This window comes from Lissotriton helveticus, chromosome 11, assembly GCF_964261635.1.
Source record: "Lissotriton helveticus chromosome 11, aLisHel1.1, whole genome shotgun sequence".
Lineage (NCBI taxonomy): Eukaryota > Metazoa > Chordata > Amphibia > Caudata > Salamandridae > Lissotriton > Lissotriton helveticus.
Window position 1 is genome coordinate 542198195 of NC_136072.1, and position 144179 is coordinate 542342373.

Consider the following 144179-nt stretch of genomic DNA (forward strand, 5'->3'; position numbering starts at 1 on the left):
GTCCTAAGATGACAGCCTGTGTTCTTTTAGCAAGAAAGGAAGCTATTAGGTTTTTGGCAGTGTGACAAATGCCAAGTCCCTCGACACGATCGACCAAGATAGTATGGTCGACCGTGTCGAAGGCTGCTGATAGATCTAGCATAACTAAGATGGCTGTACCCCCTTGATCCCTAATTACCCTGATGTCATCAGCAGCCTTAATCAAGGCTGTCTCAGTCCCATGGTATTTCCTAAATCCAAATTGTGTGTTGTCCAGGAGGTCATGTTCCTCAATGAATTCGGAAATCTGGATATTCATAATTTTTTCGGTCACCTTCGCCATGAAAGGTAAATTTGCAATGGGGCGGTAGTTTTTTAAATCGCTTTTATCCAGGGATGGTTTTTTTAAAAGAGGTTTTAATAGGGTGTTTTTAAGGGGGTCAGGGTAGCTACCTGATAGGAGAATGGAGTTGCACACCTCAGTCATCAATGGTATGATGGAGTCCATTACTGGTAAGAGTACTGAAAGTGGACAGGGGTCGAGAGATGATCCAGATTTAATAGTAGACAGCGTAGTTTTTATTTGTTCTGCCGTAACTGGTTGAAAGCTGAGGAACAGATTAGCTGGAGCTAAAGTCGGGGGCTTCACTCTGCTCCCGTTTGGATTAGTGGAGAAAACCTGATAGATATCATCCACTTTGGTGAAGAAGAAGGAGGCTAGTGAATCACATAGCAGTTGTGATGGAGGAGGGGTGAGGTCAGGGGAATTGCCAGACAGTGTTTTAGTAATTTGAAACAATAATCTGCTAGAATTTTTTGCTTTCTGTATCTGGTCGGTGTAATAATCTTTTTTGGCTTTAACAATCATGGCCTTATAAAGTGCCAATGCTTCCTTATAGGCTACTTTGCTAGTTGTTCTTGACACCTTATTAGCAAAAGAGGGCGGAGTCTGCCGGATGTTGAAAGCGCAACATTGTTGCACTTACATTCCGGACAAGAGCGTGCAGCTCAAAAGATATGTGAAAAACATTACTAATTTGGAAAGGGAACTTAAACCACTCGAGGTTGACAGTGCCTGGAGGAGACTAGTTGATGGTCTCTCAAATGTAGGTCATTGGTTTGCTAACTTAGGTAGAAGCTTATTGTTCAAAGTACTGATGCCAATTGGAATTATAGGTCTTATCCTATTTTTCATATTCGTCTGCTGCAAATGCCGAAAGCATACTAAGAAGTATCAGGTGAATGCAAGAGGAGTGAAACGGAGTGCGGATGAACTTGAATTGGAAGAAATGAATAATCAGATTTACAAAAGGGTGAAAAATTCTCACCCTACCAAAAATGAGAAGGAAAAATTAAATCGAATGTTGGAGGAGATAGAGTTGTACAAAGTGTGAAAGAAAGTTGGCATCTGGTTCCATTTATGTGTGATGATAGTAAATATCATCAAAGAGGGGATTGATAGAGCAAGATTTCGCATCGCGACTTGCTCGATTCATGAACCTCGACCTGTCATAACCTCATAACAAACGTACGTTATTGTTAATATCTTTAATTTGGATACGTGTGCAAAGTATAGAAGCTTGCCTATGTGTTTTACTAAAACGACTAACCCTTGTCTATAAAATGGCCGCTGCTTGCCTTTTCGCTTTTGCGCATGCGTTAGTCACACTCACGTGACTCTATGTAGAGGTAGTTCTGGAGGGAAAGGGGGCGCATGCGTAATACGCAGCTTTCGTGATAACGTGGTGATGTTCGTGCAGTTGCTCTCGTATCAGTGTATATATATTACTAATGTCTAATTGCATAGTATATTTTTTGATGATAAATCTGAAGTACAAGTCACGACATGTTATGCATTCCTTTATTTCTATGTATTAATTTGTTTTCGCTTACTTTTCATGTATCCTCGACACTGAGGGGTGCTGGGGCTGGGGAGTCCATCTTGGAGGGTATTTCTGCGCAGAATCACTAGATGGTGCGGTGACATTGAAACCAAGCCAAAGAAGGTTGATGCCAAGGCCTGCCTGGGAACGTGTACCTTCACCCAGCAAGAGCATCATGATTATATTCTATTGTATCACAATGTATTCTTTCCATTGTATTCTCTGCGACTTCTCGTGGGAACCCCAATCTTGCTAGGCGGCACCCTAGGATGCTAAGTAGGGCTTGTAATAGTCTGTTCTGATTGGTGTGTTAACCAAATCCTACCTTAGGACCAATCAAATTTTAGGGATTCTGACACTTTGCAACATTGGGGGGTGGTACCCGGTCCCAAAACAGTATATCTACCCTGGGTTCACCTAGGGAAATTGTCCGACTTGTCTGAATAGCTGACCTGTCACTGACCCAACACACTCAATAGGTGACTTGAAGATACAGAGTACTGCGGAGCACTCTGTCCGAATTTGACCATAGACTAAGGTTTTACTAAACCTTAAAAGTGCTGGCGAAGCACTTTGCTGGGAGTTCGCTGACCCAATCGGGGTTCTGATCGATAGCTGCAGAGAGGGTGGAGCGCAGGCGTTGCTTCCGAACTGCGGGTGCTGGTCGTGTCCTGGTGGTCCTGTCCTGATCCTAATCTGAGGGTTTCCTGTCCTGTCCTGGGTGTCCATTCTGCACCTGCTGTCCATTGAGGGGTATCCTTCCTTGAGGGTTTTCCTGTCCTTAACTGACCCGTGGCCAGGGTTTGGTTTTTCACACCAGTCTAGGTAAATATCGCTCAAAATTCTCTCGAAACTGCACCTTTCTATTTTTCTGTCTTTGCTTCAATAAAGACATATCTTTGCATATGATAAGTTTTCCATGCTTTCCGCAACCCATTGCATCTCATGAAACGTATGCATTTATTTTCATAGCGTGTTCCTATGTTACCCTTCCTTTTACAAATCATTTTTTCTCCATTGCAATTTATAACTTGTTTAAAGAGATTTTCTGAAGTTATAGCGTGTCCTATTTTATGCCAAACGAACTGTTTAGATTTCTAAAGTTTTCCCATTCCCTAGCATAAATGATACTTGCCCTAGTTATTTTCTTCATCACCCAATTCTGACTCTTTCATGATTAGTCTACTAGCTTAGCAGGTTCCCAGTCGCATCTCTCTTGAATCCAAATGTTTTGTTATCTTGCTTACTGACTATCTGCTCAATGTAAGTTGGATTTTCACACTGATTGAACTTTAGATAAACTTTATAAAACTTCTAGTTGTCCGTGGTCATTTTATGAAAGTAAAGTCATTTATTGAAGTGTATATTTTTGCTGCCTTTCCTTTTACAGCTAGCTCCCTGATCCATGGTGGTCATAGGTACCCGTAACGGTGGATGGTAAGTCGGGTACACTAGAAATAATCGAAAGGAATCCCACAATTATTGGTAGTAGATTGTGACGTCATCCGATCGATGTATCTGGTGATTTGAAATATATGGGCCCGAAGCCAGAAGTGGCGAAATTATTGGTCGGGTGACCCGCGATCTCTAGCACATGCACACATGCATGCACACCGGAATCGGTATTTTACCATCAAATATATTTGATGGTAAAATACAAATTCGGTAAGGGTTGTGGGACTCAGAAGAGTCCCACCTACATATCAAAATTATCGAATAGGTAAAAATACCGATTCGGTATTTTACAGATTCGGTAAATTTACCGATCGGTAACTTTATCGAATCTGTAAAATATGTGGCCCTACATACCATTTTGTAAATACCGGTCGGTAACGGCCGAAAATGCCGATTTTCGGCCGTTACCGACCGACCTACATCCGGCCCCTAGATTTCTGCCAAATTTACTGTCCATCTGTTCAGAATAGTTTTTCTATTTTGTTATGTGTATTTGTAAATTGCATTATCATCTGTGAGGGTATCCTGGCGCTGAGCAGGTGTGTGCCTAGCCCTGCCTATGGTAGGTTGGTTATTAAAAAAGCCAGGTCTTCAGCATCTTACGGAATTGAAGAAGAGAGGAGGAATGAGTTGATGTGTAGCGGGATGCCGTTCCACACTTTAGAAGCAATGTAAGAAAACAGCTGCCGTCCTGATCTGGTTCTGTGTATGTGTGGGATGTGCGTGAGTAGGAGTCCTGTGGTGTGGAGGGGTCTGGCGGAAGGAGATGAGATGGTTCAGGTAGGAGGGGGCTAAGTTGTGTAGTGCTTTAAATGTGTGTATGAAGATTAGGAAATGAGCGTGTTTGTGTATTGGGAGCAGTGGAGCACCCTGAGGTGGGGTGTGATGTGTTATGTGTGGGAGGTTAAGTATGAGTCTGGCTGTCGAGTTCTGAATGGTTTGTACTCTTCCAGTGAGCTGCTTGGTGATCCCAGCGTAAAGGCTGTCCCTATAGTCCAACTTTCTGGTGACTAGGGCACGAGGGACAGGTTTTTCTAGTGTTGCTTGGGAGCCATTTGAATCTCTTCCTCAGCATCTTCAGTGTGAGAAAGCAGAATGCAGTGACAGCGTTGACTTGTACAACGATTATTATGGTACCTGGTGTGGGTGCTGGGAGTGGGTCTGAGTTCGGCAACCACCAGCTGGAATCTGTATTTTCGATGTTGAGTTTGAGACAGTTGGTTTTCATCCAGTTAGCGGCTTTGATCATGCAGGCAGTGAACTTGCTTCTAGTGTTGGAGGTCTTATCCGAGAGGGACAGTAAAGTGGTGATTACATCATCTTCAATATTAATTAACACAGATACATGCTAACTCAGGCGGAAACTATAATCACCCATCAACAGTTATGAATTTATGGCAATTGGGCATCAATTTTAGCAATAAGTATTAGTTATAATAACGTGATCGTCAGGTAAAAATGGTGGCAATTAAGGAACATCAGAGGTTAAAATGAGCACTCTAGTTTTCTCAGCACATGATCAGTAAGTGACCGAAAATAGGGAAGTTTTAAACCCTGCAACTCAAGTGCTTGCACGCCAGCCTGAAATGGGCCAGATCACGTCATGTCCAAGTTGGTTATCATGCAGGTAAGATGCTTCTTCTCTTTCATGCACTGGCCTGGTTAAGCTTAAGGTGCTGCCCTTCCTTCCTTGTTTAAGAGATGTGCATTTAATTAGCGGCCCGAGCTGACAACTAGCGAAGAACGTATAATGGCCATGTATAATTTCTTTGAAAGGGAGCATGAGTATTTGTAGTGGCATTCCAGCCAGTAAAATTTTGAAACAGTAATTTAGGTTAACTTTAAAATACTATACAGAATCTTGATCAGTTTTGTCTACCTTAAACTCTTGCTAGTTCAATATTATCTTGGCTCCTTACTTAAACTTAAGCCTCTAATAAATTATGATTTACTTACATTTCAGTTGTGAAATTGGAGAAAATAATAAAGTGGAATATTATTTCAACACCACAACACGTTTAAGAAAGTGATCAACAGATTGAGTGAGTATGAGGTGCATTAAGCTATTTCTATTTGGTTCTCTTCTTTTTAATCTGGCTGTTTTCACTGTTTGTTTTGATAGTTAATATATATATATTTTTTTATTGTTTGCATTTTGAAGTTACTGTAGAGGTGCTGATAAAGTGACAGTGTTGTCGTGAAACACGTGCTGGCCAGCTTGTTACTTTAAAAAAGAATAAAAGATTTAAATAATGAATTTTCACTAAACTGAATGCCTGATCTTTTAGACCTCAAATCTGGTCTGTCTTTGTTCATTATATTTATGTGGTGGCAAAGAAGTAAGTCCCACTCATTTTTTAGGTCCCTGGTGTCTGATCTTGAGACCCTCCGTGTTCCCCTTCTTTTTATTAGTTATTAAGGTGCCACGCTGACATCTTGTGTTCTATCCATTAAGAAAAAGCAGATCCAGCGGCGAGCAGGCCCATGATGGCAAGCTCGTGCAGGCGCCTACTGAGGATGTGGTGTGAGACAAAATCAAATGCTGCAGAGAAGTCCTGGAGAATAATGGCTGCTGTGTCTTCTCTGTCAAGGATCATTTGAATGTCACCTGGGGCAAAGACGAGTGCTGTTTATGTACTGTGGTTGGGCCTCAATCAGGATAGCGTAGCATTGAGGAACTGGTGGTCGATGGACTCGTGTCTCTAAGACTTGTGAGTTATCCAATTATCTCAATGTAAATTACATGGGGAAAGAGCATTTTTTTCTCTCCCCCCCACCCCCCCTCCCCTCCTTGTTCTCGGCCTCCCCTTGACAGATCACCACAAAACTTTCCAGGAAGGAGCTGGGATGAATTAACTATTTCTGGGAAGGTTTTATGAGGCTTCGTCAAATGCCACCCAAAAGAAAATTGGACACTGCTACAGCCAAAATGGTTGAATGGAATTACATCACAGACTTCCATCATGGTGTTCATTGTGCAGTTTTCCTGACAAAGATGTGACTCGTTTCAGCTGTCTCAATCCAAGGTGCCGAAAGGTGACTAAAAATCCTTTATACGCGGAAACTTTCTTTTTGTTGTTTGAAGACAGAACCAAGTGAATATTATGTGTGCATGAGTGAAATATGTAAAGTAAGAATAGCTCTACCTTTTCCCTTCAGAGCAAGTCCCATGCACAACAGAAGAAATCTGTTGTTTGATCAGCCCAGTTGTGCATTCATTCATATTCTTTTGGAATGATTCATTAATATCATGTTACTTTATTGCCTGGGCCCTTGTAAGGCTGGCTACTTGTGTTCGAGTGTTATTTTAAGGGTGCTTTTCAGTATGCTGCAGCGAGATTAGTGGAAGCCCATTACTAAGAGGCCTGGGACCTCATTACAGAAACAGTGTGCGAATAGCACTTGTGGCATTCGTCAGTTACCCGCAGCACAGAAAGGAAAACTAATATTGTCTGGTGATCAATTCCTGTATGTGACATACTCTATATGTGTTTGGCAAGGTCACTGGTTGTACATGTGCCTACTAAGTTCTTCCTGTGCTGAGATCATGTGTATTATGTGCCTTCTTCACTCGATCCAATACCACCAGTGGTTAATGCATTGCCTGCGGTGTTAATTGCATTACTGCCTGGAAGTCCATTTACCATCAAATGTACCCCCAAAATGATATTTCTGATGCATACTTCTAACCACAGATTCTTCCCTCAGAATATCCCCCTCCGTTTCTTTCCCTCTATGCCTTCTGAAGCAGATCCAGTGATTGCTCTCCAACCTTGCCAGTGTTCCAATGACTCCAAACAACTCTGTGAATAGTGTGATTGGGATTGATGTTCCCACCAAAAATGACAGGATCAAGCTGTGCTGTGATTTCAGGAAGCAGATGTCTGTCACAGACCGCTGAAGGTGAGTCTGGGCTTCAGCCACGACCTAGTCATGAGACAAATGTGCCCTATTACATCCAAAAGCGGTTCAAAACTAGGAGGTTAGGTACATTGCCACGCAGAGAAGTCGCGGTCTTCTTCCATGTGCTGCTCCAATTCCTGGTCCCGGGCCTTTTCCTGCACCTGCTTCTATTCCCACTAGATATCTTTAGGTAAGTCGAAGTCCAAATGAAAGCATAAGAAAGTTAATGTACAGAGATTTCTAGAGCGCGCGGCTACTCAAGGGAGTGTCCTGGCACTATACGGTCTAGTCAGAGAAAAGAAAGGTAGAGAACCACTGCTGCATAAAGAGTCATGTTAGAGAGAGAAAGGTGGAGGCAGCTACTGCGTAAAGAGCTATGTCTTGAGCCTTTTCTTGAATGAGGCTGCATCAAGTGAAGCTGGACTTTACCATATTCTGCAACTCTGACATCAGAGGGAAGGGGCGAGGACATCAAGATTTCAGTCGCACTCACTCGAGGTCACTTGCTACAGAACTAGTTCCTAAGTTGGTTCCAGCACGCCCTGATTACCCCATGTTTTAGTGCCCCCCCCCATCACCCTCTCCCCAGCAGATGAAGGCATTCAAGTAAGCCATGCTGCTAGTCTTAAGAAAGCTTCCTGCTCTCAAGGGCACCTCTTCGATTCGAGTCAGAGGTCTCCAGTCAGGTTACCGCAGGGCCCGAGGTCTCTAGTCAGGTTACCGCAGGTGGGTCCTTGCTCTATTTTATCTGTCTCAGTGGGACCAGTTACTAGGCCGTGCCTACTCTGGTAGACCTTCCCATTTCAAACCTAAGTTCTACACTGCTCCTCATCACTCTGATGCCAGTGCTAACACCATTGGTATAAGCTGATGATCTGGTGCCAATTCCCATGTCAGAACTCAAACCAGTGACTGCCTGAGCTCAACTGATGTCACGCTATGAAATTACAAAAGTGCCCCCAGTTGTCATGAAGCCGGACTCTTATTTGATGCCTTTATACGACGCAAATATAAGCAGAGGCTCCATTTTTAGGTTGAGCATTCGAGACCTCTTGTATATACTACTTATATGTGTATGTACTTTGTGGGCTCTGGAGATCAGCCCTAGGACTTGTCTCCTTCCGCTTAGGGATGTTTTTTTCTGCTCAACTGCCTCTATTTAACTTTCTTCATAGAAAACGATCAGCTGAGGTCAGTAAAATACCAGAATCACTTTAGCATTCTCTAGATTCCAGTCCATAGAAATGATCTTCCCCGAGCACTCGCAGACAATAATATTTTTTTCAAATCTTGTATTTTCAGTGATGTGACCACCGAAGGTTACTATTAAAAACAGAGCTTTGGACTATACCATTTCCCGCTGAAAGTATTATTTCTCTCCATGTGTTCCCATACATGGTGTGTCACTCATTTTGGTGCTTACATTCCCTCCAGTAGATGTTTCAGCAACCAGGCTAATGTGCTGCATAGCGAAATACATATAAGGTCTCAAAAGCGAGACCGATTGCATTGCAAATATTTGTTCTTTTTGATTCTGACTGTGATCCTGTGCTAGAAAGAACACAGTGCACCCCTGGATACTGCGGATGTTGGTGAGAGGGATGACTTGCTCACCACTCATTGTACAAATGATGCCTTGTACCTTGCTGTGCGAAACATTAATGAACTTGCACCTCCCCTGAAGCTGAGCTTGATTCACCATATGGACCACCACCTGATGAAAGTTCTAATGGCAGTTGAGGTACTAGAATTGAAGCGGTTCTCCATTCAGATTAAGATTAATTTTTTGGTGGAAATGTCAGAGCCCTTTGATCAATTTATGACGCAGTCACGGATATATTGATGGCTACTAGTCGAAATCATGTTTTTGCCCACCTCCAAGCCAGCTTGTGGCCAGGTGACCTAGAACTGCACCCATTGACCCATATTTTCTCACCAAGCATCCCACTCTGGTAAGACACATTGTTTAGGCTTTAACAAATTAAGTGAATTCATTTCTGTCAAATCCCCCAGATACAGAATCCAAAAGGCTTGATGACCTTGGTAAGTAAATGTTTGCTTCTGCATGCCTTGGACTGACATCTGTAAACACAGTCTGTCTGTTTGGACATCATACACGTGCCCTATGGGGTTTGGTCAGTGAGACCTTGCTGGCTCTTCCAGAGGACCACAGGGCCTTTTTAGCCATGGAGATCCATGACATGTATGATAAGGCAAAGTATGTATTTTCATATACCGTTCCAGCAGTCCAGGAGTTACGGGGGTTCCAGGTTAGCCAAGAAAATTGTCAGTTTGCTGTGTTCCACTTTGGTCTCACCTCCACTACTCGGGTGTTTTAGAAAGTGATGGCAATGGTCACTGACCATCCTCACAGGTATGAAGTTCCTGTATCTCTCTGACTACTTGATGAAATAAGGCTAGCCGCTAGCAGTTATGGACCCCTCTGGATGATGGTGAATCTCTTAACATCTTGGGGTTTACCATAAAGTTACACCTAATTACTTCATAGAGACTTTCCTTCATTGAGGCAATATTGGCCACAGTAAAATTCAAGGCTTTTCCTCTGTAGCAACGAGTCTGGGATATTTGGGCTATAATCGCCACGTTCAGGCTTGATCCTGGTGAGGGTGGTTCTGAGGCTTCTTTGCCGGTTAGCTTCATACATAATCCTTTAAGGGTTCCAGAGTAGCGTGCTACTCACCAATAAAGTGCTTCAACACCTCATCAGGGGTAGCAAGTGCTATATAAATGCAAACCTTTTTCCCTCTTCTATCCCTCCACCATCCTTCTCAATCCAAATAACTGACTAACATATTCACCACTCATATTACTTTCATATTTCACTATACTAATTCACCACTAATCCTTTATGGATTCAGAGTAGCGTGCTACTCGCCGAAAAAGCGATTTGACGCCTCATCAGGGGTAGTAAGCGCTATATAAATGCAATTACAATACATTTGGCAGAAAGCTAGCTCTTGATTCAGAAAGCCTGCGTTTTGTGATTTGATGTAAATCCATTCAGTAGGTGTTAAGAAATTAAGGTTAAAATATTTTAATATTTCACAAAGTGGAGGATCCCAGGACCTAACAGATCAAAAGATATGATCTGACTGACAACTCATTAACAAAGATGGGACGGCAGCAATTTTAGAACCCTGGATTTAGTGCCCTGTCCTACAAAAAGGTTATAAAAAACAAATAGGGGCAGGGTAGGGATACCATGCCACCCTTGGCCTGGTGGGGAGGGGCCACATATAACACAGGGGCCAAAAAGTAATTATTTTTATTGGATCACAGAGGATCTGCGTAGCTAATAAAAAAATGGCCAGGCTTCCGCCCTTTTCAAAAGCAAGCTTCGCAGGGTGGGCCAGGGCCTGGTTTAGGTGGTTAATGCAATTTTCTTTTTCCCGAGCTGTGTGGAGGTCCCATCCCCCAGGGCCAATGTGGCAATCAATGCAGAGGGGGCCATAAGGCCCCCTGCTCCAAGCCTTACAAAGGGCCTGGGACCGCATCCCCGGAGCCAAAATTATATTTTGGGGAATGGGGCATCTGCCTCACTCCTTGAGCCTATGTAAGGCCCCAGAGACCCCATCCTCCAGGGCGAATCAGTAATTATTGGGATGAGGCTGTGAGGCCCACCTTCACGTGCCTCAGAGAGCCGAGGGATCCCCTCCTCAAGAGACATTTATTTGTAGGGTGGCGGGGGGGGGGAGATTTGGGGAGGGAGTGGGCATCGGGCCCCCTCCCCAAGCCAAAGAATGGCCGTGGAGACCCCATCCACATGGTCCAATCTAAGCAGTGTCCCAAGACTCATCCCATGTAAACTTTATTCCTTGGCCACACAACTTTGCTCTCGCCTGACAGGAGCACAGCAAAATGCTACTCCCACCTGGGCAGGAGCAAAGTGACTGCCAGCTCCCACCGAAACCACGATGGGTGCTGGCTGAGAAGCCAGCAGAGGCCTTGGGGCACCACCCCCAGCCCCCATCTTTTAAAAAAACCCCAAAAGATGTGGATGCCACAGGTGGGCACCCATGGTAAAAAAAAGTAAATGGCCTGCTCCCGTCAGGTGCTCGCTGAGGAGGAGGTAGGGCCCGTGGGTGGGCTTAGGGCCCTAAAGTATAAAAAATACAACGTTTGAGTGTCCCGGGTGGGACTGGGACACCCAAACATTTTTTTAAAGAACAATAAATGAGTAGATGGATCCTCTGAATCTAATGATTTGAAAGAAACTAAAATGATCAACTAACTAAACTTTTAGTCATTTTTATGTAACAATATATTTGAAAGTGTTGCACGTGAGGTGTTTTTTCTGACCTAGAAGGAGCAGGAGCACCTTTAAGCATTTTTTATAATAATATGAAGGGCTACAAGGAGCACTGCAGCCCCCCGCTGCATTAAAAGAAAAACACAGAAAGTCTCCAGGGTCATTACATTCATGACCCCAGGAGAGCTTACCATATGTTTTGTAAGGCACTCAAAGCTGGAGTGGTATGCTCTTCAGCTGGACTGCAGGGGCCCGTTGTGGTTGGTTCTATAGCTGGACTTTGTGGCCTGAAATTTCTTTAAAAAAAGACTCAGACATTTTTTATGTTTTCTTTTAAATAATGCTTTATTGAAAACATTTTGTGACAATCCCTATTAATAAACATTACAACGTGTGAATGTATGAAATATACATTTGATTATAGTTATTGGCAACTTTTTCTCAAAACCATTAGTCCCACTTTACATCTTGATGGGCTGACCATTTGATAAAGCCAATAGGCCCACTGCTTTTTTTATATTTTGCTATTATGACCCTTTGACAAAGCCAGTAGATCTGCCTTACTTAAGATTACACACTTTATATTGTTACATGACAATGACAGCTGTGTGTGGCGGGGGTGCTTGCAGTTTGGTGGGTTCCCGTGGGGGGCTTGGGTGCGGGCCTACGCCACAGGCCATGCTCAGAACCCAACACCGTGCACGGCAATAGACATCTTACTTTATGTTAAGAAAATAATAGTACTTCACGGAAGAACCAAAGGTTAAAGTGATGTTATACTTAGGTATTGTGATAGTATTTTAGTTTACATTAAAAAGATATACTTGGAAATAAACTGAACAAAATAAAGGTTAGAAAGACGTTAAAGTTGAATAAAGATGTTAGTTAAAACATATCCTTTTAAACAAACAACAACATACAAATTCACCATTTATAGTTATCTCAAGTAAGTATAACTCATGCCCTAAAGTAACTTTAACTCTAACCCTTGCCATGCACTGCTAAATACCTTCGATTTTACATCACTGATGACATATTTTATGACAATCTTGATAACATCATTGCAACATTTGAAGTCATAATTAATAACACTATGCATAGTGAGATTGCAAGTTACAGTTACTTTAAGGAACGAGTTATGATTTCTTGGAATTACCATAACGTCCATTTAACCTTTGAGAGAGACACAGAGAGACACACACACACACACACACACCTGTACAAGTGCCCTGTAAGGATTGGTGCAGTGCAAATGGGTGCGACACCCTGTGTAAATTTTCCCAACCCATCCACAACAAAACCGTCATGCCAAAAGTACATACTCCGGCGAAATTGGTGTTCTTTATATTTATGGATACAGAAAACCTATTTCGGCTCCCTGTGGACCTTGTTCACTTAGTTTTTATAAAAGTTTGTTTGCCCTCTTTAAAGCGCTTGTGCATTGAAATCAAAGAGGGACTATCAATTTCCAACGAAAACACAAACAGTCGAAATACTTGCAATCAAAAGAGATATTTACATATATGTGACAGAGGGAAGTATTGTCTTACAATTTTCTGTGCGTGAAAATGTACCACTATTTCATCATACAAAATCTGGAAAGTGTCACTTCAGAGTCCGCAACAGTCAGTCACTTTTGAGAACCTATCCTCATAGACACAGGTGTTAACCCCTCTTTTTCAAGGACACAAGGCTGTTAAAACCATCTTCTTTGCGGCACAACAGTAGTTAAACTCACATCCTCTAGGACACAGCAGCTATTAGATAACCTCTTAAGGGGCATAGCAGCTATAAGACCCACTTCCTCATAGACATAAGAACTGTTAGATCCACTTCCTCAGGAACACTGCAGCTGTTGGACCCATGTTTTCCAGGACACAGCAGCTAATAAACCTTTAGGGGTATCGACTACTGCTGAATGATTTATAATATTTGTTACTGTGGAACATTACACACAACACAAAAAAATATGTTCTGCCTGTTTTGGTTTCTTTAAAGGTTGGAAAATGATCTTCGCTCTTATTTCAGAAGGGTTACGGAAAACTGTTACCCAAGCCTCCACTGGATCCAGACTGGACTACTGTAAATTCTTAGTTCTTGGTTTACCTAAAGCTCAGATCCCGCATTTACAGATAGTCCAATCGGCAGCGGGCTGTCAGGCTTAGTAAATTCTGCCATGTAACTCAGCACCTTAAGAAACTTAACAGGTTGTCTATTGGCAAGAGAAGTCTTTTCAAAGTTCTTTGCCTATGTTTGTGAGCATTAGCAAACACAAACACTGCTCATCTTCAACAGAGGTTTATATGTTCTATTGCCCCACACTTTCTACAGTCCGCTTCAGCCAAATTGGTCACCCCTAGTAATCCACAGCAACAGAGATTAGTGGGTTGAGTTTTCAGTCATCTCACTGCTAAGGCCTGGAACACATTACAACCCTCCTTGTGTCATCCCATACCTTACCTAAAATTCAGAAAGCTACTCAAGAACACAGCTCTTCTCTCTGTAGAGATCTAGCTCTGTCAGTAGTAAGGTGTTGTCCTTTATATTCTGGGTGATGGTCTTCCAGCGCAAGAACAACTTCATAGGTAACTGTTGTGCTTTACAAGTAGCACCCATTCATTCATTCACAATCACTGCAGGAGTCAGTAAGGGTTCCCAGCATCACTCATGACTCGTCAACGATTGAAAAGTTGTTAATTTTGCCTGGTACAGTATATGTCTCAAACAGTGAACAAGTTCCAGTTTTCGCATGAATTTGCATAGGTGCATCTGGGCTTCCACCTTCCCTGGGCACATGTGTCAAGCAGGAACAACAATGAACCTTAATGAAATTAGGTAAACACGTTTATTTCATGCAACGCAGTGAATCAAGAAAGATTTGTAGTGCAATACAAAACAACATTATTATATCGGAGCCTTTTCACCACTTTACGTATATATCAGCATAAAGTTTTTAATGGGATATACCCCCCAGAATGCACTGGGGTTTTTATTTTCTGGAAGTTCCATTGTCTGCTCAGTAAGGTTCATCTTAGGCAAAGATGGAAAAACATTTAAAGATGAGAGCTTTCTCCAATGTGATAACCATGTTAAAGCTAGAAATCCACCACAAAGAAATGGCACAAGAATATAGAATCAGTCACCTCGACTGGACAAAAAACATCACTGGATTGCAGGGCAAGGCTGATATACTTTTCAACCACTAATTTTAGTGCCTTGGGATACTTTCTTATGTGATTTGCTGAACAGTGTGGCTCTGATATTTCTGTCAGTGGAGCTGCTCTCATACGACTTGTTTGTTGTTTTGATGTTTTTTTCTAGTTTGATGTGTCAACAATGATGCTTTCCGATGAGATCTAGTTTGCTGTGCTTCTCTTTTGTGATTTGGGGAGCATTGCTCTTCCTGTACCAGTTGGCTAACAGTGCTGGTCTCTGAAGGTTTTTGGTCAGTTGTGCGGTTAGTCACTGGGGTTGCTGTGTGTGTCACTTGGCAAGGGTAACCGGGCCTGTGATTTTATGAGTGGTGCTGCTATTGCACGTGACTTGATGAGATGGCCTGCCTCTCTTCTGTGATTTGTTCAGCACTGCTGCTCTAGGGTGAGATTCACTGATCTTTGATGCACAAGTCTGCTTTAGCAAGTACTACTGCCTGAAGGCCATGCACTGTGAGCGGTCCGGCACTTTAGTGTTATTTAGTGAGCAGTGCTGCTTTATGGTGTTATTTGGTAGACAGTGCTATTCTGGTTTAATATGGCAAGGAATGCAATGATATTTAGAGCATGACGCTGTCCTCGTGGCGTTTGTGAGCGCTTCGGCTTTGGGTTGGTTTTTGGTGAGCTCTGTAGCTGCCAGGTGTGATTTGTTGAACAATGGTGTACTCTTGTGGTAATTGGTGAGCAGGCTCCTTTGAAGTGATATGTGGTGAGTGGGACCAGTCTTTTGTATTATTTGATGAGTGGGGCACCTCTACCGTGTTAACTGGTATCTAGGGCTCTTTAATGCTGTTTGCTCAGTGGAGGTTGTCTTGTGTTATCTGGTGAGTACAACTCTCTTGTGTGATCTAGTGAGCAGATTGTTATTCTGCGAGTGGGTCAGCTTTCTGCTGCACGTGCGAGTGGTGCTTCTCTCAGCAGTGATTTGGGGAGTGGTGCTGCCTTATGAAGCATTTGGGGAGCAGGACTGCCTTCTCCTGATCTGCTCTGGACTTTCAAGCAATTTTGAGATTGATGTGCAGTACAAAAATACTTTAACTTCCAATGGTCCCTTACTTTTAGTACTAATTTTAGTATTATGGTAAGATACATTCTGGAAACAACACATGAGTTACAGCTTGTGCCAGGGCATAACTGTTCATTAGCAGAACGCATATAAACATCTGAATCCTAAACATTCCTTGAATTTGAGCAACATCTTAATGATAAGACGCAAATGCAGATCTGGTCTCTTTTCTTTCTTTGTGTGTTGCCAGGTCTCTGTGGCCTGAATGCACGTGTAGCAATAGCTCTGAGCTAACGTCTGTAGAGATAGAAAATGTGTGGGAGTAAAGCCTTTGTTGGAAGGCCCTCACCAAGGTGCTGAGTGGAGGACCTGCTGGAGCTTCCACTTGGAAATCTCATGTCACAAGCATGTGAATGAATTGTATACATATTAGGTAAGGTTATTTCACCTTTAGCCATGAAGAATATTTAGAATTATTTATTAACAGGATTTATGTTAATACATTTACAAATGTCTAAAAGGTGCTGTGTGCAATGTTTTCATGTCTAGCATCCACCCTCATCCAGCATTAATGATATTCAAGATGGTACCTAATCACAGCTATTATTTTGTCTATAAAACTAAATCGCGTGTGTGCAATTGGTAAAAAGGTGGTTGTAGCTGAATCCATAGACAGCACTCCATAGTAGATTTCAATGTAAGAGTTGATAGGGTCTGTCAATTGCTCATATAGATATATTTTTACCCGTTTCCTAAAGGTTTTCTGGTTGGTGCCTATGTTGTCTTTTCAAGGAGAATACTTTTGACAAAGGGTATCATTTTTGCCTTGGCCATTTTCAGAACAAACAGTTTACTGGTGGATATAAAACTGTGACAGGTTGCCGATGGTTAGCCAACAACAAGCTACACGCGAGTGTCTATAGAAATAACCCCTGGTGACATAGAAAGAATAACAATTTTATATAGATCTGAATTCTGATGTCACCTGGAGCATTTGTTGTTAACCCGTTCGACGCTCATGACTAGCTCAGCTCGTCATGAGGTACACCTCTCGTACACTCATGACGAGATGAGCTCGTCATGAACCGCGGGTTTTTGAAATCTTCAGCGCACCGCGGAAATCTGCACCGCGTTGATGCGGTTAATATCTTACACAAATGGATCAAAGTCTGTCGATGTTATTATTTTGGGCTATATTGGTGCAGAGCGTGACTACCGCTAGAATAAGACCCGGTATAAATTTCCTTCACTACTGAAGCATTTGACTTTGCCAGCGCGCTCTTTGCCATCACACTTCCAGAACATAGCAAACGTTACCGGTAGGACTGTATTGACCACACCATTAAAATGATGGACTTTTAGAGGTAAATTAATACAAAGACGTTTGTTCCAGGTAAAAATTATATTTTCTGTTGCATCCAGGATTCCAACTTTTAAATGATATGTAGCACATGAGCTAAGCTAATATCCGTGAATTAAGGCGATTTATGTAGCCCAAAAACCTTTTTGTACTAAAAAAAACAGTATTGCTTAAATTATACCATGCACAAAATGTTAACGGTATCTCTGAAAACATACAGTTTACCTACCAATGAGAAAACCATTACCAAAAGTGTTGAGAAAAATCAAATGAGAAATAGCCAGACGATTGGACCATCCTAGCTGAATTATGTTTTGAAGCAGTCCTTGCAGTAAGGCCATGCACACCATCCCAGGTGTTTTATTCCTTGAAATGAACAGTTGCAATTATCTACCAGGTCAATTTTGTAAAGAATAAACGAATGCTGTAACGCAGAATGAAAAATGGATGCTACCGACTGAATTACAGTAATCTATATAATCAAATAATGCGGTCTAGTTTCGAAAAACAAAGGAAAAGATGGAATAACTGTTTTGAATGTTTATGCTTTTGCTTCTTTTATTGCAGTGTCCTGGGAAAAGAGCTCTTTTGTATTGTGAGTGGAGCCTGACAAGATGAATAAGGTCACCCAGGCCCACTGTAGCTCCCAGCAACCAAACTGTTAGCAGAGGTGGACCGAGCAGATATGCATGGATCTACCTCCTCTGTACCTCAACTTCACTGGCTCCCTAAGCAGCAGGCGCCCTGGCGGATGTCCAGTATACACTGCAACAAGCACCAACCACTTTGGACATCGCCAATGCACGCTGCACAACAACACATGCGTCAAGCACCCAGTAACATATCAAGCATCTGAGGCAAAAGGAATGGGCACAGACTGACATCACAAAAATGCTACGCTTCGGGTACACGCCTCGCTGACATCAAGCGCATCCGTTCTTATCATGAGCACCCAATGACATCTCTAGCACCCTGGTCACCTTGCATGCACCACAAGGAGGCGGCACCCACTAACTCGAAGCAGGAGGATGCACATGAGACTCCAGTACCCAATGTCTTCCTAAGCATGTGCATCAGAGGCACTTCCAGATAGAACGCTAACAACCTCTGCAGCAAGCATGTGCATCCAGAAAGATCAAAAGGATCCTCAAGAGTAGGCAAAGGCACCCAACGACTTTACAACTTCCTTGTATGGCAAGTTTGGGCCCCAACAACAACTATAGTAGCCAGTGGCATCACATGTACCATATGCATCAGAAACAGATAACCATACCCAGAGACCTCACCACCAATGTCCAGGCATTTATAGACTGAGAGATCATGTTCATCCACAGGGCAGGCACAAACACCCAGTAATCCCACAGCTACCATGTGCAGCAGGCATGGCCCTCCGTGACATCACCATGATCCTGGCCAGCAGGCAAAGGCACAGACAGCCGTCACCCAGATACACCACCTGCCATATGTGAAACTGGCTTTGGGCCCTGCCACATCATACACAAATCAGAGAGCAGAGAGAAGTACCTGGTGACAACAGGATCACCTTGGCAGCAACCATAAATGAGACAATACAAAGGAAAATAACTCATGAATAAGGCACTGATTTTCAAGTCAGCAATTCAAGGGAACTCTCTGACTCCTAAAGACACTCCTTGTAATTTTTTTATCAACTCGTCGCCTTCCCCTGTGTCTTAGTTTGTGTTTAAACAGACATTGATTCAAAACAGTTTTAAGTTTAATACAGATCACAGACTGCTGAGTATGTAGTGAAACAATTATGTTTGGTCGTACAAACAGACCTGCCCTTCAACTTCTGAAAACACAATGCAGAGCATATTGCACTGGACCGGTCTCTGCTGCACCCCCAAACTGTAATAGGCCACTGCAACTTGCCCCCACAGTTGGGGCATGTGTGTGAAGGACGCCGTGAGAACGTCCCTCCAGTAAGACTAGACTGGATGTTTTTTGGGGTTCTGTGGTACAGTTCAGCTGCAGGCATCAAATTAGGGGTCTTTGGGACCCTGCAGCCTAATCCTACATGGACATGGAACCTCTGTCCTTGGGAGATGTAATCCAGGCATGTCAATACTCCAACACTAGTCCAGATGCACAGGTTCGGTGCAGCCACTGGATGATGGCTCATGGCCATTTTAGGTACTGGCCAGGCCATAAGGCAATTCAAGAACTGGACAAGGGTACATGCCAACTCCATCCGCAAATCAGGGCAGAATACCTCGAGCCACTGAAACATCGTGAAGCATCGCTGCAGCTTTTCAACCAGGTCATGCGGTATCCCTAGACACTGATTCAGCGGGCATTCCACGCACTGGGCCAGGACATTTGGTGACTCCAGACACAGGGTCACTGCAGTTACTGGTTGAGGGTGCATGGCCATCTGGATCTGGGCACATGGATCACTGCGCAGGCTCCATCACTTTTGGCCCCGAGAGGGGAGTCCTTGTTCTTGACACCGAATCTGAAAGGAAATCAATAGAGAACATTGAGAAATGCTGACCTGTGCTGGGGGGCAACCAATGGAGAAGTGAGACACTGCTGTAAAAGGGAAGAGGGATAGGAAGAACCTGTGGAGGAGAAACTGTGGTACATTGTAGCTTATTTTGAGGCCTGATTGCTTTTAAATCTCATTTGTAGGAACAAGCTCAAAAGTGCCATCGTTTGGAAGTGACATGACCCTTTAAACATCCCTTTTCAACAAACACACAGAATCAAAATCTTTCACTTGTGGGGCCTGGAAATAGGCGAGACGTCACACATTCAGTGAGAATATACAGAGGTTGGATAATGTTTGCGACAACATTAAATATATTTCAATAGGCACATACTATTCCCATACAGCACAGCAACTAGAACTAGTAAGGAACGTCTAGAAAGTTTTAGTAAAGTGGGCAGAGGATAACAAGGAACTGTAGGTGGTTGGTGTGCGAGTGTTGGGGAGGATGGGCATTTGTGGAAGGGAAAAGAGGGAGAAAAGGACGAGGAGTTGATCATACCCTACTGAGACTTTCAGTAAAAGTCAACAGAGGCCAAGATTTCAACTGTAAAATTCTCCAAAGGGACAAGTGCCATTAAGGCGGGGATGTAAGAAACTGGGTTATTAGAGGCCAAATGATAACTGTAAGAAATGGGATTATTATTTGGGGTGAATGACTACCCACCTCAAATTATAATCACAATCCTTTTCGGGGTGAACCCTTCAAGTCAATGAATTCATCTGAGCGCCTGACAGCTGTGGCACAGAGTGGACAGACTTAACTCAGAGGCAACATGTAATGTATTTATGCAGTACTAAAACAGTAATAAAATCAAAATGCAAAAATCCCCAAAAGAAAAATATAGTAAAATGTAATTAAAAAATGACAGCAAAATGACAAACATCCAATACAAGCAATGTTTAAAGCGTTAAACAGAAATAGCGCTAAGAAGCACAAAGTGCCACTGAATTTGATGCTGACTGTGATGGAGCGCTGGCCGGATACATTAAATAAAAGGTCTTTCCTGGAAAAAGATTTTATCATGTGACTTTAGGGCCCTTTCCTCACAAGACTACTAATCTAAAGCAACCCCCCACCCCCAGAACCTGTGGGGAGGTACTTAGAGGCTCAAAGGGTGGTAGGTAGAGGCATTAAGGAAGGCCAATTCCAGGTCTAGTTACCACTGGTTAGCCGGACAGTTGCAGGAAACAGACTCTTGTAAGCTTGTTGTGTCCCTGTGGTTTTAAACATTGGTCAGCCTTGTGACCCTTAGAAGCCTCTCCTTTGTCCTGGGTACATGAGGAAGTATAGTGCAGTTTTTTAGGCCAATCTCATTTCTCAGACAAAAGGTTCAGTCCTCTTCTGATTTTCCCAGGTCCAGGGGTGTTCTGAAGTGGGTGCCTGGAGCTGCCCAAATAATGCCTGGTGCGAGCTAGTTGGTGGGAATTACCCAAGGGCACACCCACATCAATGAGGTAAAGGTTCCCTAGGCTAACCCTACCCACTCTGGGATTTTTAAGATGGCTGAAGTCTTCAGCCACACTAAACGTAAGCTCTGAGGACTGGGTGTGTGTATGTGTGAGGGTGGTGTGTACTATGGTAAGTAATCCTAGTGCCCTCCCACATCTAATTCTAAAATCCAGTTTGAGAAGGTCCCTGCACCCCAGAAAACTCAAAGACAGAAGACTAACAAAGCTGAGCATCAGCAACCAGAGAGATACACACAAACTGTTTGGGCATTCCACTGCAGTCCTTTGAAGTGAGCCTCAAATGTCACATGTAAACCCAGCCGACCTGTCAAATAGCCTGCGACACTGCAATGTCAAAAAGAGACTCACTGTGATTGGGGCAGGTCTAGTCAGTGGGACAAAAAAAAAAAAACCTGCCCACGTGTCAGCTAACATTTGCCTGTGACAGGGGAGGCCTCTATGAGGGGCGTTCCAAGTGTCGTATGACAAACCCCAGCAGATTTATTAAGCAGGATGTTAAACGCAAGCAGGATTTGACACTTTAATGTAGAAAGGATCCTCCCAGCCCCACCTTATATATTCTGTCTGGTTCGGGTGTTTCATCTTTGCCCATTCAGGTCAGCCTGTTAGCTCCTGAAAGCAAGTTCACACCTCATTCATGCCTATTTAAATGGTAATCACCCAATGGCTTAAGCGGGAGAGCTAAATTTAGATTTATCTTCCAAGAACTTCAGTCAGGGCCAAGGTAACTTTTTAAAAGTCATCTTTTCAAAATATTTATTACTAACCAGACTTCACCAGTGAATTGAAATTGAAAATAATTATTTCAAAAAGTCCAAAATCCTAATTTATAGACGTTTTCTGGATGGAGAAAACATCTACTTAACTGAATATTGTGTCTAAATTCTTTCCTACGGAACAACCAACCCTGTTCCAGTGAAACAGCTTTTAGGGCACTTTAAATTTAAGAACATGTTTATCATTAAACATTTACTTATCCTACAGTTAAATGCCTTGCACCCTGCCTAATGGCGAATAAGGTCTACTTAGGGGTGACTTATAAATATTTAAAGGGAAGGTTTAAGCCTATCAACAGGGGTTATTTTGGTTGGTCGAATTTGCAGATAAAAACTGCAAAGCCAGGCTACTAGTGGAAGGCGAGCAGTCATGTTTACATTGTTACTGTACTGGATGGCACAATGACGGCTGCAGTCCACTTGTGACATTTAACTTCCAGGCCCTGCGTAACCCTTGGTACTATGTACTAGAGAGACTTATAGGTAAGTTAAATATGCCAATTAGGGGTATGCCAATGTTTACCAGGTTGAAAGGAGAATCAACCATACTTTACAACTGGTTAACAGGGGTAACGTGTACAACGTTCTATAGCCACCACAAAGAAAAAAAAAATCTGGGGTGACCCTGCAGAAAGAGTCATTTTCCAACATCCATATTTAAACTAGCGCATCCCCCTAAATGTCCACCCCCTTCATCGGTTTTACATTCTAGGTGCTTTAAGAAGGTCAGGCCATCATTCTGAAGATTCCAAACTGCATTGGGAACTCTGTGGGGGAGGAACTGAACAGAAGTAACTCAGAGGAGGGCCTGATGGGAGAGCCTTGCATGCAGAGGGCAAGACAGGGGTTCTTTGAGGAGGACAATACACATTTAATAGGGAGGAGAAAGGTTGGGGGGGGAGACAGCTTGCTGCACATAAGTCGAGGGAATATGAGAAGGCATTGAGGGTGTGAAGAAAGGGCAAGAATTGGGGCACAAAAGTACAGGAACTGGGAGGAACGAAACAAGGATGCTTAGGAGATGGACTAAAGGGGGCAGGCTAAGAGTAGGAGAAAGAAAAATAAGAAGTGAAAACAGGGGTGAGAAAAGTGAGGAATGATCCTCTGTTCAAAAGCATTATGCCTCCATCATACCTTTTTATTTGATGTACAAATCTAATGAAAAGACTGACAGCATGTCACTGAATGATATGCCTTCCTTCTTTCTGTGGGAGCTGAACGCCAATGCGCACTTCTGTTAAAAAGGTAGTGGCAAAAAAACCTTATTAACAACAAACAACTTTGAAAATATGCTAGAGGTAGCCCCTCGGCGTTGCCAGTGCAGAGTGCAACTTTTAAATCAAGAGAAAAGAAGAGAAAAAGAACCCCACGTTCCCAAGAACTCCCTCCCACCCTTCCCCATTACCAATAGTTGTGTGATGTGCGGTGTCGAGGATTCTGATTATGAGTCGCTCCTTACATGTCATTCACTGCTTCGTCTGAGTCTGGATCAGTGTCTTAGTAATCCCAAGTAGACAGGGCAGGACAGCTCTCTAAATTCCTGGGATAACAGGGCTATAAAAGGTTGCCAGGTATTTCTGAATGTGTCATCCCAAGATGTGAGCGTAAAGGTGAGTTTCTCTATCCCCAGCATGCCCCAGAGGCATTGTAGCCACCCCAGGTGTGTTGGTGTGGTGGTGGACCCCCAAAGTGATATAATGGTCTGATGAGCACTCTCCAACACTATAACTATCTGGCGTCCCCTATGTGATGTATGGGGATAAGTGAGAGAGTTAGGGAGACTAAGCAGAGGGTACAATGGAAATCTAAGAAGCTAACTGGAGAAGTGGGTATCAATATCGTCGAGGACAGAGTTCCAGAGCAATATTATCTTAGGGCAGTCCCAGAGTATGCGGGTGAGCATGATCTTCGCCCCACACTGACGCCAGCAGTTGTTACTACGGGCTGGTTTCCCCCGGTGAAGCCTCACTGGGGTTAGGTACCAATATGAGGTTATTTTAATAGCTGTTTCAGTGCTCGATGAGTTATAGGTGGTATGCCTCGATCTGTGGAATATGTTGTTCCACTCCTTCTATGAGAGTTGGCATCCTAATTCTGCTTCCCAGCGACTCTGGACTGGGCATTTGTCCTCAGTCAGTGCGGGCGTATAGTTCCGAGAAGCAGCGTTTGTCTAGGAGACACTTCTTGTATGGCATCAGTGGTCGCTCTGCTCCCACTTGAACCGGTGGGTGCAGTAGCTAGTGTCTAATCAGGAGGTAACGGAGCCGTTCATCCTCGGGGATGGAGTAGTCCTTCTTTAGAGTGCTAAAGGGAATGGGGCCCTCCAGGTCAAAGAAGTGCCCTGCAGCTCTGCAAATTGTTTCTCGCCACACCCGGAAGGACGAACCAGTGCTGGGCGTGAAAGCAGGATTGTCAACGACCGGGGTTAGAAGGGAAGGAAAGGTGATCAATCTTCCTTTGCGAGTGCACCAGCCCCACACCTTCAGCAGGGAGCTCATGACTGGAGAGATATAGAGGCTGGGTGCCCAATGTGCCCGGGGGAGAAAGAAGGAAATGCGATCCATTCAGCTTCCTTGTTCATATAGCAAAAAATCAAGTCGGGAATAGATCACCTGTCCTGAGTAACCAGGGTTTTTTGAATTTTGTGAAGTTTACCAATAAAAAAACCCTCATTCACGTACAAAGGTAGGGGTGGCAGTATATCTTGATTCTCCGCCTAACTCTTAATGACGTGACAGCATCATCATTGGGTTAGTTCTTATGCTTCCTCCACCTGGAGGCATACCCTCGGTTAATATAGTAGTGATCAGTGATATAGGGGTTCTAGTGTGGTGAATCGAAAAGGGGAAAAAATTGGTTAAAAAACTCTTTAAGCCAGAATGATGATTTTAATAAATCTGGATTAGAGTTATTAAAAAATTATTCCGTGTGTATGGAGACTTGTTAGGAATCTCCCGCACTTAGTATGTCCATAAAAAGGTCGACATGTTTCAGCCCTCGTATTTGCCCAGGCGGGTAAAGTGGGCTTTCACAATGGCACTATCCCAGACTTTGGTAGACTTCTTGTTGAACTATTGACCAGGGCAAACTCCTGGTCAGGGGGGACTTATATATGACCATGTGTGATCTATCTGACCGTTTACCTCCACGCCATGTGATCCCTTCCCACACACAACTGACAGACTTTTGCGCAGCAATGGGGATGATAGATACATAGCGCACTCATAACCCCACCGCTCAACATTTTACATTTCACTCAGGGGTGCATGGGAGTTTCACATGTATCGACCTCCTGCTTACTTTGGCCCACATAGTATCACGATTTCGGAAGGTGCAAAACTTGGCCAGAGGGATATCCAACCACTCCCCTGTCTGGGCAATATATCGTGTTGGCAAACAGGGAACCAACAGAGGTATCATGTTAAACCCAAGATATCTTAAGATCCCTAGAGTTAGGACAGGCCTCAACAAGGCCACAGAAAATTATTTCAAAGAAATGGAAACTTAGTGGACTTCTCTCAGACCCTCTGGGAAGCGTTTAAGACGGTTGTCAAGGGTGAAGTACTCTCACTGACGATAGGGCACAAAAAATAAATGAGGGCAGTGGTCGAGAACCTCGAGAACGATATACTTGCTCTAGAGGCTCAATTATGTGCGGACTCCACAGCGGACGTAACGCATGAGCTGGACCTTAAGCGGCAGGAATACAGAGACCTGACTACTGAGGCTGCCACGGCTAGCTATTGCGCGACTCAACATCGTATATATGAACTGGGTGACACTGCCAGAGAGTTGATAGCATGGCTTGCAAAAAGGAAAAGGCAAGTAGCTGGGTCACTGGGATCTCTCAGAGGGCCAGGGTGTCTCTCACAGATCCCCAAGATATCACAAACACCTTCGCAGATCATTATGAGCAATTACACTCCCCAGTCAAGACTACAGATATGTGCGACTCCCACGACTTTCTCCATGATTTGTGACTTCCTTCCCTCACCACGGAGTATACAGCCTTTATGGAGAGCACCCCCCCCCAGAGGACGAAATCGCCCACGCGATATGTAATATTGCGTTCGGGAAGGCAATGGGACCTAATGGGCTCCTGATAGAGTTGTACAAGACCAATGCGACTTTCATTACACTGCACTTACTTAAAATGTACTTGGAGAGTCGGGAAGAGGGGAGGCTCCCCAGGGGCCAAAGGTTTGCATTCATAATAGTAATTTATAAGGGGGGTAGGCCAGCCGAGGACTGTTCCTCCTACAGACCCATCTCCCTCCTCAATGCAGAAGTCAAAATTCTGGTGAAACTTTTAGCCCATAGATTAATACAAATAATTACCAAATGGTTCACCCGGAACAAATCGGTTTCATGCATGGCAGAAATACGGTTTTAAATCTGCAACGCCTTCGTGCTGTGCTAGGGCGAGTCCAATCTACACAAGAGGATGCAACTATTTGGTCCCTCGATGCCCATATGGCATTCGACACGGTGGAATGGTCATACCTTTTTGCAGTATTAGAACAGATAAGCTATGGGCTAAAAATGTTGTTCTTGGTATGATTTCTAAACACTGATCCTTTGGCCTGAGTGGTCATTAATGCAAAAACCTCTACAGAATTCCCCTTGCCCCGTGGGACCTGGCAGGGCTGCCCTCATTCACCTCTCTTGTTTTGGAGCCACTGGTGATCTGGGTCCGCAATGACCCTTTGATTTGTGGCCTACGCTGGACAGAGGAATGGGAGAATAGAATATCTCTGTACGCTGATGATATTCTGTTGTACATAGCAGCCCCTTGTGCCTCCCTGGAACATATACTGGATATATTCACAACCTTCGGTAGTTACTTGGGGTATACCATTAAACTGGTCTAAATCAACACTATTTGTTCTCTGCGGGGACGTCCAGTGACGGCCCAGGAGATGTGAAGCCAAGGTGGCGTTTGGTGGCTTCCGATACTTGAGTATCTTTATCATCACTGCAGTAGTATCCGTGAGGGCATACACCTTGCTTGTACTGTCACTGACCTGGAGGCTAAAAGGACTGTTCTTTATATGGGTGTTTTGAACTGCCAGTGCTGCCTTTTGTGGGAAACAGCATTTGTGGCCAGCAAAAGGCTCATGTGTAAAACAACCATATCTTCTTACATTTTTTTCTAGCATCTTGTCTACTTGGGCCAAAACAGATGGTCGCCATCAGACTGTACAGCGATGAGGTGCAACTGAACCTAAGAGGGAAAGCCTTCAATTTTCAGCCAAACATGGCACTGGAAGAGAAGACTGGTATTCACCTCCCTTGTGGGTGTGTCTGTTGCAACTAATTCAAATCTGCTGTTGGCATTAGAAATCATGTTGCCTTCTCGCACAATTCCCTGTGCTCATTGTGATGAGTGAGGTAGATATTGCAAGAGATCTTTGATATCCTTCTACTGGGACCATCATGCATTGATAGTGTCACTGATTTGCCAATGTGCCACTGTATTGTGACGTCAACTGCCATTTGCTTACCTGCAGTATCTATTTTCTGTGCAATATCACCTGTTCCCTCCTCCTGGCTGTGTGGATGATGACTGAGTTTGTAGGTACTTGTCAGCAAATAAGCGGAGAATTTCGGGGCAATGACTTGAACCTCTTCGTAAACTGTGGCACAACCACTCTTAACAGGGTCTATGAAATTATCAGCTGAACATTTGAGCATCGCATCTCTTCTATATAAGGAACCAATGGAGTTGGCTGAGGTGCGGTGTTATGTGGGTTCATTGTGGGAGGTTGAGGATTCTGGCCGCAGCATTTTGTATGGTCTGAAGTCTCTGTAGGAGGTGTACGGAGATTCCTGTGTAGAGCGCATTGCTGTAGTCCAGTCAGCTGGTGATGAGGACCTGTGTCATGGTTCGCCTTGTCTGCAGAGGGAGCCATTTGAAGATTTTCTGTAGCATGCACAGTGTGTGGAAGAAGGTGGATACAGCGTTGACCAGTGCTTCCATGGCAAGCCTGCTCTCAAGGATGATGCTGAGGTTTCTGGCGTGGCCGAGAGGGGTGGGAGAAAGTCCAAGGTTCAATGGCCGCCAGGGTTTGGTGTCTTTACCAACAGTCTGCACCTTTGTTTTGTCAGTGTTGTTCTTCATCCAGTCAACGACGCTTGCCATGCATCTGTGGTTGGGTTCTCGGAGAGGGAGAGGATGAGTTAGGTGTAATCTGCGTAGGATATGATGTTGAGTCCGTGTGCACTGACAATGTTGGGAAGGGGGGTTATGTAGGTGTTGAAGAGACTGGGGCTGAGGGATGAAATCTGAAGGATGCCGCAGATGATGTCCTTAGGTTCAGAGGTGTAGGATGGTAGGCAGACCCTCCGTTTTCTTCCCATGAGGAAGGAGACAATCCATCTGAGAGCATCCCCTTAAATGCCGATATGGTGTAGTTTTTCAATCAGAGTGAAGTGGGATATGGTGGAAAATGCTGCCGAGAGGTCGGAGGAGGATCATGGCTGCCGTTTTTTCCCGGTAGAGGGGGCTCAGTTGTTGTCTTTGGCTGCTATTAGAGTGGTCTCTGTACTGTGGTTGCTTTGGAAACCCGACTGGGAGGCATTGGGTAAGTGGTTTTACTCGAGGTGTTTTGTGAATTGCCCGTTGATTGTTTTTTCCAGGACCGTGGCCGGGAGCATTGAGATGGGCCGGTAGTTCTGGAGTTCACTGGGGTAGGTGAATGGCTTCTTCAGTAGCGGCACCATTTCAGAATTTTTCCAGTCATCCGGGAAGGTGGCTGTAGTTATTGAGGTGTTGACCCTGGGTGGTGAGTTTCCGGCTGATTCTTTGGCCCCCAAGGTTGAAGATGTGGTGAGGGCATGGGTCTGTGGGCGCTCCCGAGTGGATGGAGTTCATGGTTGTGGTGGTGTTCTGGGTGCTGAGTTGGTTCCAAGTGGTCAGTCGATGGTCTGTGTTGGTTGTAATGGGGTGGAGGTAGGGGAAGTCTACGGGTGAGGGTTTATGTGTTGAAGTTTCTGTAGATGATGGAGATCTTGTTGTGGAAGGGGTTGGCAAGGTTGTCAGAGAGCTTTGGTGATGGTGTGATGTTTTCTGTTGCTGTGGAGAACTCCTTGATAATTCTGACGAGTTCTTTGCTGTAGTTGGACCTGTCTTTGATGCATGCAGCTAAAGCATTCTGCTTTGTTTTCCTCACCCACCGGTGGTAGAGGTAGTTCTTGAAGGCAGGCCTATCGGTGGTGTCTTTGCTGGTGCACCGTCTCCTTTCCCATTGTTTGCTGTTGTGCTTTGCTAATCTGAGTTTTTGGAAGTACCTGCTGGCCTGTTTGGAAGATCTTCTATGTCTGTTGTTCTTGATGGGGCGATGGTGTGCTCAGGTAGTGACCCAGTTGTTTATAATCTGGCCCAGGTTAGTGACAGCTGCTTGATTGGAACTCTGGAGGACTTTTGTCCATTGGGTCGCAGTCATTTTGTTCCAGCTGTGGTGGGCAGCACTAGGATTTGGTGAGGTGCGGGGGCTGGAGATGTTGAAGTGGACGACTGAGTGGTCGGTCCAGCTGAGTTCAGTCTGTGGCTGTACCTGACACTGTTGCTCGAAGTGAAGATCGGGTCAAGCGTATGTCCTGTCAAATGAGTGGTGTCACTGACCAGTTTGGATTTTTCGAGGTTTTTCATGCTGTTAAGGAGGTTGGAGGTGTTGGTGATGTCGGGATCGTCTAGGTAAAACTTGAGGTCACCTTTCAAGGTTGGAGGTGTTGAAAATGGATACTCTGTGTCAAGGTCTGAAATCCAAGATCTTATATTAGTTCTAGTGCAGTCTTCACTGGAGGCCCTGGGGAACCATTGTCTCCAAAGTTAGTCTGTGGAGAGATAGTTACAGAGCTCCGTTCCTGTTGGGCCAGCGAGCTACGGGATTGGCCCCCCAAAACGGTTGTTAGACTTGAACACTTTGATATTTTACTGCAGCCATGTCTGTTGGTGAATCTGTAGTTTTGGCATTGCTTTATGGCTTTCACGGTCCATCTTCTAGCACCGTGGTTCTTAACAATAGTTACTGCAATGAAAAGCTTTGAGTGTCAAAAAATGTATTTTGTCGTGGTCTCTCAGTAGACATGGTATGCCAGAACACGGAAACTTGTTATTGCAAGCTGGACAAAACGTAATTATAGTGTTTTCCATGACCTTCCTCAAAACTAGTCATTCTCATACACGGTGGCTCTAGGCACTTCGAAATAATTGCTTCTTAATTGCTGTTGGTGGCTCTGCTTGATGCCTAAGCATCCATCTTCGGGTTCCTGTGTGCTGCCAAATATGTTTAAAGGTGCAACTTTTAACTAAGCCCTCTAAACATGTAAAACCCAAAGGCAAGAAAAAAAAATCGGGTAGGGAATCTGTTTCCTGGTGCATCATGGATTTCATGTGAGAAACCACCATTCACTTTGAAACTGAAAGCACTTTTTCAAAGAATGACTAAATTCAACAATAGATGCCAGGGGTGTGCTGTACAGCAGAACATGGAGTGAACACATCAACTTGAAAGCTCTTAAAGGAGATACAACTTGTAATTCTAGTCCTCCCTCAGTTGAAGTTAAACACTGAACAGTCCTCACCACATGCAGGAGCGAAGAGCACGTTCGCAAGATAGATTTCTTGATATTTAACACAAAAGGGCAGAGTTAATAATATTTAGAGGAGAAACACTCACTTCTTAAGCAAATAATGATGTATTATAGAGGAGGAGCCCACAGTACAGTTCACCAGGAATTATAAATTGATAGAATATATTAGACCTCCTCACTGTCTTCAAAAGAACACACTCATTTCAGGGAGCTTAATGACCAAACCAACGTAGTATTTTAAATTCCACCAATCTCTGTTTTAAATTGGCAAAGCATGTTCTACTCTGAAAGCTACACAGCAACTCGTGTTTGTGAGTTCTTGGGAACTTCACTGTTAACAAAAGCTTCATCCAAGCCAGGTGAAGGAAAAAATAGGTCCAGACCCAGGAAGCTCTGCAACTGTGAGTAAAGAGCACTTCTACCAGCCCACGAGTGCCAGTGATAGCTCTGGTTTACAGTTTCATCATTCCATGTAGGAGACAATGACACAAGATAATCAGGACCCCGTAACCAGTGGCATAACAAAAATGTATGCCCCCCTGCAAAATGGGAGGAGGGACCCCTGAGTCTTCCATATCGCACAGATATTCATTGGCATTGGGCTGAATGGTGGACCCCAGAAGGTTTGGGGGCCATGAAATGTTGGTTCTCCGGCTTTGCTGCAGGGGCCTGCGTTATTGCCCTGGACCCAGCGATACAGAGTCCACTCCAAGAAGAACTTGAGAGACTTTTAATGCTTCTTTACTTTGAGTGCAAGAGAACCCAATCGTTCTACTCATATCAGAGGGTAAAATAGAGCACGAGCAATGCAAGTCCCAATCTAATGCAATTGTACCACCAGCTCTTACTTAAAGAACCTTTCCTTCAAGTAAACAGCAAAGTTCAATGTAATACTGGTGAGAGGGATCATAGTTGGGCTCTAGTTGGTAATGTCATAATATAATTCTTCTGTGCCCCTTCCACCATCCCTTTCCCTTCTTGGCTCCATACTGCAGCTGTGCTGTCTAAGAAGACACTGTCATTTTTCAAACATTCTCTCTACCATCAGCAGGCTTTTAATGATGTGCATAGTAAAAGTTGTATTTTTTAGGATTATAACACCAATTACTGCAAGACCAGTATCCTTGTTTAAGCTTGTAATATTTCCTAGCTGTATTTACTTTATGGTACACTGTTGGACAGGCCTCGTGGCCAGGCTGTCCCCTCCCCGCATGGCGGGTCGCGGACCCCTGCTCCTCCTGCTCCCCGGACAAGAACCACCCCCGCAGCCCGCCGGGGCAACCTCCGGCCCTTCCCCGACGGAACCCTGGCTCCTGAACACCACCGTATCGGCTGGCCCGGGTCCTTTCCAGAACCCCTGTCCCCGGCCCAGCCGCCATTTTGGACACTACTCGACCAGGCCTCGTGGCCTCGGGTCGACCTCGGGCCCAGCCAGGCCCCGACATCGAGGCACCACCATCCACCCAGGGGGTAAAGAGACCACTTGGCAGGTCAATGGGAGAAGGAGTGTCAACGGCTCCCCTCCGCCAGGTGTCGATCGCCCCAGCCTCCCTGGGCGCTGGCTCCACCCCCCTGCTGTGTGTCTGGACTCCCTCATCCCGGACCCCCGACCTCCAAGTGCAAGGGTCCGGACATCAAAGGGCGCCAGGCCTATAACTGGGGCAGCTCCAGAGCAGGAAGGCAGTTGGATCCTGGAGTCGAGAGACACCGAGACAAACTCATCTTGAAGGCCTGCTGGCGCTGCCGCGGCTCATCCTTTCGTGAACCATCTTGAAGGCCTGCTGGCGCTGCCGCGGCCCATCCTTTCGTGAACCATCTTGAAGGCCTGCTGGCGCTGCCGCGGCCCATCCTTTCGTGAACCATCTTGAAGGCCTGCTGGCGCTGCCGCGGCCCATCCTTTCGTGAACCATCTTGAAGGCCTGCTGGCGCTGCCGCGGCTCATCCTTTCGTGAACCATCCCGAAGGCCTGCTGGCACTGCCGCGGCCCCTACTTGCGAACCATCAGCTCGAGGATTCTGCAGCTGTGCTGTCTAAGAAGACACTGTCATTTTTCAAACATTCTCTCTACCATCAGCAGGCTTTTAATGATGTGCATAGTAAAAGTTGTATTTTTTAGGATTATAACACCAATTACTGCAAGACCAGTATCCTTGTTTAAGCTTGTAATATTTCCTAGCTGTATTTACATTATGGTACACTATATATTGGATCCCACATTTTTCTCATTCACAATTCAAGCCGAGAAACTTGTCCAACTTACCCTACAGCCATGGATACCTAGAGAGATTTGGTACACCAATCTTTGAGTAAGTTGTGCCCAGTTCTTGGAGTTTTGTTAGATACAGCTATTAATATCATGTCAGTAAAATCCTAAAGGCAACAGATAATATTACCACAGACCCACAATCTGACCCATTACCCATTTTACAGGTGAATGTCCTAATAACTTACCCCCCAGTGAAAGTCTTGCCAGTTCCTGATCCAGCTCACCTTCTGTTTGACCGATGGTAGGGCGTGGATTGATGGAGGTTGGCATAGGCTTCTGTGGAACCTCTGGCAAGTCCAGAGTTTCGCTAGTGGTATCTTGTAGTAGGAGGTCCAGCTCCCTCTCCAGGTCCTCGCTGTCAAAGTCTGGAAAATGAGTAAACAGCAATCAATGAAGATGTCCCGCCATGTACAAGCCAGAGAAATTCAAGACAAAGCTTAAAGAGGGAAAAGTCTAAAGAACTTGTCAGGGAAGCTCAATTTAGGTATAAGATTGAACATGACAAAATCAAGAAACATGTTCAAGTTAGGAAGATACCTTGCTAAGTGTGAGCTTGGTGGAAGAGGGGAGATCAGTGTATATACACACACTAAGGAAACTCTGTTCAACTAAAAGAATGACCATGGGTAAGTGAATATGGAAAGATGTAAATGAAGGGAAGACAACCAAGTCAGGTAAGTCCCCTCCTAGAGAGAGCAAAAGACACACAATTGATGGACGGAATGCAGAAAAAATCAAAAACATTCACCCCCAGTCAAGAGATCTGGGTTAAATCCATCATTCTTTTGCTCACCATGCCACCGTAGTTTAGACCTGGCCATATGCAAGTCAGTCTTGACCCTGTCCCAATGACGATTCACATTTTTTTTTATTTGCTGTGAACTGGTTGAAAATTTAGAAACAAATACATGCCTCTCAACTACTTTCTTCGATTTTTGCCTAAGCAAATTATCACGATCAAAGGCCAATATGCGACTTTTTGCTTTATCTAAAACATCTTGTGGATAACCTCTTTCAACATATTTCTTGTGTTGGAAATCCAAGTGTTTTTCCAAATCATTCGGTTCAGAACAAATCCTTTTAATTCTCATAAACTGTGAGAATGGAAGAGTGTTTTTCAAATTTTGATTTCCAGTTTGAATTTGATTTTGAGGAAATTTTCAACCAGTTCACAGCAAATAAAAAATATTGTGAATCGTCATTGGGAACTACTTCAAAATGGAGCTGATTTTCATGGTACAATTGATCACAAACCTATTTTTGCCTTTACCCGTTCAAAGAACCTGAAGGAAATACTAATGATTCCACCAAAACAAAAGCAACAGAACGTGCATTAAGGAATGAAAAGATGTGCTAATTGTGTTCATTGCAGTAATGTGATAGTCGGGACAACTTTACACCACACACAGACAGGAAAAATCATTACATTATTTCATGATTCGGATTGTAATTCCAGTAATCTCATCTATTACATAAAATGCCCATGTGGCAAATTAAATGTAGGAAAAACTGAGTGCAAACTGAAAATTCGCATATCTGAACACAAAAGCACAATAAGGAATCAAAACATCAAAAGCAATTTAGCAGTACACTGGATGGGGGCAAGACATAGCAAAGCCCAAATTCAGTTTTCAGTGTTAGAGAAAATTAACCAACATGAAGGCATGGATCTAACTAGATCTTTGCTTCAAAGGGAAACCTATTGGATTAAGCGATTAGAAACACAGGATCCGAGGGGTCTAAATGAGAAAATTGATTTTGCATGTTTTTTATGATACAGTTTTGAATATGGCATGTGATACTGTATTCTCCAGATGCGTGTTGTCTTAGAATTATTAGTGTGTTCTTAAAAAGCACCAAGTTTTGATCGTTATTTCATTTGTTTTTATTTTATTTCTTTAATTTTTTCTTTATACACATTATTCGTGCTGTTTCTACATTCTAGCAGTATGTAACAGTGTTTACTGATTTGTGAACATAGATCGTTTCAAAATGGCGCTCACGGAGCTTAGAGCTGGTGTTAGAAGGCTTCAGCGAGAGTTTGTAGACTGTTACTTAATGGCGCCCATGATGGCAGGTGCGTTGTCCATCGTTTGTGTTTACACCCAGGCGCGATGGGAGTTTCCAGTTCTACAGCGTTATTAAGTCGGTGTACGGCCATTAGAATATGGACTTTGTTAGAGTTTTGGCACATGTAAGCGGTTGTGAGGTGACAAGAGAGTTATTTTCAGGTACGTGCAAACGGCAAATAGGTAGAGATGGTGGCAGTTATCGTGGTGTTGAGTTTTTTGAGAGATATGTTGTTTATTATTTTTTCAGACGGGTTACGAGCGGCGGCAATTAACTTTGGATGTGCAGTCATCTATACTACTATAATAAAGTAAGAACTTTCAGGCTTTGAGGCGGGTAAACTCGGGAACCACGGCGCCAATCTACACACCCGATACACCGTTGAAATCGTCAGGGTGTGTAGATGGTTATAGGCTATATAAATGTAAAAAATAAACGTCATTTACAATATTTATATTAAAAATAGAAGTTGTCCACCCAAGGTAGCGCCGGCCGCAACGTGCGTGCTCACGTCAGGAGCACGGGGAGGAGCGGCGTCCGAGGAGCGGCGGACATGGCGCGGGGGAGGAGCGGTAACGTCAGGAGCAGTGGACAGGCCAGCAGCTGTGCAAGCGGACAGGCGGGAGGAGCGCCGGCGGAGGAGGAGCGGCGGACATGGCGCGGAGGTGGAGCGGTCACGTGAGGAGCAGCGGACAGGCCAGCGGCGGTGCGAGCGGACAGGCGGGAGGAGCGCCGGCGGAGGTAAGGGGACCCATGTCGGGGCAGGCTGGGGTCAGGGCAGGCGGGGGACGGGGCAGGCGGGGGACGGGGCAGGCGGGGGACGGGCTGTTGTAGTCATGCGGTCAGGCCACTCTGAAATATGCATAGTGGGAGAGGGGTTACTTTTTAAAGATTTGCCCTGCCTAGCAACGAAAGTGGAAGTCCGCTCCAGAGAGATATATTGTACACAAGTCCTTTGAGAAGTGGTTCGGGTCGGGGCAGGCGGAGGACGGGCCGGGCGGGGGCCCGGCCTGATAGACAATGTAGGGGCGGGCGGGGGTCGGGGAAGCTGCCTGTTGCTCCCGGACAAGGTCGGGACGGGCTGCTAGTTCAAAATAAGACAAGGTTCGATGGAGTGAGTAGAGGACTATTGATGTGTTGAGGCAGTGTTCACTAAGGGTGTTTAATGTTTTCAGGTTTTACAGACAAAAGGTATCACTCTGTACTGATCGGAGTGTGAGTATGTTACATCGTCAGAGCACGCTTGTCACTATGTGGTGAAGGGGACAGCAGTTATGCTGTCGTTTTTTACACACAATTTTGAGTTTGTTCGTTTTATGTTAAAAGGTGCGACATAAGTTGAACACACAATATAGTTACATCATTATGATATTGTGGTCCATGACTGTTTTTGGTGTTTAAAAATAGCTGTTGAATTTTGTATATAAATTAGGAATGTTGTTCTAAACAAGGTTTTCATATTTGTTCAGATTCTACGCCCCCGAAGAAGGGCCCGTTCGGCCCGAAATGCATTGGGCATTCTCTGGAATTTGGAAAAACATTCATATTATTGCTGCTTACTGTATTAATTGTTTAAAAAGTATTTCATTTTTTTGGAAAATGTTCATCTGATTGTTGAAATTAAGCATAACGCTGAAGTTAAAGCTTTTTATGTCTTGTGTGTAAAATTGAAGGATTTACATGTTTATGATGTGATAAAATCCGGAATGTAATTTTGAAAAAATTGGTTCATGAAAGATTTAAAAATGTGGGCAGTAATCCACATTAAGTAACAGTGCACAGAGTTCGAGTGTGATTAACTTGAGGTAGGAAGTTTCAGGTATGGAATGATACCCAATTATATTCAATTTAATTAAACAATGTTTTAAAATGCAAACCAGACTTTGAGGAATAACAGACTTTAGTACAAAATAGGAGGGAAACATTAAGTAAAGATGGGAGGGTGTGGGAAGACCTCCAGTTCGATTCAAAAAAGTTTTTAAAATTAGCCCCAGACTTTGAGGTGTAGCAGATACGTGCACAATAGATTGCAGTAAGATGTATAAAAGGTTACAAAATGGACTAGTGTGAAGTAAATTCAAACAAATGTGCTAACAAATGTGTTCCAAAAAGAACTGTTTCAGTGTTTTCATAAAGGTTGACAGAAAGCTGCGTATCCTAAGCACCAGATGCTTGGGCATATACTAGTAAGGCTCTTTTCATTCTTGATGTAGTGAAATTGAGGCAAGTTGCAGATCTACACTTGGTGACCCAAAGGAAACTGGTTGTCTCTATACCAATTAGTAACCAGTAACTTTTCTGATAAATTCTCTACCTGCTTGAAGAATATTAAGTCATTAAAAATAACCACACTTGAACAATGGGTGCAGACATTTTTCAGCACTACCAGATAAAGGCCAGGCTGCACCACCGCAGATGAGATCTGTGCAGTAAAAATGATAGGCACTGCACCCCAAAAGGCACCTCATACACCTCTGACTAACATGCCACCACCGAGGCACAAAGACCACACGGGCAAGAGAAAATCAAGTTATAGATTAAGCATTGTTTTTAGCACAGAACTAGATTCAGGCATAGACAATGGCTCCAAACAGTATTAAATCAAGATTATTAGGTCAACAGGTGCCGGATGTAAAATGTATTTTAAAACGACTTCCTTTCACCACCCTGAGTGATAAGCAACACCAGAGTAAGTATTATTGGCCTAAGCATAGGAACTTACCCAAGTTGTCCTGTGTCACACCAGCCAGGGTCTGATTGATTTCATCTTGAGTGTCACAGAACTGGAGGAGAAAGAAGAGAAACAAAAGGTCAAACGTCAGACACCCTAGCTAAACTCCTGGGATCAATGCCCCCCTTGCCAAGCTGTGAGCAATGACAGACAATCACTCAGACCTTATACACAGTATGATCAAGTGACCTTACCCAGCAGGATCCACAGCATCACTTTTGTGTCACAGTGCGTCACTGTCCACACCTGGATCTGGCCAAATTAAATCCACGGTCTGATGGCATACACATTACCTGCTAGCTATGATAAACTATATTTTCCCCCTTAATCAGAGTCAATATTTCTTAATTATTTTACCTGCTGTATCTGTTGCACCAGCTCTCTTAGCTATAGTCACCACTGTCTCTTACCTCCTGGATCTGATCCACTAGGCTTTCTGTCTTCTCGAGGGTGATATCCTTCATGGCTAGCTTTAGAGCTCCCACCCCGGCCTGATACGCGTCGATCACCTGCAGATGAAAAGACGACATCATCTAAAAGTGCCAGATTATCCTACTGAGAATGCTTTAGAATCCCCTTTCTCGTTCTCTTAAACAATCTTCTCTATGTCCAAAATGGTAAATGGATGAGCAAGGAGAAAAAGTCAATAACAGTTAATTGAAAGCCCAATAGAGAACAAGCAAAATGAAAAACGCATGCACTCAAAGCAAAGGAAACTTGAAATGGACTACATTTGTGACAAGGATCTAGGCCAGGTAAACCTAACCTCTGCTATATTGTTACTTTGAAAACTCCTAGACGGACACCCCATCAAGGAGATTAAACCAAAGACTGCAATACATACTGGTCAGAGAACAGCAGCAATTTATAACCCACAATAACACCATGCATACCACTGCTCCAATCGTGCCTACAAATGGTCGTACCCTGCACATGCTAGAAAGCTATCTCATCATCATGTGCACACCCCAGCACCACAGGCATACTCTGCATTCTGCAATCAAATCAACAGCACTGCCAGACATCACACCATCATGCACCCTAGAAACACACAGACAAAATTAGCAAAAATAGAACACATCCCCATGGGGACAACATTGCTTGTAATACACTGACCTGGATTATGATACATATATATAAAAAATACTACACTGTGGATCAGAAATGAACACGGATTCCTTCTGCCCCATACAAATTAAAAGAAAAACTGGAAGTTGTTCGGCACACTCACCTACACAAAAACAATTCACAAATATCTTTTTACATTAAAATCCTTTAGTTAACACTAACTCACAAACAACATTTTGAAACTTAACACAATCTCTACTTACCACACGCTACTAAACCCCGCAAACCAACAGACACAATCTAACAATGGTTTCTTTAGTTCAAATGATGGACCCACACGAAAGGCTCTGAAGCTAATAATGTGCTACGATGCCATGAAAAAAGTGGTTAGTGGTATCCACATGTAAATAAAATAACATAACCTTACTAATGCTGCCCAAAAACTGTGATGGGGACTGATTGAGCCACAAAACACAAGATTAAACAGAACAACATGCCACAGACTGGGTTTAGCCGCAGACAAAAAGTAGATCTAATGCTGGGGTCAAGAGAGTGAGCAAACATTCAAAGTATGGCCATAATGAAAGACAGAGGAGCTAGCTCCATGAGCAGAAGAGCAGAAAACATGGTAGGAGACAAGGTGTGTAGGAGGGAAGACGCACCATACGGTCAGTCTGTGACGCGTAGATCCGGTCCAGGATCCCTTGCACAGTGTCCAGCTTGGAGTGCAGCTCTGAAATCCGCCGGTCGGCTCTTTTCTTGGACTTCAGGCACCGCAATGCCTGGGTTAAAAACAAAGCCAAAAAAAAATAAATGTAAATGCTAATACAAAGGAAAGCAAGGTGTAAACAAGCAGGGAGAGAGGGGAAGCTTACAGACAAGAGGAGAGGAGACAGGGAGGCGACAGGCGAGTGAAGAGGCAGACACAAGGGGAATGAAGGCAGAAAGATCAAGAGAGGCAAACCAACAAGCTGAACGGAGGAAAACCATGGTAGAAGAGACAGACAGACGAGGATAGAGGATTCACACAGACCAGAACAGAGAAGCAGTCAGACAAAGGGAGAAGAGTGGGGATAGAGGAGGGGAGAGGAGACAGACAGATGAACAGCGAGTCGTAGAGCAGACATAGTGAGGAGGAAGCCAGACAGGCAAAGGCAGACAAGGGCAGTGGAGATGGGTAGATGACGGGACAGCCAGACAAGTGCGGAGCGGCCGGGCAGACAGAGGGGACAGGCAGGCAAGGGCAGTGTGGATGAGCAGACAAGAACAGAGGGGGCCAACAGACAAGGGCAGAGCGGAACAGATGGGCAGAGGGGAACAGATGGACAAGGGGACAGATGACAAGGGCACGTGGGCCCTACAGGAGAGGGGACAGAGGACCGACAGACACGTGGAGAAGGGCAAACGAAGAAAGAGTAGTGTACAAAGGTGTCAGGAAAACAGGCAAAGGGAATAGTTCCAAAAAGACAGAGTTGGGCAAGTAGAAAAAGGGCAAACAGGCAGAGGGAGTGAGGCAAACAGGGAGGTCAAGCAGGGGAAAGGGGCAAACAAACAAAGGGAGAGAGACAAACAGGAAAAGGGAGAGGGCAAATAAGCAAAGGTAGATGGGCAAACCGGACAAGCACTGGCAAAGCCAACTGTTTTCGCTTTCGCGAGAGCTATTTGCTTTGGCAATGTGTTTTAGCCATTATGTGCACCAGTGTGGATGCTGTTCAGCATGGGTAAACGTTAGTGGCATGGTGTGTGGTGGGGTAGATTGGAATGCAGTAGACTGGGCTAGAGTGGAATGGAGTAGACTGGAGTAAATTGGAGTGGAGTGGGTTAGAGTAGGGTAGAATGGAGAGGGGTAGATTGGAGTGGGAGAGTCGGGTAGTTTAGCGTGGTAGATAGGTGTGGGGTAGATTGAATTGGGTAGATTGGGGTGGGGTAGACTGGAGTGGAGTAGATTAGAGAGGGGTAGAATGGAGTGAGGTAGCTAGGAGTGGGGAAAGCTGTGGTAGAGTGGAGTGGGATATATTGGGGTCGAGTGGAGTGGGGTAGATTGTAGTGGAGTGGACTGGAGTGGAGTTGGGGAGAATAGAGTGGAGAGGAGCAGATTGGAGTAGGGTGGATTGGGACTGGGTGGATAATAGTAGGGTAGAATGGAATGGAGATGGGTAGATTGAGGTAATTTGGAGTAGGATAGACTGGGGTGGAGTAGGGTAGACTGGAGTGGTGTGGGTTAGAGTGGAGTGAAGTAGATTAAGGTGGGGTGGGGTCAATTGGAGTGGAGTAGATTGGGTAGACTGAGTGGATTGTAGTTGAGTAGATTAGGGTGAAGTGGGATATATTGGGTTGTAGTGGAGTACAGTGGATAGGGGTAGATTGGTGTGGGGTAGATTGGAGTGGGCTACACAGGAGTTGGGAGGGGTATAAGTAAATGGGGTAAATTATGGTGGATTGGGCGGATTATGGTAGGTTAGATTGGAGTGGGGTGGGGTAGATTGGAGTGGAGTTGGATAGAGAGGTGTGGTAGATTGGGATGGGGTGGGGTAGACTGGGCTAGGGTGGGGTATACTGGAGTGGGGTAGGTTGGGGTGGACTGGAGTGGGGTAGACTGGAGTAGGGTCGTTTGGGGTGGAGTTGGGTAGGGTATATTAGAGTGAGATAGAATGGAGTGGAATGGGGTAGATTCGGGTGGCATGTGGTAGGTAGATGGAGTGGAGTTAAGTGGGGTGGAATGGAGTGTTGCAGATTGGGGGGAGTGGGGTAGATTGTGTGGATTGGAGTGGGTAGATTGGAGGGGTTGGGTAGAGTGGAGTGGCAGATTGGGAAAGAGTGGAGTGTGGTTGATTGGAGTGGACGCAATAGGGTGATTAGGGTAGAGAGGGGTAGATTGGGCAGATTAGAGTATGGTAGATTGGAATAGATTGGTTAGATTGGCGTGAGGGAGACTGGAGTGGGGTAGGTTGAAGAGGGATGAGTGTGGTAGGGTGGAGTGGAGTGGGTTGGATTGCATTTGGGGTAGACTGGGGTGGGGTATACTGCAGTGGGGTGGAATGGGGTAGACTGGAGTAGGTTGGAGCGGAGTAGATTGGAGTGGGTGGGACTGGGGGGGTAGATTGTAGAGTTTGGTGGATGGGGGAAATGGGTAAGATTGGAGTCGGGTAGATTTGAGTCAAGTGTAGCAGATTGAACTGGGGTAGATTGGAGTGGAGTGGGGTAGATTTGGACAGAGTGGATTGTGGTACAATAAAGTGGAGTATAGTAAATATGAGTGGGATCGATTTTGGATGAGTGGGTTGGAGTGGAGTGCGGGTAGATTAGAGAGGAGTTGGATAGATCGCAGTGACGTTTTGAGCGGAGTGGGGTAAATAAGAATGAGTGGGGTAAATTGGGGTGGAGTGGGTGGAATTTGGGTACATTTGATGGAGGGGATTGAGTAGATTGGAGTGAAGTAGACTGGAATACATTGGCAAACAGTTGGGTAGATCTGAAGAGCGTGTGGTAGATTGGGTTGAAATTGGGTAGACTGGAGTAGAGTGGGCTTGACTGGGTTAGATTGAGTGGAGTGAAGTGGGGTAGATTGGGGTGGGGTAGATTGCATTGGAGTGGGGTAGACTGCGGTGGAGTAGGGTAGATTGGATTTTAGTGGAGTGGATTGCGTTAGGCTGGAGTGGGGTAGATTGGGTTAAGAGTGGGGTAGATTGAAGTGGGGTAGATTGCATTGGAGTGGGGTAGATTGTGGTGGAGTCGGTAAATTGGGTGGGGTAGATGGGAGTGGAGCATATTGGTGTAGATTGTAGCAAAGTGGAGTGGAAGGCAGATTGGGGAGAGTGGAGTGAGATAGATTTAAGTGGCATGGGGTTGACTGGAGGGGAGTAAGTGGTGCGGTGTGGAGGGGCGTACAGTGGAGTGTTGTGTCGTGGAGTGTTGTGTCGTGGAGTGTTGTGTGTGGAGTGTGTGGGGTAGAGTGGAGTGGCATGTCGTAGAGTGGGAGGTCGTACAGTGGGGTGTTGTAGAATGGAGTGGCTCAGAGTGGAAGTGAATGCAGTGTGAGTATGCATGGTCTGGTAGTTCACGGCCATTACAGACAACACACTTTCGATTAAAATGACCATTACATTTGTATGGAAAAACGATTTTACTGCACACAAACCATAATGTGTGCAAATGCATCACCAAGTGTATTGATTTGTTTTGATCGTATTCAACTACTTGTTTCCACCACACTTCAGAATTACAAAATAAATGTGCTTCATTTGTACTGATTCTGATATAGTTGAGATAAAGTGAATAGAAAAGTAAAGATCAATAAATAAATATCAGTTATGTGTTAAAGGGCCATGAAGTGAGAAATATTCAAATAGAGATTTGTAGACAGACGTGGCATGTAGTAAAGACACAGGAGGTGGTGGGAAGCAGATTTGGGTGAGGCCTGGACCAAGGAAGTGGGGGGTGGAGGAGGTAGACACCACAGCATCAGAAGACAGGAAATTGAGCTGGATACTCACAAGTGGTTTCTTCCCTGCTTTGAGGGCACTTTTGGCTTCACCTCTAAGTCTGCAATAAAAAGATAGGTGAGGCATTTGTCTACTGTAGATTCATTATGCTGGTCACAGTGAGCAAATTCCTGTTACAGCACATCAGAGGCACAGCAATGTTTGAAATGGAATTGAAAGTGAGCAAAAGCCCCTGCCTGATCAGGAAAATGTTAATGAGCCAGGGCAAGCTCAGAAATATCTGAGACATGGTCAAGAGAAATTTACATATTTATTCCAAGAATAAGGAAGAAGAGAGCGAGATATGGGCAAACATTACAATCAACTATTTGTAAACTCCATATGCCAGTGTCTTCTACCTCATTGCTAGTACCTATACCTCGGTGTCTCACAATTCATGTTTTTATGGCTTAGTGCCTGCAACAACCCACGGTTTCTTAATCCACAGTCCGTTCTGCTCTGAGCCAGGAATACATAGCCCCACTGTTGCACCTTTCCTAGACAGGGCCAACGCCTCACTGACTGGCCCATGGGAAACGGCCACTACAACGCGGCCGTTTCCACGGATACCTTAACCACGCATGCAGTACAACGCATGCGTGGTTACCACGATAGCCTTTACCACGCATACCTTTACCACGAGGTATGTAGTAAAGGAATATGTGGTAAAGGTTAAAAGTAAAAAAAGGGGGCTTGGGGGGGGTCTCCCCCCCAAAAAAAAATACTCACCAGAAGTCACGTCGGGATATGCAGGCAAACAGCGTTGTTTAAGAGAAAACGGAAAAAAACTTCCGCTTTCTCTTAACGACGTATGACGTCACCACGGAAGAATTCGTGGAAAAGCTAGTGCGTAGAAATACCATTCCGTTGTAACGCATGCGTGGTAAAGGCATGCGTTGCAACGGAATGCGAAGTAAGAACATACAACCCTGGCCCATGCCCCTCCATTGCTGGTGCTCAGCCAAATCTCAGCCCCTCTCCCCCACTGGTCCTCTTCACACCATCGTTGTCCTTGGATCTGCTGCTCCCTATCTATGCATCTCCTGAAGATACAAAATGTGCTTTAGACAAGGCGAGCCAATGATAGAAATCACTTGAACAAGTGTGTAAAGAGCAAAATACAGCAGGGCAAAGCAGACAACAGGCTTTCCAAAACCACGAAGCAAAGCTATGGCAATGGTGGGGGGACTTCCACAACTACATTGTTAAACTGTTTGATATTTGTAGCGTTTCAATAGAGATTCGAATGACCATACATTTCTGCTTAGAAACATTTACCCCAAGTCCACCAACCGTCAAATACCTGTATGAATTTTTACAGGTGTTTGCACGTGAAAATTGGTCAACATACTCAAGTATATAACCGCTTAGAATGTGTTTCGTGGATGCAAGATTTTTTTTTTTTAAAGAATCCTCATTAGAATACATAAAAACGAAAAAACAGTCATCTGCTCATATCACATTTCATTACATTTCAGAATGCACGTTGAACCTACGGGAACCATGTGTGTGCTTAAAAAACGATCTAGACATTTGAGGAGAAAATGTGATGTCTGGCTTTGTCTATACATCAAATGAGCAGAGAATGGCTAGTTAAATTGAGCAAGTAACCAGAAAACATGAGATTTGCAGTACCCACAAATACATTATAAATGCGTGCTTGTCCATAATTCCATGTAAAATAGTTGGCAAGGCCAAAACGGACCTCATTTTGCTAACTATCCAAAACATCGACCCCAAGAAAATGTGTATCTGCTGTGACAAATGTGCATTTGGACAAACAAATGCACTTATGTTCTAAAGAATATAATTCACCTGAGCAAATGGACATAAATGTGCGTAAAATCAAACATAGAATTGACCGAAAAAGAAAGCAGAATAATTCTGGAAAAATACAATTTTATACATATGCACCACTAAAATAATGTAAAAGGAATATGTAGTCAGGTTTGAGAACTCCCCCTATATGCAACATAACTACATACTCTTTCACTAGCTTTCATCTCAATGACAAACAAGCATTTGCAATGCAATAGGTCTCGCAATTGCGAGAGTTTAAGCTATTGGCATTGTATTTAGGTGTTTTGAAAACCCACACACAAACAAAAGGCATTGACATTTATATTGGCAATAGCTCAAACTATTGCAAATGGGAGACTACTTTAATGGTGGCTGCGCCTCTTTCTTTAGACTCTGCTCGCCCTATTCAGCTTACAACGAGCCACGTCTAAAGAAAAGGATGTGTACGTCATTAAAGTGAAAGCACGGCATGAGGCACTTTTACAAAAAAAATGTTTGAAGTTCAAACATTTTTTTTTTGTAATACGACAAAATATTTTTTTTCTTCGTCAAAGCCCCTCTTGCGGTGCTTTCACTTTCTTTACAAAAGACAATGGTCCTAAACCTTATTTATGAAAAAGAGATCAATCAGTTAGCCTTTGGTATATTCAGTAAAACATTTCCTGAGCATGCTAAAGAACAATATGTCTGCTCATAAAACTTAATAAATTATTCAAACAAAAACAGAGAAATGCAACAAACCAAACTCTACTTCACCATGCATTTTATTTTCATGTCAAATGGTGAGGCAATCGAATTACTTTACATTCTACGTTGATATTTACGTATTTGGGTTGCTCCAAGAGGAACGTGCGTAAAGGAAGAGTGCTCACGTGTGAAGTGGTGAGGAGAAATAATCAAGGTGGTGACATAAGGAAAACAAATAGTACGATTGAAAAGGGGCGGACTGGTTGTAAATCACCGTCCTTTTTGGCCTGGCCACATTACTAGTAAGCAACTTCTAATTACAATGTTTACATAGAAATGCATTCTCATGTGGCACGTAGGATATGGAGTTGGGGTCCAGGCCTTCACGGCACCACTGACAGCGAGCCGATTACAGAACCCACAGGAAGGAACACCGGGACTCTGAGGTGTCTGGATTTCTGACACAGGGCAATTTGGAAAGCCCGACGGCTAAGCTACGAGCTAGCCGCTAAAGAACCCACAGGAGCAAATTCCGGGACTCAAATTAGTCTATTGGAACAGAAACACCCTCCCATGTCACTGAATGAGCAACCCACAGAGATACCCATGACTCAGTGAATTCACTAAACCCACTGGATATCCCAATATTGTTGATATGCCAACTATAGGGTGAGCACCTTCAGAAGTGATTGATTCTCAGAAAAAGAGCAACACCAGACATCTTTAATAGAACCATACATTTGGATTCCTCAGGTACCACACGGAATAGGCTACACATCATTCATTTTATCTTGTCCTGAAGAAGACCCACATTTGATGCTCAACACTAGCACAGATCAATCAGGGTCGAAACGTTGACGCTCCACTAGGAGTAGTACATTGTACTGTGACCATTACAAAGTGTTTAAAAGGATTAAACCAGGTCACTGTGAGAGAATATATATTTGTTTTTCACTTCGTGCCTGAATGTTTTATGTAATTTGTCTTTGTATCCAATACATTTGTTGTGATGTATGTACGTTTTAAACGTTACCTTATGCTTTGTCTCATATACCTCACTAGATATTAGTGTGTGTAGCACTGGCGTTTTCATGAATATTGATTATTTTTGAGTAAAATAAATCATTATAAGTCATAATTAATTTGTGCTCTGTTATTCGTATCATGTGTTTAGATATTTTTCATTAGAATCCTTAATTGATATCCCGATGAAATTAAGGAAAATCAGTCTGAAAGCTCTATTACAGTGGGTCACCTGCTCTAGGGACTGATTTGTGACAATCGTGAAGGGGTGGAGGAAGTGATCAGATCATAGTACTTCCACAGCCGGACTCGCTTGGATAGCCAGATAGTGAAAGAAAATCAAGCCCAGAGTATGACCCGCCGTGTGTGTGGACCGTGTATGTGTTGTACTAAGTTGAAACCCTCATGGGTGTCAACCAATTGCAATACACTAGGACAATTTAGGTTGTCTATGTCTAAGCTGAAGTCTCCCAAGACCAGGAAATTAGAGTGCAGTATAGAGAGTTGACACACAAGATCCGAAAGCCGAGCCAAGGACTCGCTAGAACTGCTGAGGCGTCTGTAGATTAAGATGCTGGTCAAGATAAAGTCCAGGTTAAGTGAGATGGAGAAGATGAGCACTTCTATAGGATCGCAGTCAGACAGCTTGGAGGCAGTGCAAATGACCGCAATTCTCCTGCCCTTCCGATCCATTCTGTTGCAAAATTGAATGGAGAAATGCTACAGGATAGCTAAAGCGATATCAGGCAGAGAGGCTTTCAAAAGCCAAGTCACTGTTAAAAGTAGAAGGTCAAGATTATTCTCCGCAAGTGGACAGAATATAATGAAAGCTAGTTTTGGAAGCGACCTGCAATTCAGCAGACCTGCCAATACAGTGCAGGGTAGACCCGAAGGTGGTAGAGGCTTCACTGGCCCGTGAAGGAGGGAACGCAGTCAGCTTGGGTGAACTCCCCCAATCGGGAAGGACAAAGCAGCAGGCGGTGCATTTAAAAAGTTGTGGGCCGTGGCAGCCAACAAGAGAGAAGCTCGTATGAAGAGGAAGGGGAGAGTACAATTTATCAGCTCCTCTCTAGAGAATGCCAGTTGCTGGGTGAAGTTGTCGCGCAAACCGGCAGCATGGCTGGCGCTGGCTGCCATCCGGGCTTGCCTTAGGAGTGCGAGCAGCGCACCCTCTGCACACGTACGCAGCATTGGCTGCTTATAAAGGGACAGAGAGATCAGAACGTTTGGTCATGTTCTGTTCAAAATATGCCCTTTAGTTATGCTCACTATGTTCTGCAAAGATCATGGATACAGTAGTAGTTTATAAAGGGCATGATTTGTCGCCATGCACAGTTCAGACTCATGTGTAGATATAGCTAGATATTCCAAGTTCATATGAACAGAACATTTTTTATATGCCCACTGCAGAGTCCTGTATTCAAGGATTGTAATATACTAAGCTATATTTTCAGAGATCTAGAGGATTCCCATATGTGCTGCTATACTGCATTCCTAGTGTACCGAAAAAAAGGAAGATATTGCTTCATATGCTCAGAGTCACCTCATTAAATCATAATACTATGTCCAGATGTTGCTTGAACTGCTAGGGACAGCCTCATAATTGCAAGTATAGGCTTTAATGTGTGCATTCATAGGCACAAATACCCTGTGCAACCTTAATTGCATAGGTACATTCTGAAGTCCCCAGGGGAACCTTACGTGTTCATTCGGGTCCCATAAATGTGGTTATAGTGACTTATGCTCAATCCAGGCCCATAAGCACAGGTGTAGCCTATTTAAACCACTGCACCTTCATTGTTATTTTAATTTTTTATGAATGATGTTTGTACATAGTGCATCATTCACATTTCCTGCTGCCCCAGACGCCATTCGAAAACGTAATGAGGGGTTGTCCAATTAGGTAGTCAATCTTGTGGGGAGATCCAGTTTCTCATTCTTCCGCCTCAACCACTCATTGTGGTTCCTGATCCTGGTTTAACTGTGCTTCCTGATCCAGAAAGTTTTTTGTCTATATAGGTTAAGTGTGTACTCTGTTGGCCCCCTTTGTGTATTTTCCTAAATGGCAGTGCAATCTCACGCTACTCGCCTTGTGCTGTCGGTCCTGTGTCTGTTCTCTTTGGTCGTAGATTAGCACAATGGACAGATCATGAGGGTCTAGTACTTCAATCTTCTGCCATCATTTGCGAGAAAGGACAGATAAAGGGAGTGTACTTATGCCTCTAAGAATGTTGTGAAATGTGGTGCGCGGATCAGTGTCTTTGGATTCATTGGTGGTCCGGACTGATCCATCCTTATTGTGGCTGTTTCGTGACATGTGTCCTGGCTAGAATGTTACTCCCCGCTTCTTACTAGTGTAGTGTGGCACTGGGATCAGTGTGTAAAAGTCGTTCTTTGTAACTAGCAGTGAGGTGGCAGCACAATGCATTTGTTAAAGTGGCACATTGGGAACTATTGGGAGTATCAGGTTTGACGAAAGAGTGTGATATGTGCATGTTAATTTGCTTATCTGTTTGCGTGTGTGAAAAGAGAATATGGGTGTGATGGCATGTATGAGTATGAAAAGATTATGGGGTGCTCTGAAAGTGTGATGTGTACAATGGGAGGGTATGAGGAGTTAATAGAGTAAGCGAGTGGTTTTTTTTAAAGAGCATGTAGTGCGATCAAAAGCATAAGGTGTCAGTATATAGTGTGTAATGAGTATTTCTTTGGTGTGATGAGGAAGTGTGAGGAATAATGAGTGTACAGAGTTTGGTGAGAATGTATGCAGTGTGATGTGAATGTATGTGTGCGTATGTTCAGAGTGCATGGGATATGTTTAGAGGTTGTTAGTGTGATCAAAATGCACTGGAAGTGTAAAGGTCTATCAAGAGTGAGATCGGAGCTGAGGTGGTGGAGAAATGGATAAGTAGACTTCAGTAGAAGCATCATCTTGTTGGTATACACTTTTCTAGTTTTCCTAAGTAATGAAATAATGTACGGCGGAATTGAGCTTTTGCAAATGTACAGAATGAATGGAATTATTTGTGGAGGTTTTACTGTGTATTTTGGATGATTTGCTTAGATCAACGCGTGATGTTATTTTCTGTAGGATTCATTTTAATTGAATTATTTATTATTCAAGAACAGTGATTTAACTGCTATGTCTCCTCAATAAAAAAAAGTGAGTTCACAGAATATAAGAATGTTATGGGAAAGTTGGGTTATTATGTGAGTATAGAGACTGATGCAGAAGTAGCACGTTCAAATCAAGGTTCTTCTCTTGCCCCCACCAATACAGGATTGCTTTGACCTACAGTGCAGCCCAAGGTGCAGCTGCACCCAGCCCCCCACTTCCTAACCACTTGCCCCCATGTACCCAGTGCGATGCCCTGTTGCCCTTCAATGTGTGCTCATTGGCACCTCTTGTCTGGTGACCACAGTAAGCTATATGCTTTATTGATCTCCAATGATTCGGTTCACAGATGCCCTTTTACACCAGGTTTAGATATGGTCTCACATGTTAAGATATCATTGACACCGGGTGACTATCCATATGTGCTGGTATACTGTATTCATATACTCTTTATACCTGTTGTATCCCTTGTGGAGCACGGTATATACACTTTTTAGGTCTCGCCCTGGAATTCGCATCCGAAGGATGCGTCCAGGGCTGGAGACTTATAGCGAGCTGACACGGGGGAATGACGGACAAAAAACTGTCACGCGCTTCTCCCCGGCTGGATTCAGCTGCTTGCACGCGCACGTCGGCTCCGTCCACATTCACAAGAATTCCCGCGCCGTGCACATCCCCACACATACACACATGCATGCATGCGCATACACACACAGAGACACTCGCTCGCACACACTCTCTCCCTCCCCCCGCAGTCATCACACACGCATACACACACGCACGCATACACACAGACTCCAAGACACATACACACACGCACGCTCACACACATACAGAGCCCCCCGCCGCCCCACGCACACACACATGCCCCCGCCCTCGCAGCTCAGTAAAGGCTCAGTAAAGGCCCCCACTCACCGGTACTTGTCTTCAGGCGAGGGCTCGTTGCAGGCGGCGGCGGTCTCTTCCTTCTGTGCGTGCGAGGCTCTCTCACCTCACGGGAGCCCGCCCGGGCTTCCGGTGTGTCTTCACGTCCCGCCCCCGGCCTGCCTGACTTCCGCCCGGGATTGAAAACCTTGTTCTCATATTAATAATCACTCGCGCTTCATTCGCGGGTGAGTCTTAATGTGTGTTGTTGAAGTGTGTAACCTCATTCTCTTGTATGTACAGCGCACAGACACCCTCTCCTGGTGTTGAAATTCACCAACCACGAGAAACGGACACAGGAAATATAATTCACCGCAGGCTGGAATACTTCAAAATGTATTTATTTTCATTCCATCAGCGCAACATGCAGGACGGGATGACGCGTTTCGGCCAGCAGGGTGGCCTTGCTCACATAATTGCGTTGTTGGCTAAACCTGATTAAATACACCCGAGTGCCTATCACGTGATAGTGCAAGAACTACAAATTAAGTAAACCGTGAAAACATACTACTGGCATACATCCCTCAAAATTGTACGTCTAGTATTAAAATCCGTCACAAATGTAATCTTGTTGCATAGTGGGTAACTAAACCGCATTTAAAAAAATAATTACAACAAAATGTAAGTTATTTACAATGATTTGCAATCGAGGCACACAACTCAGTGCTGATGAGCAACAGTTAGGCGCTTGAGCCCCATTTCCGACTGTCGCCCATTACCAAAGCTCTTGTTCACTATAAAAAATATAGGCGTGTGTGAACAGCACAGTGTAAATAGTGCAGTGACAGGTATACATATCCAAAGTGAAGCAAAACAAAGCAAAGGCTGAAGAATATTGCACACTGCTGACAGCGTCAGTTGATAATAATACTTTTATGGAACACATATCATGTACGCTCAAATATTTATAGCTAAAATATTTTGCACTGTTTGCACAATATATTTGTGATGTTTACACTTACCTATTTGAAATTAAAATGTACAAATGGACATTTAGTCAATTACCATTAAAAAGTTTTACTTTTTTGCTAAGATATTCTTGTAATCTTTTATGCAAACAAATTTAAATACTGCATAAATAATTTTAACAACAAATACTTTATATGTAGCTTTTTATGTACATAAGAAAACTATAGCATAAAGCAAAAAACATTGCCATTTACAATAATAATAGCTCAAACTTAAATAATGCGAGACCTATTGCATTGCAAATGCTTGTTTTTAATGGAACCATTCTTTTTTTATTACAACGATCAATGCTATATACACAGCAAAGTGCCAACAACCCTGGGGAGGCCGCAATGTCATCAGGAATAAGTATACACAGCTTGATGCCTACAACCCTGGGGCCGGCAGCATTTGCAGATCTTTTGAAAGAGAAAGAAGAAAAGAAAAGGCAATAAAAGGCAACAAAAGAAAGAATCCCTCAAACTAACTTGTCAAGAAAATCCCCATGCCCACCCCCTCCCTATCTCTTCCGCATCAGTATTATCTTGCCCTAGTCTGGCAGGGAGGGCTATCTATTCAGATTAGCAGGTAGAGGTTGAACCCTATGATACCACCCGGGAGGGATCTATCGCTTTCCCTCTCAAGAAGGAAGGAGTCTTAAAATGCGTAGATATTGGGGCATGTGACCTCCCGAAGTTCGGTCTACACGATCAGAATGAATTGGGACCATAGGTCAGCATAGCTCTCTTCTTTGTGATCCGCCACCATTGACATGCGCTCCATCGCCAACGTTAGTCACAGCTTATGTAGCCATATCGTATGGTCTGGAACAGTTGAGGTGCCCCACTTGGCTAAGAGTACTAGTCTCGCGGCAAGCAATGCTAGGACCATCTGTCTGCCCCTGAAGCAGCGTTGGGGAAATGTCAATAGGTTCAGTAACCCCAGAAGCGTGTATGCTGGGAACCTCTGGATTTCAGTGTTAAATGCCTTCTCTATAATGACCAAGACCAATTTCCAGAAGCGTTCTAGCTTGGAGCAGTGCCATAGTAAGTGGACCAAGGAGCCTATCTGACTGCACCCACTCCAGCATTTTTTGGATTGGATCTTTTCCCAGCAGTGTATGCGCGCGGGAGTGAGGTACCAATATGTAAGCACCTTATACGCAGACTCCGTCCCTATGTGCTGTGCGCTGTGTGATGGGCTTGAAAATGTATGTCCTCCCATTCCTTGTCAGACAGAGCGTGCCCCAATTTCTCCTCCCATCGCTGTTGGCCTTTAAAGCGACCCCAACATGTACCCTCTGCCAGCATCGTATAAAGTTCCGATGTGAGGTGTTTGTCATCATGCTTGAGCACCAGCCATTTTTCAAACGTCGTCAGTTCCCTGGAAGAAGCTGTCTGCTATGTAGGGGTTGTGAGCCAGTGGAGTAGTTGGAGGTACTGAAACGTATCAGAGCTGGGGAGATCGTAGTCCCATTGCAACTGATCAAAAGGGAGCAGGCCATTGGGATTGTATAAGGATCCTATATGCTTGCAGCCCTGTTCCCGCCACCTATCAAATACCGTCGAGTTACGTTCTGGAGGGAAGTCAGGATTACCCGTAATTGGGGTAATCGGGGAGGGGAATGTTGTCAAGGACTTGGCACATGCTACCCTGTCCCACACTTTCATTGTGTGTGATGTTACCGGAGAGGAATACAACCCCACGCAGTGTGCTTACGTGGGAACCAAATCTCTCTCAAAATATTAACTCCCGCAACAGTCTGGTCCATGAAGGACCAATATTACCCTGATAGTGGCCGGTTCCGCTCCACTATGTAGTGGAGATGTGTTGCCTGCAGATACCGGAGGATCAGAGGTAGTCCTACTCCACCCTCTTGCTTGGGTCACACTATCTGTGCAAGGGCTATGCGGGGTTTCTTGCCTCCCCATACAAATCTATTGATAGCTAGTTGCAATGAGCGAATTGCCTTGAGGGGAGGCACTAAGGGCAGTATCTGAAAGGTGTACAGAATGCGTGGCAGGAACGTCATTTTGCCTGCCAAAATTCGCCCAAACCAGGTTAGACCCAGACGGCTCCAGCTATTTAAGGCCTGCGTTGTCTGCTGGAGGAGGACCGTGTAATTTAAAGTCAAAGTCTTGGGTATGGTGGTAGCCAATTTAATTCTTAAGTACGTTATGGACTGTTGCGCCCATGCCAGTGGGAACATTCCCTTCAAGCGGTTTTCCTGGTCAGAATCTGGGATTTGTTTAGGTTTACCTTAAATCCCGAGACCTCTCCAAAGTCACTCAGTTCTATTAATAGGCCCGAGAGAGAGGATTGTAATTGCGTAAGGGAGAGGATCACGTTGTCTGTGTGTAGACTAATAGTATGCATGTCTGCTCCAAACTTGACACCTCTAATCTGTGAGTCGTCACGCACCTTCTGGGCAAACGGCTCTAAGTACAGTGCAAAAAGGAGCGGTGATAGAGAGCATCCTTGGCGGGTACCTCTTGCTATGGGAAACTGATCAGAGGATACTCCATTGACTCAGACGAAGGCCCTTGGAGCACAATATATGCAGCCAACCCATCTAATAAAGCCTTCCCAGAACCCGAAGTGTCGTAGCGTCTCAAATAGATAGGACCATCTCACCCGGTCGAAGGCAGGTGTGCAATGGTTGTGATAACCTCCTGAATAAGAATAGGCTGATCTAATAGTTCTGCTATGTCCCACAGCAATCTAATGACTGGTATGTTTTGTAAGTAGGCGCTGGATGAAAAATGCGGTTTGTCTGACTCGGAGTACAGGTTTTGATAAAAGTTTTGGAACACCTTCGCTATGTCCCGATCAACCTGCACTGTGACACCAGCAGTGTTTTTTACCGCATGGATTGACGTCGCTATCGCCTTTGCTCTGAGCTTTTGTGCCAGCATTCTTCCACATTTGTCACTGCTTAAGAAGAACTTGTGGTGAAGTCTCTGATGAGCGTATTCAGCTCTGTCCAAATCAAGGCGTCTCAGGAGAAGTCTTTTCTATTCCAACTCCCTCCATATTCTGGGTGGCCCTGTTCGCTTGTGTACTGCTTCTAACTCTGTGACCTCTTGCTCCATGCTCTGTATTTTCTCACAAAGTAGTTTGTTTTCCCCCGCCGAGATTGCTACACATTCCCCTCCGATTACTAGTTTTAGAGCCTCCCAAACTGCTGCTAAGGCTGTATCCCCCCCATCGTTGACGGCCAGGTAGTCTAGGATTCGTGCACGGATCTTCTCTTCTAATATCTTGGGCTGTAACAAGCTTTCTCTCAGGCGCCATCCCGACGAGCTGGAGGGAGTTGTAGTCATGTCCAGAGAGACCATGATCATGGCATGGTCAGACAGAGACCGTGGCTCAATGGTGAGATCATGCAGGTGCGGGGCCAGCACTGCAGAGGCTAAGAAATGGTCTATACGGGCCTAGGTCTTGTGTGCTGCCGAGTAATATGTGTAATTTCGTGTATCTGGATGTTGTCTAAGCCATTTGTCCTGGAAACCCTGTTCTGCAAGCCAGTGAAAGCCCTCTGCAGAGAAAGATCCTGCCTGCGCTGATCTCTTCCCCGAGCGGTCATGAGCGACGTCCATAACCAAATTGAAATCCCTGCCTACTAAGAAAGCTGCATCAGCAGATGTTAGAACCTCTCCCAGTGCCTTGAGTACAAAAGACTCTTGTTGTGTGTTTGGAGCGAATATGTTAGCGAGAGTGAATTGATAGGCTTCCCAATTACCTTAACTGCTAATAGTCGACCCATGATGTCCGCTATCGTAGCAGTCAGCTTGCCACTGAACTTTGCACTAAAGAGAATGGCAACACCATTAGTTTTTAGAGATATGTTAGAGGACCAGAGCAGGAGGGGAAACCTTAGAGAGCACATGCGGTGGGTACCACACTGCACGAGGTGGGTTTCCTGAAGGTAGCAGATGTCTCCCCAGAGTTTTCCAGGAGGGACAGAATAGCTGCGTGTTTCCCTGGATGGTTGAGGCCTCGGATATTGAGGCTTACGATTTTCAGGGCTCTACCCATGGAGTGCGTGTGAAGCGGGATATGTGTGCTACTGTGTGTATGCGCTGTGGAGTGCGGGGTCCATTTGGTCTATGATCATTTTTGCCCTGATAGCTGCCCTGATCTGTTGAATCGTGATGCGGAGGAGGAAACAAAGAAAGATGAAAACTACCCCAGAACTGCCCCCAACAAATCCTCCCCTAACAAAAGTAAATAAACATCTGTATCTCACAAGAAGACATCAGTTTGTCACAGGAAGAAATCACTCGGGCGTGCGCCGGCCACCGGTGGTGTCTGGAGTGGAGTGGCCTCACCAGAGCCATCCGATGGACTCGTGAAGGAGGTCTACGTTGATCGTTGAGGGCCCGCCGGTACCTACTGTTCTACCATTTCCTGGTGCCAACGATGCATTATTTAGGGGGACTCCGGACGGGCCTGGCAACTTGGTCAGAGCATTGATCACTGCCTTGCTCTCATTGGTTATCGTTTCCAAGTCTGGTTTATGACTAGCAGATGGCCCTCCTACTTTCCGCCATTGGGAGTCTTTGGTTCTAGGTGTCTTAGAATGTCTACATAGGTCCTCCTAGTGGGAATCTGCTGTAAGACCCAGAACCTCTTGCGCTTCTTTCAGAGATTTGATCTGCCACAGCTTGCCTTCATATCGGTGTATGATGCAAAATCGATGGCTCCAAGAGTACCCTTTCTCTCTGAGGTGAGCGGTGATGAACCGAAATTCCCTACGCTTAAAAAGTGTAGTCAGAGAGAGATCCTGGAAGAAGAGCAGCGTGTGTCCCCGGATTTGTACTGGGTGAGCTTTTGTTGCCTTGCGGAGGATGGCTTCTTTGGTCTGAAAATTGAGGGGACACACCAGGATGTCAGGCGGTGGGGCTTTGTTGCTTTTGGGGAGACCGACTATGAACTCTGTCAATTTGTATGTCTGCGGGGCTCTCATCACCTAATACGTGTTTGAAGAGCGCTAGAACGTACGTGCGGATGTCCTCCCCTTCCTCCTGCAGTGGTACTGCTCTGATGCGAATGTTATTCCTCCGCAAACAATTTTCCAGGTCTTCAGCGGTTGCTTGTAGCTCAATATGTTGTTCCCGTAGTCGCAGGATCTCCTTCTGCAACACCTCCAGTTCCTTATCTCTGCTGGTTTCTCTTTCTTCCAGAGATGTGACTTGATCCCCCACCTCATCCAGATCTTTCCGCACTTCCTTTAACTCTGCCGAGAGTTGGGACCGCATAGAGTGCATGTCTTCACGAACAGGGGTGAAGAGCGAGGTCATGAAAGCTTTGGTTGCCAGGGCATCGGAGGCTTGTATCTCCTCTCTGTGATCTTCTTCTACAGTTCGCCCACCAGAGTGGGTGCCTGTTATAGATTGCTTCATCAGCATACCTTTTACTGTTCGGTGGTTATAACCCTATCCGTCGCCATGACCGTTGCAACTTCAGCCACCGAGAGCGGAGAGGTCAACGCTGTCAGCCTGGAGTTGGTCACGTTATAGTTCCGGGTTGCAGCCCCCTTTACTGAATTACATCAGGGTTTCATTGATTTAAGGAGAAGTGTTCATTTACCCTAGTTTACTTGCTCAAGGCCAGTCCTGCCCCAGTTTTCCTGTCCAAGGCCGCGCTCCTCGGACCTTGTCCCACGTTCTGTCTGGCGTGATTGAATGGAAAAGGGGAGTCCTTCTTTCAGGTTGGATTTTATCCTATGTCAGGCTGAGCCGATGGAGTAGGAAGTTGCTATCCGGATATCCGACCAGGCAGCCTATCTTAGGGCTTTGTAGTGCTTAAGTAGTGACCTCTGAGGAGGCCCTGCCCATCCGCGCTTGAGATATGCAGACTGGGCAGCCCACTGGTCTAGAATCGTGTGTCCTTGGGCTACCTCTTGCCAGGGACCGTCACGACGATTGTCTGCCTTGCTCCCGGGATGTCCGCGCAGCCTTCTCCCACCTGGGCCAGCGTCCCGGGCAACGCTACGAATACTACCGGGAGGGGGAGGTAGGGGCGGTATCGTCCACTTTCTGGGTGGTAGGCCTCAGTAGCAGACAGACTTCCAGATGAGAGGCCTGGTCCTCGAGGGTCTCCCAAAGGTTCTCCTGGGCCCACTCGTTCCGCGCCGCACCACGCTCTCGGTGCCAGTCCCGTGGGGCCCACAGCAATGCTATCCAGTTTTCACGGGCGCACAGACACAAGGGACTCACCAATCACACATGCGGGGGAGTCAGCCTCTCTCTGGTCTTCCCGGTGTTCCCCCTGTGGACCACCCACAGAGCAAGGGGAATCACCAGGGACTCACCGACCGTCAATCGTAGTCCGGAGCCTCCAGTTCCCAGCTTGCCTCGGCTCATCTCGGTCTAGGGTGACTTCCAGCCCGCACAGCTCAGACGCCGGCCGTCAAGGATCCAGGCCGTGGATAGGGGCATGCCAGGGAGTCTACGTCTGCGTGTTCAGAGTGTGGGCTGCTTCAGCTCTTCTGCTTCCGGTCGGATTCCTACTAGCCAGGCCTCTGTCGGTATCTCTGATGCCCCTTCAGCGGAGGCTAGCGTGACCGACCACGTGGACTGAGGTGCAACCAGTGGGTGACCCATATGCTGAAGGCAGTCCCAGGCCGCAGGCTTCAGCCCCACGCTACCAGGCCCGAGCCGTCTCCACTCCATCCGCTGATCCTACTCGACCACGAAGTCGCTCAGTCTCGGCAAGAGGGTCAGGGTGCTTCGCCGGGTCTCCGCAGTGTCCCCCCAGAGAGGCGCTCAGCATCAGGCTGCTACACAATGCTGAGAGTCGGCGGCGCTGGAGAGACTTGGATGCACGTCTCACCCGGCCGCCATCTTGGCCACGTCCCCTACACTGTTTTTTTAAAGGTTACTGCAGGGTGCTGCGATGGGTACCACAGTACCAGTTGTTTGGGATTGCTATACCTGCCACCAGAATCATTATATTTTTAATTGTAAGGTGGTCCCTTTGGGACTATCCCCACACGTCGCTGGCGGTCAGGTGTGTCCACCATGCTCCCTTATGGGCTTTTCACAAAACTTTTTCAGGATTCGGAGTCCTGTTATGGCGGCTGCAGCATTTGGTTTCTAGGTCCGGCTAGCCAATCAAATCTTACGGGACCGTGGTACCGAGTAAGTGTCTAACTTTTTGCCAGATTTTCAGTAATTCAGTTCAGTTGTTATTTATAGATCGTTTCTCAAAATTTTCCTATTGAATTTAAAATGGGAAATTCATGTTTTGGGATTCCCCTCCTTTTTAGGTTTCGACCTGGCGAGAGCACGCAGTGCTCCGCCCAGGCAAAAAACTTTTGTCAACAGTATGGATGTTCGTGCCGCCCCCGTTTCCCATTGGCTAGCTCCATAAATGGACGCTAGCCATTGGCAAACAGAGGCGTCCGTCATCCTGCGAGGCGACTCGTGGGCGTTCCTGTGATCTTTTTCTTATCCTGCCCCTTTTTGCTCGTCATGCAGCTGTGGGCGTGTGTTTTTTTTTTGGCCGCCTTTTATTTTGTCATTTGCCCCAACCTCTGGTGAGTGCTTGCTGCTGTCCTGCCTTCCACCGTCCCCCTCCCGCTGTCCGTGTGCCTGTCCCCCCTCCCGCTGTCCGGGTGCCCGTCCCCCCTCCCGCTGTCCGTGTGCCTTCCCCCCTCCCGCTGTCCGTGTGCCGTCCCCCCTCCCGCTGTCCTTTTGATTCCTTAGTTTGGATTTTAGTGGCTTTTGAACAGTTTATGCTGACAGCGTATAAAACGTCTGTATGCCTTTTTTTTTTATTTGCAATCAGATGGTGGAAGGGCTGGAGCGCCGCAATGATCGCATTGCTTTCAGAGGCTTAAGCACACCCCAGTGCAGCTGTGCGCGAGCGCGATTACTTGTTAATTTGTTAATTTCCTCTGCCAGGGAGCATCATGCAGGAACACATGCCTATATGCATGGGCGCTGTGCTTTCGGCTTCAGCACCGCGCCTGATTTTAAGTTGCACCCCGTCTTCTTATTTCAGCTGGTGCAAAAAGTTTCGGTAATAAAATGCACGTAATAGATGTCTGCAGTTACAGATGGGGGAAGGGCTGGAGCGCCGCAATATCGCATTGCTTTCAGAGGCTTAAGCACACCCCGGGGGCAGCTGTGCGCGAGCGCGATTACTTGTTAATTTCCGCTGCCAGGGAGCATCATGCAGGAACACATGCCTATATGCATGGGCGCTGTGCTTTCGCCTTCAGCACGGCGCCCGATTTTAAGTTGCACCCCGTCTTCTTATTTCAGCTGGTGCAAAATGTTTCGGTAATAAAATGCACGTAATAGATGTCTGCAGTTAAAAATAGCATAAGGAATCTGACCACACCTTTGGGATCATATTTATGCCATTTATCAGTCAGCGGTGTCCAGAAATCTGAAGAGGCGACATGGGGCTGAAAAAGCTCCTTCCAGTCACTTGTGCTCACTGTGAAAATTCACTTTTGAGCACCGAGACCATTAAATAAACCCATCACAAAATGTAGAGTTGCTATCTGTCTTGGAAAGGTTACAGCGACTTTAGGAGTCTGGAAAGCTCCCCAACGCAGTAAAGATTATGAAGTGCAGAAGTTGGGATTGTCAAGTGACTTCCCATGCCGGAGTACACACTAAGCCCAGTGTAATGCCAGAGCCTATGATCTCAGAGCTGTTGGCCCATTAATGTCTTTGGTGGGGGTCTGGGTGCTGTTCCCGAATTATATCACTTTTTTATAACACATACATGAGATCTCTTTTATTGCGCTATCTGGACAGCCATAAAACTTAATTTTGCTGCATTAGATGGTGGCTTTTCAAGCACTGGTAGAGCATCCTATGGTGAACGCACATTGGCTTAGAATATAGGGCTTGCTTTTTATATATTACAAATAAAAAGGATCTCTTCAGAAAAAACAATTAATGACCACGGGAAAGCCAAGCCAAACAAACCGATGTCCACTCCATGTCAAAACACAAGAAATTCATACCAGAAGCAATTCAAGTTTGCGGATTCTCACGTATAAACGATATGAGCATTGAAGCAAGCTTGGTACAGTGGCATGCCCAGGGCTTCAACCTAGTACTTTAAAACTATTGCTGTGTACACTGGGACAAGGCTGTGTCATAACAGGTTAACTGAGCAGCAGCAACAGGAAACAAACAATTTTTTCTGAATTGTATTGCTATTTTACGCACGTCCTGCACTCTTCAAACGTAAAAGTGTGCCCTACGTTTGTGGCAAAATCAGTTTGTTATATTTTTTTATCACACTAGTAGAAACAATAGTGCAGAATCAGTTCATTCATTTTTTTAAAACTAATAATTGATGACTAAGATTTCTTTTGCAAATATTCAATACCCACACAAGTGAAGTGATTTATATTCAATAACGTTGTCATATGCTTTGCAATCCTACTACAAAAACCTTTCTGTATTACAGTCTTTGGAAAAAATATTTGTCTTACTTTGCATTACGCAAGTAGCAACATTGTGTTGGTTCAATTCTCATTTTTTGTACTAGTGCAAGGTTTTTGTGATATAGTACTTGTGGCTTAAGGTTCAGATTGCACTACTGCTTGTTTAAAGTGCTATATGTGTACAAGAGTTCTGCATTCTGCTCTTTATTATAAATATATTCTTTTAAATAATAAAGTATCTTTGTTTTGGAAATGAACCCACACGTTAACAGTGCTATATGTGTACAAGAGTTCTGCATTCTGCTCTTTATTATAAATATATTCTTTTAAATAATAAAGTATCTTTGTTTTGGAAATGAACCCGCATGTTAACAGTATCACAAGGGCGTTTGGAATGACTTCAATACAATGAAAAACACAAGAGTAAACATGCTCTTTTAGAGTGCACTGGGCGTGCGTGAGATTGTCATATGCACACTCTGTCTGTCGTTTGCGTCTTTGGAAGCCTGGCAGTGTTACTTGAACTTGATGGGTATAGATTTGGTCAGATTAGGCTATGTTCAGTTGTCATATGCTGAGGCATGACATTGTGCCTTAGGTTCTGGGATTTTGTAGAATTTAATGTTATGGTATGGTGTTGTATAGAATATTTTGGGTTTTATGTTTTTCAATTTATGGCACATTAGTAGTCATTGTGCGTTCGTGCTCGCCGCGCTGTCCCGCTTGTTATAAAAATCTGGTTTGTGGAAATGTTTGGACCGTTTATATGGCGTGACACTTGCATCAAGGTGCCGGCGCAGCACAAAACAGGGGTGCACTTGCAGCTTATAGGGTGCGCAAAGCCTAATGCGAAAGCTGTGGGTGCGTTATTCTCCTTTTAAAAAAACAAGTATTCATTGGGTTCAAAGTGATGGCGGGTGCTTAACAGATATGATCCTGGGGTGTTTTTGCAACCTCTGTGGCCGCCCACTTCAGATTATTAGTCACGTGTCGCTTGCTAGTGAGTGATCGTTTTTAAAAGTTAATTTTACACGCTACGAACAAAACATACCAGCTGGAGGTGCTGGGGGCACAACAATAGCGATAAAACAAACATAAATTGCTTACATTATAAATACAACGGTCATTTTCGACAACTCCGCTCCGCGGTGGGTAGGTTCATCTGGGGTGCAGGACAGCGCAGAGTGGCGCTGGATACACTGATGCGTCCGAGAGTTGAGGGGGGCCTCGGTGCAGAGTGACTGCAGAGTGCTAGGGAGTGCAGAGTGACTGCAGAGTGCTAGGGAGTGCAGAGTGACTGCAGAGTGCTAGGGAGTGCAGAGTGACTGCAGAGTGCTAGGGAGTGCAGAGTGCTAGGGAGTGCAGAGTGCTAGGGAGTGCAGCGAGCTAGGGAGTGCAGAGTGACTGCAGAGTGACTGCAGAGTGCTAGGGAGTGCAGAGTGACTGCAGAGTGACTGCAGAGTGCTAGGGAGTGCAGAGTGACTGCAGAGTGCTAGGGAGTGCAGAGTGCTAGGGAGTGCAGAGTGACTGCAGAGTGCTAGGGAGTGCAGAGTGACTTCAGAGTGCTAGGGAGTACTAGGGAGTGCTAGGGAGTGCAGAGTGCTAGGGAGTGTAGCGTGCTAGGGAGTGCAGCGTGCTAGGGAGTGCAGAGTGCTAGGGAGTGCAGAGTGCTAGGGAGTGCAGAGTGCTAGGGAGTGCAGAGTGACTCGGGAGGGCTAGGGAGTGCAGAGTGACTAGGGAGGGCTAGGGAGTGCAGAGTGACTAGGGAGTGCTAGGGAGTGCAGAGTGACTGCAGAGATTAAGCTAATGGCAATGTAAATGACAATGCCATTTATTCATCTGTTTTCAAAACCAACACATAAATACAAATTTTGTCATTTACAATGCCAATAGGTCTAACTTTTCCAAAGGCGAAACCATTGCATTGTAAATGCTTGTTCTTGACTCCCGGTAGAAGGATCACCCCGAAACTTTCAAGTAAGGAGCTACGGTGGAATGGTCTGTTTTTTTTTTAGAAATTCTTGTGAAGATTTGACAAAGGCGCCAAAGTTATTAGCAAAAAACGCTCTTCCTATAGAAACTCTGAACCAACTAGAGCTACACAATGGCATCATAAATATATTAAACACTACTGGTACTTCCGATGTAGTGACTCTCGATGTATGTTATGTTATGTTATGTTATGTTAACAATATTTTATATAGCGCTCGTACACCCAGAGGTTTCATGGCGCTGACTAGCAGATGCTCTGGCAATCAGAGGATTATGCATGGGCCTGAGTGAATAACTAGGCTTTAAGCTGTCTCCTGAACACTAGGAGATTGGTGCAGGAGCGGATTTCCAAGGGGAAAGAGTTCCAGAGTTTGGAAGCAAGGGTCGCAAACCTGCGTCCTCCCTGGCGTTGGAGCTTGAAAGGGGGAATGATCAAAAGATGTAGATTGGCAGACCGGAGGTTGCGAGAGGGAGTGTATCTAGGCAAGAGGTTGTTAATAAATTGGGGGCTACGAACGTGAAGGGACTTGAAGATGATGCAGACCGTTTTGAATGTTACTCGTTGGGAGATGGGGAGCCAGTGAAGTTGTTCTAACAGGGGCCTTGCTGACTGCCAACGCGGCAGTCGATGAATCAATCTGAAGAGGTTTCATTGTAGTGACACTTATCTACATGGTAGTGACATACAAACCACACCAGTAATAAGCAGTGGTGGACTGGAAGGTTGCGCTGAGGCTAAATGACCCACCTGAGACCTTGGCATGGATCCCTGGTTAGAATATATTGTACACCAGTGACAATACTGAAGACATATGTTTTACCTCTCAGCTTCTTCAGACAGGGTCTCAACTTTGAGAGAAAGCATCTTCTCGCTCTGAACCAGTTGATAGATCCCCATGTCCACATCACTCACAGGAGACACTTTATCTTTGAGACCACGGGAAAACTTCACAATCTAAGAGTGAGAGAAGGATTACAAACAAATCGACATATTTTAACAGCATAGGAACATTACTTTCCCCATCAACCGCCATGCTGCCCACACCAGTGGCATGGTGGGTACTCCCTAATCTGAAGGCTCTCGTCCTAAATTATGATCTTTCAGGATAGAAGTCAAAGCAAAACTGAACCATCCTAATACCTCATACCCCAACTTTCCATGGCTACCATGCATGGTCTCCACCTACTAGTCTGACCTAAGCGCATAGGAACGTAAATGCAAGCTAACCTTACAGCTTCGTAGTACAGCAGATGATCTGGCAAAGGACAAACCCCCAAACTGAACATGCCCAGGAGACGATTCATTCCCCAGGGCAGGGCGTAGCACTGGGAGTCTAATTCCTACAATGGACACCTACGCATAAGCTTTCCTCTTTTGATAATCCTAATGTAATCAAAAGCTTGACTCACTCAACATTTCACGTCAAGCTCTCATTATTTAAAAGTTGAATTCCCAACACCCCATGTTAGCAACAGGATGCTAATGAGAGTATGATGCTGGATCAGCATCCCAACTCATTATGCTGATGTAACATGTGAGGAGACATTCACTACAACGCTTGTAAGGATATGGATGCAAATGAAATGGGGGGCGGGGCGGATTTCTCATCAGCACTCTCAGGCTCTCACATTTTCAGTTTTGGGAAGAACGAGTCAAAGAATATTTAGAAGAAGCTAGGATTGAAATGCTTTAGCCGCTACTCTCTGGAGACTTCAACATTCCAGGACAAGTGTGTTTGCTTCAAAAGATGATGTGCTGTTGTGCATACTTGATTTCTGAAGGCAGCTTCATGTGCAATTTATTTTCACAATGGAGGTAGTGGAGATATGCACAGAAATGTTGAGTAATATGAGATGGTACAGTACACTAAGCAGACGTCAGTAGAAACAGTTTAAAGTGTAGGTGCTTTGTGGGGGAGTGGGGTGGCAGAATTTGGAAGATTTTGTCTTATCCCAGGACACGCAGGTAAACTGCAGGCATGATGGAGCAGGACTTCAATTGATGTCCTACTTTCCCAAAAACATAAATTAGCTCCTAAATCTTTAAGGACAAACAGTAATTCTTAAATGAAAATATATTTCTTCACAGAACTATTTAGAACAATGTGTTGCCATAGAGGAAGAGGTAATGTGCAAGAGGCTGTACATTTTCATGCACTTGGGGTGTACTCAAAACCCCAGAGTATTTTCGACTGGAGACCGCATACTTTGCTAGGGTGATATCTTAACAGGAACTGCAATCAATTTAAGATGAACTTATTTTTATATACCACACATACTATGGTTTTTGTTTGTTTCTAAACACTGTAAATAAGAGTTGTGTTACTATTAACTAATTTAATGGCACTCGAGTCGTCAGTCTCATGATGATGAAAGGCTGTATTTGGGCTTGGAGAGACTAAACCGCAGGACCTGTAAATCACACCAGAAGTTAACAAGAAGCACTTAACTCAGCAAGTCATCCTGCCAGCTAAGCCAGACCAAATATCATTTCTGGCAATCTAAAACATTAGAAATTTTGGATCTTCTTTAGAGTTTTGACAGACTGTGAAATCTGCCAAACGTGGGGAACATCCCACCTACCATATTTAGAGTGCATTTGACGTCAATGCATTCTTAATAGGCACACTGGATAACCACTACTTTTTGGCAGATATCCAGCATCTTCTGAACCCTAATTAAGGCCTTTAGATCTTACACTCATCAATGATCAAACTAAGCACACAACCTTCACTCCATTTTCATGCACATCTTTTGGAAACATGTGAAAGCTTAGGCAGTGGTGGGCTGCTTTATAGAGAAGTTTGTGACTTACCACATAAGGCTTGGGCTCTGAAAAGCCCGTAAAGCTTGGGCAAGGTCAGTCAAACACAAAGGCCATCAATCTACCTACTATGTTAATATAGAGTAGACAAAACCGAAGGAGGCAATAAACACAGACTCCCGGAATAGGAAAGTCAGCCCTTGATAGATTTGTCACTCCCACCATTGGGGCTCAACGCAATTTCTTGATGTGGCTCCAAAAACATTTAGAAAATTCCCAAAATGTCAGTACAAAGCTTCTCCTCCCCTTACCTTTTCTCCATTCTTGTCCACCACTAATGCCTTTTTCTCCTTTTGTAGCTGGACTAGCGCCAGGCAGAAGACCGTTTCATCCCTGCAGACTTCGGAACAAAGTGAGCGCAGTTCAGGGAGGGATATTATAGGGTGCGAAGACAATGGAGACTCTTGGTAGGTGTGAAATAAAGCAGCAGCCCTCTCCTGCAGGAGACACAGTCTATGATTAGTGCAGGTCAGACAAGGTGTGAGAGTGTTAAGAGGGTATGGATAACTGAACTAGGAAAAATCAAAGGAATAGAAACGTCGATTGAGAGGAAATTGACGAGGGATTGGAACCATGGTCTTGGACCAGGTGAAGATCAGTCTTCCTAAAGGCCTTAGGTATGGGCCCAGGATAAAAATCAAACAAAAGTACAAGTAAGTCACACTGCATCTGAAAATACACTGAGCATTTTACTCAACCTTTATCACATTTGGTGTTCTCACTCTCTTCGTCATTGTCTGCTATGGAGAAAGACTGGAATGAGGAAATTTCTATCTACTGAGCCACCAATTGATTTAACAAGGTGGTAGTCCGTGCGATTAGGCAATGGGGTTCCCTCTGCGGTCCCAACTTTGAGTTACACACTCTTATCCCGAACCAATATTTCAGTTTTACTTTTGACTGCAGCAGCATTACCAACCTCTATAGCTCTGCTTCCTAAACCTTTTACAACCACAACACAATTTTTAGAACAAACTTTCGCAACCCACTTAGCTTAAATGGACAGGCGATATTTTAATGTAACTAAAGCAGCATGTGGTAGCGCATTGCCACTTACAGACAGCATATTTTCCGTTGTAATGACCAATAAATATCACAGACATTCAACTTTACTGCTAAAAATATCATGCACAAAAATGAAAATGTGTGGAAATCAGAAAATATTTATCATTTGTGCATCACCAAGTAAAGTGTCTTGATTGTTTTGATCCTATTAAAATAAAATATTTGTTTTTCTCACACTCAAGAATAACTACTAAAGGTGTGCATTTCATTTACAGGTATTTACATGTTGTTGTGTTACAAACAATTACATCCTACAGCTTTTTCTTTCACACTCACTGTACACCAGCAAGATTGTCACATAATACACTTTACTTTCTCTGACTGCAAAAAGAGAAGAGTTTGTAAATACCAATCACCTATTAAAAAAATACGAGCAGCAATTTGTCACAAGACAGACTGACATTTGACCTCTGTCTTTGATTGCTTGAACATTCGCGACCCACCTAAAATCGTCTCACACACAGATTGGGAAACATGACTCTGGTGTAAAGACCTAAAATGAATGGAGATCAATATGTTGAGTCAGTTCCACGTGCTGCCCCCAGTGTGCACCAGTCACAGGAGTTTAGCAGAACCACTTGTCCCATGACTCATCAGTGTAACGGTATATGCCTGACAGGATTAGCGACTGTCAGAACCCCCATCGGAAGGCCATGAGACATGCAGGAGCTACAAGGCCCAACTGTGGTGGTTCAGGCCTCTTATTCCTGATGTCCCTGGGCCTGACCTAGTATGGAACCTGAGCCACTGTGCCAAGTACCCCTTCTCCACTTGATTCTCAATGGTAGCTCTGGACTGGAAGTCAAAGGTTCCCAGGATGGGGGGAAGGGGTGTGCGGGGGGAATAGAGTGAATGCAGGTAAGTGAACACAACCCCTAACTCAGAAGTGCACATAGTACTGTCAATAAATCAATGTCCAGTCAAATACTTGCTTTTATTTTATATAACATTTTCTTTTCTTTTTTTATTCCTAACTCTACACATGCAGAGGTATAAAGACATTCATAAGCAATAACACAGTCCCCTTGAGGCTGGGACTCTAGTGTTTGTCAGGCTAATATCGGTCTCACCCTCTTCTGTATAATGTGGTCGGGATTCTTCCCCATTCACTTGTTACTGCATCCAGGGAATGTACACTAGTAGGCCATATTCAAGAGTTCCCCTTTCACTCTTGGGAATTAGTCAAAAGTGTCTATGGTGCCACAGCACCTACAGCAGCAAATTCCCCAGGGCCCCACAGGCCCAGTTCAAGTCTTACCCGCTCCTGCTGCACAGAAGCATTTGATGTTGTAGCGGGTCAATTGAGCATGGGCACTAGTGAGTTCAGATCCTGCTAGGAGGATTTGGCATGCGGCAGGTGGACTCTTCCTCTTCTGAGCGGCATTGCTCGCTCACTTCAGTAATCAGAGCAGCAAGTCACTTTCTCCCCAGCGTTCATGCAATCCTTTGGCTCCCGACTGGAGCCCAGAGAGGGTGTAACGACCTCCTCAATGTCCTCCTAGTCCTCGGCGGTCAGTCACAGCAGATCTCGTTGTATGGGCTCGACCTGTCCGTCAAAGCCTCCCCCAGTCCCGGGTGACGGCCCAAAATATTTGGCAACTTAGTACCGCCAGCCCCTTCTGGCATAAGGGGTTGCTGCTGTACCTTCGGACACAACAGACTCCTCCGGTGCAATCGTCCACACAATGGAAAGGACTAAAAACCTGGCTTTTTAACGTGTAACATCTCTACAGCGCTCTGTGCTAAGAGGATAGTTGCTAGTGCCAGTAGACCTTTGGGTAACCGCTGCGCTTTAGAAATGCATCTAACATAACATGGCAACACTTCCTAGCACACAGGGATTGCTGCTAAGGTGTTCACGGGCCCCAGGAATGCTGGTCACACAAATAGTTAAATGGTGGCCACTTCTGGAATATGGAGTTACTGCAACAAGGCAGTACTGGCTTAGTGCTTCCTGAACAGATCAGTCCATGGCAGCATTCTCCTGTTATACGGGGTTTGCCAAAAACAATCTTGCACACTGGCAACAACCTTATTAGTTCACAGTCAAATCCTCACACAGTGAGTTCTCAAGATACAGGCTTTCCCACTTGTCCATGCTCCCTCAAACGCTCTCCTCTTCCTCACAGGGCACACTGGTCTTGGCAAGCAAGGAGGTGCAGGTGTTCCAGGGCAGGTGCTTTTTATTTCCTTGAGTGATGTTCCCTCTCCCAGCAGGGAAACTATAAGGTCTTGCCCCTCAGTCCTGGTCACAAGCAGAAGTCTTGCAAAGCTTCCCCTTCTCACACCGCCCATCTGGCTGCTAGGCAGATGAGTAAGCTTAGGGTCTAAATCTCCCCCTTTTCGGGGGCGTGGCTTGGACGGCATTGGAAATGGCCGCCTAATCTGTTCCTTGCCGCGTAGGAAAGCGACTTCATTCTCCCCAGGAGATCACCTCTAAGTCTCCAGATTAGCCGATACGCGATTCGGCCTCCCGTCACATCGGGGAGCTCACGGAGCAAAAATCGGAGCTGGAAATGCCGGACAAATGCTCCTTTCAGGTCTCGAGTTGAAGAGCGAATGCAGCCACCTCATGTCGGCCTAATATGGCGCTGAGTACGGAAACCCGGGGTTATGCCTGCCTCGATCTGCCCATCACCGTCTAGCAGTGCCTACACCACCTCACCGACTCTGCCAAGGTGAGCCGTTCCCAGCGATGCCAACCACGAGTGCTCCGGTGTCCTCTTTGCCGCTTTGTCTGCTCCCGAGCCTCCGCGCCTCCATGCCTGTCCCAGTAATGGCGTAGTGCCTGCATTCCACCAGCACGTTCCGGGGCTCCAAGCGAATTACGGATGACACCCCAACTTCACTGCACCTAAGGTGAACCTAAAAGTGAGCCTGCCCACCAGCGCTACAAGTGACAGCTTTGCTCGCCTATAACCTGGCCCCCACAACACTCGGATCTCCTCTTCGACTCGCCTGACCTTAAAATGGCGGCAACTCGGACATCGCAATAGCGCGAGGAAGTGGGAATACTGGGCCGGGGAAGTGAACCTGTCTGTCTATAACCCTTAAGCCCAGCCATTGCCACTGGGTTTGGTAATTTACTGGCACTATCGCTAATTTAGCCATTGTAACCAATCAAGGCTCACTGGAGCACACTGTTGCACTGAACACTGCCACAAACACTGCTACTGATAGGTCATGCAAAAGTGTGAAAATATAACTGTCATCCCAGCAATAGGGTGGTTCTGACCCAGGATAACTGTAAATTTGCGCAGTAGGACTGCGGAATCTGCTGAGGCACCTGCGATATCGGGGAGACGCCACCTTCTGCCAAGGGACTGTGCCACTACCACTACCACTGTCTTTAGAAGGGTGAAGTAGTGAGGCAGAACCCTGTAACCAACTTGAACCTTGTAGCACCGTAAGGCGTTATTCTGCACTAATCAGCAATACCCTGCCGCAAGGTACACCCAACCTGCGTCATCCCTTGAACTTGCACCCTGCGCATCGACTAAACCCAGTTTTTCTCACAGTCTAACCGCACTCTCTGGACCTGTTCCTACCGTCAAACTGGGAGAATTCCGCCCTATCGCCAGTCCGTCACGTAAACCTGTTAAAATGGCGGAGAGGGAAGACAAAAAGAACAAGAAAGTGCGGGCTGAACCTTCCTTGTCGGAATCACCCATCAAAGCAAGACCAGACCTCAACAGCACATTAGACATGATCCTCAAAAAATTGGCAGAGGTTCATGACCTATCTAAATCTACAAAAGGTAATACCGACACCATGCAGCTCGAACTCACTGCGATAAGGGCGGACATGAACTCAATACACAAAAGCATCGGTGAGGCTGAACAAAGAATAAGCGATGTTGAGGACAAAGCAAACCTTTCATCCAAGACTATACTACAACTTCAAAAGACGACCGACACCCTCAAACGCCAGAACGCGGAATTGGAAGATAGGAACAGGAGGGGAAATGTTCGCATTTTTGGGGTGCCTGAAAACGCAGAGAAAGACGCTGAATCATGTGTTGCTTTCTTGGAAGCATGGATCCCGTTAGTCACTGGTATTACTTTTAGTCATGGGCTAGAGCTCGACCGGGCTCACAGGATTGCGACCTTCGTCCCTCATGGGAGAAAGGGCCCTCGTCCCTTGATCAGCAAACCACTGCGCTTCCAGCACACCGAAGTCATCCTGCAATACGCCAGAAACAATCACTATGTCTCCTGGGAGGGCCACCGTATTACCTTTACTCAGGACTACTCAAAAGAAACTGTTGAGATCCGTAAAGGCTTTCTAGCTCAAAGAGAAAGGTTGAAATCGAAGGGAATACAATTCTCACTCGCAGGTCCAGTGAAATTCAAGATCATTGTCCACGGCAAGCCTCGCTTCTTCTCTGACCCTGGTGATCTCGCCCAATACCTGGAAGACTCTCCTCCACAACCAATGGATTCCTCGAGTAGCGCCTCAAACAAACGGAAGACAGACGCTCAAGAAGTTTCTAACCCCAGCACAGGACAGGGTTGAGCTGGACGTTCTTGCAGATGCGGGTAATCATTATTTTTCACATGTGCACTGTCCTTAGGCCTAGCTGCACCGTCAGCCGGTCAATGGCGCGCTCTCGCTTGTCCCCACTTTAGTGTGGGTCGTCTGCCCTTTAAGTCCACCTAACCAATAAGTGTAAAATTCAGTTTCTGTTCTGCTGTCTTTTTATCACTGCCCAAGTCTCGCATCAGCATCAGGTATGAACATCTTTTATCCTCACTTGCGTTCAACGTTAAACTGTAACGAATATTAACCCTCAGTATCACGGCGAGGTTTGGAACCGTACATGCCTGTCTCATACCAGCACTCTAAGCTCCAGTTGTAGATGCATAGCTAATATGTTCCAATGTTTATTAAGTACCACTGTTGAGATGACGCACAATAACACTGTTGTTACTTCCGCTCTAGAAAAGATGAGCTGCAAAACGGCGCTCTGTTATGTTATCTATAGTCTCATAGAATGTTAATTCAGAATTTCAGTCACATTATCTGATGTACCGTTATACTACTCACTGCACAGTTATGCACAGTTAGAAAACACTAACTAGGATTGTCTGTTATCTCCTGTTATGTCAACACCTAATGATTCATCCTACGTTGAGCTTGGACGGTACTGCCGTCGCTGCTCCTAAGTTCTATTTCTAGGGGAGGGGGGAGGGGAAAGCGGTGGGTAGGGGGAGAGGAGAGAGGGGGGAGAAAATGTCCTTTTTGGATTGTTTCAGTATGTTTTCTGTTTTCTTTTCTTTCTTTTCATGATTTCTTTTTCTATACAGTAGTACAGATTCCAACAAGAACGGCTTGTCTCTCAGTAGATGCTCGATACGTACACCCACAGCCCTTTTCTGAAGTGCACGAGCCTTATAGCCCTTTTATACCGTCTCCCAGGTACACAACCTCCAAAAACTTCACTATAGTACGCTGGCCCCATCAGAAGCGATAATTAGCAGTCCTATGACCCACACAAAGTGTCTGTCAGACGGCCTCAACATAGTCTCCCTAAACGTCAAAGGGCTTAACCACCCAGTTAAACGTAGGAAAATCCTGGAATATTTAGCTAAATCCAAAGGTGATATCTTCCTCCTCCAAGAGACCAAACTGTCAAACGATGACGCTGATTTCATCAAACAACATTGGATCTCGCATACTCTTTGTTCCCCGGCAGTACACAAAACAAGGGGGATACTCACCCTCATTGCGATAAAATCCAACATCTCCCTGGTATCCTACACTCAGGATAACGACGGTAGGCTAATCATGGCACATCTATTGAGGGATGACGACCCCATTCATGTCTTGAATATCTATGGCCCAAATGGAGATGACCCGGTCTTTTGGGACTCAATCTCACCTACACTAGAGAACATCCCACGGGATGAATTAATAATTGTTGGAGGGGACTTTAACCTACCTTTAGACCCGATAATCGACCGCCAGTCTAATTGTGCTTATGACCCCACACGATCCCATGATAGCTTACAACGTCTATGCTCCAAATTTGACCTACAAGATTCTTGGCGCTTACAGCACCCAGACGGTAGGGACTATACATTTTACTCGACTCCCCACAATTCTTACTCAATAATCGATTACATCCTTGTCAACAGCCCCTTCACACACCTCATAGAAGAAACCAACATAGCACCCAAACTGGTCTCCGACCACTCCAGCATACAAACCAGTTTAGCGGGATCACGCTCCATTCTTCCCCCGAAAAGGTGGCGCTTTAATGACGACATTCTAACCGAACCTGAAAACAAAAAAAAGATCGAGACCGCCATACAGGATTACCTTACTTTAAACGATACTCCAGGCTTGGATATAGCAAATGTCTGGGATGCGCTTAAGGCTACTATAAGAGGGGTGATTATTGGCATCCGAGCACAAACAAATAAGAAATTAAACCTCAAACTTGTTAACCTGGAGAAGGACATTAAAGCCCTAGAATTGTCTCATGCAGCTGATCTTCAAAACACACCAATTCTGAATGACCTCACTAAAAAGAAATACGAGTACAACGCAATACTTAGCAGAAGAGCTGGGGTTTGGATTAATAAATTTAAAGCCTTGAAATTATGCGAGGGCAATAAAGCCGGAAAATTACTGGCATCCTACCTCAAGCATAAGAAAAAGCAATTTAACATTGCCTCAATTAAAGACCAGAATAACATTGTCCAAACCAAGCAACACCACATTCTACAAACCTTCAAATCATTCTATGAAGACCTCTACAAAAATAAATTAGACTTTGACCCCCAAGCGTGCACTAAATACCTGAACTCCTTAGGTCTCCCAAAACTCAATGAAGTAGATAAGTCCAAACTAAATTCCCCCCTCACATTACAGGGAATCTCGGCCTCCATTAAGACACTCAAAAGCAATAAAGCACCAGGCCCTGACGGCTTCTCAGCCAGCTTTTATAAAGAATTCGCGACCCCTATTAGCCCAACTCTGCTAAAACTATTCCAATCCTTCGCTTCACAGAAAGGGGTAACAAACTCAATGAGTGAGGCTACCATCATCATCATCCCTAAAGAAGGGAAAGATCCACTATTGACAAAGAACTATCGGCCAATATTACTAATAAATCTGGACTGTAAGATCTACGCTAAAATTCTCGTGACAAAACTGAACTCGCTCCTCCCTAAGCTGATCAGTAGCTCACAGGTGGGTTTCCTCAAACACCACATATCTAATGACAATACGAGGTTACTGTGCCACGTCATAGAAAAAGCCAAGTCGACGCCGCTCCCTCCGTTGCCATTACGCTGGACGCGGAGAAAGCATTCGATAGGGTCTCATGGCTCTTTCTTAAACACTGCATGTCCAACTTCAACTTAGGGAACACCTTCATAGACATGGTTATGGCTCTATACCTCTCCCCATCCGCCAGTATTGCCATAAATGGCTCCCTCTCGGAACCATTTAAACTTGAGCAGGGAACCAGGCAGGGCTGCCCTCTCTCCCCAGCGCTCTTCCTCCTGGCGATGGAATCCCTCATCTCCGACATTAAAAAGAATGATAATATTAAGGGAGTTCATTTTGGAGATACTTGTGTTAAATTAGCCGCCTATGCAGATGACATCCTGGTAGTCACTGAAACCCCGGAACCTTCCATTACAGCCTTGATGTCCACCATTGAAACGTACTCCACCCACTCGGGGTATAAACTTAATCGGGAAAATCTGAGGTCAAACCCTTAAATATTCTAGCTACCAAAGATATGTTAGGCAACTTCAGCATAACGAGAAAACAACATTGACTAAAATCAAAAACCAACTGGAAGGATGGTCCCCTCGCTTCATCACTTGGTGGGGTAGAGTTGAGACCATCAAGATGATGATCTCACCTCTGGTGAATTACCTTATTACCATGCTACCACTATCTCTTACCCAAGACTTCCATCACAAACTGGACAATGCACTCACCACCTTCCTATGGAAAGGGAAAAAAGCACGGATCAGCATTAAAAAACTACGCCTGAACAGGTCAATAGGAGGGGTTAACCTCCAGGACTTTAGACAATACGAAACCGCTTTCTTGGCAAAGCAAGGCTCCCACTGGCTAGCCCCCACGGCGGACTACACTCCTGTCTGGCTGGAGGTCGAACAATAATTGCAAACACAACAGTGATGGACAGAATGTGGATCAATGTCACACATTCACCCCAGTCCAAAGATCTGGGCCCAAATCCATCGTTTTTCCACTCCACATTCTGTCCATCATTGTTGTGTTTGCAGTTACCGCTCTAAGTGTACTGGGGATGCTCAGACGTGAGTCCCAGGCACTCCACACCACTGGAATCAAGCTAGCCGGGCTGAAGAGAGGTGTTACCTCGAAACCGGGCCGGTCCTCGGATGCTTGTTTCCGTTCTGGGAAGGACATGGCTTTTGTAGTTCGGACTGGACTGTTCCCATGGGGCACAGGGTCAGCGCTGATTTGCATATCGCCATTGTCTAACCCAGGGTGGTGTGGAGTGGAAAAACGATGGATTTGGGCCCAGATCTTTGGACTGGGGTGAATGTGTGACATTGATCCACATTCTGTCCATCATTGTTGTGTTTGCAGTTACCGCTCTAAGTGTACTGGGGATGCTCAGACGTGAGTCCCAGGCACTCCACACCACTGGAATCAAGCTAGCCGGGCTGAAGAGAGGTGTTACCTCGAAACCGGGCCGGTCCTCGGATGCTTGTTTCCGTTCTGGGAAGGACATGGCTTTTGTAGTTCGGACTGGACTGTTCCCATGGGGCACAGGGTCAGCGCTGATTTGCATATCGCCATTGTCTAACCCAGGGTGGCGTGGAGTGGAAAAACGATGGATTTGGGCCCAGATCTTTGGACTGGGGTGAATGTGTGACATTGATCCACATTCTGTCCATCATTGTTGTGTTTGCAGTTACCGCTCTAAGTGTACTGGGGATGCTCAGACGTGAGTCCCAGGCACTCCACACCACTGGAATCAAGCTAGCCGGGCTGAAGAGAGGTGTTACCTCGAAACCGGGCCGGTCCTCGGATGCTTGTTTCCGTTCTGGGAAGGACATGGCTTTTGTAGTTCGGACTGGACTGTTCCCATGGGGCACAGGGTCAGCGCTGATTTGCATATCGCCATTGTCTAACCCAGGGTGGTGTGGAGTGGAAAAACGATGGATTTGGGCCCAGATCTTTGGACTGGGGTGAATGTGTGACATTGATCCACATTCTGTCCATCATTGTTGTGTTTGCAGTTACCGCTCTAAGTGTACTGGGGATGCTCAGACGTGAGTCCCAGGCACTCCACACCACTGGAATCAAGCTAGCCGGGCTGAAGAGAGGTGTTACCTCGAAACCGGGCCGGTCCTCGAATGCTTGTTTCCGTTCTGGGAAGGACATGGCTTTTGTAGTTCGGACTGGACTGTTCCCATGGGGCACAGGGTCAGCGCTGATTTGCATATCGCCATTGTCTAACCCAGGGTGGTGTGGAGTGGAAAAACGATGGATTTGGGCTCAGATCTTTGGACTGGGGTGAATGTGTGACATTGATCCACATTCTGTCCATCATTGTTGTGTTTGCAGTTGGAGGTCGAACAAGCCATCCTAGGAGGCATCGACTCTGCTGCTGCCCTCTCAACCAATTTGAACATACTAACCTACTCGAAACCAATTTTCCGAAATACGAAAGCAGCCCTTCTTAAAATTGATAAATTTCTCGAACACAGCGTTCGTCGCTCGGGATGGGAGTCCTTATGGCATAATCGATCAGTACTTCATAAGGGCAAGCCACTGTACAATCCACACTGAATAAAAAAAGGCATCCTCTTCCCGCACCAACTATTCAAAGGGTCATACTCTATCCCGTTTAAAGACCTTCAATCCACTTACAATCTCGAACCAATAGAGTTTTACACCTTTTTAAACATAAAGGCAGCAATCACTAAAGCAAAGTTTTCACTTTCACCTCCATCTCTCCCATTGTACCTCTATAGATTAAACAACATAGGCCACCAGGTGTCCTCACTGTACAGACTCCTACGCCCCCAGCATTCCAACCTAACCACACCGCTCACGCAGTTCTGGTCTTCATTTTCCTCTGTGCCGATTTCGGAGGCTGATTGGGTCAATATCTGGGACTCCTGTATGCATCACAAAGTTAGCCCTTCTTTATCCCAGACCAAATATTGGCTCCTTCATAAAGCCTTTTGGACACAGGCGCGTCTCTATGCTCATAACATACGCCCAGACGCCTTTTGCTGGAACTGTAAACGGGCAGAAGGTGACTTAGCTCACCTCATTCTCCATTGCGATTGTGTGGTCCCCTTTGGGACAAGATCTTCTAATTCATTAGTAAAGTTTTCCCCATCTCTCCGTCCAGAGAGCTGCCCTATCTGGTCTTCGGCTTTTTACAAGATACCTCCCTTTGTGCCGATGACAGGGCGCTACTAGATCTTCTGCTCATAGCCGCGGTCGAAGTAGTCCTAAACAACTGGAAGGATACGAGCAAAGCAAACTTTGCCTGCTGGCTCAATTGGGTAATTAACCTCCGAGGAGCTGATAACATAGCGCTCCAGCAGTCACCATGGCGCCCCCCTAAGAGAAAGATGTGGTCTACCCTTGACAGTTACTATACCACCCATAAACCGCCTTAGATACCTATACCCCCCCCCTACACAATCAAACCGAGCCGACACTACAGGGTTTCGTGAGCTTGGCGCTATTCTACTAGCTCTGTGTAATCTGTAAACCTGAGCTCCAATCTCATGACATTATTGATACTACTGTATACTGCCGTTATTCACTTTTGTGTTGTATTATTTCATATTCGACTGCTGAAGATAGTTACATATGCCTCCATGGTTGCCATCCAAATGCGCATGTGAACTAAGCCCCGACTCCTTCAGACCTGCTCCTATGCCGGCTTCACACATGTATCATTCTGAATTATTATGTATTATTTTGTACTACTCTACTCTTATATACTATTGTAATGTATTATTTGTATATTGTTTGATACTGAAACTCCCAATAAAATATTTTGAAATAAATCTCCCCCTTTTTATAGTCCTTGTTGTGAGTAGTTGGCCTGGTATATGATGTTCACTATTCTAGTGAGCACCTTGCACCAGCCCAAACAACCCTTATGGTGATGGTTGTAAAGTCAACCTTATAGACCAGCTATCCTAGTGGTAGCATGGACAAAGCAGTCTTAGGCTAATACTTCAGAGAGCATGTGAAGCCAATTGTTTTACCAATTATAATCCCTTGAATACCAAATGAAAGGACACCACACAAGGTATATATCAAATATATATGTATTTATTACTAACACAACCCCTCTGCACTCTTTATGAGGTCAGAGTTCGAGATACAGCACAAGTTACTCAATAAGCATACTATAAGTTGCACAAATACAATTCTGCCCTATGGGGCCTCACGAACCATATACTAAAGAAATGGTATAAGAACCACTTTAGGAAAGGTGAGTAGGCCTAGGGCCTAGGAAATCGCTGGGGCTACACTGATCAACCAAGGGATTGGAAGTAGGAGACCGTGTGCAGTGTCTAAACACACACGCAAGTTACCATAGACATTCAATGGGAACGTAAAAGTTACAAAGTAGTTGATTTCGGACACTTCCGGGTGGACTACGGGAAAACCCTGTTAAACTAGGACACTTGGATAGTTGTTACCCACGGGAGCACCGGAGTGCTCGAATTACCTCACCCAGGGAAGCCGGGTGCATAGGTGTTCTTTCGTGTCGGGTTTCGTCGCTGAATCCTATGGAGAGCTGCAAGAAAGTGCTGCAGGCGACCAGGAGGAAAGTGTCCGGATAGATCCAAGGGTGGATCGGAGTCGAGAAGAACCTAAAAGCAGAGGGGACAGAGTCTGGGTCACTAGCCAGTGACCAGGAAGGAACCAGGAAGGAACCAGGCGATGTCGAGATGCAATCAGGTGAAGAAGTGAAGCTTGTCTCTGCAGCCACGTGGACCCGGAGGCGTCGACGACGACCAGGCACTGGTTACGAGCTGTCCCACGAAGGCTCTCGGTGACTGCGGTGTCGGTATCCGGATTGGACCCAAAAAGCCTTGGTAACTGCAACCCACGCAGGAAGTGAAGATGGGCTTCTGTTCAGACCAGCAAAGTCTGGAGCGCTTCTCTTTCACAGGGAAGCTGGAGCAAGGCTGGGGCAACCAGGCAAGCATTGTAAATTCAACAGGATGTCTTCAGAGGGGCCATTAGCCAACGGGCTAGCAACCACGAAGACGCGTCGAGCTGAAATGCAGGCGCAGGCCCCACGCGGCACTCGTGGAGTGTGGAGGGCTCAGCTTTGGTGCAAATGCTGCTCGGGTCTGGGGCTTCTCAATCCCCAATGCACAACTTCGAGGGTGCCTCAGAAGCTGCACAGGTAGCAAAAAGCAGGTAGTTCAGGATGTCCGGTCCCACGTCATTCGTGTCCGCCACGGGTCTCAGCTTTGCTGTGGATGTGGGTCGGAGTCAGAGATGTCTGGGAATCCAGTTCCTGGGTTGCTAAGTCTCCGGGATCCGGCTGGAGCGTCGACAAAGCAAACTGGCAAGTTACTGTTGGTGCCTGTTTGTACAGGGTGGTCACTCCTTGACCACAAGGGAGATGTCTTTAGTCTTCCAGTCGATATGGAAATTCGAAGGTCCAAGAGTTTGTGTCAGAGTTTCTTTCCAGGATAAATCTAAAGTCTCTAGACTCAGCTCCTATCTTTATACTAAACTAAGGGGCTGGATTACCTGCTAGGTCCCTCCTGTGGGTGGAACCTGGGAAGGGGGTGGTTACACCCCTTTGCCTTTGTCCAGTTTCACGCCAGAGCTGGGGCTGGAGTGCCCCAGCAACTGGTTTGAACCGGGCTAAGCGTGGAGCACCTTGTGTGCCCCAGGCAGTGTCTCATTTCTTTCAACCCACCCTGCCCCAATACACTAAAGTCTGTCTGGGGAGGTGCTAGCACCTCCCAAGGCAGGAAACCTATTGTCCAGGCTTCCCTTGCCGGAGTTTCGTCCAGCAGCAGGAGGTCAGACTCGTGTCTGTGGCAGCAGCATCCATTTTGTGATGCTGAGGCTCTGTTTAACTTTAACCGGGTAAAGTAGTAACTACAGGTCTTCTCCCTCTAGAAGGGTGGAATGCTACCCCCGCCGCCAGAACTGGCGGAGGGTAGTATTCCAAAGCGTATGACACCTTACACTACATGTTTTGGTAAAGCCAAACCAAAGTTAGCAATAACCGCGAGGATTATAATGCACTTAAGAGTATATGGTATGGCTATATCATAGAACAGCTAGAAGGACATGGTTCCGAAAGCTGCAGACAGGCTCAGCTCATGCTAGAGCACCATCTCACATAAAACCAAGCACTCTGCCTCCAGGATTGTTAAGGCCTGCCATAGGAGTGACTTACAGGTATATATGTGTCTATATATAAGGGTAGATATAAGTATACTATATCTAAGCAAGGGGTGATTACACGATCTTGCCCAAGCTGAGTGTTCAGCCTGTGGTGTCAGTTTGGATGGCCAGCCAGGGGTGGCATAATACATGCTGCAGCCCCTGGTAGGCCTTGGATGCACCTATGCCCTTGGTACACTATACAGGGGCTCACAAAGGTCACCCAGTATCCAATTAGATATGTACCTAAAGTACATGGAGTTCTTTTTACAGAGAGAGCAGATAGCCTGGGGACCTGAATAGCAGGATCCCAGGTCAACTAAGTCAAAAACCAGGTAAACACTAGGCAGAAAGTTGGGGTAACCATATAGTCAGATATCCACCTTCCTACACTTTTCCAGACACCAAATGTAATTTATGGACTGAGTCTTTGAAGTTTTATGTTGGGGTTCTGCTTCTTTTGAAGAGAGTGACCAGAATTCACAGCTGGATTTCATCCAGTGAGATGTGCATCAAAAGATTATTTCTGTGCTCCCAGCACTATTCTTTGTGATTCCATTATCCGCCATACCTTCTTCCTGAGATGTGTCCTAGCCCTTCCTTGGGGCAGCAGGAGCAGGGGGGGGGGTGTCTGTGTGTTTCTCCTTTCCTCAAGTGCATGTCCTACCCAGCTCACAGGAATGCAGAAAAACACAAATCTGTCTGGGGGTCTTCTTCTACTCCTCATGTCTTCAACAGGAAGGCCTGGGTTTCCCACAATGGAACCCAAGGTTCTCTATGTAAGGTGCCACTGCAGGCACACTTGCAATCCGTGTGCTTTCACAGCACACATACTCTCTAGTACAGTAAACTCCATTCATTATGCCACTACAGACACATACATTCAGCACACACATTCAGTCTGCATGCATTGCTCAGTACCATAGCTTTTCAGTATTTTACCATGGGTGAGCTATTTGCAAACACACACACTGCCAACACACACTCACTATGTGTGCGCTGCACAACACTTCACCCTTCATGTATTGTACTTCCCTCAAGCAAACATATTATTATGCATGCACTGCACAGCACTACATCTCTCATTTAACGTATTCTTTACTGGCATACATAAATCCAGTACATGCAGTAACCACACTTATACTGCACAGTGCTGCTTTTACCCTGTACTGTACTCTTCTCAGGCCCAGCGCAGAGTCACTACTCCTGCGCTACACAGTACTCTACATCAACCTCATGTAGGCCAAGTAGAAGTTAAGAGCACAACAGTGGAACTTTAAAAAGTTGAGTAAACGTGTAGGCCTCACTACAGTTACACGGGATAAAAAAGACCTATTCACTTCTATGGATCACTACACCGTATGCTGCTGTGCTCATGCTGCTTAACTCCTGGTGAAGCCGGTAGCCTTCTAACACTATGAGGGTAGCGCTTTCCAACAAAACTGCACTCCGCTAGACAGGCCTATGTCATGGCACACACAAATAATCTGTGTCTGCCTCTGACAACAAAACTAAGCATTAGCGAACAAGACAACAGTATAGTTGGACACTCAGGACAAAGGTAGACATTTTTTACCATGCAGAGCAATTTTCCGTCTCAACAGCGACACTCAGTCTAATCTTAGTGATGAAGACCACCCTGGCTGCCATGGCGCCCTCTATCTCTTTTTCATCACTTCCGAATAAAAGCAAGGTTAATCCGCTTGCACAATATCTGTTTATGGGGTCAACCTTTCTGTAGGGTGGAATGTGGATTCTGGTATCATTGGAAGTAACAAACAGCAAAATATTTTGACCTTTAAAGGCCTATTCTTTTGTCTTATTTTGATAGTTTCATTTTCGTCAGTTCTAGGTTCACCCTGGAAGAAACCATTAAGGCCTGAGGTCCACGCTAGGGTTCTATCCAAAAGCTTGACAGAGGGGTGGTGTTGTACGCAACCAACATAGAAACTGAGACACAGGTCTCAGAATGGGTAGTTTAAAGTAACTGCACATTAAAGAGAATTTGACACAAGCTGCGTTTCAAGTAATTTAGGGTGATATAAAGATTAATGCGATCATCTAAATATACTTTTCCTAGTTTTCAGCAAAACCCTCGCTACAGCATGTCCAGGCACTTATTGTAGGATCTACAAGGAACGTTCATTTTCACACTGCCCGAACTTACTCTTGTATAAATTAGGATGTACATGTTTTAAAGATATTGCACTGGCTTTACATTGAACTTTGTGTGCCATTTAAATGTTTAGTTTGGTAGATGACTCCCTATTCTGTAACCACTTTCAAAAAGAACTGGCATACACCACCTCATTGATAGTCAAACACAAAAGGAGTACTGATTATCCAGTAACCAGTATATAAGTACTAGGATACCAGGAGCAAACAAGGCTACTCACTTGAACACTACCCAATAACATTTGCCTGCCTCAGGTCTCACAGACAAATTATGACAGACAGCACATAAAGGTGTTGGGGGAGAGAGGGAGGCTAGAAAAAGAGGTAGGAAAAACACTAGAAAGATTACCAGGGAAAAAGAAGAGCTGGGGTGGGGGTAGGGTGGGTTAGTGCTGGAGATGCATGGAAAGGTAGGAATGAAACCAGGTGTTGGGGGGAAAAGATTGAACCAGGGGAAAGGGTAGAATGTAAATAGTAAAAGGAGAAGAGGGAAGGAGTAGGTTGAAAGCAGTAAATGGAGAAAATTAAACCAAGGATGGGGTCGGAACTACTGGAAGGGAGTGAAACCAGAGGAAGGGAGTAAAACCAAAAACAAGGGGTGGACTAGAAAAAGCAGGGGATGAAACAAGAGAAAGGAGAGCTGGTCTAGAGAAACAGGGTTGGAAACTAGGTGTAGTGGTAAGTGTTTAGTGTACATCGCGCGGTGCACAGCGCGATGTCTATTCTAGGTTCTTATTTCCTCGCGTACTTCACGCGCTTTGTATTTCATCTTGTGTTATGTTTCAAATGTGTAGGCTCACGCATGATGAGTTCGTTCTGTGGACAGTTCTAACGTTGTGACCAGAGTCACCGTTGGGCTTTCTACTGGACGGATGCTTCATGTGCTGGGTGGAGTAATTTCGACAATAAACTACGACTACTTAACCTGTGGTATTCCTCGATTCCTTCATCTAACACTAGGCGAATGGGAAGGGGGTGAAGACAAGGAGGTGGCACATTTCAAAAGAGTGGTGATGGGAGAGTGAAGGAACTGGGGGTGAAAGAAACGGGTCGGGAGGGAAATATAGGAAATGGAGAATCGAACAAGGGAAAGGGCGGGTTGGGAATGAATTATGAGAAGGAGACAACAGAACCAGGGAACGTGGCAATCAGAGAAAAGGGCAAAAGGAAAGAAGGGGAATAAATCAGGGTATAGAGAGAGACTGAAACTAAGGAGAAGTAGGGGGATGAAACCAGAGAAAGGGGGTGAAAACAGATGCAGGAGAGGGAATTAAACCTGGCAAAGGAGGTGTGTGAATGAGTGAGAGATGAAGCCAGATGGGAATGAAATCAGGAAATAGGCGGAGGATGGTCGGAGAAATAGGGAAAGAAACAAAGCAAAGGTAAACCAGGAAATGGGAACAAAGAAGGCACAGAAAGGTGAAGAAACCATTGAAATTAGGAAGGGAATACAGCAAAATAGTAGGAGACAAAGAAAGTGCTAGTTGAAATCCAGGTAAAGGAGAAAGGAAACCACGCAAAAGTGCTCAGGAAAAGATGTGGAAAGGAAATTAGGAAATAGGAAGAGGTGGCAAAAAAACATAATGGAAACCGTGACTATGGGAAATGAAAGTGAGAACTAGAGTGCCGATGTAAAGAAAGGCAGCAAAAGAGATTGTAGAAGGGATACATGGTGGAGTGAGATCACAAGGAGAGAGACGAGCCCAGAATGTAAACATAAGGGAAAGGGAGAACAGATAACAAGGCAAAGACAAAGGCAATAGGAAAGGAAGTCAAGAAGATATGGGAAGGAATTCAGGAATGGGAACAGGGACCAAGAGAAGAGTGGTAACGGGGAAAAGAACAAGACAAAGGCAGCCAGGGGAAGAAATTCACAGAAAAGACATGGGAAGGGACCCTGCCTTGAAGCAACCACTTATTCTGGCCAAGACCTTTATCAAGCTTTTGTCAGTCTAACTAAGTACTGGCCTGCAGGACCACCTGTTCCTGAAAAACGGAGACCAAACACACAACTCTGCAGAATCTCCATCTACCTGACCTAGATCCCTCCCCTATTCCAGTAACAGAGAAGTCAAGGTTAGCAGATTGTGCAACCTACCACCATACGAGGAAGGCGGACAATTAACGTTTGAGGGGCTAACGTACGTTTTTTATGCCATGCAGGGCAAATTGGTAGAACTGAAGATTTACTAAATATCTTCTTTATAGGGCAATGCATTTGTTTCACCCTGCAAAGAAATACTAAATTAGTGGACTCACTGGGTGAGAAGAAACCAGACACATACCAACAAATGTCATTTGCACCCACCTTTATGAGTTCAAGAACTACAAAGGGCTCATCTGCAGGTACCTTGCTCCCACTTAGCACAGCTGATAATGTCCATTTCAAGGGCTTAACCACGAGCAGCCCCACTCCCCATGAGATCCAGCCACTTTCCACTCCAGCCACAAACTGCGTTTCCTTCTGCAGCTCGCCACGCCTGGAACAAGTGAGAAAGGGAAAAGCAATGGAATGAGAAACAAAGCAAAAGGAAAGTTTGGGACAAACTAAGCCTGGAGAACCAAAGCATTTGCTGCTATGGAAGCTCAGTGTAACTCCAGCGTCACGACATGAGGTTGCCAGTAGTAGTTATAGTTACAGCCTAGTTTCTATCAAAAAGGTGATTTTCAGTTGTTTACCTCTTAGGTGGGGGTTGATGAATCATCATGAAATTTTACCCAAAAGTGTGCCGGTACTTGAGGCACTGTCTGCTAAGTTTTGGGGTGGTTCGTCAAGCAGGGGCCGAGAACAAAGTGGGGTCCCAAAACGTGTTTTTTCCATGTTCATTCCCATAGGAGTTTTGAACGAGCTTACAGCATGAACCGTTGGACGGAATTACACCAAATTAGGCAGGAAGCTAGATCCTGGTACGCAGATAGTGCTTTGTGTACTTTGGTATAAATCCATTCAGTAGTTTGGGAGATAGTTAATGGAAAACACAGTTGTATATCTGGGGATGCAGATAATTTGCGGTTCTACCTGCAAATTGTCCACAAATCTGGAGGTGAAAGAATGGCCCTGATTGGCAGACGCAGCTTGAAAGAAAAGTTGTGGCCGCAATTCTGTTTCCTTGCATAAGCTAGGTGAGGGGAAAATACACTGTAAAACAGACAGAAGGGGGCAGGATCTAGGTATCCTGACCACAGAGGACGCATAGAGGGGACCCTGAGGGATCCCTTATGACTGTAAAATGTAGTTTGCAATTCCTCGCTGAAATTTACTATCCGCAGATCCTATGCGAACTTTTCCCCCAGCAACAAAAAAAAAAAAAACATTGAAATTCACTGATAAAACCAGAGGGTACAGGGTAGTTATAGTCACGCTGACTTTTTAGCCATACATACCATAGAAATTCAGCAGTAAAGTTATACTTATCTGAAGTAACTATAACTCGTGCCATTAAGTAACTTGCGGCAACAAGTCATAGTTTCTTAACATAAGTATAACTGCTGAATTTCTTTGGTTCTGTATGGGTAAAAAGTCAGCATAACTATAACTACCCTGTATATTCTGGTTATATATATATATATATATATATATATATATATATATATTTGCACAACAAATCAGCTTCTCTTCTCGAGCCGAAAAATGGAAAGCATTCTGGTCATCCGATTCAAAAATGTGTTTATTGGCAGACCGCCTGCCCCTCCAACAGACGTGTTTCGCCTTGCGGCTTCGTCAATTTTTAAAAAAAAAAATATATATATATATATATATATATATATATATATATATATATACACATATATATACATACACATATATATACACACACACACACACATAGATATATATATATATACACATACACCTGTTAATCAATTGCAAATGACTTGTTCTTTTTCTAATGCTATCTCTACTTTTACTGAATTAGGCCCGATATGCTTCAGAAATATTAATCATATATGTCTTCCTTGAGAACTTCTCATTTAAAAGAGGTTGGTAGTAATAGCTGCCGAGTGTGCCTTATTCTGAGAGTGGGCTTCTTCATTTACGGACAATCTATATACATGTTACAGTTTATGAAACAAGGAGTGTGGCATTGCAGTATATATTATATATATATAAAAATGTTCTCTAAAAAATACAAGTATTAAAGAGAAAGTTATAGATAGAGCTGGTAATAATATCTTACTTTACATTTAAAACCCTCAGAAATTTACTGAAAAAGGTTAAAGTGACGTTACAGTTAGGTGAAAATGCAATGTCAAGTGAGGTCCTAAGCGATACATGGTGAAGCCGCGACTATTTTTGATTTTTGAATTTATTTGTTTTACATTCTGTGTGCCCGTGTCACCCTCAGCCTACCTTTTTTTTATGGCATCCCAGGGAATCCACTTTCATGCTGACTTTCCATTCAGTTTTGTTTTGGTGGCCCCCTGGCACATACACAATTCCCAGATATTTAAAAAAGATAGTGTGCCCCCACCCCTGAAGGATTCTAAATGAAAAAGACAAGGACTCATTTATTTTTACCACGGTACTTCTAAAGAAAAAAATACTGTTTGGGCCCCAGGTGGTGTCCTTCTGGAACAACCCCACAACGACCAAAGGGGTGTGGGTACCATTACCCTGCATCCCTTTATGTCATTTTACTTTGCAAGACACAGGGACTGAGTCCTTGAGTCCTAAAATGATTGCCAAGCAGCTTCGTTGATGTAAGTCAGCCAATCAGATCTTATCTTTTGATCTGCCGGTCCCACGGAATTTACGCATCTCTAGTTATCTATACATTTTTACCCTTCATTTCTCTAAAACTACATAACAGATTTGCACCAAATCACATTTATCATGCTTTCTGAGTGAAGATCTAGCTTTCTGCCAGATTTGGTCTAATTCTGCTCAGCTATTTAGGCTGCATCTGTGATTATGAATGAATTAATGGAATTAATTAAATAGTTTTATAGAGCACGCAATACCAGAAGGTGTTTTAGCGCCATACGGATGAAACCAGGAAAACGTCTGACTGGGGACACACCATTGCTGTAGCTCTATAGCCTATTGAGCAAACAACCAGGTTTTCAATTGTTTTCTGAATTGCTGCAAGATGGATTGCGAGCGTAAAGCAAGAGGCAAGGAATTCCATAGTTTCCCCTCACATTACGAGAGCATTCTTCCGCCCCATTTTACTTTCTTAATTCTTGGGACAGTGATCATTTGTGCAGAACTCGAGCTAAGGTTCCTACTAGGAGCGTACCAGGAGAGCTGATTTTGGAGGAAGGTCGGGCTAACTTTATATAGGGCCTTATGGATTATGCACAGCGCCTTAAATTACATCCTCTTTTCCACGGATTAAAGTTCCTATGGGAAATTGCATGGGGGTAGCCATGTTTTGGGCCTTCCCTTTTTATCGATCTGCCCTTGACGGATTACCCTGAAACTTTCCAGGAAGAAGCTGGGGTGGATGAACCTTTTTTGGAAAGTTTTATAAAGATCCATCAAACGGCACCAAAATTATTAACAAACCCAAATATCTATTTTTTTATGGAAACTTAGTCCCAACTACATTGTGGACACTGACTAGGGGGCATGACCGTTTGCCTACATTCCAGAGATTGGATTTACCCTGTAATTATTGGCGACGGAGGTGAGGAAGGCAGATGAGGGAGAAATTCACCTCTCTTTGGAAATTCCAGACTCCGTGCGAGAGAGGGTCTATAGTGTGGCAGCAACAATGAAGAGCAAGGGTTGCTAGAGCATATAATGTTATGTGATATGCACGTAGCTATTAAAAAAAATTTAAAGAGTGGATTGCACTGATAGTAAAAAGAAAACAATATGAATTTTAAACTATGATGTTGTGATGCTACCTTAGCATTAGCAAGTATTGCACCACAGTTTACAGCATAATTAACAACAATGGTGCATTCTAGTATTCGTAAGAGAATGTCACAAGCCACGTGGCATCACGGATTTAAGCACCTGGATTCTACTGACTGCAATCCTACTCACCTGTGAACAAGGCACTATTGCCGAAATTTGCAGCCACCGCCACGAAAAAATAAAACACTTGGATTTTATCCAGAATTGGGCTTCTGAGCTTCTTTCTTTTGTGCACTGCTGTGCTTTAATGGGTCTCACCATTCTCGTCAGCAGAGGCCGCCCTGCAAGGATGGGGGCCCCCTTCATGGAGGTTTGATATATATATCTATGACATTTGTGACTTTTACTATGGCTTCTACTAAGTGCAGAATTGCTGTGTCATGAATCATTTCATTCCTGTCTGTGCCACAACAGTGGTTTAGTGACATGATATTTTACAGTGGCTGGAGGAAGGGAGCCGAGCCCTGTTCCATCCAAGTCAGACTATTACAGTTATTTGTGAAGACTTTAGGTTGTTTCTGATTATTTATTCAGGAAGAGATTTTGTAGAGTGCTCAAACCACAAATTGCATTCTCAGAGCGGCGGCTGACAAAGGAAACACATTAATAGAATAACATTCAGGCGATACAGAAACATAGCAAGGATTCAATTCTGCAAAAGGAAAGACTAATGAGTCAGAATATGGAAACGCTTGACAATGAGGATGGAGCAATCAATAATCAGTCTTGAGAGTCTGATTAGCTGTAAAAGTAGTAGTTCTATGACAATAAGGTGAAAGTCTGCCGATGACAGCCGAGCCCAGGCCATAGGAGAAGTGGAACAGGTGAATCTTTATGCTTTTTCTACATTTTAGGAAGTCTTTTCCTGATCTCAATGGCTTAAGAAGGCAGTCCCAAAGTGAAGTGCCATACAAGTGAAACAATCGCACCCCAAATATTTGTAGCTTTGGGGAATGGGCAGCCAAGAGGTTGACGGGGAGGATTGCGGATTACTTGTCGCATGATAGAGCTGAAAAGCTCTAGACAGGTAGTGAGGTGCAACACAATAACTGATTTCGTTAACAATTCATAGTGTCTGAAACTGGGACATCATTCTGGAGAGCTGCCAATGAAATGATCAAGGCAGGAGTGAAGTCGTCTTTGTGTTCGAGGCCAGAGATGAGCCTATTCTGATTAGCAATAAGATCAATAAGATGCAATAGGTACTGTTTGTATGACTGAATACAATATATTCCATTTTTATTTATGTTTATTCTGATGTGATGTATTTTCCAATTATGCATTGTTCTTTTGTAGCAAGCATACTTTGTCCCATCCTCTGTAGAAATTGAGCATAATATTGTAGTACTAGGTCGTGGTATTGATGTTTATTCGTTTTCTTAGTTACATGCTCATGACAAGATATGCTTTATCATTAACCTACACATAGCAATATATTTATTACATAGGGTTTCTTTTCAGAAAACGTCTAAATATCAGTAAGGAAAGACAAAAAACTAAGGAAACATCATACCTTAACAAATGAAAAACCCATTGCTATAGCAACCTCACCTAATCATCTCCTCCAGCACCGTAGTCATCCCCAGGGGGGAGCTGCCCTTGCGTTTGAATAGTTCCTGCAGCTCTTTCAGGGTGAGGGACACTGCTCCATTGCGGCGTAGGGAGCTGACCACCAGCGGCACCCAGAATGCCATCTTGCTGTCCCATTCAGTGGCGTTTACATCCCGGCTCTGCTTGAAAGCCGAGAAGAGGAAGGCCATCCGCTCATCATCCTCCCACTCTAGGGGCAGGTCCACTAGGACTGACATTGTTGCCTTCAGGAGCGGCAGAACCCCACACTGTGGAAGGAGGATGTTGAGGGTGATGCTGATTAGAAGCACATGAATAATTAAGCAATCGCAAGAAATCATGCAGCAACTTTGTTCACCTGCAGAGAGTTCCAAACCTTGGCATTTACACATAAGCCCTCAATCCTGAACCAAATACATGCAACCCCTTTAAATGAAGGACTTAAATCTATCCCACATACATGCAAAGACCACCACGAAGATCATCCATGTATGGTATGATGCTTAAAAAAGCAAAAGAACAAAGTGTAAGGGAGGCCTAATCAAATAATCTACATTGGTTAGGATGGTAGCTGTCCTGTCTCGCACCAGACTATAGCCTCACTTGCCTTTACCTTTCTATCATTCATTGCTATATTCCACTGTATGACAATCAATCCAGGTCAAAGACCTCAAGCCAAAGCACAACATAAGCATTCATGTAAACAGACAACCCAGTGCTAGAAAGAGGTACACTTTTCCATAGCTCTGTACAAAAAAGACCCTTTAGTGTTCTTATTAGTACAGAATATTATATCAAAATGTTTTCCTGCTTAAGATTTTTTTCAAACGTAATAGGATAAACCTTAGTTAATACTCTGAAATAATCACAAATCCTCAAACAATGACCAGAGTAAGCACACACAAAAGGGTAGTGGGGTATAGACTGTGCAAGGTTAAGTGAACACGTCAAATGAAACATTATAAAAAATGACAAAGCTCAAGTGAGATTGTACAGCGACCACCCTCCACTGTCATTAGCGTAGACAAAGTCCACTCAATTAGAACAAAAACACATCAATTCCCGAGCTTCAGTCACTTAATAATCAAATGCAATCAATTGATCCACGCAGGGGTCTTGTCCATATATTTTCTTCTTTGTACTTTATTTGATGTTTGGTGCATAGAGAATCTTCTATTCTTCAGCAACAGAACAGATAGCCACAGATTATGCCAACACGTGTTTTATCCAGGATTAACCTAGGACTTCCTCAGGGCTAAAACAAACAAGCACATATTGTAATTTTAATCTAAAAACACCCTAAAACTTCTCACATAAGAGAAGAAAACCTCCACCGAAAAAAATCTCAAAGCAGAAGAAGAGAAAAAAATGCAGAAAAAGACCAGTGTGCTGTGCATAATTTCCAATGCTTGCAAACACTGTTCATGCTTAATATTGGTGTACAATGAGACTACGTCCATTGTCACCAAAGTCATGGATGCATCCCAGTTTATATCCATAAGAATATTAAGAATGTGTTTAGTGTCTTTTATATTGGAAGCCAGATTGATCACTTAGGGCTGCAAAAATATATCAACAAATTCCGAGATCTTCTCGGTTGGTCCCCCTATGCCTGACACTATTGGCCTCCCTGGCGGAGCAGTGGCATTTTTATGAATTTCTGGAAGAGTATATAATCACAGATATCTTGGTTTATCAATCATACGATATCTGTACTCCTTGTCATTCAGTACACCTTTACTGTTCCATTTCTTTCGTTCTGCATTGATGGTTCTAGTTATCTCAAAGATCGGGTTACAAGATCATTTTTTATAGCAGGCAACATATGCTAATTGGCCCAATATTTCTGTCTCATACACGGACCTATCCATTACAACAATGTTGCCGCCTTTGTCCTCCTCCCTAATGATGATCCCATCATTTGAACTTAGCTGGGTCAGGGCAATTTGTTCATTTCTTGTGAGATTGTAAGTATGTGGTGGTATTCTCTTATGCGTCATGGTGTCCTCCCATTTGTCTAGTTCCTTACTGACAATCTATGGAAAACCTCAATATTATTGCCACTCATCAATTGTGGTGTCCATTGCGACTTTGGTTTTACACCACTATCAACACTGACATCTGTGCAAAGTTCTAGGTCAGATGGTTGTCACACAAAGTTGGATACGAATTTATAGGTTTTTGGCTTTTGGTGCATCTCTTTATTTTTTTGGTCTTTATTCTTTTTCGTTGTCTCTTTTCCCTTTCCCCATTTGTTTTCTTCTTTTATCTTTTGTTTTCCTTGCTCTCCGTTCTTATGTTTCTTACTTTTCACTTATATATTCTACACAAAATTATGGATTGGAAATTATGTACAGCACATTGGTCTTTTCTGCATTTTTTCTCTCTTTTCTCTTCTTTTTCTTAAACATTTTTTCCTCTTTTTTTGCTTTCAGATTTTTCGGTGAAGGTTTTCTTCTCTTATGTGAGAAGATTAAGGGTGTTTTTAGATTAAAATTACAATATGTATTTGTTTGTTTTTAGCCCTGAGGAAGTCCTAGGTTACTCCTGGACGAAACACGTGTTGGCATAATCTGTGGCTATCTGTTCTATTTCTGAAAAATAGAAGATTCTCTATGTACCAAACATCGAATAAAGTACCAAGAAGGAATTATATTGACAAGACCCCTGCGTTGATCAATTGATTGCATTTGATTATTAAGTGACTGGAGCTCGGGAATTGATGTGTTAATGACCAGAGTAACCAAAGTATGGAAGATCTGATCTTAAATACAGCTCACGCTAGTCCAACTTGGAGAGCCTGAGAACATTCAGAGTTGCCACTCCTCCTAGAGATAGAATGTGTGCAGATCCACTCTATGCCGTTAGAAAATAAGAAAGCCAAAGCAATCGGTTTTATTACTTTTGAGACTAAGATGGCTAAATTAATGTGAGAACTAACACATGAAAGAACAAGGAAATATTTTTAATAGTAATCACTAATGCAGGAGAACATTTTCTTATTTGCATGAATTTCACACCAGTGTTTCTTCATGACAATTCACACCTTCAGGGATCTTGAAATTTTTAATTGTGGAGAAGCAAGCTGAGTAGATTACTTGTCACACAGATCCCTATGCAAAGAAACTAGTTACCTTCAGTTCATTACTCCACCAGAGCCTTTGAGTGATGCATTCCATATCACACTTCAGTAATGTTAATCCTGACATGCCATGAAAACTGTACAACGGCACTGTCCTGAGGTGCCAAACTACTTTACAGTGGGGCTAAAAGCAAAGTACCAAGTGATCTGTACTATATTGTAGCCCACTCTACAACACCACAGGCACAGCAATACACCATAGTCCTAAATGAGGTGTTTTGTTGCAGTCTGGAAGGCTTAATTGGCTGTTTCACTGAGAAGTGATGGGATCGAGAAACGTGAACATGCATCCCACCTTGAGTTCATCATTTGCTAGTTCTGTAGACCTTTGACTCCCACCTCAGCACAAGCATACGTGTGTGTGCTGGAAGACTTTTTGTGACATAAATTGTGACTCAGGGCAAGGCTCTGTGGTCTGGAAGGTCACACTAAGTGCAACGTCCCTATGGAGTATGAATATCAACAGCTCACTGAGCTGTAGATGACTGACAACAGTAAGATTTTAGAGGCAGGTAGAGACGGGCAATGGTAAGATTTTGGAGGCAGGACAGGTCATTTTATCTGTCTGTGCCATGGAGAGACGCTTACTGGCTTCTCCAGCATTTTTAAATTGGTCTGTCAGCTCCCTGCAATTGGGTTCTTCAACCATCCAAGCAGGACATGGATGTTGCCAGTGTACACATTACTTTCATGTGTAAAAGGTGGTCATTATGGGTGTTTAAAATTTGTGGATATCTCCACAGTGGAATCCATTTTGTTTTCCTACATCCAAGTGGTACCTAAGGAGGGTTTTGTAGAGAGCTACAGAGAGCAGATGTGCATTGGAGGACTTGTCTCCGACATTCAAGGGCTTCTTTGTAGTAGTGTGTTAGACTTTTGGAAGTGGAGAAGAGACAGTAGGCCAATTTGATTCATAAGAAGTTCAAACACAGGTTAACAGTTAAATGGGACAGCCTCTTGCTCTCATTTTGTTTCTCTCCTGATAGGAGACGCCCAACTCTGCCCCCCTCCCCCCCGCCCAATCTTCCTGCTAAAACCTGACAACTAAGACCATGGCTGGTCAGTCTGAGCGGAATAAGCAAAAGAACATGAACTGTCCAGAACTAATCTCAGAGATGACTGCTGGAAAACACAAAGACTGCCAAGTGCCAACTTTGGTATACAGATGGGACACAAACTTCCAGCTGGTGGGCCAACATTTCTCTACTAGAATCCCGGGCCACTACACCTGTGGTGAACAAGAATCTCTCTTTGCTCCAGGGTTAGCAAAACTATCACCAACTCCCCTAGGTTCTGGAGCAGAATCCTGTGGACTTCGAACCCCACTGCCAGGAGGGGCATCATGAACTGAACAGCTCACACGGGGATCCGAGTGTGCGATGGAGTTTGATTCTTTTCAAGATCTACTGAAGAAGCCAAGAAGCATCGGGATGCTAAAAGAATCCAGACCACAACCCACATTCCACATGAAAAATGAAATGTTGAGACGCAGAAAACCCCACATCGATGTTAAGGCCCGTGACAATTTCTGAGTATCATTGCTATAGCTCAGCTTATTATGGTGGTGCGTTTTGTGAATGTCTCGAGGCAGAACTCGAGCTACAAGACTGAGTGCGAGTACCGCAATCCCCAAAGTATACTTGCTGCTCAGTTTTGAACTCAAAACAAAGGTACGGTTAAGTCCCAGGACACCAGGTGCGAAAGGCTCCGATTGTAACTCTTATCTGTCCTGGAACTCCTGAAAAAGTTCCCACATACTGCATCTATAAGTATTCTCAAGCAGTACCTGCACCATGGTCACAAGCACCTCCACTGTAAGTCAGACCCAAAACCCTTTACTGTACATGCATGTCATGCAAAAGGCAACCCACTCTTCTCTAAGAATGTCCACAGAAATTCAGACAGAATAAATTACCTTCTGCATAGTGGGAGGGCTCCCCGCAAAAGGGAGCACATCTGCCAGTGGGTGAAAACTGCTGCCAATGGAACTAACCCTTTGTTCAAGGAGTCATAGCTTCTTCTGTGAGTCCCATGGACGACTAGCAGTCTTGAAAAGAGCTTACTCCAGCTTGCCTGCAGACAAGCATCTTGGTTTGATGCTAACAGTGTGGTTCAAGGTAAATGTCTTCGGAAATACTTCTACCTTTCCAGTGGCAGTCACAGGGAAGTGACCACTCTCACATCAGAGGACATTGGGCAAGCAGCTGCCTACCACCTCGGTAGAAAGATGCCATACTTAATTTCTTTCAAGCCAGTCATGAAAATCCCCCTAATGAATATCTTCTTCAGTGGTTGTTCAACAAGACCCTGCCTCCTGTTCTGGCTCCAGTGCCTGCTCACTGTTCTGAATCTATCGTCCCTTGCAACACTCCTGAACACTCTTCAGACTCAGAAAAGAGCAATTTTCAAACTTCGCTGCCTGACGCATAAAGCTCTGGCAGGTAAGGGACCCAAATACCTACAGGACAAATTGGTTCCTTATCATCCAGATAGAAACCTTTGATCAAGAAATCAGCTCCTTCTTCGCCCTCAACGCATTCGCACATCTAAGTACTGTGGACAGGCTTTTACATACCTGGCCCCTCACCACTGGAATAAACTCCCCTTTGTCATTGGGGCTTGTACTGGCTTCGCAGGCTTCAAAAACCTGGCTGTTCTAATGACTGCTCCTAACTTTTCTGTTACCTCAGCGCCAAGATGCCCCTTCAGGGAAGACTTGTGCGCTAAACCAAATAGTCATTAACATAACATAACAGTGCTGTGGGAAATGAACCCATGGTTCACAAATTCCTAGATCCTTTCAAGTCCACAGGCAGGGGGGAGGGGCTTTGATCCCACTCCTCAGGTAAAGACAAAATGCAAGCACACGAGGGGTCAAAAAAGGCTAACCAAATACAATCTGGTTATTCTATGCTCTAATAAACTGCCCTTTGGAGCACAGGTGATCTGAACCCTTAGATAGCTCATACAGTTACTGTTACCACACAGGCAGGTACAAATACAGGGTTTCTCTTTGTATTGCATCTGGCCTCTCTTCCGAGTTCTGTATTGTCTTTGCTTAATTGAGTAAAGGGAAGTGCTTGCATCTGGGAGGAGCTGCTTATCCTCACAAGGAGTTGCACTTCAATGACTTTGGCGAGAAGCACTTTTATCAGAACATGACCCTTCACCGCAAACATGATAACTAACTATTATCTCAGCTTGCAACAATATATGATATAGAAACTCAAGACTCAACTTCTTCCTTTATTTTTGAATTATGAGGACATTTTATTGATTCAAGGATCACCCCTACAACAACTGCCCCCAATAAACATAGAGTCTTAGTATTCTAATCCCCAAAAAGCATACCACACCAGCGTGCATTAAAACAGAGTATTCCCCTGAATAAAGTAAGCTGCTAGTTGAATATTAAGGTAGTCCCAAGACCCCCTTTCAACCAAACACTTTACTGTTCCCAAAAGTCAAGTATCCATAACCTTAGCTCCGTACTCGCCCCAAAGCTGTGCAACAGAAGAATGATGCAGCCACAGACGGGGTCCAACCTGCCTCTAAAAATACCAATGGGCCCGAAAGACCATGTGCATGATTTAAAAAAAGACCAAGTCAAGGAACATAAGCACCTGCACAGAGCTGCCAAGATTTTAAACTGTTAGGAGTGAACAATAATTAGCATAGGCGATGCTACCACAGGATGAAATATCACACAAGATTTGACTTGAATAAAAACAAAGAAAGTTACATCGGTAAGATGATAAAATAAATGTAAAATTAATAGAATTGACACCATCACAGTTGTAAATTCAATTGCGCTCAGTAATCAGCCTGGACTGTGTAGTGAAAACGGGTAGCTTCTTTATTCGCAGATAAGGGTACATTTAGGAAACATCAGGATCTGTTGTTGGTTGCATGTATATATGTATAGGGTACCCCCATCAGGAGCATAGGAAGCCCCTGCTCAGCCTCTGGTCTCAACTGGTGTAACTGTCAGATCAACTTTTCAGGTGACACATTACAAATCCCATGCAGCATCACACTCAGGCTGGAGCAGGAAAACATCGAACACAGGAAAGCAATATAGTACAACAACGTTACTAAAAAGAATGAGCTTCAGGATTACAATTGCACACCAGCATATGCTGATGTCCATATTAAATGTTGAACATACATCATACTAAGGAAAGAAGACGCACTGCTCGTAATTCAAAACCACTCCTCCCACCAAATGAAGAATTTATTGGGGGCTGCATCTGTTGTGTGAGGGCTCCCAGCACCTCCTACAGCTACCAGAAGCTGTGTTTCACTCAGCAGTAGCCTGAGCAGCGCCTAATTTTAGAGTACGATTCTATCTTTTCTCAACAACTATGACAACTCTGCCTTTTGCGCGTGAGACCTCCAAATGTGGAAATCACTAGCAATTAGTGATACTTGAGGCATCTGCACCCCAATAGAAAACTGGACCATTTTTCATTGCCCCCACGGACTATCAGTGGCTAAGTTCCACGCACTGAGCTATGTGGCCAAACTGTCCTCCCGTACTAACAGCCCCTTCTCTCGCTTTTCCCAAATACGCCTCGGAATTAAACCAACCACATACCCTGTACCTGTAAATGTCTGGGAAGCTCGCTGTCCAGGACTATTGCTTTTGTGTACCCTGCTCCACTCCCGGAAGCGTTGGTACACATTGTTAACAGGGACGCCACTGCGCATGCGCAGCGAGGGAGCCTCTCATTGGCCGCCTTCTCCTTGAGCCTTTGCTGAGAGCCTGAGACTGTACAGTGCGTGCCCCAAAGACAGCGACGAAAAACCCTGGATTTATGTATCTTCCTCAGTTTGTGTTTTTCGGGATCACCCTGTTGTGTCTGTTAGTGCGTATCACAACATCTGCCTCAATTATGGAGCTCTGTGCCCTGGCTCTCTCTTAAGGGTAATACGGGTAGCTATAATCCTTTGGGAGCGTGGTCTCAGACCCGTGAAGAGCTGGGAAGGGGGTCGCGTAACTAAGAAACTCGTAGGCTTTTTTTGTACATTGATTTATGCGAGCAACTACAGTTGCCTGTATTAAAAAATAAAAACAAGTGATGCAGTATCATCGCCGTTGTGTGGGTTGAGCTTGTTTACGATTTCTTTTTGTAGTCGGTTGCGCTTGTCCTCAGAGAACGTCCTTTGTACACTTGCATAGTGTTGCAGGGCACTGAGGGCAGAGGAGAGACCGGAGCATATTTATTTATTTATGCATTTTTATGAAGCGCAGACTTTACCCGAAGGTGTCAGAGCGCTATACAATATAACCGGTTACTTTACATGAGAGAAATGTTACAAAATAGAACGTACAAAAAAATAGCAGGACACAATATCAAACACAGCAAGCAAGGAATGTACACAAAATAGAATGTACACAAAATAAATAAATAATACACATTTACAATGACTAACGAACTTCCTGGCGGGGTCTGATAATGAAGGAATTAGTTCTGAAAGTGTCTTTGGAATAGAAGAGATTTGGAGAGGTGTTAATCCTGGTCAAGCCTTTGAAAGGACAGTAGTGCGGGAGAAGGCAGTAATATATCGTGCTGATGACCCCTTTCTTCTCACTGCCACCCTTTAGGATGCTTTTATGAGAGAGTGTTGGGTCAGTATGGAAAGGTGCAGGGATTGTTAGTAATAAAAGAGGTACATTGACAGGAGAAAGGAGGAGTGATGTAGAGGTGGACAGACAGGGATGAAGTAGGTATTTTATTGTCCAAGTTTAAATAGTTTTAGTACTGGCATTTAGCCAATGCCCAGAAGTCTAGATCAGTGTTTCCTAAACTTTTTAGAACCACAACCCACTTTTTAGTGCGACAAACGTTTGTGATCCGTCTAGCTTTAATGTACGAGGCAAGTGTTATTTTAACCCCTTCCATGCTGATGACGGCCCCCAGCCGTCATGCACTACAGTGCTCGTGTGCTGATGACGGCTGGGGGCCGTCGTGACCGCACCCGCGCGGAAATCTTCAGCACAGGAGCAGAATCGGCCCAGCATGGAAGGGGTTAATGTAATAAAACATGGCATGGTAGTGCATTGTTTTTTGCAGACAGCACATTTTCCATTGAAATGGTCACTACTTTTGCACCGACGTACAGTTTTATGATAAATCTATATAGCACACAAGTAATGTGTGGAAATCAGTTATCAATGAATATTTATTAATTGTGCATCACAAGTAAAGTGTCTTGATTTGTTCTGATCCTATTAAAATCTTTGTTTCCATCACACTTCATAATTACCCAAAATTTGCTTCATTTTGCTTTCCTAACTGCTGAATGTGTACAGATCGATGTAATGTGGTGGACTCGGACGTTCTAAGACATCTAAAAACCTATAGCAGCTGTCACGTGCCTGGGAACTTATGAGGTTGTAACTATATATGGAATCGATGATAAAAATCTCAGTAACTCTTGTACTCCCAGAGAATTAATGGGACACAATTTGGTTTGGATGAATCGTCCCCCTTCTGTCGCAAGTTGAACATGGTTGACATGAGATGAAAACATAGACTTTTTGGAAAACTTACTATTATTCTCTGGTCTTCATTACCCATCACACGCCCACCCCCTGCTTTATACTAAATTTGTATATAATTGAGGATATATAATTTTTACATCACCGTCAGATGGGTAACATCGATTATTCGGTATCGAATATTATGCATCTCCCGTCCTAAAGCAACATGACTCTCCTGAGAAAGGCCTAGTGCCGAAACGTGCGTAGAGAGTATTGGAGTGTTGTAAACACTTGAGCTAACGGATATTTACATGTTTTTGGAACATTGAATCTGTTTAATATAGTGTCTTTAGATTAACTTTGGAGTATCATTGATAACATTTATATTTTCACAAGTTATGTTTTATGTTTAAAATGAACTGTGTACCAACAAAGCACAAAACAGGAACACTATCTGGCATATAATTGTTTTACTGTCCTTTTGTATGTTTAAATTATTAATGAATTGTGGATAAGTTTGAATTATTATGTCTATAGTAAAGAATATAGTTGCCTGAGGATTTACAATACTATGCGTACAGTTTATTTTTCTTTCTCACTGCGAAGTGAGGAGCTTGTAAACACCAGTCTCCCTGTTAAAAAAACACCAGCAGCAGAAGACATAGCCTGGCATTTGTTCTCTGCCTTTGATGCACAGCAAATGTAACACGATAAATACAGAATTCAAATGCATCTTAATTTATTGCCTGGACTTTAGTGACTCACAACAAATCGGCTCACAACCCAGCAGTGGGTCATGACCCACAGTTTGGGAGACACTTGTCTAGATCACAAGCCATAAATAAGTGGTTTTAACCACAAAACATGTTGACTGTAACTGTCTGAAGCTGATCAGGAACAACAATACATCATTGTAATATTAAGGTAGTTGTACTGTCGATGAATGTTCCTTTATTTAATTTCAAATGAAGAGCATATTCAAGACAGTAAAACAATGTAGACTGTCAACCTACGAAATTCAGTTGAAAGTTGTATACATACATTTATTTCTGATAGCTGAATAAAATATTGTATTAGTATTGATAGTTCTGTGGTAAGAGTAATAATTTAATTCTCCTAAGAAAAAAAATGATGTATAATTAATGTGTATAACAGTTGGATGTTTGGTGTCCTTGGGTTGTGAAGAAAGGAGGTAGGTGAAGTAGGTCAGAAAAAGAAAATGTATTTACATAAAGATAACACATTGTCATGCCTTACATGCACTGGTTTTCATGCCATTATTTTTCCATGAGGATTTGTTATATAGAATGTAATTTTGTTCTGATGAGTATGGGCATTTAAAGCTATAATAAAATTTGAATTTGGTTGTACAGCAATTTTGTGATTTAGGGAAAAACATTCATGCATATTTTGTAGTTCAAGCGTATTCTAGCTACACCTCATTTACAGCTGACATACAGAGTTTAAAATTATGCAATAATGATTAAAACATTTTTTAAGATAGCTATAAGAACTTTTTATTGGAATTGAACAGTATTAAATTCTGACTGGTGAATAAATATACTGTTCTTATTTACTTGTGTTTATTATTGAATAATTAGAGTAATTGCAGTTATTTCTGTGGTGGTTGGTATTGTCATCAGAAATCATGTCTTTTTTTGTCTTGTGTGTTTTATGCTTTATAATTATCATTTGGACTCAGTTGTGCATGTTGTTGTTCCATGTAGTAAATAATATTCTGCGGTGCCAATCTAGAAGATGCTGTAAGAGAGCATTAGTGGGCTGCTGGCTTCAGTAGATTCAGGTGTATAAAAACCAAGGGGGTGATTATGAGTTTTGCGGTCCATCGGACTGCCAAAACCGTGGTGGCAGTCTCTTGCGGTCCACCCGCCATATTACGATTATGGCGGTGGGATCGCCACACGCCCGCCGCAACTACAGGAGATCATGGATCCCAAGGTGGTGGCGATGAGAGGCCCTAATATGCTGGCGGCGCCACCGAGCATCTTAGGCCTTTTCTCACCACCATGGTTTTCATGGCAATGAGGCGGCATAGAAAACTTAGGTGGTGCGAAAAAAAAGTTTCTCGGGACCATGGGGTGCATGGATGCATGTAGGGGGCAGATATTCACCCCCTTTCCTGCATTGCATGGCCTTTACAGTCAATGCCATGCAGGAACGGCCTTTGGCGCTCCCATATACTGCCTTTTTAAAGGGCTCCGCCGTGGGACCGCCAAAGCATCGCCTGCCAGACACAGGGACATTTGTAATGTGGTTGGCAGTGGCAGTATGGCTTTGGCAGTGTGGGAGTGGGGCGCTGGCGTGTCGGCCTGCTCCCACACCGCCAAAGTCGTAATTAAGCCCCAAGCCTTCAACTTCCTCCTGAATTCAAACTGTAGACAGTGGCGCTTATTCTTGCTGAAAGAGAGTTCCATGATATAGCAGCTTAGATGGAAACAGATGTGTCACCAATTGTTTTTGTTTAACACCTTATACTCCTGACCGGGCCACGAAGCGCTCTGATTTATATCAGATTCCTTGCATCCTTTCAGAGTCCATGCTTGATTGTAGGATGTATTTGGACCTATATGAGAGGTGCTGAGTGTGGTTCAAAGATGTGTTTCAAATGTTGCCAGTGTGAGAATATGTGCAGCTGTCCGTTGGAGTACTTGTTATCCTAAGGCTAAATCTGTCATGGAGAGGATAGCATGTGCATAGATGTAGTCCACCATAAACCCCTGGATATGCTGTTCAAAAAAAAAAATATATATATATATTGCGGCCTGTTGCTTTGGTATCCTGCGCGGGCTCCGTCCAGTGCTCAAGTTCTTTGACGCCTCCGCTAGGCAGCTCATGATCCAAGCTACCGTCATCTCTAGGCTGGATTATGCGAGCTCCCTGTTGGTAGGCTTGAACCAGGCTGAGATTGGACGTCTGCAACGGATCCAGAACGCCGCAGCAAGATCGGTGGTAGGATTACCTAGATCTTGCCCCACTTCCAGTACTCTGCGCTCATTGCACTGGCTCCCGGTGGCCCAGCGGATCCAGTTTAAGGTCCTCTGTGTCGCATATAAGATTCTGAAGGGGTCCCCAGCTGTGATTCTGTCGACACTTTTGGCCCACTACATTCCAGCCCGAGCTTTAAGATCTGCTGATCTAGAACTGGCTGTTGTCCCGCGCTTTAAGCGGAGTAGAGCTGGCGGGCGCTCCTTTAAAGTTCGGGCAGCGGTGCTTTGGAACTCCCTTCCCCCGGCGATTCGTGCCCTTGGGGATCTGCTTTCTTTTCGCCGGGCGGTGAAAACCTTTTTATTCCCTTAGTTTAACTTTGCTTGATTATTGTTTCGTTGTGTTGTGCAGCTGCCTTGTCGGGCGCCAGGACGCTCCTTGGCTGGAGCATCTGTGCGCCTAATAAAAACGCATAACATAACATAACATAACATATACATATATATATACATATACATATATATATATATATATATATATATATATATATATATATATATATATATATATATATCGGGGGCACCCGACCACAATATCAGCTCCAACAATCCCTCCCCGTCAATTCCGGGAATCAGGTAGCAGCACTCAGGAGTAAATACACGATTACGTTTTAAACGTAATCGTGTATTTACTCCTGAGTGCTGCTACCTGATTCCCGGAATTGACGGGGAGGGATTGTTGGAGCTGATATATATATATATATATATATATATATATATATATATATATATATATATATATATATTTTTTTTTTATTATATATATATTACGCTCCATGGGGTTGTCCAAGTAGCGGGTAGCACCCGAGCCTGCGTGCGCCTTCCCCAAAGCGTTAGTTGGTATGGGCAGTTGCGTGTTTGAAATAGGCCCGACGCGTTTCGGAAATTTATTTTCCTCATCAGGGGCCAGCAGTAAAGTGCACGTCGTCTACCATCTCCCTGTATGAAAACACATATTGTGCTTGTGGGAGATGTAGTCCATATATATGGATGCACTTTCAAATTACTGCTCGTTCCAAAGGCTCTACCATGAGCCCCAAACATCACTCCTGTCCTCATCCATCGCGCAGCTCCACATACGAGACTCCTTGGATAGCTCGGGTGCTACCCGCTACTTGGACAACCCCATGGAGCGTAATATATTAGCGGCGGTCCTGCCGCTGGGTTGCACCACCCCGAAGAAACGGGGGCCACGAGACTCGCTATCCAAGGAGTCTCGTATGTGGAGCTGCGCGATGGATGAGGACAGGAGTGATGTTTGGGACTCATGGAGAGCCTTTGGAACGAGCAGTAATTTGAAAGTGCATCCATCCAGGATATATGGACTACATCTCCCACAAGCACAATATGTGTTTTCATACAGGGAGATGGTAGACGACGTGCACTTTACTGCTGGCCCCTGATGAGGAAAATAAATTTCCAAAACGCGTCGGGCCTATTTCAAACACGCAACTGCCCATACCAACTAACGCTTTGGGGAAGGCGCACGCAGGCTCGGGTGCTACCCGCTACTTGGACAACCCCATGGAGCGTAATATATTAGCGGCGGTCCTGCCGCTGGGTTGCACCACCCCGAAGAAACGGGGGCCACGAGACTCGCTATCCAAGGAGTCTCGTATGTGGAGCTGCGCGATGGATGAGGACAGGAGTGATGTTTGGGGCTCATGGTAGAGCCTTTGGAACGAGCAGTAATTTGAAAGTGCATCCATCCAGGATATATGGACTACATCTCCCACAAGCACAATATGTGTTTTCATACAGGGAGATGGTAGACGACGTGCACTTTACTGCTGGCCCCTGATGAGGAAAATAAATTTCCGAAACGCGTCGGGCCTATTTCAAACACGCAACTGCCCATACCAACTAACGCTTTGGGGAAGGCGCACGCAGGCTCGGGTGCTACCCGCTACTTGGACAACCCCATGGAGCGTAATATATTAGCGGCGGTCCTGCCGCTGGGTTGCACCACCCCGAAGAAACGGGGGCCACGAGACTCGCTATCCAAGGAGTCTTGTATGTGGAGCTGCGCGATGGATGAGGACAGGAGTGATGTTTGGGGCTCATGGTAGAGCCTTTGGAACGAGCAGTAATTTGAAAGTGCATCCATCCAGGATATATGGACTACATCTCCCACAAGCACAATATGTGTTTTCATACAGGGAGATGGTAGACGACGTGCACTTTACTGCTGGCCCCTGATGAGGAAAATAAATTTCCGAAACGCGTCGGGCCTATTTCAAACACGCAACTGCCCATACCAACTAACGCTTTGGGGAAGGCGCACGCAGGCTCGGGTGCTACCCGCTACTTGGACAACCCCATGGAGCGTAATATATTAGCGGCGGTCCTGCCGCTGGGTTGCACCACCCCGAAGAAACGGGGGCCACGAGACTCGCTATCCAAGGAGTCTCGTATGTGGAGCTGCCCGATGGATGAGGACAGGAGTGATGTTTGGGGCTCATGGTAGAGCCTTTGGAACGAGCAGTAATTTGAAAGTGCATCCATCCAGGATATATGGACTACATCTCCCACAAGCACAATATGTGTTTTCATACAGGGAGATGGTAGATGACGTGCACTTTACTGCTGGCCCCTGATGAGGAAAATAAATTTCCGAAACGCGTCGGGCCTATTTCAAACACGCAACTGCCCATACCAACTAACGCTTTGGGGAAGGCGCACGCAGGCTCGGGTGCTACCCGCTACTTGGACAACCCCATGGAGCGAAATATATTAGCGCGGTCCTGCCGCTGGGTTGCACCACCCCGAAGAAACGGGGGCCACGAGACTCGCTATCCAAGGAGTCTCGTATGTGGAGCTGCGCGATGGATGAGGACAGGAGTGATGTTTGGGGCTCATGGTAGAGCCTTTGGAACGAGCAGTAATTTGAAAGTGCATCCATCCAGGATATATGGACTACATCTCCCACAAGCACAATATGTGTTTTCATACAGGGAGATGGTAGACGACGTGCACTTTACTGCTGGCCCCTGATGAGGAAAATAAATTTCCGAAACGCGTCGGGCCTATTTCAAACACGCAACTGCCCATACCAACTAACGCTTTGGGGAAGGCGCACGCAGGCTCGGGTGCTACCCGCTACTTGGACAACCCCATGGAGCGTAATATATTAGCGGCGGTCCTGCCGCTGGGTTGCACCACCCCGAAGAAACGGGGGCCACGAGACTCGCTATCCAAGGAGTCTGGTATGTGGAGCTGCGCGATGGATGAGGACAGGAGTGATGTTTGGGGCTCATGGTAGAGCCTTTGGAACGAGCAGTAATTTGAAAGTGCATCCATCCAGGATATATGGACTACATCTCCCACAAGCACAATATGTGTTTTCATACAGGGAGATGGTAGACGACGTGCACTTTACTGCTGGCCCCTGATGAGGAAAATAAATTTCCGAAACGCGTCGGGCCTATTTCAAACACGCAACTGCCCATACCAACTAACGCTTTGGGGAAGGCGCACGCAGGCTCGGGTGCTACCCGCTACTTGGACAACCCCATGGAGCGTAATATATATATATATATAAAATCCGACAGCAATAATCACAAAGTCGCCAGAGTCAGACTTCTTCTTTGAAAATGCTTTTATTTATGCATAAAGTGGTGCATATCGTCAGACGTGTTTCGGGCACATCCGTGTCCTTGCTCACTGATGTCAAACGGTAGTTAGCCACTGTGATTTAAAATGATCCCCTGCTCGTTTCGCGCCAAAGTGTGATCATGCATAGACACAAACATAGGACTATGAAACAAAAAAACTGGCTTATTGTTACTAAAGCGGGCGCCATTTGTAAAGTGCATAGGACAGATAGCTATGGCATGTATGGTGGACAATACGTAATCATACTGTGCATATTATAGCTAACAGTTGTATATATTGTTACATATTCATTAAAGTGCTCATGTGCAATTGGAAAATACATGATCAAAAATGCATATGAGTGTCAATCATTTTGCAGCAGTTGATATTTCACTCTGGGTTGATTGAACCCCATTCGGGAAGCATACACCAATGAACTGAAAAGCATGGTTCGTTGTTAAAGGCCATTTCTTCATACAAATACATAAATGTTTAAACCGGCCCATATGTGAGCCAAACGTGTAATCGTTTTGCCTCAGCTTTGAGCTGTTGTCGGCACCCCCTGATGCTTTACATTGATTCATGTGCTCTTACTCGTGACACTATTTACATAGATGATGCAAAATTAACCATGGTAAAATATACGTTTAAAATATTGTTATTGCTATATCATACATGCTATTTGATGCCATAGATAATGCAAACATGTCCATAGTGCCTTTTTTCATACCTCGTAAGTAAATAGCTGATTTAGGTAGTATGTGTCCGCAACTTAGCCGGTCATCTATACCCAATTATCATATCATTTTTGGCCCAAATGCCTGATAATTCTGTCCTACTCCCTCTATGTGTCATACACCCCCAATTTTGTGGTGTTCCTTATTGGGTGAACTCGGCATGATTATATAGCTTGTATATGGCGTCAAGAGGGTGCTGATCCTATAATAATAAAGTGCTAAAATAGTGTGAGATTAGATGGAAGAGTGGCCTCGCGACCACAAAAAATGAAAAATTAGTGATAAAGTGCTCTGTACAAGTGTTACAAAATTTCTTAATTCTCATATTCGCTGGGAAGGGATCTGGGGATACGTAATCACGTACCCTTCGAACTAGTCACTGAGAGCCCTCAGTCTTTCCTGTCACATTAAACGGCCAATGGATTGTCACTCCCTACCATAGCAAGCCTTAATCTAAGTTAATGCTATGTTACCAAATCGGGTGATGATGGTCATAGGAAGTTTCGTAGGTCTTCCCCCATGTTAAGACCTCCTGGAGCCTTGCTGTTCAGTTGGACAATGTACCTGGACTCCAGTTGTCTTAGAATCTTCTCGTTGTCACCACCTTTCTTACTGGGGGTCACTGCATCGATTACGAAATACTTAAGGTGCGATACATCCTTACCATGAGTGGCTTGAACATGTCGTGCTACTGGGTAGCTTTGATCGGCATTTACTATCGCTCGTAAGTGTTGCAAAATGCGTACATGGACTGCCAACTTAGTGCTGCCCACGTACACTAGGTTGCAACTGCACCGTAGTACATATACCGCCAGTTCTGTGCGGCATGTGAAATGTCCCTTTATGGTTAATGGGATTGCGTCAAATGGGGTGACATAGGTGGAAGTGTTCACCCCGAATTTGCATGCCCGACAGGAACTACAACGGAAAAATCCTTTCCGTGGTGAGAGCCATTCATTTTTAGATGCAGTTTCTGGACTACTTATAACCAGATCATTACGCATTGCGTAAGCCCGTCTGAAGGTGACCGTAGGGGCATCTGGTAAAACTTGAGTACATGGTCTGTCATAACTATGGGCCATTGTTGCTTCACTATCCTCGTGATTTGGCGTGATTGTCGGCTATAGCCTGTTATCAGCCTTATCGCCCCACTGTCTTGGCCATTCACAGATGTCCCCACGTTATTTCTATTAGGATCTAGGAGATCTTGGCGGTTTAAGGTATTAGCTTTTTTCATCGCCTCATCCAAACTGTTGGGGTTGTAACCCCTTACCATTAGTCGGATTTTGGCCTCCCGTTGGTATTGGTCCCTGAGTTCTGGTGTACTACAGGTTCTGTGTATCCTAAGAAACTCCCCATAGGGGATACTTTTAATAGTGTGTCGTGGGGGAAAACTCCCTGCATGTAGAATTGTATTTCCTGAGGTTGTTTTACGATATAGACTGGTGACTATCTTACTTTCTTGTATTTCTACATGCACATCTAGGAAATTGGCTTCTTTAGGGCTAATGTTGGCTGTAAAACTTAAGTTCAGTTGATTCATATTGATGTCTTTGACAAACTCATTGGCCTGTGCCACAGTACCACGCCAAATAACAAAAACGTCATCGATATAACGCCAGTATTTAACAACATTGTTCATCAAATAGCCCGCATGCTGTCCCTTGAGGACATGTTCCTCCCACCAACCTACGTGGAGCCCCGCATAGCTGGGGGAGAAACATGCCCCCATTGCCACGCCCCTGAGCTGTTTGTATACCGTGTTGTTAAATAAAAACACATTATTGTTTAAGCATTTTTCAACCATCTTAATTAGCATTTGGTTGTGTCGGTACATTTCAAGTGGGCGCTTGTCAAGGAAAAATTGCATAGCTCTTATACCATCTGTATGGGCTATACTGGTATATAAAGTCGATATGTCCATGGTTATGAATAAAAGATCATCCAACCATGTACATTGGTTGATGTGAAACAGGAACTTTGTGGTGTCTTTGATGTATGCTGGTAATGTTGGCACAAACTCTTGTAGATGGAAGTCTATGTATTTAGACGTATTTTCGACGGTGCTGTTGATTGCAGACACAATGGGTCTGCCTGGTACAGGGACCTGTTGTTTGTGCACCTTAGGGATAAAGTATATATTGGGAAGCACAGGAAATTCTTTGTAGAGGAATTTCAATTCATCTTGTGTAATAAGACCATCTCGCTTCCATTGGTACAAATCACTTCGATACAATTCCTGGATGCGTCTCACTGCTGCCATGTCTGTTTTTAAATAACATGATTGATCGCTTAGATGTCGATTGGCTTCCTCAATATATTCTTTCCTGCCCCAAATCACAATATTACCGCCCTTATCAGACTGGTTTATTATGATGTTTTTATTGTTTTTCAGCTTCCTCATCAGAGTCGTATATTGTCTCATTTTGTCAGAAGGCGGTTTGTGTGATCTCAGGGTTTTGAGTTGCAGTGTCTTTAATTCATCTATCAACCTGTCTGCATATACGTCGATAGCATCCCTCGGCATGTTTGGGATGAACGTCGATGTTGGTTTGAAAGGACTTGGAGAGGAGTGTCCCAAAGTCAAGCCCTCTTGATCAGCTATTTCTTGTGTACTGCTCAAGTTCTCCTCTTCATCACGCAATCCGTGTAAGGCACGCATTAGCCTCACGTCTTTTGCTTGCAATCCACTTAGGTCACCTTTTTTACCACGGTCCAAGTTCTTTTTGGATTCCAAGCTGGTTTTGATAGTATAGTTTAATTTTGCGGATGAACTTAAATATGTCAATTCTTGTGTTGCAGTAGCTGAAATTGCTTTCTGGGCAATAGGAAAGTCCTAGGGATAATAACTGTTTTTCTGCTAGTGTGAGGTCGATTTCGGTCAGGTTGATGATGGTATTTTCATCACTTACTTTTTGTTTTTCCAAAACCGTTTTTTCTGTTGCCTTCCTTTTTGCTGTTGCGCACCTGCGTCGTTGTCTTCTCCTTGCGTTCCTCCTTTGCCTTGAGCTTGGTTTTGTGTCCTCGGACGTAAAGTGGACTTCCGTTGCATACGGATGTACTCTATCTCCTCTGCTAAGGTCAGATGCCCCATATCCCCTCGCTTTGCACCTGGGACACTGTCATCCGATTCATTTTCACTTGGCACTAGGCTGGTTTCCGACCCTGATGCGGTAGATTCGCTGACGCCTGCTGCTGTGCTGCGCATCGTCGTTCCTGAATTTGATGCTGTTGTGGCTCTTTGTTTACGCATATGATCGAATTTCCGGGCAAACGTCTAGATTTGGCCCAGCTCGTAATCCTGCTGATCACGTGCATACTTGTAAGCCTTCCTTGTTTTTATAACGTCTTCTTGTTTTTTTAGGCGTTCTTTCATTTCTTTGATTGTTTTGTCTATATGTGCCCGATCTTTGTTGAATTGCTCTTTATTTAATTCCTTATTAATACATGCGACCTCTTCCAGATTTTTTTGTCGGTTGATTTGGCATATTGAACTAGCAGACAAACTAGTCGCATAGAGGCCTCAAGGTTGCTCTCGGTCCAGGCCTTTAATAACAACGGGTTAGGGTTCTCAAAGCTTGGGACAAGCATAATGCGCAGGCCGCGCGGTATATATATATATACATATATATATACATACATACATACATACATAGGGTGTCCTCCCAAGCAAACGCAAACAGAACACAAGACTCTGGAGACGCTGTCGAACTATTAGGATGTATACCATGTGGGATCCACCCAGGAGCGAGTGAGTAGCAGTCCTGTTAAACTACTAGGGTATGTAAGAATACTGTAACTGGCTCTAGGTCTACATCCGTGGGCACTGTTCATCTAAGAACTGTGGCTTTGGGTCGACCTTTGGAATTTTTAGAAAAATCAATCAACATGGTCCAATCCTGCTCAGCTCTACAATTGTATAGACATATCCTGCAACAGGTTTTCAATCAACGTTTTAAGGTAGACAGTCTTGTTCAGCCCTACCTGTAAGAATAGGATGTTGGATGTGTGAGGGGTGTTCTGTCTACAGTTTCTTTTTGGTTGCTGGTACTGGCTGTCCAGATATTCTGTTTGTTAAGATCTGCTGTATGCAGTGAGTCATGAAGGCAGGAGATAAAATATATACCATTAATTCACAGAGACATCTAGACAGCACACTCCTAACTATTTGGGCATATAGGCACTCTATGCCCTACATTAAATATTGGAGTAATTGCAGAAAGCCTAGTAATCTAGAAGGTTGCATACGCAAGCCTGGGATACACCCAAATCTATGATACAATGCCAACTGAGCAAACTTTCAGCCAGAAGAACAACCAGTGGCTGAGCAGGTAAAGTTGTCTTCCTTAATTGAAACTCAATGACATTCAATGGCCCAGATTTCCCCAACTCCTCTGGAAAAGGAGACCGAATTTTGATCAGTGGTCTGCTTCTCTCATGCTTCCAAAGGATCCCAAACGGGTCATGACCTAAACCCAACTCTGGCTGGTACAGTTCACATATAAGACTAGGACTCAAAGCTCTTGGCAGCTTTTCCTGATAGAATAAGAAGCAATCTGCCGGCTATGAGTTACCCACCTGTGTCCACCCATCCAATCAAGGCCAAAACTTTCTTTTAGATACCAGAGACCCTTGCTCTTCCTAGTTTGCTTGAGGCAGCATCCTCTTTCTCCTTTAGGCAGGCATGGGAGAAAGAATCCGTCACCGGAGATGGACACGAACAACAGAAAGGGAATGGAGAGATGGACTGAGACGGGGAAGGCCAGTACTCAAGGGAGGTGGGCACCAATGGTTAAAAAAAGCAGTGATGGGAGAGGAGTTTGGTCTCTCTGGCAGAGGTTTGTAAGGAGAAGTGATGTATGTGCGAGAGGACCAGTGATGACCCAGGCAGACACAAGAGAAGGGAGAGGTGGATAGTGACAGCTGAGGCGGGCAATGGCGAGAGACTTGGTACTTGAAAGAGGGACTGAGACAGGGAGGGAGCCAGTGTTGAGAGAAGGGGCACTGATTGGACAGGTTGGCACTGACATCAGAGCAGTGTAATGATGAGATTAGGGAGCAGATACTATAGATAGGTTGGCAGTGGCTGGGTTGGTGGCAGGGTTGGATTGAGATTAAAAATCCGCTAGAGCACTAAAATAAAAGTGGCCACCACATTTGCATACTGCCTTTCCGCAAAACACTGCTTCTGCGAAATTTTATAAAAAGGGGGGGGGGTTTAAAAAAATGCACGGATTAATGTACACTGGTGAAACACCTGAAAACAAGTGAGGCCACTTTCGCTAAATCCCCCTGCCCCCCTCCCCCCCTCAATATGCATATATTAATGGGCTGGCCCAGCGATTTAAAGGGAGTGTCACCTCTGCCATTTTTATTTATTTTTTAGAAGAGTTTTATATAGCGCTGGCTAGACCCTGAGGTATCAGAGTGCTTTACATGAGGTTAGCATTGTTACAATGGTTACATCAGTTACAAGAACAAATCATTGCATAGAGAAAAAACCTTGTAATTACATCCGTTACGTTATTAGAGCATTAGAAAACTTAGAAAACAAGTTATATGGTGCATCAAGAGTGGTGGGGAAAAAATAAGGGGGTAGGGTTGCAGATCAGGACCCTCTAGTTGGCAGAGGTATTCACCTGTCCAAGTAGGGACCACAATCATAGTCAGGGTAAGCTAGATACACATTACACAATGAGGGCGAGGCTCCAGGTGTAGTCTGTGGGAGTGGGTGAGAATGCCAGTTCTGTGTGCCACCTGGAGCCGTTCCACAGGGAGGTCTTCAAGTTGTTATTAGTACGCAGGTATGAAGATAAACGATAGGGGAGAAAGAATGTATTTCAATTCTGTAGGAATGTATTAGCAGTGATATAGGACTGTATAAACTGTGAGAAGCCATTTTTAAAGGACAGAAAATGGCCACATTGACAAAAACCCTAGAGAGAGTTCGGCTAAGCCTTAGCACTATCAATGTAGTTAAACCAATGTTTGGCATTGATGATTCTACAAGTGATTTAGGCTTCTCAACGTAAGAGGAATCTAGTGCTTTGTGAATGTCTGCTTAGGACGTATTGTCCTTAGACAACTATCTTATTTAAGTTGCAATGATTTAATTAATCAGAAACACCTTAAAATCTCAAAAGACTGATACTTGACATTATATAACATTTTAATTTAGGTGCATCCTCATGCAAGTTGGTTATGTCCCCCGGGCACTGGTTGTGCTGTCCTTATTGTGAAGGTTTCTTTATTTAATCACAAGATGTTATAATGAAGAAAGATCTTTGTTCATAAAGTTGATCTTTATTTGCATCACAATTCTATTATTTCGATTTTCAAACATTATACACTTCAACTCCCAGAATGCATTATCTTTATTGAGAAACTTTTAGTAATACCAATGCATTTCGGCGTGGTGGCCTTCGTCTGGGGATATTCTGTAATCATAACATATTAATCCTCTATGAGTGCTGAGCATATATACATGAAATAAAGAAGTCATAGCAACGGGTTAACTACCTTTACCCACGTGAAGAGTTTGAAAGAAGGTGATTAAAGTTAAAAGAAAGTGATGAAGGTTGAAGGAAGGTGATTAACGTTTCGTCTCATATACGTTTAGTGATGGTGTTCAAACGGTGACATTGAGAGAAAAGTGTTGTATTACATAGATACCTCAGTTCAAAACGCGAGTAAAATGACACGCGGAAGCCGCGTGGTGCTGGTGCTCAAACCTCCAGAAGTGCCACTCAAGCACCCCAGGGCCGCTGGCGGAATCCGAACAACGCAGAAACCGCCCAAATCGAACCCCCCATGCTGCTCAAAAAAGCAACCCACAGCTGGAATTCGGATACCGGCCCCTCGGGCATTGCCCGAATGCCCCCGTTACCAATCGAACACTGGCTGGTGGGCAGTGAAGAGTAGCAGTGAGCAGTGATGAGAAGAGGGAGGGGCCACAGATGGGAGATATGAGGAGTGACAGTAGAGGCTTTCCATGACAACTAGGTGGGTTGGGACAGAACTGAGGGTCATAGAGGTCATTGGAGTCTCAATTCTTGTTCTTATCCATTGTGATCTTATACAAATTTATATGACGATGGCTCTTAACGATTCAATGTATATAGTTTATCTGTTTTTAATATACCCCGTCCACAGCACCTGGCTGATTAGATAAAGAATATTGTCTGAATTAGGCAGCATCTGATTGTATTACCCTACTTTCTTCTTCTGAGACTTGCCCCGTATATATCTACATCTATCTATCATATAAAGCCTTATGGTTTCTTACTAACGACTCAGAAGGGCTTCGGCCATTTGATGTGCTTATTGTAATGGTGTGAGGATATGTTGGCTCATTATATTTTGCTGACTGCTGATCATGCCTCTAGTACTGTATGCTCTGTCTCAACTGATTACCTCTTTCTTTTATTTATGTGGTAGGTACCCTTTTTACTTAGAAATATGTATTTTTGTTTATGATTTTTTTCTGTGTTTTTACTTTTATGATTTTAACAAAAATTGAATGAAGTATTGATTGAGAGGAAGGGAAATGAGAAGAGCAGACTACACATTTAATAAAAATCAGACTATTTCTTCCATACACAGGTCTAGCACGCCACCTTCTCCAGAGATGGGACCGGTAAGTTCGGAATCAAGAGTCTCTGGCCCTCTACAGTGCCCACTGTCGCAGGGACATGGAAAGAGAGCACTCAGCACACTATACAATGCATTGTTTATACAACACAACAGCCAGAGCCTTGAAGTCAGGAGCAGGTGGGTGAGAGACACAGGAAACGATGGGGACTGCCCTAGAGTATGTCAAGAGAGGGTCCAGAAATCTCAGATTCAAATACACCCAGGTTAACTACCTCCACCAGACCTACCTTGCACCTAGACACACTAAATATATGTGTACGTTTGTAGACTTAGCACTTATACCGTTATTCGCTGTATGGCAATGTCATGGGCGGCTATGTCTGCCTGGATATCTGACAGCGGTTAAATGTCTTGCACAAATGGGCTTTAGCTGAAGGTGAACGGCTCACACTGGACAGAGGAAGGGCTGGCGGAGAGGTGAACAGCATGGTGTGAGATACATAGGTGAGGGTGGGAGGCAAAAATTATATGAGGCCCCAGTGAACTTGGAATTGTAGACACAATGTATGTCCCGTGGTAGGCACAGGTCTACCCGGGAGTGAGCCTTTTCCCACTTGAGAACTCGAATATGACACTAGTGGTCAGACCCGCTGTCGGTCGGTTTACAGTTAAGGATCTTACAGTTTAAGTGTCGCTCTCACTATGCTCTGTACAGTTGAAATGTTTTTGGGCGCTTGTCGCCATGGGAGGCTCTCGGGGCTTGCCTGTTCTTACTTATGTTGTTTATATCATGTTTTTTTCCCTTCAGTTTTCCTCCCTCACTGTAAATATGTATGAGCATTTGTGCACTCTGTGAGCACGCCCCACTTGGGTAAATAACAGGAGTGATGTATATCAGGATCCTGTTGACAAACGTATAATGTGTGCTGACTCACTATTCGGGTTGCACAAGCATGATAAAGACATAAAAGAAAGTAAAAATGAGATAAGAGGAAAGGCGTAGTCCTTTGCTGCTGACACCTCCGTACAATCGCCACTATGGAACACTATTAAGGGTGGGAACATTTTTACTTTGTGTGTGAGGACTTGCAAAGTTGAGAAATCTGGACCTACGTGAAACAGCAGTTCCCTGACTTCACAGGTTTTGAAGATGCGAATTCCCTTTGCCTATTCACGCGGCCTCCCCACACCTGTGAGGCCACCGACTGCCCTTCCTGGCCTATCTAGCTAGGGAGGGCTGCTGCAGGCAGACAGGAAAGGTTCATATGACATCTTTGTTGGGATTGTTGCTGGCTACAAGAATAGGCAGAGAGTTTGCCTGAGATGGGAGACATGCCCAGAGGGACACAATAGGGCACTTGCCGAATGTCCAGCAAGCCTCTATTCTCTGCGCCCTTCTCCTTCTGGGCTCTGCCCACTGATGTCACTTGCTGCCAGATTTGACAATGGGGACAGTGCCATTCTATCCATTGTGGTAGGTGAGTCTTCCTCCTGCTCTAAGCAAGTCCTATTCACTCCATGGAACAGCCCCACCTAGTTTCTAGAGTCTTTCTCCATGTTCCCACATGTTCCTCAAAACCTTAGTGACAAAATGGGGTAATTGGAAAGCAATTACAATTGGTCTGCACATATATAAGTTTGGTTTCAGGAAAACCTTCCTATTGGATGTGATTTTATTGCAGGGTGCTTCAATGTACCCCTTGGCAGGATTTGATATAGATGTACAATGAGTCCCGGTACGTGAAGGTACTAATTTCAGACTTGAAAGTGACTGCAGCTACAAGCTGGGGTGCACCAGGCAATTAAGTCCAAGTCACTTTTCTAGTATCAAACGTCTTTATTTCAACTTCATCGTTTTAATAGAAAATACAGCTCAGCCAACGCGTTTCGTTCTTACATTGAGAGCTTCATCAGGGCTTAGTAACACGAAAGCTCAACACTTGTGCGTTAAAAATCCAAAGTATAGCCGCCAGTGTATTGGGCTGGATGCAAGAGGAAAATCCCAGGGCTACGTCATGCCAGCAAGCGAAGATCCGTATTGTGTGAACAATGTGAGCGTCCTGCATTTTGTTTCGTCGGGTACACAGAGAAACCTATAGGACACTGGCTGTCCTCTGCTGGGGAGCTAGTAAAATCCCGAGGAGTGCCTCTCACCTCTAAAGTAGTTAGTAACTATGGGAGCGTGACTCACCACTATGGGAGCAGCCTTTAAAAGTTTATTTTCTCTCCACTGTTGTTGAGCCATTAAAAAAAGATCTGGTGGTCCTCGGTTAACAGCCAGCAAAATGGTACACGTGGCTCTCTTTGGGAAGCTGGAAAAATTAGAGATGTGGCTCATTTATGTAAAGGCCTATCCTTGGCACCAAAACACACACATTGCTTTAGTGGCTACACCTATCCTGTATCATGTATTCTTTACTGTTGCCAGTGTAGTTCCTACCAGGTTCTATCGCCACCAATTTTCACAGAACTACTTGCGGTGGAAAGCAAGTCATCCTCTATGAGGAGGCATTAGCACTCTGAGGGTGTACGTATTTGTTGCCATAGGCTTCTCTTGTGTGGTGTTTTATTTGCCGGTTTATTGGCATTCATCATGGTGTGCTTTCTGCAGTAATCAAACCCAAGGGTTGCTGTGCTATATACTCTTTCTGCATTTTACACTATCAAGGGAGAGGACAGCTTAGATTATAGCTGATCGTGCTGCGAAATTGTGTAAGCCACATAGACAGCTGACCAGTACTACTGGGGATCATCATCCTTTCCCAGCTGGCATATGTTGTACAAATGTGCAGACTCTGGTACTCTTACAGCTTGTTGTGGCCCCTGGCCAGCACCTGGAGTAGGGCCACAGCAGTCAGGTCAGTGGGAGCGATAGTAGATGCCAGCCTCAGAGGTCTGAGCTGAAGAGAGAGTGGGCATCATCCTACCTTGTCTTAGCCCACTGCTTATAAGGGTTCTTCTTCAGTGCGAGACATGAGAAGGTGGATGGGAGTATGAAGGCTGAACTCCTTTCTCGAAAAGCTAGGCATATGCTTTTCCTTGACTTTATGAGCTATGGACATCACTCTTACGGGAGCTTGATCCAAATTGATATCCCCTCTTGTTCTCCTTTCTTTGTGTATGCTCCTTGTAGTATCAACAAGTTCGTAAAAATCTTGGATAACTCTAGGAATTAAGATCATTGCTTCGTTTACCCCGTGTAGTTGTTTTTTATGCTGCAAGGGTGTGTTATTCACTCTTTAGAAAGGATGTAGTAGAGATGGAGACATTCCTCAAAACTCGGGCATGTAAGTGGTTGCAGCAGGCAGCACCCGTGGCATTATAAGCGGGGCCCTATGGAGGCCAATTCCACAGACTCACAACATAAACACTACAGAACTTTGCAAAAGGTGAAAGGTCAAAAAAGCTTTGTGGACTTCTCCTGGGAATGCGCAGGGTAATCATTGGGCGTAATTACGTTTACTGACGATATCAACAAGCATTTATCTTGCACATCAGCATAATTAATTGTATCTAACAGAGTTCAAAGCTGTGCCCGAATTCATGTTGAGGAAATCACACTCTTAGCAGCTCAGGCCCCTTAGAAGTGTGAAGGGTACGCACCACTGACCACAGGCCAAGAACTTTAGTTCTCTGCAGTAGCTAGCCAGATCACATTGAAGCCTATATAGACATTCAGTGTATCTCAAGCTTCCCTAACGTACTCAAAATGGAGAGACAGAAACCCAATAAAGACCAAGTGGGCAACGTCCTCACACAGAGAGCACAGAATGAAATGATGGACGCAGCACAATGGCAAAAGTAATACACAAAATGGAAAGACATTTGAATGAAAGGAAAAGGAGTCTTTCAATCCTATATTCTACTAATGCCATATTAGATATTAGAGAGTGTGTAAGCATTCCCTTGAGGGCATGACCCACACACCTCACAATATGTTTACTCTGAGTTTTTTAGGAAAGTGGGGATATTTACATCCAAATCTAGATGTGCAAATTTATATACATTTTTTCAATAAAAAGAAAAAGATAATGATGAACACTGAATGTGTGTTATAACTGCAGTGGCAAAATGAAGATGCTGAAGGAAGATCTAGGAGGAATAAACATCAGAATAATTGGCATTGTGGAAGTTGCGGAGGGCAGAAACATGGTGACCTTTTGCCAATCTTGGCTGGGGAGAGAGAGGTGGCACTACAGGCACTGATGACGTTTTATGCATTAGACAGAGCATGTAGAGTCACAGCGAGGAGGCCGCTTGTGTGTGAACCACCTAGGCTGGTAGCTTCAAGATTCCTGCACTACAGGGACAGAAAAATGGCCCTTCAAAAAGCAAGTGAGCATGGTCTCCTGAAGTATGAAGACAGAACTATGGATATATATCCTGACGACACTGTAGCTGTGCAGCAAAGATGAGAATCCTTCATGGAAGTCAAGAAGGGTCTCAGATTCCAGAACTCATGGTGTATGCGGCTCTTTCCAACAAAACTAAAAGTAATCAGAGATGGCAAATCGTTATTCATTACAGAGCCTTCTAAAAGAAACAGAACTACTGAAGATCTTGTCACTGCACTACAATAGAAAAAGTAAAACAAAACTAGCCAAGACTTACCCCTTCAGATGTTCAGCCAAGAAATAGAGAGAAGCACAAATCTGCTCAATGAGCACCTACACCCAGAAACGGCAGCACCGAAGCCCAGAGGCTTGGGCATCCAACTCCCCTGGAACTGGCAATAGTATGGAGCATTCACTGAGTGTAGGTGAAGGCCTACAGACGTACACTCCGAGAATGGCAGGTGACTAATGAGACAACCAAAAGCGCTATGTTTGACCAGCGGCTATGCACATCAGAGGATGATATAATTGGTTTCTTAAAAATTGCCTGGATGACTTTGAATACTTCTCAGCTGTAACTATAACAGCACAAAAGATACTTTGATACTAGGAAGCAGGGGCATGACATGATCGAAGTTGCCCCCTAAAGTTCTTGCAGCACATGTGCAATGAACTTCCATTACAAACGTTGACTGTTGTTTACTGCGTGTGAACTTTTATTATCACTGTCTTGGGAAGGGGGCGTAGCTTGGAGGCCGATGCGGACGGCAGCGTGAGTACCGGGCTCTGCTGAGAAACCCGCAATTATCCTGACAAAACATTGCCCTGAACCCCCTATCAATACCAGAAGACCAGAAAATGAAAGGGGATCGTGTTGGAGTAGAACCGCTCCTAAATGCGGCATGAATCGGGACTTCTAGGAGGTTTCCTGAACGTGGCGTTTGCCGGAGGGACACGCAAAATGGCAGCGCCATAGAAGTAAGGAAAACTGGATCGGAACCCGGGGGAGCTGCGAACAGCTAATCCAAAGATCGAAGGAGTGGCGGACGGCGCCCGGGCACAGCGAGGCTTGCACAGAAAACTAGACCAGAGCGAAGGCGGAGGGGTGAGTGGGCCGTGTCAACCACCACACGGAGGACCTGACGGGAGCATTGTTCAGCGGCATGGAGAGCACGGCGACCGGAGCTCCGAGCGAAAGAGGTCTGGCACCCTCGGAGCACAGCTAGAACAGCGAGCGGCAGTGAGGGAGTCTTCGCCGACTGGGAACCAGTTGGAAGAAAAGCGGCAATCGGCCCCGCACTGGTGAGTGGGTTGGGGCGGAGACTGGAGTTGCAGGACGTGGAGGCGGACGCGTGGCTCCGGGAACTCCGCGGCCTGCGAGCTGGGGTACGGGCAACAGCAGGCATCAAGGGGCACTTGCTGGTGCCTGGTGAGCGGCACGAACGGGCTCAAAGCTCTGGCACATAGCATGGGGGAATCACAGAGACCGAGGGCTTGGCCCCGGTGCGCCCATGGAGGGACCCCAGCAGAGCGGCGATATCCTGTGAGACCTGGGGGATGACGGCAGTAAGTAGTGCATCTCCTGATCGGGACCGACTGCAGGTCCTATGAGAATTCCAAGGCTCACGCATTCCTGGCAAAAGCGGAACACTGTTGGGGGTTGCATTGACAGCGACAAACGGGGCGACCTGGCTTGGGGCCGGTGCTGCCACAACGGCGGTGAAGGAACACAAGGCCGCGAGACTGCGCTATTGTATCTGGTGGGAAGGAACGCAGTGACCATGAACAAGTGGACGCTGAACTGGGCAGCAATGATGGAATCCTTTTGATCAGAGCTCCAACAGTGGCGAAATCATAACGCAGTGGTGTTTGGCGACATTGGGTTGGACTGCATTTGTGGCGGAACATGAGTGGAATGGAATGGAATGGAATGGAATGAGGATTTGTAAAGTGCAGTTGGCTACCCAGGGGCGTCCCAGCGCTATAGGGAGCTTGAGCTGATTCAGAGAGGCGGGAGGGGGAGGCGGAGTGAGGTTTTAGGCCGAGGTTTTGCTGAATAGCCAGGTTTTAAGGGTTTTCCGGAAGGTGAGGAGGTTAGGTTCGGATCTGATGTGGAGAGGGAGGGAGTTCCAGATCCTAGCTAGAGACCGGTTGGTGAATCGGACACTAGAAGTTTCACTGCGGAGGTGCGGTGTCTGAAACCTGCTACACAAATAAGGAGGGATCAGGAGTATAACGCCTCTTTGGCAACGGCTTGAAAACCTTATCATGGGCAAACCAAGAGGGAAGAAAGATGGGGCACAGCAGCTCTCGGACACTGAATCCCCGACTCAAGTTGAACAGGATGCACAGGGACGCCTCAGGACTCTGGACTGCAACAGCAATTTGATAACATTTTGGCGGCCATAGCGGACTTCCGCACTGCCCTACAGCAAGACATTGTGCAGGTGGAGACAGGCCTTGTCCTTTTGCGGGCAGACCACTGAAAGTTGGTGGACAGAGTGAAACATGTAGAAAGTGCGCTCCAGGATGTAGCACCTGCACAGACCGCGCTAGCTGCGACTGTGGCAACTGCCCCTTAGAGCGAATTGTGGCACTGGAAAAGTGGGCCGAAGATGCAGAAAGTAGAAATCAACGGAATAACATCTGCGTAGTGGGCCTGCCTGAAAAAGCGGAGGGATCGGACATGGTGCGCTACTTGGAGGAATGGCTGAGAACGGTGGTGGCTCCAGAGGGATTGTAGTCTTTTTACATCCTGGAACGTGCGCACAGAGTCCCCGCGAAACCACCGCAGCAAGAGGGCCCCCCCCCCCCGACCGGTAGTGGCACGCCTGTTACACTTTAGGGACAGAGACTTGCTGCTTCAGAGGGCCCGTACTGATGGCCCCTTCCACGTAGGAAATAGTAAGGTCACTCTGTTTCTGGACTACACCTTCGAGATTCAGTGCCGCCGCGCGTCCTTCCAGTCGGTTAAAAAGGAACTGCGGGCGGAGGGACTGCAGTACTCCCTGTTGTTTCCAGCCAAATTGAGGATAATCCTGGTTGGTAGGACTTGCTTCCATGAAACGCCGGAGGAGGCGTGGGAGTGGCTGGAGTCTTACAGAGCCGGTAAAGATGGGCCAGAGCGACAGAATCGAGAACTCGCGGAGGAACATCAGCTCCGCAAATCACTGCGGATAAGACAATGACGGCGGGGACTTAGGAGGCCATCAATCTCACAAACCGAGCCGGAGCGAAGAGGAGTCCTGAAAGCGGTGACGGCTATATCTAGTGAACTGATGGAGCAATCGCCGAAGGGTACGGACACCGAGAAGGCCAAAGAGCACTCGGATGCTGAATCCTCGGAGACGGACAGTGTACATTTGCCACTGGTCACACCGGGAACAGCGGATGGACTACTAGATGAGTAAAATTGTATTCTAAGAGGGTGAGAATTGATTGCTGGGAGCGGGAAAGGACGGGTGAACAGTATTGCGGGTCTACTGCCTGGGCGCCCGGGACTACAGAAGGGAGTACCTCCGGGTCCTAGGCCACAGTGACATGTCCGGAAAAGGGTTGAGTGCTCAAAGGGGCCTGAATGCATATCCGGGGATGGGAAAGTTACGGTTATAGGGGGGTTTTGAAGCGATACTGGACCTGAAGTGTACGAAGTCGCCGGTTGGCACTAAGCACCCCCCCTTGCCCATAAGGCTTGCCCTCAGTGACTGCTGGTGGGCTTAAGTTGAGTTGGTTGTTGAAATGGTTTGGCTGGGGGCTAGCAATGTTGTTCTAGGTCCTGTTCTTGGGTGGGTGAGGGGACAGGGGAGTTGGGGGAAAGGGTGGGGAAGGGAGGGCGCTGGTGTGTTTGCTATGGTACGTAGTGAAATGTGGGCGTTATTGTATTGCAATGGGAATAACACCTGATTTATGTTGTATTAACTGGAATGTAAGGGGGCTACATACAATGACGAGGCGGCACAAGATACATGCATACTTGGTCAGGAAGTGAATACATATAGCACTACTCCATGAAACTCACCTCACAAAGGCAGAGGAACTGGCATTACAACGAAGGTGGAGAGGCAGGTATTCAGCACCGCATATTCTGCGTTTGCTAGGGGGGCATTGATCTGGATAAGAGTAGGGGTACCTTGCCAGGCCACGAAACAGACCATTGACCCCGAGGGTAGATTCGTAGCAGTAGAGGGGAGACTGCGAGTCAAGGATATAGCGCTGTGCAGTATTTACGCACCGAACATTGAACAGGCACGCTTCTTTGAACGCTTATCAGGCACACTAGCGCATTACTTCACAGGCCTGGTGGTGATGGGGGAGATTTTAATTCCATAGCAGGTGTGTCGCAGGACAGGTTGCATCCCCCTCTGGTGGACTCCCCTGCTCATAGATTGGCCAATTGTAGACTGAATTGGCACACTAGCTGGGGTTTAATAGAAGTATGGCGCACACAGTATGCACAAGACTGGGACTACTCATACTTCTCAGCGAGGCACGATTTACATGTTAGACTGGATACAGTCCTATGCTCCTCACGGGTAATGTCCTCCATACTGCACACTGAATATCTCACGAGGACGTTGTCGGATCACTATTTAACATGCTTTGGATGACGGTACAATCTGACATCCCCACCTGGAGGCTCCGTCCCGAGACATTGGAAGATCCGGTTTTCCAAAGAGAAGTAGGCAAGGGAATAACACATTATTTCAATGAGAATGTGAACACGGCGACCACGAGGGCAATAGAGTGGCATGCATTTAAGGTGGTGATACGGGGGTCTGTATCGGTAAGCACGTGGGAGTGAGGAGGATGATTCTGCAAGAAGTGGATAGGGCTGAGAGCAGGCTGAAGGCAGCTGAGTTAGCGCGACCTGGACATCCCGAAGCGCAGGCGGAAATAGTGGCAGCCAAAGAAGCCGTGTGCAGGGGAGATGGAGAGATTGAGAAAATATGACTACAAATCCTACGTTACGAGAGTACATGTGGAGGGTGACAAGGCAGGAATGCTGTTGGCCTGGCTGGCCAACCCCACGACACGGGGCTCCCCAATCTTGGCACTAAAGGACCGAGGAGGTGACACAGTCTTCACTCAGCATGAAATTTTAGACCGGTTCTTAGATTATTATGAGACATTATATGAAAGCTCGCTGGTAGCCGGGGACTCAGACATTGAAGCCTTTTTGGATGGTGTACCACTTCCGCAGATGGACGAGGAACAAGCTAAATGCTTGGGTCAAGATATTACACTGGAGGAAATTAGGTGCGCTATCAAACATATGGCCCGCAATAAAACGCCGGGTGTGGATGGACTGCCAATAGAATCTTATCTACAGTTTGTCGACCTATTAGCTCCACGATTGCTTGAGGTTTATAAAGAGGCGAAGAATTTAGGTTGCCTCCCCGGTTCCATGAGGGAGGCGCTTGTTATCCCGTTGTTAAAACCTGGGCTGGAGAATACAGACACAGCGGCTTACAGACCACTTTCAATGTTGACCACAGATTACAAGGTTTTGAGTAGGATTTTGGCGACTCGCCTGCTACAGCACATGACGGGTCTGATCCATGAGGACCAAGCTGGGTTCATTCCCACTAGAAATACAGCCAACAATGTAAGGAGACTAGTAAGGATTATGGGGGTAGAACACCTGGACGCCCCGAATCCAACGGTGCTTTCAGTGGATATAGAGAAAGCCTTTGATAGCTTAGAATGGCGGTACCTATATAAGACACTAGGACGTTTTACGCTATGAGATGACTTTGTAGACTGGACCAGGGTGCTGTATAATTCCACGGTGGCCAGGGTGAAAGTAGGAGGGTTGATATCACCCCAGTACCGAGTGGCCCGTGGCACGAGGCAGGGCTGCTCGCTCTCTCCGCTATTGTTTGCCCTGGCAATAGAGCCCTTGGCGGCAAGGGCTCAATTAGGACAGCACTATGCGGGCCTGGGTTTCAGAGGAGATCAGCAGTAGATTTCGCTGTATGCGGATGATTAGCTGATGTTTCTAGTGGATGCTGGTGCCGCATTGGATGAAGCAGCGAGCTTATTATCAGAGTTTGGTGATGGCTCAGGGCTACGGGTGAATTGGGCCAAGATATGTCTGTTCCCGGTGAGGCGCGATGGGCTCTCCCCAGATGGATCGAGAGAGGTGCGTTGGGAACCGACATGCCTGATGTACCTAGGTGTAAACATATACCATGGAGCCAATGACATGCTAGAAGGAAATGTAGGATGATGTATGAGAGCTCTAAAGGACAATATGGCCTTCTGGTCCACACTCCCGCTATCTGTGATGGGCCAAATAGCTTTATTTAAAATGGTAGCACTGCCAAGAATGCTATATTTCTGCCTGCAAACACTGCCTGTTTGGATACCGAACTCGTTCTTTAAATCTTTGAGATCCTTGATTATATGCTTCCTATGGGGAACTGGCAGACAACGAGTTGCCCAAGCAATTCTAGTACGACCGAAGGCGGAGGGCGGACTAGCGGTCCCAGATTTTGAGCTATACTACCTAGCGGCTCAACTCCAGGTGCTGACGCAGGCAGTAGCAATGGAATTTAGGGGTCCTGAGAATTTGAGAGGAAGAGGGATACCACGGCATGTTTTATCTTTTATAATTGCCATGTCTGAACTGGGGTGCCTTGGTGAGCAAAATAACGATGGATTAAACCCAGATCTGTAACTGGGGGTGAATGTTTTGCCATTGTGCAACATTCCGTCCATCATCTTGTGTGTTTTGCAGTTCACCCTATGTGGGAAGGGTATGCCCAGACGTGGGTCCCGGGCTCACTACACCACTGGAGTCAAGCTATCCTGGCTGAAGACGGCTGATAGCCAGAAACCGGTCCTAGGATGCTTGATTCCGGTCCAGGGAATACATGGCTTGGCAGTTCGGGCTGGACTGTTCCCATGAGGCACAGGGTCAAGACTGATTTGCATATGGCCATGTCTGAACTGGGGTGGCTTGGTGAGCAAAATAACGATGGATTGAACCTAGATCTGTGACTGGGGGTGAATGTTTTGCCATTGTGCATCATTCCGTCAATTGTCTTGTGTGTTTTGCTGTTCACCCTATGTGGGAAGGGTACACCCAGACGTGGGTCCCATGCTCACTACGCCACTGGACTCAAGCTATCCTGGCTGAAGAGGGCTGATAGCCAGAAACCGGTCCTAGGATGCTTGATTCCGGTCCAGGTAAGACATGGCTTAGCAGTTCGGGATAGACTGTTCCCATGAGGCACAGGGTCAAGACTGATTTGCATATGGCCATGTCTGAACTGGGGTGGCTTGGTGAGCAAAATAACGATGGATTAAACCCAGATCTGTGACTGGGGTGAATGTTTTGCCATTGCCCAACATTCCGTCGATCGTCTTGTGTGTTTTGCGGCACTAGAAGAAAGGCAACTGAAAAGCATTAGTAGTTCCCCTCACCAAACCAAACCCGGTCGCAACCTCACAGATAAAAGGTCTTCTAGACCACTATTTTAAGGCTCAACTCAGAAGACAGGATACTCAGTAAAATGTTAGCTAGAAGACTATACAGAGCATTAGCATCCATAGTCCATTCTGACCAATAAGATTTATCTAGGGTTATATCATGGCACTTAACTTACGACGCCTATACAGAAACAGTGAATCTCCAGAGGACTTGACCCATCTCATGATTATTTCAGTAGACTGAGAAAAGGCCTCCAGAGCCCTACATTGAAATTATCTCCTAACAGTCTTAAATCAAATGAAGCTGTATACATATTTAATAGCATGGATCCAACTCTTATTCTCTTCCCCTAGAGCTAGGGTGCCCACAGTAATATTAATATTGGACCCGATTAGAGTATTAAGAGGCACTGGACAGGTGCCCACTGTCCCCTAGGATACTTGTCCTTCCACTGAAGCCACTAGCCGAGCAAATCAGCAGTATATACATATAATGGGCATTCCCTTTACCGACAGAGCCCCAGGCTCTCACTTTACGCAGATGATCTATAATTGTTTGTACAAGACAGGGGACCACGGGGTGTGGCTTGGAAGCCGATGGAGCAGGCTGCGTGAGCGCCGAGCTCCGCGCAGATCCCCACAGTAATCCTGGCATATTAAAGTTTTCTGGCCTACCCGGCGGCACCGAGCACAGTTGGAGGGGTGCTGACCTGTCCTGGCACTCACCCGACAGCAAATCGGACGCGGAACAGGAGTTTGAGCAGTCTTTCTGCCCGAGGTTGCTGGCAGCGGCACGTCCCAAAATGGCGGCGGCTCCGATGGCGAACGCTGGAGCCTAGGACGGAGGCCGTGCAGAACCACCCGCTGAAGGGACAAGGCACTGCTGGGGCCAGAGTGGCAACACATCAGGGGACTCACGGAGGACCAGATCGCCGACGTGCACAAGATGGCCGCGGGCTGTGGCAACCCGCGTCACGGACGCTTCGTGCAGGAGCGGATTGCCGAACGGAGGGAGCGGTGGCCCGATGTGAGGACCCTGAGGCCCCGGTGACCTGGGGCTGCAACATATGAGCCGGAGAGGGTGCGGCGGGGCGAGGATGCCTGGTTGGGCATGGAGGAGCAGCGGCACCACCAATCCTGCCTCGGTGAGTGGGGTGCGGCCTGGCGCGGGGCTCCTGGCTGCGGAGGCGGATGCGGGTCCACGGGAGTGGCTGTGGCCTGCGAGCTGTAGCGTGGGCGGAAAAGTGCGCAAGCAGTAGGACGTGGGCCCATAAAGAGGGAACTCCTGCAGGAACAATCTAACGGCTAGAAGCGGGAGCGATGGAAAACTAACGGAGACTCGCGCCTTGGTGGTGCGGCCCTTGCCTCCAGGAGGTTGTCTGTAGGGATGCAATGTGAGGCATGGGGGAGGACTCAAAGCGAGTGTTCTGGCCTCCGGGACAGTGGAGACTGGTGTGGGCCTAAGGGAAAGTGCCTCCGAAACATCCCCGGGTGAGGGGGATACACCGTTGGAATTTGGTCCCGAGGTTGCACCCCGGAACATGAGGAATAGGCCCCTGACCGGAGCAGCAAGGAGAGTACAGCCTGAATGAGGACAGAGGCGGTGGAGGTGCTACACACAAACCTCCTATAAGGTTGCAAGTTATTGTTCCTCTTCCACCACTACTGGACATGGACGCAAGGGACGAAACAATGATTATTGGGGGCTGGGGCAGGGGGACCAGATCTAGTGCTCCTGAGTCTGCGCTATTGAGGGAGAATGGTGATCCGTTTTCTGGGACACCTGAGCCATAGAGCAGGGACCCTCTAGTGAGCTGGACTCCTGGGCTCATTGGAGGCGGACTCGGACGCTAGTTGCCCTTCTGAAGTCTGGGCACCGTTGCAAGTCCACATACACCTAAACACGCTCCGGAGGGCCAGAACATGGGGAAAACGAAAGGGAAGCAAGGTGGGGCACATCAGCCTCCGGACAGCTTTGCCGGCCCAGGCCGAGTTGGATAAGTTGGAGACACCCCAAGACCCCAAGATGCAGCAGCAGTTCAATCGGATATTGGCGGCGATTGCTGACTCACGCACAGCCCTGCAACAAGACATTGCACAGGTGGCAATGGGGCTTGGCTTCCTGCGAGCGGACCATTCTAAGCTTGCGGATAGGGTGAAGCAGGTGGAGGTAACGCTGCAGGAGGTGGCGCCGGCCCAAACTGTATTGGAGAACAAAATGACAGACGCTTTGGAACGGATACAGGCATTGGAGAAACGAGCAGAGGACGCGGAAAGTCGAAATCGGCGAAATAACATTCGCGTGGTGGGCCTGTCCGAAAAAGTGGAGGGGACAGACATGGTGCAATACCTGGAGAACTGGCTAAGGACTGTGGTGGCTGCTGAGGGACTGTTGCCCTTCTATACCCTAGAACGAGCACACAGAGTGCCTGCGAAACCACCACAACCGGGGCGCCCTCCCCGCCCGGTGGTAGCCAGACTTCTGCATTATAAGGACAGAGACTTATTACTCCAAAAAGAGCAAACAGATGGCCCGTATTATGTTGAAAATGACAAAGTGTCTATCTTCCCGGATTATACTTTGGAGATCCAGCCTGCCGCACATCCTTCCTGGCAGTTAAGATAGAGCTGAGACCGGAAGGCCTTCAATATTCATTGTTATTCCCAGCCAGACTGAAAATAATGTTGGATGGTAGCACTCATTTCACGATACCCCAGAGGACGCATGGACCTGGTTGCAAACCTATAGGGCTGGAACAGACCGAATGGAGCGGCACCTCCGGGAGTCCTCGAGGGAACTTCATCAGCGCAAGTCACAGCGGGTTAGGCGTCGACGACAGGGCATGCAGAAACCATCTCAGTCACAGACAGAGATAGAAAGGCAGGGGGTGCTGGAAGCGGTGACGGCGTTGTCAGGTGAACAGGTGTTGCAGTCACCGGGGAGCACAGACTCGGAGAGAGACAAAGCACAATCAGACACTGAGGCCTCAGAAGCGGGAAGTCTATGGATGCCGCAGGTCACCCCGGCCACAGCAGACAGACTAATGGATGAGTGAAGTTTTGAAATCTAGAGGGCTGATGCGGGAAATGTTTTGTGAGAGGAGAAGGCTTGTCCACAGGCACTATTTTAGCTGAGGGCAGGCAGTCCACGGGGAGGCCGCTCCGGGGTGGGAAGATCGAACAGTGTGCAGTAGATCGACAGTCTAAGTGATGGTGTACGGGTGGGCAAATGAAACTGTGTATAGTTTGGGGATCGAAGCGGAGTTATTCATTGTACGCAAGCAGTCGCCAGTTGGCACTGGGCCCCTCCCATTGCCCATAAGGCACACCGCAGTGACTACTGGTGGGCTTAGGGGTGTGTTACCCGTTAGAATAGTTTGGATGGGCACTAGCAGTTTTGTTCTAGGACCTGTTCTTGGGGGGATGGGGGGAAGGGGGGGTTGGAGGAATGGTTGGGGCATGGGGATCACCGGTGTGTTCATATTTGTACAGGGAGGGGAGAGACGGTTACTTTACTACGATGGGGACAATACCTGATTAGCGTTGTATCACTTGGAATGTAAGGGGACTACACACAATGACAAGGCGCCATAAAGTCCATGCGTATTTGGCCAGGAGAGGGGTTCATATAGCATTGCTCCAAGAAACGCACCTCACTAGATCAGAGGGTCTAGCATTGCAGCGCAGATGGAGGGGGCAGGTTTTTAGAACATCATACTCGGCATTTGCAAGGGGGGCATTGATTTGGATTAGAGCGGGGGTCCCCTTTCAGGTAACTAAGCAAACAATAGACTCTGAAGGGAGATTTGTAGCTGTTGAAGGGCGTTTATATGGCAGAGGCGTAGCGTTGTGTAGTATATATGCACCAAAGATTCCTGTACTGCATGTCTGGCACATTGGCACATTATTTTACGGGCCCGGCAGTGTTAGGAGGAGATTTTAATTCAATGATCAAAATATAGACTAGATTGGCAAACAGATGGAATTTTGTAGATGTGTGGAGAACCCATCACCCGTGAGACCGGGACTATTCCTATTTCTCTGCATTGCACAAACTCCATGTTTGACTAGATGCAATATTGTGTTCAAAGTTGATAGTGCTTTCCATAACCCACTCTGAGTATCTTGCTAGGACATTGTCCGACCACATCCGTTGTTGATTACTATGCATTGAATGCTGGAAAAGTCCGAAATCCCTACTTGGAGATTGCGTCCTGAAACGCTGGACGATCCGGTTTTCCAAAGAGAAGTTGGAGAAGGGATAGTGCATTATTTTAATGAAAATGCCGGGACGGTTTCCACTAGGGCAATGGAGTGGGATGCCTTTAAGGTGGTGGTAAGAGGGTTATGTATTAGTAAGTATGCAGGAGGGCGGAAAGTATTGCTGCAGGATGTGGAGAGAGCAGAATGCAGGTTACGATTGGCAGAACGAGCAAGACCTGAGCGCCCGGAAGTACAAAAAGAGGTAGTGGAGGCTAAGGAAGTAATAGCTACAGAATTACAGAGACTACGGTGCTTCGATTATAAGAAATATGTTGTAAAGGCTCAGGCAGAAGGAGACAAAGCGGGGACGCTGTTGGCATGGTTGGCCAATCCCTCTCCACGAGACTCTCCGATTATGGCACTGAAGGCGTGGGATGGTAGTCCAATATATACTCAAAGAGAAATTATGACTCGGTTCTTGGAGTATTATGAAGTCTTGTATGAGAGCACACTGGTGGCAAGGGAGGCAGACATCGACTCCTTTTTAGAGAGCGTGCCCCTCCCGCAGCTAGAGGAGGAGCAAGTGAAGCAATTGGGTTGAAATATAACATTTGAAGAAATTAGGAGTGCAATTAAACACATGGCTCACAATAAGACTCCGGGAGTAGACGGATTGCCGATAAAGTTTTACTCGCTGTATACAGATTTGTTGACCCCGAGGCTACTAGAGGTCTATAGGGAAGCACGAGAACTTGGCCATCTCCCTATGACTATGCAAGCGGCACTCGTTATTCCATTGCTAAAGCCAGGGAGAGAGAGTACAGACACGGCAGCTTATCGCCCATTGTCAATGATGTCAACGGATTATAAGATCCTAAGTCGGTTCTTGGCGTCGCGCCTGCTACAGCATATGACCGGTTTGGTTCATGGGGATCAGGCTGGGTTTATCCCAACTAGAAATACGGCCACAAACATATGGAGATTGCTGAGGGTTTTGGGGGAGGACTACCTTGACTTGCCTATGGCCACAGTACTTTCAGTGGACATAGAGAAGGCCTTCGATAGTCTAGAATGGCCCTACCTGTATAAAACAATGGGGTGTTTTGGGTTGGGAGAGGCATTCGTAGGATGGACAAAAGTATTGTATACCTATGCAGTGGCTAGAGTAAAGGTGGGAGCCATGATTCCCCCCCCGCTATCAAGTAACCCGTGGGACAAGACAGGGCTGCCCACTCTCCCCATTATTATTTGCTTTGGCAATAGAACCTCTGGCAGTGCGAGCTCGGTTGGGACAGAGATATGAGGGCTTGGCATTCAGAGGGAAACAGCAATACATCTTGCAATATGCGGATGATTTACTGATGTTTCTGGTGGATGGTGAAGGAGCACTGGAGGGGGCAGCAGGATTGCTCTCAGAATTTGGCGACATCTCAGGATTAAGGGTAAATTGGGCTAAGACATGCTTGTTTCCAGTGAAACCCAGGAGAGCGGCACCCACGATACCACGGAATATACGCTGGGAGCCTGCTTGTCTAGCATACCTTGGTGAGCATATCTACCATGAGGCCAGTGCTATTCTGGAAGGGAACATTGGGAGATGTATACGAGCACTGAAGGGTAGCACGGCATTCTGGAGTATGCTTCCTATGTCAGTGACGGGAAGGGTTGCCTTATTAAAGATGGTGGCACTTCCTAGGCTGCTGTATTTTTTTTAGAACATTACTCATATGGATACCGAGTTACATGTTTAAGTTGCTGAATACCATGAAAGTAGGATTCCTCTGGGGGTCTGGGAGGCAAAGAGTGGCCCTAAAAACATTGTTGAGACTGAAAGTAGAGGGCGGACTAGCGGTTCCTGACCTGGAGCTTTACTATATAGCAGCTCAACTACAGGTCCTTACGCAGGCAGTCGCAATAGAATTTAGGGGCCCTGAGAACTTGAGAGGTACAGGAATACCGAGACACATCCTATCCTTTATAATATTACAACAAAGGCTTGACCTTAGAGATCTATCTCTGGAAGAGAAAACATTGAGATTATGCTGGAATCGGAGCCAGCGTAGAGCGGGAGTGCCACACCCGTATGCTCCTGAAATACCACTGGGGATGGTTACAGCATTGCCCCATGGTGGAGACTGGACGTCCTTGCTGGAGTGGGAACAGGCAGGGGTGCAGGTACTCGGGGCTTTATACAAGAATGGTGAATTACTGCCCTATCAGGCATTGCAGGAACGATATGACCTCCCCAGAGGGGGATTCCTGCTGCAGGCCGCTCTGGTGCATGCACTTCAGAGACATTGGAAGGAGGCATTGGTAGAGCCCAAGACAACGTTGGCATGTCAGTATGTAGTGATGGCAGCAGGGACGTTTAAAGCAGTTACATGCCTCTATTCGCGAATGTTGAATGAGGGGTTAGCTCCACTAGATACATTACGGCTGAAATGGGATTCAGGCATCGGGAAGCCCATTCCAGAGACTGCATGGGGACATATCCTATGCAGGGCTTGGAAAAGCACCAGGAATGCACGATTCCAGCTGGTGCACTTTTTTGTACTACACAGAGCATATCTGACACCTGGCAAGATTAAGAAATATTTTAAGGTTGACAATGCTGCATGCCAGAGGTGCACAAGAGAGGAAGTGGAACTAGAACATATGCTATGGGAGTGCCCGAACCTGAGGAGTTATTGGGTTGAAGTGGGAGATCTATTGAACTCGGTTACAGAGTGCCAGATAGTTTTTGACATAGCCACGTGTACATTGCATTGGTTCCCTCATACCTCCAAGACAAAGTTGACAAGTAAATTCATAGATATGGGGTTGGTGCTGGCAAAAAGGGAACTAACAATGCAATGAAAATCAAAGGAGGGTCCTAGAAGCAAGAAGTGGAGGGCCGAGCTGATTAAATGGGCTAGCAGCGAAGGTGTTATTTGGTTTCAACAAGCGGGACGCTTGAATAACGAGAAAGCGCTGGATTCGGCGAGAGCATGGTAGGGGCTGGTCCAATCACTATCCGACCGACAATAAGTTTTGGACACAATATAGGGTGGTCCCGCCCAAGGCAACCAATCAAACCTCCATTGGGGGGGGTCCTGGTTCTCAGTCATCCCGAGATATACGCTGTAATTGTTGTAAATACTTAGAACACACCGGTGAGGGGGGAGGGGGGAGGGATTTCCTTGGTTTTGGGGTATTTCATAGTTAGGGATGACTATGGGTTCTGGGTTCCTATCCAGGGGAGAGTAACATCATAATCTGTGTGGAGAATAACTTGACCTTTCTCCTTTGGGGCAGAGATAGACCGTCCTATAGCATGTAAGTTTGTACAGTTATTCGGGACTCTTGGTCAATTGGAGGGGCTATGAATATGAAGATGTTGACTGTAAAGTATTTTGAAAGATCATCATAATATAAAACAATAAAATATGTTTTAAAAAAAATACAAGACAGGGGCCAGAAAATAGATACAAAATTACAAGCACTGGGGAGTTTGGGCCCCTATCTGGTATAAAGGTGAACCTGACTAAAATGTTTAATTTCCATCTTCGAGCAGCAAATCTTACCACTCCCCCTACAATAGCAATACAGAGGATGACCCGGGAACCGAGGACATTTGAATATTTGGGAGTCCAAATGTATCACATGGTCTCCGCAAGGAGGCGGCTAACCTGGATAGAGCACTCACCTCAGTTGGGAGATGCACTGAATTCTGGAGCATACTGCCTATTTCCCTATGTGTCGAATAGCCCTCATTAAAATGACAATGGGCCATATGTATGAAATGTTGTTTTTGCAATTCTCAAATAGCGATTTTTTTGTGAATCACTATTTAAGAATCGCAAAACGCTGTGTATGTAGGCTTTGCAAATAATTTTGCGAATCCTACATATTCCTTAATTGCGAATTGCAAATTGTGATTCGCAAATAAGGAATACCTCCCCATTCATGGCAATGGGCCTAGAGGCCCATAGGAATGAATGGGAAGACATTCTCGATTTGTGATTCTCAATTAGAGAATCTCAAATTGAGAATGCAATTTCAACGGTGCCAGGGTGTCAAAAGGACACCCTGTTGATCTCTGAAATGTGCATGTCCACATACATGCCCTAAGGGCATTTATGTGCGCCACATGGCACTTTGAAAAATGCAAAAAAGTGCATGTTTCAAAGAAATCGCAAATTACCACCAACTTGAAGTTGGTGGTAATTTGTGATTTCTTATGGCCAAATTGCACTTTTTCTGGGCCTCTTACATTGCATTTAAGGAATCGCAATTTGCGATTCCTTAAATGCAATTGAAAAATAGGGAATCGCAAATTTGCGATTCCTTATTTTGCGAGGCTGTTTTCCTTTCATATATCCCACTTAGCTAAATTGCGATTGCAAACGCCGAAATTCTGTGAATTACGGAGTTTGCGATCGCAATTTTTAATGATACATATGGCCCAATGCTCCCCCACCTCTTCTATAATAGGGTACTCCCAATAAGGATTCCTGGAGATTACTTCAGACATACTCTTGAATGAATTGATGTGAAATCCTGACAGATGTAGAGTAGCACTTAGGGGCATGGAGGTCCGGAATTTGGCACTTTAGGAACTTGCTGCGCAAATTGAATGGGTGGCAAGATGGGCAGAGGGTAGACATACAGAGGAAGAAGAGCCTATGCTAAGTAGTATAAAGGAAGGAAAACTGACTTGCATTCCACCCAAGCTAGGACTCTCAGAACAGCTCTTGAATGCTAACATAGGTGTCAAAATAAAACCAGCACAGTCAAGACCCACACACCGGCATTTCTGCTGGTTGGTTTTTCGAAAGAGGGCAAATGCCCTACTGAAGCACAACTTGCAACTTGGACAGGATCAAGAATAACTGTGAATGAACACTGTTGTTAGGGAGGCACATTCAAAGCTTAACTTAAAGCGAGTGGTTGCCACTTGAACAATGCCGAGCCATACAACTAGCATTCCACAAGTTATGGGAGGGAGTTGAGGCTAGGCGGCGTACTCATTAAGTACTACAGTGAATTCTTACCCTGTGACATGGAAAGAGGTTAGTCCCGTGGTACTACAGAGCACTGACATCCATGACCAAAGTACACATGAATGACTTAAAACAAGAGACAGTCCTGGATTAAGAACCTGAAGATGCAGATTGGTCACACCTACTGAGATATGCAGACAAGGTTGCCAGGAATGCTCATTTCAAGTACACACAATTTAACCATAGACGCTGATTCACTAAAATAACAGGGGTAGCGAAAGTGACATCACATGTCCTACGTCTGCAATAATAATAATAATTATCCACATTTGTAAAGCGCACAAACACCCATAAGGGTCTCTAGGCGCTGGGGGCAGTCGGGAAGATTAAGCAAGCTATTGCCCAGAGTCACATGGTGCTGGGCTAATCTGCCGCCGGTGCCGGGAATCGAACCGTAATCCCCAGATACCGAAGTCAGTCGCCCTGGCCGTGGCGCCACACCTCTCCCTCAAATGTGGATTATTATTGGCCCAGCAGGGCTCTGCTTTGGGCACTCTGAAGGGCTTCCTTTTTGCCCTCTCTGCAATGACATTACATGAAGTGACATCATATGACCTTTCTTGACAGCCTCTTTATAGTCTCTATCACCTGTCCCTTACGTCTATCCCACGCTCTCATTCGTCTTTTTCTCCCCTGCCTATCTCTATATCATCTGTCTACTTCTCCCCTATCTCTCCCATCTCACAGCAGTTGCTGTTTCTTTCTCACCTGTTTATCATTGCTTCCTCATCTGTCCCACCTTTTTTCTTATTTGTCTAATTAGCAGCAGCGGCTCCTCCGCTAAGGCGGAGGAGCGTCGCCCCATAGGAAAAATAAAATGATAACATCATGTTCTTATAATTTTATTTTTCAGTACTTGCTCTTTAGGCGCGGGGCTGGGCTGCCCACAAAGTAGGGGGAGGAGTGGTGGGCACTTTCTTTCTAAGAGCACATGGTGGTTTTGCGCCAGAGCATTGACATTTTCGGACTCGCGGAGCGGCTTTTCGTATTTGTTACATGATCCCAGGCGGTACAGAAGGGATTCCACCATAGAGGGAGCGAGTACACACCAGGGTTGAACACCTCAGTTAGGAGTATTTGACATCACCGAGAGGTGACTGAACCACGGTTTACGGCAAACAGCATTCTCCACAAGGGGAGGTACTACGTATTTGGAGCACGCACAAGAGCCAGAATTGGTTTAGGCCACGTTGGTTCATTTACCCATGTCCTCATGAGGCCCGGAAGGAATCGGGGCTGAAACGCGGCGACACTTTTGATGGGAGGAATCCACTTGAAAACAAGATGTATTATTGTATTTCAAGGCACATTCAATACATGTCTGTAGAGGTGTTGAAACATTGTGTGCAAAGGGATTACCTCACAGTGTAGTGCCTAGATTAAGTGTGCGAACACTGATTCATTGTAAAAAATAAGTGGGTATAGGCAACAAAAACTTTGATTATGTTCATGTCAATATTTTTTGTGATGAGGATGTCTATATATGTGTATTTTCATGTTTTCTATTTACAAAGACACCAAAAATAATGATTGATTTTTTCAAAGAAAGTCATTGTGGTATGTGCATTTTTTTAATTGGGCCTCCATAAATTGAAATGGGACATTGTACCATTTATAGGGTAATTTGATGTTCCCTATGATGAAGTAACTGAATAGATATTTGTTCCTCTATACCAGTTTGTCTGCGTAATATGTAGTTTCTTTGCCCAGGTATAGGAGGGTGATATGGGCAAACTCCGCTGCTTTTGTATCTTTTGTATCTTTTGTCTTGGGCTGGCCAAACAGACATGCGCACTTAGCATGTTCTCTACCCGGCTGTGTTTTACAGTCAGGTGGAGAACATGCATAGGCTCCCACTCCCTGTCTGAGGGCCGAACCAGGCCAATCACGACACTGCTGTCATGCTGGTAATAGCACAGTCTAACTGGCTTAGGGAGATGTATGTTCATACATCGCACACCATTGCAATGCGTGCTTTTACCACACGTTCAAAGACCGTTACATCGGTAATTTTTACAACGCACGGCGTTGCAACGCAGATACAGTGATTCCTATGGGCAAGTACATGACATCGCACAATGGAAAATTGCAAGTCAATAAAACGCATAAAGTCTGTGTAAAGCCGTTCTTTGTGCGTTGTCCGTCCTACCACAGTTTCTTTTTTTTGGGGGGGCAAAAGCGTCTCCATGCCAACTTTAATAAACATCCCACACATCAACGTAAATTCATAAACAATATATATCTTTGGAAAATCATGGTCTGCTGGTGTGGAATAGCCACATATCTTTTTGATAGAAGAATGAGGTCAATCCTTGTGGAAAATGAATAGTCTACCGTATTGTCTTGCATAAACTCATAGAAAGATGCGGTGAAGGTGTACATGAATTTTTCTTCTACTTTTGATTACATGTGCAGAAGGCAGGACACTGTTGTGAAAATACGGCAGTGAAGCACTCCGACTGCTTAGCACTGGAGCTTGTTTATGTATTTATTTATTTTTGTTAATAGTGCGGGTCACGTCAGTTCCGTTGTCAGTACCGATCTCAGTAAAAACGACAGACCGCATAAAAGTGAAGAGCTTCTACATGACAGTAACGGGAGCGCGCCAGACTGTTGCAGCGTTTATTCACACCGTGAATACTCGGTGGAGGAGGCTGTTTTTACCGGGCTGCTTCGCTTAATTTGTAAAAAAGAAGTGCAGGTGCTGAAAATTCTGCCAAGGAGGCCACAGCTCACGTCTACCTCCGGTGAGCCCCACTTTCAACACTCTCACTGCCTCAGCCTCTATCTTCTAACCTTGATCTGTTGTCTGTCCCCTAAGTCTTTGCTCTAAGGGTCTATCCTCTCACCTCTCTAATTGTTTTCTATCATCTTTGTCACACCTGGTGTGTTACTTTATTCCCTGTATTTCTGATTTGCCCTCTATTCATTCTAGCCCTGCCCTTTTTCCTCTTTACTTTAATCCATGCTCTGCTCTCTCTCTCCTCTGTCTTGGCTCTTTGCTATCACTCTTCTAGCAGTGATTAGCAGTGTCTCCATTTTATCATTTGTCTGCTTTTTTTCCTCTGTCCTGTCCTCTACATCCTTCCATTCTATCTTCTCTCTTCTTAACATCATAACTGCTTTCTCTTTGTATCTGATTTGCTCTCCTTTTCTCCTCCTTAGCTCCGTCTTTTCTCTCTCCTCTCCTGTTGTTTCTTTCTCCTCTTTACTCCTGCTCTCTCTCTCATCTATAACACAGCTGCTGCCTGTGACCCCTGTCTTCACCCTGTACATGTCCCTTCTATTTCAAACTCTGCGTTTTCCTGTTGTCTTTCCTAAAGAAGAGGAAGATGACACGTATTTTACTTTCTTACCTACACCAAGTGCAAAAACAAAATGTACACCAAATGAAAATGCTTTGTTTGCATATATTAATCAGTGCAGTATAACTGGGTTACTTGCAGAACAGGTAGCTGCTCAAGCACAGCAGATGATGTCACTGCTAGTGCTGCCTGTAATTAGTGTGTCCAGGGATGGCGACGGCATCGGCATCCACTGCTCAGCTTGCTGTAACCCTGCCTGCTACAGCACAGGCATTGTCCCCAGCCATAATGCTGCCAATGCCTGTAAGTGTGGTTGTGGTGCCTACTGGACTCACGCACGCTCAGCAATTACCATGCTGCGGTGCAGCGCACAGATTCTACAGTCGACATCATGACGCACAAATGTTGTGTTGGGCCCTAGCCGCATCGAGCACATTAAGGATAGCAGCAATGTAGGGCTGCAGGATATGCTACTCTGGCTACACAGCAAGTGGAAAGTCCACACTTACTTTTGTTTATTCTTCCTCAAGAGACCTCACTCCCAAGTTCCAGATGCGCCCTCGCAGCTTCCTTGTCTCAACTCCGTCATGAGCCAGCCCCCAGCTACAATTATTCAATGGGAGACTTAGGCTCATGCAGTGGCAGGGTGCAGCAGACTCGGGGAATAGAATGCAAGCCATAGTTTGTTGATGACTTCTTGGATTTGTGATCGCCATGATGACATCATCACTAATGTGGTGATACACAATCATGCCTGCCTGGACAGGCCTAGGAAGGCCTGTCTATGAACATTTACCAGCCAGTCACCATGCAATGTATGTTATTCTTTTTATTTTAAATTTGAACAAATAATATTGAGACCACCACCTGCAGGGTCAGAAATTGTAGCCCCGGCCCTGTAAAAGAAGTGCCGGTGCTGAGCACCTGCTCAAATTAAGCACTGCAGTGCTTCCCGTGCAGCATGTCCCAGATAAGGCCTTGACCCAGAGCGGGCAGGGTTTGGGAGGGAATTATGCGTTGAGAGAAAGCTGAGGCAGTAACACAGATCCAGATATCTGCTCATGCTGATAGAGTGAGACAATACTGCAGATGGGTATAAAGGCTCAGAGACCAGAGTGAGGCAGAGAGGATGGCAGTGCAGCAATGGGTGTTTCACCGTTCTACGCTGCCTGTTTAAGGAGGCATGCAGGAGCTCATCAGCCCGTGGGTGTAAAGCTGCCTGTGAAAGTGCGTAGCACATGGCTATAGAGCTTAGTTAGTTCACACAACAGGGTCGCAGCATTGTCTCCTCTTTGTTGTCCCAAAGACCAGGTGGGGGTGGGTGCAGGGTTGATTGTGGTCAAGTGCAGCAGGCCTCCCGTAGCTTGGTGACGTGAGGATGGTACTCCTGGCTATGGCGTAAAGGAGTAATACACATTTTCTGCTCCATTTACCAGTACCAGCTCATTAGAAGCGCATCGTGACAATGTGCTGTTTTGCGACCCAGCGCCCTCAAAAGAAAGCTTCTTGCGTGGTTGGGCAAGATTGTAGCAAGCTTCCCAGTCGTGCTCAGCATACACAATCCTCATAGTTGTCATCTTGCTCATTCAAGCATTCCTACAGACAGCTAACTGTATCTGGCATGCTGGGACTTGTAGTTTCGTTTTTTCACTATAATTAGTTTTACTATATACAATTCCCAACATGCTTTGTGGTTCCATTGTTTATATCTGTATATGGTATGGTTCCTCTCCAGCCTGCAATTTGTGCAATAATCCTGTCCAGGATGTTACGCATGTACTGTTTATTTGTCCTGCCCTATTATTATGTCGACGTAAATGGATAAGGCCTATCTGTTTATCTTTATCTATTCTCTCTGCCCCGGCTCTGACAGATTCCATTTATGTACCACCGAATGCAATATTTTGTCATAGAATGTTTATCTTTTTTAAGTGTTTTTTATACATATATTAAAACATTTATATGGTGGGTATTATAGCTAAAATTGGTTTTATCTGATGTCTTCTATATTTATAGCATTTGTATATCATGGTTGAATGTTTCGAAAATGTAAATTTCAATTTTATGTGGATCTCTTCGGAGTTCCAAGATCATAAATAAATAAAACTTGAAACTTGACATCCGTATATTCGTTTTAACATAAAGCGTGTATCCACTGTTATATAATAAATGCGTATCACAATAACACTGTTATGTCCATTCAGTGTTCAACAAACCGCGATGTAACAGCATGCAGGATGTAAAATCCCCGCTATGTGGAAACCCGAGATTGAACAGTATGCGCGATAAAGGTTCCCACAGGGTAAAATGTGCGTTGTAATGCACCTGCGATGTTCTCTCTTCGTTGTAATGGGTGTTCGATGTTTAGGGGAGTGTGAGAGCCTGTGTGCTACCTGTGTCGCCCGAAGAGGATGGAGGAGAGGCGGCGTCAGGCAGGCAAGTTACATTTTCTTTTCTTTTTTTTCCCTTTTCTTTATTTATTTTTTAAACCGCACCCCTGCCCCAGCACTACTGCCCATAGCAGCTGCTACTGCTAATTAGATCCCCTCTTCCACCTCTGTCCCCTCTTTCTTCAAGTTATCTCTCACACCAGTCTGCCTCATTATCACCTCTCCTGTCTCCCCTTCTAGCTCTTTAAATTGTCTCTTTATGGTCTGTGTGGCATCTTTTTCTTTGTTGTCTCTCTCAACTGTTCGTCTCTGTCACTTCTTTCCCGTGTCTGTCTCACCCTCTCTTTAGGTCTCGCCTGAGCCAATGCGCTTGCGCATTGCTCAGGCGAGATTATAGTAAGGGAAAAGAACAGTCTACCATCGGGTGGATTATACACAGTTCATGTGATCTATGCGCGTGCACAGCAGCAGCCACGTCACACACCACCATTTGTCTCCAATCAGACTTCAAAGGCTGCTGCTCCGCCCCCCCATCAGACTTGAAAGGAACCGCTCGCACACCACCATTCCACCATTTGTCTCAGACTTCAAAGAAATGCCTCCCGCTCCCCCGTCACCCGCCACTCCAATGCCGAGAGCTTCTTTTGTACTAGTACTAAAGCGTGTCCCCTTTTACTTAGTCTCATACGATCCTATGTAAATTTTGCGGCGCTCGAACTGTACAGCAAAGGGTTTGCTTCGCTTTATAACGCCGTTCAATACATGATGACGTGCCTCTATGGCACACCCCGTGTCTCGCCTGTTGTTATATTATACAACGTTATGTAATTTTGTGGTGCTCCTGTTCCCTCTCTCACCTTCCGCTCAATCACCCCTCTCTCTTTTCCATACTCCTCTGCCTACTTTCTCTAACTTCTCCGTTCTCTCCCTTGCACTTTTATTTTCAGTCCGTCAATCACTCCTTTCATCTCCTCGCCTCTAGCCTCATTCTTTCCTCCTTATTCCTTTATTTTCGTCTTCCTCATCCCACTTTTCTGCTCTTCGACTGCACACCACACACTGCTGCACACCACACACTGCTGCACGCCACACACTACTGCACGCCACACACTACTGCACGCCACACACTGCTGCACACCACACACTGCTGCACGCCACACACTTGTGCACACCTCACACTGCTGCATGCCACACACTGCTGCACGCTGCAGGCCACACACTGCTGCAAGCCACACACTGCTGCACGCCACACACTGCTGTACGCCACACACTGCTGCGCGCCACACACTGCTGCGCGCCACACACTGCTGCACGCCTCACACTGCTGCACGCCACACACTGCTGCACGCCACACACTGCTGCACGCCTCACACTGCTGCACACCACACACTGCTGCACGCCACACACTGCTGCACGCCTCACACTGCTGCACGCCACACACAGCTGCACGCCACACACTGCTGCACGTCACACACTGCTGCATGCCACACACTGCTGCACGCCTCACACTGCTGCACGCCACACACTGCTGCACGCTGCAGGCCACACACTGCTGCTTGCCACACACTGCTGCATGCCGCACACTGCTGCATAACTCGCACTGCTGCATGCCACACACTGCTGCATGCCACACACTGCTGCACGCCTCACACTGCTGCACGCCACACACTGCTGCATGCCTCACACTGCTGTACGCTGCAGGCCACACACTGCTGCAGGCCACACACTGCTGCACGCTGAACACTGCTGCATTACTCACACTGCTGCATTACTCACACTGCTGCATGCCACACACTGCTGCACACCACACACTGCTGCACGCCACACACTGCTGCACGCCACACACTGCTGCATGCCACACACTGCTGCACGCCTCACACTGCTGCACGCCACACATTGCTGCACGCTGCAGGCCACACACTGCTGCACGCCTCTCACTGCTGCACGCCTCACACTGCTGCACGCCACATGCTGCTGCACGCCAAACACTGCTGCACGCCACACACTGCTGCACGCCACACACTGCTGTCCCTTTCATTTTTTCTTACTTTTTCTCGTTCAGCTGCCATAAGCTAACTTCATCGTCATGTGTTTGACCCCCGCCCACCCTCTCTTTGTTCATTGTCTGAGTTGGCTTGCCCCGCCATCCCTCCCTAAGTTGTCCATATTGGCTTGCCCCACCCTCCCTCTCTCTGTTCGTTATCTTTGCTGGCTTGCCTCTCACCAGCCAAAACACAAAAAAGCGCTATGACCCTGACACAGCTGGTTGTGTTATTCACTTTTTCCCCCACACCCTTAGCCCTTCGTGTTGCCTCCCCTCTTCTTTTGTTTTGCCTCCCACCCCACTCTTACTCCAGTCAGTAAAAAAAATTAAGGCGCTATGACAAGGCAGTGCTGGCCATGTCATAGTGCTTTTAAAAAAAAGTTTAGCATAGCAAAAACAAAACATTGAAAAAGCCAGTACCTCACGTAGGCAAGGCGTACTGGATTTGTCAATACTTGTTTTCACATAGTGTGTAGCTGCCTCCAACCTACACAATTTTGGCAGTACATAGTGGAAAACCGTAATTCTTTAATTGACAGAACAGGTCTAGATACATCAAACGGCTGTTTATTATGCCGTTTTGCAGCTAAGGCTGGTACAAGCTTTCTAGATTTAGCATTCATTAAAGCCCAATGAACATTAAATATGTCCTGAAAATCCCCTACTGCCTTGCAACTGGCATGTTGGAACCGGTGAGTAAAAAAATGGGCAGAGTAGGGAAGTTCAGCACTTACAGAGAGGAATTGCGAGCGCTGAGGAAACACCCATTAGCAGCCCAATAGTATAAGTTCCGGAGAGTAACTACCATTGGTGCAGCAGGGTGGCACCAGAGTTTAGCGCCCAGAGGGGCCAATTTGTCCATGATAATTGCTATTTTGTAGTACCGGATAAGCAGTCAAAGGAGCCATTTTCCTTGCCTTGCACAGGGTCCAAAGTATTGTTGCTATGCTATTGGACAAGCTATTACTTACCTTCTGCTCTGGACAAAATACAGCAGAAACTGTCCAATACAAGAA

At 45.4% G+C, this 144179-nt stretch overlaps 1 protein-coding gene across 3 annotated transcripts; it reads right to left on the bottom strand.

Moving 5' to 3' along the window:
* Nucleotides 1–18785: 18785 nt before the first annotated feature.
* Nucleotides 18786–97731, bottom strand: CHMP7 (charged multivesicular body protein 7). 3 transcript variants are annotated; one of them, XM_078666253.1, is made up of 11 exons: nucleotides 97600–97731; nucleotides 89836–90122; nucleotides 84727–84898; nucleotides 66020–66205; nucleotides 63766–63899; nucleotides 43050–43098; nucleotides 39219–39338; nucleotides 37899–37997; nucleotides 37480–37540; nucleotides 32912–33052; nucleotides 18786–19544 (listed from the first exon to the last, which is right to left on the bottom strand). In XM_078666253.1, the coding sequence occupies exons 1-11, from the start codon at nucleotides 97678–97680 to the stop codon at nucleotides 19483–19485; spliced, it is 1392 nt and encodes a 463-aa protein (XP_078522379.1). In that variant the 5' UTR covers nucleotides 97681–97731; the 3' UTR covers nucleotides 18786–19482. The 3 variants fall into 3 exon arrangements, with proteins under 3 accessions (XP_078522379.1, XP_078522381.1, XP_078522380.1); XM_078666255.1 differs by having other exon boundaries at nucleotides 32873–33052; XM_078666254.1 differs by having other exon boundaries at nucleotides 32873–33052; nucleotides 97593–97699.
* Between the last annotated feature and the right edge of the window lie 46448 nt (nucleotides 97732–144179).

What these genes read in the sequence shown, in the direction of transcription:
- CHMP7 (XM_078666255.1), bottom strand. Translation starts at nt 97,680, where the DNA reads ATGTGTACCAACGCTTCCGGGAGTGGAGCAGGGTACACAAAAGCAATA. An exon ending in AGCTTCCCAGACATTTACAG is followed by an intron (nt 90,123 to 97,599) that starts GTACAGGGTATG and finishes CTCCTTCCACAG; the next exon opens with TGTGGGGTTCTGCCGCTCCT. An exon ending in AAGCAGGGAAGAAACCACTT is followed by an intron (nt 39,339 to 43,049) that starts GTGAGTATCCAG and finishes TTTTTAACCCAG; the next exon opens with GCATTGCGGTGCCTGAAGTC.